The sequence below is a fragment of the Aphidius gifuensis genome, linkage group LG1 (assembly GCF_014905175.1).
Source record: "Aphidius gifuensis isolate YNYX2018 linkage group LG1, ASM1490517v1, whole genome shotgun sequence".
Taxonomy (NCBI): Eukaryota; Metazoa; Arthropoda; class Insecta; order Hymenoptera; family Braconidae; genus Aphidius; species Aphidius gifuensis.
This window is the reverse complement of record NC_057788.1, coordinates 20,324,512-20,468,690: the sequence shown is the minus strand read 5'-3', so window position 1 is coordinate 20,468,690 and position 144,179 is coordinate 20,324,512. Positions and strand designations below refer to the sequence as shown.

At 25.2% G+C, this 144,179-nt stretch overlaps 11 protein-coding genes across 12 annotated transcripts; 5 read left to right on the top strand and 6 right to left on the bottom strand.

Annotated features, from left to right (window-relative positions):
- Positions 1-6,514: 6,514 nt before the first annotated feature.
- On the bottom strand, positions 6,515-9,175 carry LOC122851243 (G kinase-anchoring protein 1-like). Its single transcript, XM_044150355.1, has 6 exons — positions 8,757-9,175; positions 8,493-8,552; positions 8,171-8,390; positions 7,822-8,079; positions 7,125-7,282; positions 6,515-7,036 (listed from the first exon to the last, which is right to left on the bottom strand). Exons 1-6 carry the CDS (start codon positions 8,934-8,936, stop codon positions 7,004-7,006), a joined length of 909 nt encoding a protein of 302 aa, XP_044006290.1. The 5' UTR covers positions 8,937-9,175; the 3' UTR covers positions 6,515-7,003.
- Positions 9,176-9,770: 595 nt separating this feature from the next.
- Positions 9,771-21,191, top strand: LOC122860447. The gene is given in 7 exon segments (XM_044164266.1): positions 9,771-9,899; positions 10,667-10,748; positions 10,833-11,096; positions 11,175-11,425; positions 11,428-12,779; positions 12,873-20,576; positions 20,656-21,191. Coding segments are annotated over 5 exon segments (9,837 nt in total). The 5' UTR covers positions 9,771-9,899; positions 10,667-10,748; positions 10,833-10,920; the 3' UTR covers positions 21,010-21,191.
- A 1,601-nt stretch (positions 21,192-22,792) lies between these two features.
- LOC122851083 (phosphatidylinositol 3-kinase catalytic subunit type 3-like) lies at positions 22,793-27,679 on the bottom strand. Its single transcript, XM_044150135.1, is given in 7 exon segments — positions 22,793-23,378; positions 23,452-23,702; positions 23,773-23,961; positions 24,029-25,136; positions 25,139-25,587; positions 26,245-26,439; positions 27,344-27,679. Coding segments are annotated over 7 exon segments (2,664 nt in total). The 5' UTR covers positions 27,415-27,679; the 3' UTR covers positions 22,793-22,977.
- A 16,722-nt stretch (positions 27,680-44,401) lies between these two features.
- LOC122851217 (odorant receptor 13a-like) lies at positions 44,402-46,427 on the top strand. The gene is made up of 9 exons (XM_044150308.1): positions 44,402-44,545; positions 44,609-44,728; positions 44,814-44,931; positions 44,988-45,252; positions 45,542-45,664; positions 45,759-45,989; positions 46,073-46,167; positions 46,249-46,286; positions 46,377-46,427. Exons 1-9 carry the CDS (start codon positions 44,402-44,404, stop codon positions 46,425-46,427), a joined length of 1,185 nt encoding a protein of 394 aa, XP_044006243.1.
- Positions 46,428-53,146: 6,719 nt separating this feature from the next.
- On the bottom strand, positions 53,147-55,579 carry LOC122860438. The gene is made up of 6 exons (XM_044164255.1): positions 54,819-55,579; positions 54,501-54,724; positions 54,135-54,394; positions 53,782-54,062; positions 53,563-53,701; positions 53,147-53,486 (listed from the first exon to the last, which is right to left on the bottom strand). Exons 1-6 carry the CDS (start codon positions 55,501-55,503, stop codon positions 53,147-53,149), a joined length of 1,929 nt encoding a protein of 642 aa, XP_044020190.1. The 5' UTR covers positions 55,504-55,579.
- Positions 55,580-63,606: 8,027 nt separating this feature from the next.
- On the top strand, positions 63,607-67,918 carry LOC122851158 (activin receptor type-1-like). The gene is made up of 7 exons (XM_044150218.1): positions 63,607-64,090; positions 64,525-64,691; positions 64,763-64,952; positions 65,019-65,296; positions 65,388-66,043; positions 66,526-66,760; positions 66,837-67,918. The coding sequence occupies exons 1-7, from the start codon at positions 64,033-64,035 to the stop codon at positions 66,981-66,983; spliced, it is 1,731 nt and encodes a 576-aa protein (XP_044006153.1). The 5' UTR covers positions 63,607-64,032; the 3' UTR covers positions 66,984-67,918.
- On the bottom strand, positions 67,481-68,613 carry LOC122851282. Its single transcript, XM_044150412.1, has 3 exons — positions 68,134-68,613; positions 67,994-68,056; positions 67,481-67,927 (listed from the first exon to the last, which is right to left on the bottom strand). The coding sequence occupies exons 1-3, from the start codon at positions 68,134-68,136 to the stop codon at positions 67,481-67,483; spliced, it is 513 nt and encodes a 170-aa protein (XP_044006347.1). The 5' UTR covers positions 68,137-68,613.
- A 289-nt stretch (positions 68,614-68,902) lies between these two features.
- LOC122851325 (uncharacterized protein PF11_0213-like) lies at positions 68,903-77,566 on the top strand. The gene is made up of 6 exons (XM_044150473.1): positions 68,903-69,026; positions 69,150-69,322; positions 69,436-72,668; positions 73,188-73,333; positions 73,519-73,676; positions 73,765-77,566. The coding sequence occupies exons 2-6, from the start codon at positions 69,227-69,229 to the stop codon at positions 77,542-77,544; spliced, it is 7,413 nt and encodes a 2,470-aa protein (XP_044006408.1). The 5' UTR covers positions 68,903-69,026; positions 69,150-69,226; the 3' UTR covers positions 77,545-77,566.
- Positions 77,567-82,385: 4,819 nt separating this feature from the next.
- LOC122860426 (ecdysone-induced protein 78C-like) lies at positions 82,386-122,982 on the bottom strand. The gene is made up of 5 exons (XM_044164243.1): positions 122,513-122,982; positions 90,586-90,710; positions 83,999-84,337; positions 83,609-83,908; positions 82,386-83,489 (listed from the first exon to the last, which is right to left on the bottom strand). Exons 1-5 carry the CDS (start codon positions 122,790-122,792, stop codon positions 83,121-83,123), a joined length of 1,413 nt encoding a protein of 470 aa, XP_044020178.1. The 5' UTR covers positions 122,793-122,982; the 3' UTR covers positions 82,386-83,120.
- Positions 90,602-132,612, bottom strand: LOC122851227 (probable deoxyhypusine synthase). 2 transcript variants are annotated; one of them, XM_044150321.1, is made up of 10 exons: positions 132,412-132,576; positions 131,875-132,149; positions 131,574-131,792; positions 131,314-131,506; positions 131,144-131,247; positions 130,907-131,032; positions 130,747-130,843; positions 129,653-130,347; positions 127,914-127,993; positions 90,602-90,710 (listed from the first exon to the last, which is right to left on the bottom strand). In XM_044150321.1, exons 1-8 carry the CDS (start codon positions 132,503-132,505, stop codon positions 130,334-130,336), a joined length of 1,122 nt encoding a protein of 373 aa, XP_044006256.1. In that variant the 5' UTR covers positions 132,506-132,576; the 3' UTR covers positions 90,602-90,710; positions 127,914-127,993; positions 129,653-130,333. The 2 variants fall into 2 exon arrangements, with proteins under 2 accessions (XP_044006256.1, XP_044006265.1); XM_044150330.1 differs by lacking the exons at positions 90,602-90,710; positions 127,914-127,993; positions 129,653-130,347 and having other exon boundaries at positions 130,734-130,843; positions 132,412-132,612.
- A 6,929-nt stretch (positions 132,613-139,541) lies between these two features.
- Positions 139,542-140,790, top strand: LOC122851260. Its single transcript, XM_044150380.1, has 5 exons — positions 139,542-139,742; positions 139,913-139,987; positions 140,078-140,284; positions 140,383-140,533; positions 140,633-140,790. The coding sequence occupies exons 1-5, from the start codon at positions 139,683-139,685 to the stop codon at positions 140,728-140,730; spliced, it is 591 nt and encodes a 196-aa protein (XP_044006315.1). The 5' UTR covers positions 139,542-139,682; the 3' UTR covers positions 140,731-140,790.
- Positions 140,791-144,179: the final 3,389 nt, after the last annotated feature.

Below are 144,179 nucleotides of genomic sequence, written 5' to 3'. Positions count from 1 at the left end.
TAAACGACCGAAAAATTTGAAAAAAATATCGTAGAGTCTACAGACGAAGCGTCGTCGATTAAAACATTGCCGGAATTGATCGGTCAATATTTGGAATTGGGCAATGTCCAAAAATGGGCATATTAAATCTAATAAGGCCCAAAAAGTAAAAAAAAATATCATGTCTGTTTTTGGAAAAAAAAAAAAACCTAAATTTGTTTTAACATCGACTATAATTCCGTTCAGCGGTTCAAAAAATATCGCGAAAAAACAATTTGTGACACTACATATCGTTGAATAACAAAAAAAATAAACGACCGAAAAATTAAAAAAAAATATCGTAGATTCTACAGATGAAGCGTCGTCGATTAAAACATTACCGGAATTGATCCATCAATATTTGGAATTGGGCCATGTCCAAAAATGGGCATATTAAATCCAATAAGGCCCCAAATTTGGAAATAAATATGACCATTGCTTTTGGCCAAAAAAAATAAAGAAAATGAGCATCTCACAAGCCAATTCGATTCAGGACTTTTCGTTTTATCTCAAAATAACAAAAAGTCACAGAAAAGCGAAAACATAAGTGTCCTACGGAACACTAAAAAAAACTTATTGATTATTTAAAATAATTTATAACTAAGCATTATTAAATATAATTATTTTATTTTTATAAATTTTTTTTTCATTTAAAAATCTATATATGAAAAATATTTATTTTATTTTATTATCAAGTATAAGTAATTATCAACTAATTCATATTTATTTATAAATTTAATTATCAATATTTTCTATATTTATTTAAGCAAATTAATAGAATAAATTATTTTCAAAATATTATCATCAGCTACATAGAGTTTTATTTTATTTTTTCCTAAATTAGTCTTACAAATACTTTTATCATTAACGTTTTACGCCCCCAACATCATCCCCAATTTCTCAGTGACCCATCAACTCATATATCAGTTAAAATATATATTTTCCTTTTGATATTTTATTAATATTTATCCATATATTTTATTTTTCATTTCAACAATTTTTATTTTCTGTTCAAATATTCAAAATCAATAAAACAATAAAAATATTTATTGAAAATATGTATATAAATAAATAAATAAATAAATATAGCCGAAAAAAAAAATCAAGGCGTGACAAGACATATACTGATAAAAATTCAACATTTTATATATACAAGAGTACATCAAGCAAGAGTGTAATATTCCCGGGGAAGTAAGCTCCCGAGAATTTTGCTTAACTCTATACAGTGAGGTAAAAGCTTCTCATTCTTGTCTCTTTCCTCACTTACCCTGTAGTATATACAGTGTATATATGGTAGCATCTTCAACAACCATACTCACAATTCCACTATATACATATTTTTTTTTTATTCGTGCGCCTCGAGTAGTACGAAGGGATGCAAATAACGGCGATAACAACAGATAGCTTTGGTGTGGGATGGTAGTGAGGTGGGGTTGGTAAGAGAGACGAGATGAAGACGGGGTGACACAAAAGTTGGTGATAAGGGGCAGGCAAGTAAAAGGGGATTGTGTGTCAGGTGAAGAAAGAGAAAGAAATAATATAGAAAAAGAGGTAAAACATCACTCGTTGTCGCATTGAACGCGACAGCAACGCTCGTCTTTTGTTTGCAATTCGACTGCTATAGCCCTCTGTAAAACCAAGGGTGGTTAAGGGTGGAGGGCTTTCAGTCTGTCTCTGAAACATACGGTACACTTAACGTATACAACCATATAATCATGACGAATGTCATAACTTTGATTTTTTTTTTTTTCTGTTATTTGTTTTTCTATTTATTTTTTGATCTATTTTTTTTTTATTTGTTTATATATTGATTGTAAATATAAGGGATGATTTTCTTTTTCAAATTGGCAAATAAAAATTAAGAATATATATACAAGATTTGTAGAAAATTTTATGAATTTATTAATTTTATTTTTGTTTAGATACAATAAAAAGATAAATATTATTTATCAATATTTATAAATTTATTATTCATTATTTTAAATTAAAATATTTTCATTAATTTAAAGCGTATATCGTTTAGCTGTTCTATTATTTAAACACACTTTTTTTTATGTTGAAAAAATTTTTTTGAAAATGACGTTTCTACCCAACGCAATGTTGCTATTTAAATATAAAATAATAATTTAAAATTAAAACAAAAAAGCCATATTAATTATCTTAAAATATTATCAAACCAAAGTTGAATAATATATATCTACTATATTAATTTTTAGTTGAAAATTAACAAGAGAAAATGTATATTTAATCAGAGTTGTTTACAATCCTCTATTGCTATATATATTTCATCATGATAACTATGTCTTCATCTTTTGCTGCCAGTTGAGAAACTCGGAAAGAAGAAGAAGAACAAAAAATAAAAGTTTGAAATGTCTTGAATAACTTATCTAGCTATTTGATTGTCCCGGATACAATTTAACTTTGAAAATAATTTTACTCTCGACATTGATTGATCAATCAACATGGTGCTTAAAATATTGACAATTTTGTTGAATTATTATTAACGTAATATATATTAATTCAAACTTGATATATGTATTTTCATATTTAAATATTTTTTGAATTTATATATATATACACCAATGCCAAGATGATAAACACATGAATGTCAAAGACTCAGCGACCGGTCGAGACCCATGTTATCCTTTGACCCGAGAATACATCCTTCAACTTTCATCAGTCAAATTGTTTTCATCATTTTAAAATATAAAATATATATATCATAATATTTCATCATATATTTTTTCAACAATATACACTTGATTTGAAAAAACACCTATCTCCCCTACTATGCATACTCGAAAAAAATAAATAAAAAATAAAAGATTCTACCCCTTAAAAACAAATTACAAAAAAAAAAAAAAAAAACCTCTCAACTCTGAAACCACCTGAAAAAAAGTCATCACATATTCCCCAACAAAAGTATCCCACAGTGCCTACACTTTTAATCACGATGGCCAAACAATAAAAAAAAAAATAATAATGATAAACTATATGTGTGCATGTAAAAAAAAATCAGAGTACAATACTCTTCCACTTTGTTAGTAATTTTCATTCCCCCTCGATATAATCGAGTACACAGGAAACCTAGATCAATTACATAATGGCGCGACTCTTGGGGAAAACAGAAGGTTTGCCGATTTTCACTCGTCATTTTCCTCTCTATACCCTCTTTATTTTTTTAATTTTTTTTTTATTCATCCATTCAATTCCTCTTTTCTCTTTTCACTTGTCTATGTACTCTCTTGTATACGTCAAACTCGGTTTCCATCATCGGAATGAAAGAGAAGGACGATTGCAAAAGCATCGTTTCTGTCGCAGCAAAGTGACTATAGAACAAAGGGTTGAGACTCTTCTCTGCGGGTGCAGTAATTATTATGCTCTTTGACGAACCACCACTACTACTACTACTACTACTGCCATTACCATCACCACCTACTTTTTTACGTTTCGATATGGAGGACTATGAGAAGTAAAGAGGATGAGATATTCTCGGAAAATAAAAAAAAAAAGATTTAAAAAAAATAGATGGATAATCTGTCAGTTGGATATATATAGATATATATTATATCAAACGACGACGAATCGATACTTCTAAAAATTTAATTCATTTTCATCAAATGTATTTATTATTTGTATTGAATGTACATATAGGGTTTTGTTTTTTTAGTTATTTATGTTTGTTATTAATTGATATTGAATAGTTATATTATTATTGTTGAGGGTATATATTGGTATATAGTTTTTATTGATTTATTCATGGATTATTGATAGTGATTTTTATTAAAAATTTCAATTAAATGAAATAACGCGTCATGAAATCAGGGGAATTAATTGGAATTGTTGATGAAACATTTCAAATTCAAATCAAACTTAAAGTCAAATGAAATTGTTTTTTAAAAGATAACTTTAAATGACGCTTTAATGTCATTTAGAATCATTTGAATTAAGTAGAATCAATTGAAATTGATTCAATCGTTTAAAATCATTATATAGTTTAATAATACATTTTTTTTTTTTTTAAATTATAATTATAATTATTGAATTATTTCATGACTATTTCAATGACTTTAGTTATAACTGTCAAACTTTTATAAAAATAGTATTTGAATTAAATAAATACAAATTTATTTCATTATAAATAAGATATTATTTTTTTTTTTTTAATAAATATATAAAAATATAAAATCTTATTTTTAATAAAAATAAATTTATTCAAATTTATAAAAAAAAAAAACAACTTATTGATTATTCAAAAAAATTTATAACTAAGCACTATTAAATATAATTATTTCATTTTTATAAATTTTTTTTTTCATTTAAAAATCTATATGAAAAATATTTATTTTATTTTATTATCAAGTATAATTAATTATCAACTAATTCGTATTTATTTATAAATTTAATTATCAATATTTTTATATTTATTTAAGCAAATTAATAGAACCAATTATTTTCTAAATATTATCATCAGCTACATACAGTGCTTATTTTATTTTTTCAGAAAATTATTCTTATACAAACACTTTTATCATCAACAATTTACGCCCCCAACATCATCCCGAATTTTTCAGTGACCCATCAACTCATATATCAGTTAAAATATATATTTTTCCCTTTGATATTTTATTAATATTCATATCAGTGCTTTTTTCTTTTTTCCTAGATTTCAATTTTCTATATGAATAACTGATGCTCTAACCCCTTTGAATGATTTTACAAACAATTTTCCGATTTACGAATTTCGTAGAATTATTACTACTGTTATTATTATTTATTTTTTTTCAAAATATTGATGAAAAACGTTATTTGTATATTAAAGTGTATTGATATATTCAGGCTGTTCTTGAGACGAATATTTTCCAATTGTGTGTTGAGAGATGTATGATGATAAAATTGTGATTTTATATGTTGGAAAGATAAAAATAAGGAGGATAAAAAGAAAGCTGAGTTTGTTCGTTTACGATATGACTCGGTTTAGATTATTAATAACAGCTTGTTTTCCTTCTTTACTATCTTTTCTTTTCTACCTAAAACTCTCTCTCTCTCTCTCAACTCCGTCTCTCTATCGAGATTTTCATCCGCAGGCTAAATTTTAGTACGTAAACCAGTGAATACAGGGGATTCATTATCCAACTGCCTATTGTCTCGTGATATACCAATATTTGACTAGATATTTTGACTGAACCGGGTTTTAAATTAATTTTTTTTTTTTTTTTTCATTTCAATTGTTACATTTTGATGATGAAATTCAATCACCTTTGTGATGAGTTAGTTTCAAATAATCAGTCAATAAAAATATATATTATATTTTCATAATTGATGATGATTTGATGAATAATTAAATTATTAATATCAAATATTTTTATTTATTTTTAACATTATCTCATCGTATTAATTGTTTCGAATAAAATTTCAAAGTGGCCACAATGATTTTCAATTTTTATCGACTCTTCATTAGATTTTGAAAAAAATAAATAATATGAAATTGAAAATTATCAAAATTAAATATCTATTTTTATAAAATCTATTATTGTTGTTATTCAATTTTGTCATATTAATAAATTATTTAATTAACTTGTTTTTATAGAAAACAAAATTTCAAAAGTTCAGTTTGGCTTGAAATATTTTAGCTTAATTTAATTATTAATTTATTCAATAAATTATTCAATGATAATGCCATTCGACAAAGTAAATATTTCATTTTTCATATAAATTATTTTTCAACTAATTATTCATACAAAAAACTTGAAGTAAATTATTCAATTTTACAATTTTAAATTTTAAGTTTTTCACTCATTTTCTTGTTATGTAATTTGGTAGTTTTAAATTAGTCCAGAGAAAAATATCTGAGATACTTTTTTTTTTTCCTTTTGGCAATAAACTTTTCTCTCTTTTGAAAATAAATTTTATGTCAATCTAAAAAAAAGCAACCGACAATTATAATTGAATTAAAATTAACATAAATTAATTTCATTTATTAAACTTTAAAGTTTTTAAAATAAAATTTTATAAAAAAATTCTTGACTATTTAAATTTTTTTTTCTTTATAAGTATATAAACTGGATTTTTAAAAATATTTTCTGCAAGATTAAAATGACTGGTTGGTTTTTTACAGCGTGAAAACCACAGAGCCATTCAAATTGTTAAAATTGAATAACGAAAAAAAAAAAGAAAAAACCCCTTGAATTTTTTATTTTTTACAAATGGGTATGAGTTAATTTTTTTTTGATAAGAAAATAAAAATAAAATGTGAAAAAAATATAACGGTGATGTAGGTTGTAAGCCGGATGAGGATTAACATCGTTCGAGTGAACGTTGAGTCCATAAAAATCGTAAAATGAAAAGGGCTCGTCGACGGTATCCAGGCTGTTCTTTAATTCAGGGCAAAAAAAAATTCAAAAGGAAACGCATTCAGCTGAAAATTCATTTTTTAAATGAAAAATAAAATAAAATAATAATGGGAATTATGCGGTTTTAATATTTAAAAAATAAATCATTTCTTTTGTTTTTATTTTTGTATGATATATTGATCACCATAGATTATATATGTTCATTACAAAATATCGTACTTAATATTATGAAGACATTTTTTTTAACTTCGTTTGAAAACAACATATTTTTAAGAAACCATTAGTTCTTTTAGTACATAGAATTTTGTGTTACTCAAATCAGTCTCTCAAAAATAAAGAAAAAAAAATAGAAAATTATTCTTAAATTAAAATTATAGGATAAGTGTTTTTTTATTTTTTTTTAAACTAAAACACTTGAAATGAAAAATAAAATAATAGAAATTAATGAAATTCTTTTTTTTTTCTTTGTTCGATGAATTATCTTATTTTTATAATGATAAGATGAAAATTATATTTAAATGTAAAAAAAAAAAAAACCATGGAAACTGAGTTAGTCTTAAACGATACCTTGAGAATACTTTTGGGTGTTTTTTTTTTTTTTTTTTAAATTTCTACAATGGAAGTAGTTTTTTTTATGCATTTTCATTTGCTGATTTTTTCTTATTCTGAAAAAAAAAAAATAAAGTTTACAGGTAATTATTTTGATGAGTCAAGTTTTAAGTTAATAATATTAATGATTAAAATATATATTACAGATTGTTTGGAAGATTTTGTATCAGCAGTTGAAGCTTTTAAATTTTTAGATCTTTCTTGTTCTAACAATGCATGGAGTGATGTTACTTCTGAAGTCAATTCATCACGTATTTCTTGGAGTTTAAGAACTTCAGCTAAAACTGCAGCTTTATCTTTCACTGTTGACAAAATTAAATTAAAATATTTTACCAAATACATATTTCCAATAGCAAGTAAACAGTTAAATGAATTACATATTTATCCAAAAATGTTTAATAATTATCTTGACAATAATATATAATAATGAATTCAAAAAAATAAAATAAAAAAAAGCAAACATTTCATAGAATATTTTAAAGGTAAATATTAAAAAAATTAAATTTGAAATAATAATAATAACATTGAGTCATTACAATACGGTGATTAATTAATTTATTTTTAAATTAATTAATTTTCAATTTATCCAACATGTATGATAATAGTAAATTTAAAAAAATAAATAAATTATTAAATGCAATATTTATTTATTTATTTTTTTCATATATACTCTTGTCATGAAAATTTTTTTAAACATTTAAAATAGTCATTGAATCATTATGTTTGCATGTTACTATACTTTTATAATTTTTATAATGATAAATTTTAATTACCTCGTGTTATTTCTACTAATACAAGCTACAAGATGTTTTATATTTATTTTTAATTATAAATAACTTACTTTCTCCATGTCCGAGAATTTGACAAAGCTTCTTGTTTCTCGATTTGACTTGTGTTAATTCACCCTTGAGTTTAACAACTTCATCTTTGAGTGATAAAATTTCTTGATCTCTCTGTTCAACTTCAGCCTTTAATTGAGCTGATGTAATATCATCATCAAGTGTATTTAATCTACTCTTTAGTAAATCTTTTTCCTTGCTTTTAAGTATCTCTTCTTTTGCTTCTTTTTCAAGACGTTGAAAAAATTCAGTATCTGATGCTATAATAAATAAACAATAACAATATAAGTTATAAAGAAAATTCATTTTAAATATCTGTGTTTTATAAAAATTAAATTAATTCTTTCATACGTTCAATGATTGCCTCTTTTTCAAGAGGAGTATCAGTAGAAGCACCTAATTTACAAAATTCATCCAAAGACATTGTTGAATTTTTTTTTGGTTTTTTAACACTTGCTTTTTTTGATGCATCATCATCACTTGCAAGAGAATTAACAAGTTGTTGTTCAAATTCTAATTTTGAAAGCAAAAGTACTTCTCCAAGTTCTTGATTATAAACTTCTTCAACTGTCTGTAAAAATAAATAATCATATAACAATTTTGCTATCAAATAATTTTTATCATTATTATAAAACTATTTACATTTGTTTAGATAAAAAAAAAAAAATACTACCATCGTATCCTTTTGCCTCCATTGTTCCCATTGTTGAGTTTCATTATCTTTCTTTTTCTTCTACAATAAAAATTATTATTAAAATAATTAAAGTTTTAAAACTTTATTAATAAAATTTATCTTATTTTAAAACTTTCCCGCCATTAATTTTATGACATTTGTTGATAATATTATTAATTACTTTTTACCCGGTACAATAAAGCTATGATAACAAATTCAAAAAATAAAAAAAAATACAAAATAGGTAAAAAAATAAAAACTCACAATTGCTTTTTTTTTGTCAACTTTTTTTGGTTGTTGTTGAGATTGTGGTTTTGATTTATCATTTTTCTTCTTTAAATTTGTTTTACCATTTGACGTTGTTGTTTTTTGATTTTTTTTTTGCTTTGGTTCATCATCATCAATTGAAAGAACAGCAAAACGTGACTGGACCATCGAAGCCATTTTTTTTTATCCTTTTTTTTTTTTGTTTTTGTTATTGTTTGTGTATATATTTATTTATTTATCTCCAATTATCAAATGCACTTTTAATTGACTTTTAATAAATTCACCTATAAAAAAGTATCACAATATTTAACAACAATTTTATTGCAAATAAATATCAGATAGATATGTCGTAATCAAGCTAAAATCAGAAACTGAAATATTGTTTTTTTTTTTTATTTTTTTTCTCTCTCCCCGCAAATTACAATAAAAAAAAAAAAGAAAATAATATTTTGACTGCGTCGCCGGAATAATTTATTCTAGTTTTACCGGATATTGATAAGAAAAATAGATGTCACCACTTGGTCAATTAATTACCGAAAAAATCCGATAGTAATCGAAATTTCGGCGGCAAAAAAATATATTTTTCTAATATTACATTGTTATAAAATTATCAATAAATATTAAAGCTACTTTTACAACATAAAGATCAATATATTAATGATAAAATAACGAAAAATAATTTAATCATAATTAACAATACAGATTATGCAAAAAAAATTGCATCCTGTCGGAAGAAAAACCCAAAAATTCTCAAATGAAATTTTCTTATAAAACTGACACAAATTATATTGATGAATTAATTTTTTTTAAATAAATTTAATTAAATATAAACAAAGCCGGGAAATGTAAAAATAACAAGTGTATAAAAAAGAAGTAAATTTAATTTTTTTTTTTATTTCTTTACAATGGCGACAGTGTTGATGCGCACGCATTCTCTTTGATCGTCAGCGCGACATCATTCGGCCATCTTGGATGATATATTTTTCATGGACCCCAGCGCCATTGCCCCGTTGCACGTCGGGTATGTAATGAAACATGTTTGTACGTCGTTTAATAAAAAAAATAAGCGTTGATATTGTGTATAAAATATTAATAATTTTATTATAAACAGTCATCATATTATCATTTAAATTATTACCTGTGAGTATCAATAATAATATAACAAATGCAAAAATAATATTTAACATTACAACAATATTTTTTGAGAGGTGTTTGGTGATTATAAATTTGGGCGCACACACATCGCCGGTGGAGTTTTTTTTTCTCTTTTTTTTTTTTTTTTTCTTCTCGTACATACTTTTATTCCATTTTTTTTTTTTTCTCTGAGAGCCGCGCCAGGGCAAATAGTGGGGGCATAAAAATATACGAGGTGAGGCAATATTATCCAGTGAAATTCAGTGTTTGTGTTGATTTAGAAAAAAAAACAAAAAAAAAGTTTCACATTTAAATTGTGTTTTATTGTTAATTTATATTGTTTATTTATTAATTTTTTTTTTGTTCAAAACATTAATAATAATTCATTTGACAATTTTGCTATTTCTGTTTTTTTTTTTTCTTGTTATTTTTTTTTAAACGGAAACGACGACCTGGGGGTCACGGGGGCCATCTCCAAAGCCACCATATTTATATTGACAATTATTCAAGTAATTATTTATATTTATATAAATATATAATTATTAACACTAAGCTTTATTTATATTTTTATAAAATAATTATTATATGATTGTTGGTTACTTTGAGTCTCGCAGTTGTAAAACTAGTTACTTTTCTCTGATGAGAAAAAAATGCATCAGGACAATGCTCTAACCCCTCATTTACAACAAAAAAAAAAACTCAACAATATAACTTTATTGTTAATCAATTATTAAAAGTAGTATTAACAATTGTTTTTATTGTTTTTTTTTTAGAATTTCATTTGTTACTTTAAACATGACGTGGACATCTACAGGTTAAATTTGGTAAATAATTTGCTAAGAAACTTGTTTATTGGTAAGAATAAAAATTCTAATAACAATAATAATTAATAATGTCAATTGAAATTTATAATTATTTATATATATTCGTGTATTACAGATGTAATCTATGTGTACTAGACGAAAACAATTGATAATAAACAGGACAGTTATTCCTTATTATATGTTAAAAGTTTGATAAATTAAAAATGTGTGATCAGACAGAAATAAGTTATTTAGATGGTGATATTGTCTGGGTTAAACTTGGTTCAGCATGGTGGCCTGGACAAGTAACTGGTTTAGATAATTTACCAGATGTTTTACAAGCACAATATAAAAAAAAACCACACATTGCTGCTGTTAAATTTTTTCAAGAAGATTCATAGTAAGTTTATTAATTTTATTTAAATTATTACTTAATAATTATATATAATATTAATTTTTTATTATTATTAATTTACAGTGAATTGGTTAGAAATATACAGCAAATTTATAAATACAATTGTCGACAAAAAGATTTTTATAAAAAAGGATTAGATAAATATCGTTCAAGAAGTAAAGATGGTACAAATTATATGGATAAATTTCCTGGTGATGTTGAAACAGCTGAAAAATTAACTGATGGTGATCCAGATATATTATCATCATCAAAATTTTGTGAACAAAAAAAGCCAGATATATCATCATTATTTGGTGAAAAAAAATTACCAAAACGTAAAAAGATAAAGATGATACAATAAATAATAGAAAATCATTAATTGGTAGTAATGATACACGTAAAATAACACATCCACGTTTTATTGGACGTAAAAGTGATCATGAAATTCGTATAAGACAACAAAATACTAAAAATTTTAATCCATCAACACCAACTTTAAATGATTCATCATCTGCAATAACACCAACAGCAACACCAACAAGAACAACACCATCAACACCAAGTATATATACATGTCCACATTGTGATTATACATCAACACGTCTTAATGTTATTATTTGTCATAATAAATCACATCGTAATAATGTTACAAGACCAAGTATAACACCAGTACGTCGTCCAATTCCACAAAAAAGTCGTACAGTTAGTGCTAGTATTGGTGCTGTTAATGATGGTGAAATACAAAAACGTAAATATACACGTAAAAATAAAAGTTTATCAGTTAAATTAAAGGATGATAAAATTATTGATACACCAAAACGTAAATATAATAAAGGTATTGAAAAACCACCTAAAAAAAAGAAAAATGATCCGGAAATTAAAGAAGAACATATACGTGAATCATTATTGGCTGATTGGGAAGATGGATCTGAAGATGGTGATATGGATATTGATCTTGATAATTCAGCATCTGAAGATTTTCCAAGTTCACCATCTAAAAATATTAATAAAGAAAAAATTAATAATGATAAAGATATTGACGATGTTGATAAATCATTATCACCAATTAAAAATTCAACAAATCTTATTGATACAGATGTTGAAGTTGAAAAACAACAACAACAACCACCACAACAACAACAACAACAACAACAACGTTCTCCGTTATTAAAGAAATTTAAAAAGTTGGATGATTCAAAAACAAATTTATCATCTAGTGATGATAAAAATGATCAAAAATCAAAATTATCATGTTTTGATTTTGATGAAGATGAAGAACCACAACCAGCATTACCACCAGCAAGAAAAATAACACGTGTATTTGGTGAAAAAAATAAATCACGTAAAAAAGAACTTATTAAAGAATTTACAAGAACATCACAAGCATTTGCTAATGAAAAAGTTGATGAAGAAGAACAAGGAGATTTATCACAAAAACAATCAAAAGAAGAAATTAAAAAATCAGATAATGATGATAAAATTAAAGATATTGTTGATGATGATAATGATGACGATGATTTTAATGATAAAATTAATCGTGAAATAAATGAGACAACAGAATTAGTTGCTAAAATTGCTGAAACAACAACTGATTTAATACCATCAAAATCTGAAATAATTGAAACTATTGAAACAATTGAAATTTTAAAAGTTAATGAAGATCAAGAAGATATTGAAGAAGAAAAAGAAGTAATTGAACAAAATGATGAAAAATTGGATAAAGTTCAAGAAGAAAATAAAAATGATACAAATAAAATTGATGAAAAGTTTGAAGATGATAAAATTCATGATGATGGTGATGATATGATGGAAGATGTCAAAGAAAAAAATGATGTTGAAGATATTGAAGAAACAAAAAATGACATTGAAATGAAAAAAGTTGAAGAAAAAGAAGAACAAGTTGATCAAATGGTTGAAGAAAAAGACGACCTAGATGACAAAATGAACGAAGAAAAAATGGAACAGGATGATAAAATTGATGAAGTAATGCAAGAACAAGTTGATAAAATAGATGAAGAAAAAGAAGAGCTAGTTGATAAAATGAATGAAGAAAAAGAAGAACCAGTTGATAAAATAAATGAAGAAAAAGAAGAGCTAGATGATAAAATCAATGAAGAAAAAATAGAACAGGATGATAAAATTGATGAAGTAATGCAAGAAGATATAGTAGAAAAAAATGAAAAAATTGATAAACCAGTTATTGATGCTGATCAAGTTTTGGAAATGAATAATGAAAATAAAAATACAGATGTTGAATTAACAAAAGAAAAAGAAAACCAAGATATCGAAGCAGATAAAGAAGAAAAAACTCAAGATATTGAATTTGACAAAGAAGAAATTGATAAAATTGATCAAGAAGAAAAAATTCAAGAAATTGAAACAACAGATCAAGAAAAAAGTGAACAAATTGAAGATGATTTAGAAAATAATAAATTAAATTTAACTGAATCTGCTATTGTTTCAGAATCAGAAATAAATAAAGTTCAAGAAATTTCAGATTTAAAAATTAATGAAACTGATGAAATGCTACAATCAGATAGTGAAAAAGAAATTATAAATTCACCAAATGAATTAATTGAATCTGCACAAATAATTATTGAACCTGAAACAATAAAAGAGATCAATGACGAAAAAATGGAAGATATTGAAGCAAAAATTGAAGATATAGAAGAAAAAGTTGAACAAGTTGACCAATCAATTGAAAAAATTGATGAAGAAATGAAAACAGACGATGAAAAAATTGATACTATTGAAGAAAGTCGTATAACAATTGAAGCTGAAGAAGAAATGTTATCAGTATCAGAATTAACAGCAGCAACAACATCAGGAACTTCAAGTAATATTGATAAAACTTTTTCACAAGTTAATAAAATAAATACTCCAACAAAAATTGAATTTATTGATAATAAAACAATAACACCAGATGTTCCGGAAAAAAGACGTCGTGGTAGACCTAGAAAAACACCAATTCCAAGTTATATGAGTGGTAATGGTGATTCATTAATAAAAATTGACGAACCAAAAACACCTGGTACACCAGATAGTCAAGATTTTGATCGTAAAACATCTGAATCTGATAATGAAAAATCAAATGCTGGAAGAAGAAGAAAACCAAGTAAAAAATATTTAGAATCTGATATGTATTGTCCAAGTCCTGGTAGTAGAACACCAAGAACAGATGACAGTCAATCAGAAGCTGAAGATAAATCATTGACAATTAAAAAACGTGGTAAAAGAGGTAGAAAACCATCTAAAAAATCAATAGCTAAAAGTATTGAAGAATATGAATTTTCAGATCAAACACTTGATAGTGCTGAAGAATCAATGATTGGTGAACCAATTAAAATTCAAGATATTAATAAAAAAACAGATACATTATCACCAGTTGATTTAACTGATTTATTAGTTAATTCAGATATTGAAATACGTGATAATAAATCACATGACGATAATAATGATGATGATGATAATAAAATTGATAAACTACCACCTAAAAAATCACAAATTAAAAAATTTGAATCATCACAATATGAATTTTTTGGTTCTGATGATAAAGAAGAATCAACAAAAGTTATTGAAACAATAACAACAGCAACAACAACAACACACACTGATATTTTATCTGACAATAATGTCAATGAAATTTTAGTTGAAAGTAAAATTGAAGCTCCACAAAAAGAAGAACATTCAATCGAAATTCAAATGGAAACAAATGAAATTTCTGATGTAAATGAAACAGTTATTGAAGAAACTATTGAAAATATTATTGTTGAAAATGATAAAAAAATAATAACTGAAGAAAAAGAAGAAGTTGTCAATGTTGTTGAGCCACTAAAATCATTAATTGCAAATGTAGAAGTTAGTGAAGAAAATAAATCAATGATTGTTGATACTAATATGTCAATTGATGAAGAAAAAGAAAAAATAGCTGATGAAGTTGTTGTTCAAGATAATGTTGTTATTGTTGAAGAACATGTGGAGACTATTGAAGAAGTTGTAACATTACCTGAAGTTACAACAGAAACTGTTGTTGAAGAAAAAATTGAAGAGGTTGCTTTATCAAATGAAGAAGTAATTGAAGAAGTTTCTGTTGTTGAAGAAAAAATTGAAGAAATTTCTTTATCAAATGAAGAAGTAATTGAAACAACTGAAGTTGTTGAAAAAATTGAAGAAACAACAGAAATAGTTGAACAAAAATTACAAGAAAATGAAGAAATACCAGTTCAAGTTGAAAATGTTGAACAAATAGTGGAAAATATTGAAAAAATACCGGGAAATATTGAACCAATAGTAGAAAAAGTTGAAGAAATGGCAGTTAGAATTGAAGAAATACCCGTTAAAGTTGAAGAAAAAATGGTACAATTATTGGAACAAGTTGAAGCAATGGATAATCAAACAGAAGAAATTGTAACAACAATGCCAGATAATGAAACAACTGAAACAACTACAACTGAAATTATTGAAACTACAGAAATACCATTACCAATAATTCAAGAGACTCCAAAAATACAAGAAATAATTGTATCGTCACCTAAAAAAGTTGAACCAATTGTTAATAAAATTACAACAATCAACCAAAATATAATTGAAACACCACAACAAAAATCACAAGAGCTAATAATGCCAGTTAAAAAACGTGAAAAACCAAGAATCATTGAAAATGTTACTCTAAAACAACCAATGCAAATATTAAAAACAAAATTATTAGAAAAACCAAGATCACAAAAACACAAACTAGATATTGATATGTTAAAAAGAAATAAATCAACACCACCAACAAAAATCATGAGAATTGATCCACAATTAATAAAAACAAAAACAAGTGGAAAAATTGGAACAGGACAACTTACAATATCAAAAAAATTAGAAGTTTTAAAAGCTGATGAAGCTAAAAATGAAGCTATTAATGAAGAAGTACTTGGTAATACATCAGGAGTTATAAGTTTAGCTACAAGTGGATCACAAGGTTTTCAAAATATGGAATTAGATATTGATTCAATACCATTCATATTTCAAGAAGATTTAAATCCAGATAGTATTAAACAATTACCAGATATGACATCAACAATAATAACTCCAAGTCCAACAATTCAAACATCAATACAACAACCACAACAAACATCAGCATTAACATTTGTACAAACAACACAGCCAACTGTTACTCAACAAATTCAATTAGCACAAAAAACACCAGATAATAGTGGTGAATTATCGCCATCTAAAAAGAAAAATTTATCACCAGCAATATTAAAAAATAAACCAAAAGCTAAACCAACAATAACATCAGTTAAAACACTAATGCCAGGTAGTCTTAAACAATTAAAATTTGGTCAAAATGCACAAGGTAAAACAGTTCCATTGATAAACCAAAAAGGTGGTGTACCAAGTAAATATATTATTCTTCATACATCAAATGCACAACAAATGCCATCAAATAAAACTAGTACACCACAAAAAATTCCAATTCCACAAAATAAAACACCAAATCAAATTATTCAACAGGGTAATAAAGTTGTTATATTAACATCACCACAATCTGGTCAAACTAAAATGTTACCATTGTCAATGCAAAAAAATGTACAACAAAAAAAAATTATCAAAGGTAATCAAGTTTATACACAAATATCTAAAAATCAAATTTTACCAAAAACTGATACATCATCATCGTCGTCATCATCAACAACATCATCATCGTCCTCATCTTCATCATCACCAACAACATCAAAAATAATAACTGGACAAAAAATTATAAGTACAGCTCAAGGTAATATTGTAACATCAAAAGTATTTACATCAGTTCCTGGAATGCAAAAAATATATGTACAAAGTGATGGAACTAGATTAATTGCAAAAGGTGGACAAGTTTATACAACAATTAGTACTGGTGGATTAACAAAAATGATAACTGGACAAAAAACATTGGTAACTAAACAAGGTACAATTGTTGGTACTGTTGCTGGTCAAAGTGGAAGTAAAACAATATTATCACCAGTGACACAAGGTAATAAACAAATAATAACACATAATTTACAATCATCAAAAGGTACAGTGTTAACACCAATAACTGGTCAACAAGTTAAAGCAATTGCAGCAAAAGCATTACCATCTAAAACACAAAAAATGCAATTTATACAACAACAACAACAACAGCAGCAGCAGCAGCAACAACAAAAATCTCCAATAATATCTAAAACTCAAAAATTACCAATGACATCTGGTACAAATATGGCTGGAGTTAGAGTAGTAACAACAAATAGAAATATTAAAAATGCTGGACAACAAGTTATCATACAAAATAGTCCAGTACTTAATCAACAAAGTCCACTTACCAAAGCAACAGCTGTAGGTAAAAAAATAATTCGTCAAAATATCGTTAATCAAAGTGGTAAATCACCACAATTATTATCATCATCATCACCATCTGGTACAAGTTTACAAATGACAAAAACAAAATTATTATCTTCTCCTGCAACAACAATACAAAAATCAGCAAATACACCGAAAGGACGACCATTAAAATCATTACAAAATAAAGTTTTCATACAAAAAATTCAAGATCCATCATCATCACCATCAACAAAACCAAATGTTTCATCAACAATAACTAAAGTAACTGGTAGTCCAAAAATGACAAATTTAAAAACAACACCAGTCGTTAAAAATATACAAAAATCATTGATTTCATCAAAACAACAACAGCCACAACAACAACAACAACAACAACAACAACAACAACTTAGAAATATTTCAGCACCAATGGCATCATCATCAAGTAATCTACATACAATACAATCATCTCCTCCACCACTTCAAGAAATTAAAAAGTCTGATATTGAAGAAACAATTAAAGTAGTTACTACTGCTTCTCCAATAGCTACAACATTGTCATCTCAACCACCACCATTAGTATCAGCAGTAACAGCAACAACAGCATTAGCAATTACAACAACAGTAGCAACAACGACAACAACAGTATCAGCAGTAGTAGCAGCAGAAGCAGCAATGACAACAACAGTAGCAACAACAGCAGCTATTGAAACAAATGAAGTCATTGTTAAACAAAATACTGAAGTTGGTGTACAATCACAAACTGAAGTATCAACTGAAAGTAATGAAACATCAGATGAACAAAAAGTTGCAACTTCACAAATAATAATGTTTCCAGCACCAAGTGTAGATGGTAGTCCATCATTTAGTCTATATGTTGTTGATGAAAATGGAATTGCAAATCCAATGGATAGCACTGCAATAATGGCATTAGATGGACTATCAATTGATCCAAATTCATCAAACTTCGTAATACAATTTGATGATGAAGCACAAATACAAGCACTTGATGCATCACAAACTATACAACAACAACAACAAGAACAACAACCATCAGCAACACAAATTGTATCAACAAATTCAAATCAAGATATATTAGCAGCAGCATTAGCAAATAGTGATTTTCAAGGTGAAATAAGTATGCCTGAAACTTCAAGTACATCAGTTTTATCAACAGATATTAATCAAACAAATTTAATTAGTCAAACAATATTACAATCAACTTTAGTACCACCACCAGCTGAAAAATTATCATCAAATGTACATGAAACATCATTAACATGGGATAGACCAATAATGACACCACTTGAACTACCAACCTTAACACAAAATACAACGACAAATTTATCATCATCAGTACCATTTAATATAAATTATATGACTGATGTTGATAATACAACATTACCTGGTAATTCAATGCCTGATATTGGTGAAACTGTTGATTCACATAAAACTAATGATGATGAAGATGTTACACAAAAATCAACAGCAGCATTAACAACAGCAACAACTCAATATTTAGATTTATCAAATTTAGAAACAAATGAAACAATAGTAACAACAGTATCAACAAGTATACCATCAACATCTTCAATATCATATTCAGTATCAATACCAGATAATATTACAAGTGGTGTACAAACAACTCCATCAATGCCAATAATTGATGATATATTTTCTGATAATATTGAATTTAATAAAAAAACAATTGATAATAAATTTTCATCTAAAAATAAAAATAATAATAAAACAAATAAAAATAATAAAAATAAAAAACTTGATAAAAATAATAAACAAGTTACAACAGATGTACCAATTGATAATAATGTATTATTATTAAAAAATAATGATGATAAATTAATAAATCAACAACCAGAAACAAGCCAAAAAATATTAGATATGCCAATTGTTGGTGATACACCAATTATTGATAATAAAATTGAAGATAAAAATAATGATGATGACGATAATAAAAATTTATTAAATTCTGATGTTGTTGATTCTTGTATGACTGCTGTTGTTGATAATTCTTGTATTATAACAGAATCAAGTAATGATGTACAATCAACTGCAAAAATAATTGATAATAATAATCAAGATAATGATGTAAAAAATGATGTATTAACAACAACAAATAATCAAGAAGAAGCTGAAACATCAGATAAAAAAGTAGTTATTTGTGATAATATTGAATCAATGGAAGTTGATGAAATTGTTTATAATGCTGTTGAAGAAATAAAACAAACAGCTGAATCATCAAATGTACAAGAAATTGAAGCAATGGAATGTACATTTAATGAGGATACAGTTGATGCTGAACAAAATCAAGAAATACCATCACAATCATTTGAACAATTTAAAATAATTGATAATAATGAATCACCATCACAATCTGTTGAAAAATCAACAGATTCACGTGAACCATCACAATCAGAAGCTGATGAATTAATGGAAATAAATAATGAACCACCAAGTCAATCATTTGAAAATTCAGCATTACATGAAGCATCACAAAGTTATCAAGAAAATTCAAATATAAATAGTAGATCAGATCAAATTGATGATCCAAGTTTTCCAACTCAAAGTTATGATGTTGGTAAAATTGATAATATTACTGAAAATATTGAAACAGATTGTGAATTAAGTCAAGAAGGTAATATACCATCACAATCAAATGATGTTGATATTGATGGTATTGGTACATCAACATTTACAAATCAAGGTAATGATGATGAAACAGCAAGTTCAAGTTATGTACCTGAAACACCAGAAGCACAAGAACGTGATCAAGATCAAGAATCAGCAATATCAACATCAAGCTATGAAATACCACCATCTGATGAAATTAATATTGCATCATCAAGTCTTATACCTGATACATCGGGTAATGAACATGCAAATATACATGATAATGGAGTACCAGAAATACCAACAAGTTCATATAATTTAAATCCAGATTCAAGCTCAACACATATTGATTCACAAGTGCCAAGTTCAAGTTTTGAAGATCAAATTGTTATTGAACAAAATGTATCAACAAGCTATGATATACCAATATCAATGCCAAGCATTGAAGATAATTCATCATCTGGTAATTTTGTTAGTGAATCTGGTGATCAAACAAATGAACCAACAAGTTATTATGCTAGAAATCCAGAGGTAAATAATAAATAATACAGTTTTCTTTTTTGTTTATATTTATTTATAAATATTAATTTATATATTATTGTTATTATAGGATGTTACATCTGAAGCAAGTCAAAGTTATTTTGAACGTGATGCTCCAAGTCCAAGTTATAATGAACAAAATGTATCACCAAGTTATTATGATGCACCACAAGAAGCAAGTCAAAGTTTTTATTCAACACAAGAAATTGAAAGAACTGCTGAACAATCATCGTCTTCATCATCATCAAGAAATGTTGAAGCATCACAAAGTTTTTATCAAGATAATTCAGATGAATTAAGATTAACACAACAACAAGGTGAAGCAACACCAACTTATTATCCATTGGACAATGATAATGAACCAATTGAAAGGCACGATCTTGTTGAAAGCTCTGTATCAGCTACACGACCTACAGAAAGGTAATAAAAAACCTTTCTGTAACAAAAAAAAAAAGAAAATATATATTTAAACAATATTTAAAATATAATTTCTTTTTTTGATTTTTTTTTCTTTTTGCAAATGCAAATAAAAGTTTAAAAAAAAAAAAAGAAAAACCTAACTTCTAAGTGTAAATATAGTAACAAAAAATAATAATAATAATAATTAATAAAAAAAAGAAACATAAGGTTTAATAAAAATCTAAAAAATTTGAGTTTTAAAATAAGAAAAAATAAAAACACATTACTTAGACAAAAACAATTAAGATATTATGTAAGATTTAGATTCTTATAATTTATAATGAAATAACAATTTAAAAAAAGAAAAACATTAATAAATATATATTGATTTAAAAAATGAATATTATTAAAAATAAAATTCCCAAATTTTTCAACACATACACATACACACACACACACACACATAAGTTAATTGAAGAATATTATATATATTTAAATTAAAAAATTAACAATGATATTTAAAATATTCATTGTAAATTTGTTACATTATGTTTGTGGGTTTATATCGATGGTAAAAAAAAAAAATTTATTATTACTATTATTATCATTATTAATATTATAATTTGTCTTTTATTTTTTTGAAATTAAATATTAAATGTTTTTTTAAGACCACGATGAAACTCTGACAAAAAAAAAAAAAAAATAATTATTGCAAAGGAAATTATTGCGATTATCTAAATTTATATAATAAAAAAAAAAAAAAAAAAAAACAAAAACAAAGAGGCGCAATATTGAAATAACTTTTTTTGTTTATTTATTATTGTTTTTTTTTTTTTTTTCGAAAGCTTTGTCAGCTTAGAATATTAATTAAGTACCTTAATAAAACAGACAAAAAAAAAGTTAAAAATACTATTATTAAGAAAGAAAAAAGTTTATTTGAAATAAATAAAAAATAAAAAATTATGTTTTGTCCTTTTTTTTTTTTTTTTTTGTAAGTGATTGAAAAGTTTGTCGGAGTATTGAAGAGTAAAAAATATATAACAATCGAAATAATTAGTTTCGTTATAAATTGTAGTGTAAATATAACTTGTGATAAATCAAATGTGAATTTAAAATCATATGAAAAATTAAGATAAAAAAAAAAGAATAATAATAGCAAATCATTATCGACAAACTTTTCATCAAAATTTAATAATTAAGTATCACCCTAATCATAATCAGGTATGTAAATATTATGTTAATCAATAATATTGAATAACAAAACAAGAAAAAAAATAATACAAAAATTAATAAGAGTACTAATGAAATAATAAATAACAATCAACGTACTCATAAATGCCTAAAATTGTTGTTGGAAAAAAAATTTCATAATTTTTTCGTTTTGTGAACATAAATAAAAATAAATAAATAAATAAAAAAAAAAAACCCTTGTGCTACTTTAGTTGTTTAAGAAATTCATGTATGAATAGTAACTCGATATTTTGCAAGTAAAGAAGAAAAATAAAAAAAAAAAAAACTAACAATTAATAAATTAAGCGTTTTTTAATCAAAAAAAAAAAAAAAAAAAAACAAGCGTGGATACCCAAAAATATCTGAATTTTCATAAAACTATTAATAACAATGATAAACTGTAAAAACAAAAAAAAAATAAAAATGATATACTAATAAATATGATTATTTACGTAAATAACAAAAAAATAATAATTAAATCCAATTCATCTTGTACTTTATATTATTTTTTTATTCAATAATTGTTTGGTCATTATATAAAATATCTTTGATATCAAATCACAAAGAAAAAAGAAAAAAAAAAAATAATCAACAGTTTTGTTATAACAATATTATTTACATTTTTGAGTTATTTAAAAAAGTGATTATCTTATTTAACAACAAGGAACACAGTCTTTGAGTAAATATACATAAATATATTTATATTATAAAATATGTCAGACTAAAGAAAAAAAAATTAAGTATTGAATAATTTAATTGATAATTATTTTCGCCAGTACTGAGCAAATTTGTGTAATTGTTCTACTAAAGCAGCCATAACAGCAGTAACTGATAAATCCAATTGATTTTGTACATAATGAACAGCTTCTTCATCACTTAAATCTAGTCTTAATTTATCTTGTACTTTTTTAACAGCTTTATCAGGTTCTAATGCAATATCAGGAACACTTGCATCAACCATTAGTGAAAATAAATTAAGCATCAAATTTGCATGACGACGGAGATGAAGAAATGCTGTATAACATTGTTTTCTAAATTCATGATAATGTTCAGAACCAACACCTCCCATTGCTTCAACCATTTCTTTGCTTAATTTCATTGGTGGTGGTAATGGTTTTGGATCACGACCCAAAATATAACCAAAATCAATATGAAATAATTTACCTTTAACACAAACAAACAAATTACAATTAGTTTATTATTAATAATTATTTGATTAATTTATTATTATATTTACCTGATGTTGTTAATAGTAAATTATCTAAATGACGATCACCAACACCAAGTACATATGTTATTATACAATAACCAGCACAACTTCTAACATATGTATCCATAACTTCAGAAGCAACACCATATGGTCCAGTTTCAGATGGATGATGTTTTCTAAAAAAATTTAATATTGATCCTTCACTTGCTAATACCTCAGCCACTGTTGTTGATTCAATAAATTGTAAAAAACCATGTCTCGTACTTGTTGCTAAAACTCTAAATATATTTTAATTTTATTAAAAAATTAATTATCAATTATTATTATTTTTATAAGAAGTTAAATTACCTGTATGGTGTTAATTTTAAATCTAAATTTTCACGTCGTAATAGCTTATCCATCAATGCAATTGTTTGAAGAATAAGTTGATCTTGACGTAAATCATCACCATGCTTAAATATTGCAATATATTCAGTATTTTCAGTCGTTAAAAATGTTAATTTTGATGGCATCAATGCAGATTTAAATAAAATTGCTCTAAAAAAAATGAAAAATCCAAGGTTAATTATTATAAATAATATAATAAAACAATGTGTAAACTTACTTTTCCGGTATAATTCCTTTAATTGAAATTTCTGGATCTAATGGAAATGGTATTGGTTCAAAATTTGAAAAATTAATTTTAAATGATGGATCAGGATCAGTTAATAATGCTTTTAATCTATCAATTTTTCTTTTACGATTACCACTTTCTCTAGCAACTGATTTAACAAGTGCAACAAGTTGATCAATAAATAACTTTTGTCGTGTTAAAAATGCACGTCTTTTTTGCCAAACAGTATTACCTTGTGATAATGTTGTTGTAAACATTTTCATAACAGTTAAATACATTTCACGTACACGTGTATCTTGTTTTGCAGCAATTGATGGATCTGGTTGATCTTCACATTCAATTGATAAATACCAATAAAAATAATTAGCAAGTGTTGAATTTTGTGATGCACGTGTTATTAAAAATGATGATAAATCTATTGGTGTTTTATCTTGACTTGTTGTTGTTGTTGTTGATTGTATTATTTGATCTGAATCATTTGATGTACAAATACCATGACAAGATGTATCTAAATTTTTAAAATCTTTATCATTTTTTTCATTATTATTATCACGTAATAATTTTTGATTAGCTAATTTAATTGATTCAAAATCTTCATATTTAAGTGCTTGTACAAGTTGTAATAAATAAAGCATTAAATCATCATCATGTGCATGATTTAATCTACCAATAGCATATTTTCTAACACTTGGATGTGTAAATGCTGGTCCTAATAATTCTAATGCATCTTCTGGATCTGGTGGTGCCCATAAACTAAGCATTTCTAATGCTTGTCTTTCTTCACCAGGAACTTTCCAATTAACACATTTAACAAATTTTGTTAATGCTTTTTTTTGATTCGATAAATAAAATCTAAATTTCCATATTAAATCTTGTTCTTCAGTTGATAAACTTGTTGTTGGTGGATATGCTAATATTGTATTTAATGCATCACGTACAGTTGATGTTGGTTTAACTTCTCTTGTATTACCACCAGATCTTAAACTTCTTGCTAATTTATGATGTTTAACTTCAACTAAATTATCTTGTAATATTTCATAATCTGGTAATGTTACAACATCTGGTTGTGATCTATGTTGTACAACTTCATCACCATCTTTTCATAATATACTATTGAATATAAAATACCATCCATTGATACTTCAGGAAATTCAACAGTTAAATAAAGATAATCAGATGTACGTTTTTCACGTTCATTTATTAATTCAATTTCACGAAATGTCAAACGATCAAGCCAATCAACACGTGACATTTGTCCATTACGACGTTTTTTAGCTAATTTTGCAAGACGTTGCATTTGTTCTTTATCAGTATCACGTGCTTTACCTGGTGTTGATGTTGGTGTATTGCCATCTGATTCAATACCAGGCCATACACGTAAATCAAGCATACCTTGACGAAATACACCATGTTTACCAAATAATGTTATTGTTGTACCACCAACAGCTATTTGACGGCCAGGACCAGCACAATCATATATTGTTATGCATAATTGAGCATCACGTGGAAGATCGGAATATGATATTGGAAATGTTACCCATTGATTCCAGCTAAAAGTATCAATATTTTTATTATTATTATATAGTCAAATCGAGAAACAAGAAGCTTTGTCAAATTCTTGGACATGGAGAAAGTAAGTTATTTATAATTAAAAATAAATATAAAACATCTTGTAGCTTGTATTAGTAGAAAAAACATGAGATAATCAAAATTTATCATTATAAAAATTATAAAAGTATAGTAACATGTAAACATAATGATTCAATGACTATTTTGAATGTTCAAAAAAATTATCATGACAAGAGTATATATGAAAAAAAAAAAAATAAATAAATATTACATTTAATAATTTATTTATTTTTTTAAATTTACTATTATCATACATGTTGGATAAATTGAAAATTAATTAATTTAGAAATAAATTAATTAATCATCGTATTGTAATGAGTCATACTAATGACTCAATTGTTTTTATTATTTCGAATTTAATTTTTTTAATATTTACCTTTAAAATATTCTATGAAATGTTTGCTTTTTTTTATTTTATTTTTTTGAATTTATTATTATATATTATTGCCATAATAATTATTAAACATTTTCAGATAAATATGTAAATTATTTAACTGTTTACTTGCTAGTAAATATATATTTTCTAGGATATTTTAAATGATTATTAATAATTTTATAATAAAAAACAAAAAACTCACTTCCATCGGTTGGAAAAAGGCTTGTAGGCTGTATGAACTGGTAATGCAAGTGGTCTACCACCACCCCATATTTGCAGTGATGCAGCAAGATCACCACGTCCATTACCAGCTCCATAAAGACCAGAATATTTTATCATAGGATCCAACAAAAGTTTATCATATTCTGGTTTTTGTCTTTTTCCTTCCAAGGTACCTCTGAAACAGAAACAAAAAAATATATATTAAATTACATTTTAAATTATAATACTTTTATTTTTTATTTTCCTTATTGTTATTTAATAATTAATAAGAAATTATCTGGAAATTTAAATATATTTATAAGAGGATCAATGACTTCTTGTTATAACGTCATTCAAAATACCCATAATAATTTAATGACGTTTTAATTATCAAAACATATTTTTTTCATTTATTTATCAAGGTTCTAATAATTAGATCGAGGATAAGGACACAAAGCTGTACGTTGTTTGTAATATATATTTTTTTAATTTTAATTCACAAATGTTTTACTCATTAATTCTTTTTTTTTTTTATTTTGAAAATACTTAAAAAAAAAATTAACAAAGTATTTATCTTGTGTAAGCTGTGATTAGATTACTGGGTTGAATGATTTTTCATAAATTTTTCTCAATTATTCTTTTTATAATCTTTTTGATGATAAATAATTGTTTTTTTTTTTTCATATTTTTTGTATCGAATTCATTGAACAAAGATCAACCTTTAAACTTTTATTCACACACAATGATTTGATTATTCTTATCAAATTTACTCAATTTTTTTTTTTCCAAATTAATTTTTATCTTAATATATTATTAAATTAATTTTTATTAAACAATATCTGATGACAATATATTTATTGATTCATTTAAGGATAAATTCAATTTATAAATTTCCATTTACCTGTAAACAAAATAATTTTTTAAAATAAATAAATTACAATAAATCTGTCAAAAAAAAAAAAATAACCAGTCCAAAGAAAGTTTCCTTTTTTCAAATCCAACTTTCTACATATGGTTTATAATTGAATAATTTAATTCAACAATAATAATTAATATATTGTCAATTAAGTTGTTGACATTGTCAAAACAAAAATACTCACATTTTAATCTGAATCCTAGTGTCAAGTGATGAACTGTATACATAAAAAAATTTATCACTGATGTCCTCCATCCTTACAATGTCAATTAATAAATAAACAAAAAATATATAATTTTTATTTAAACATCCATATGTTATTAATTAACAATAACATTTGTTTTTTTTTTTTCGTCCACAGTTGATTGTTTTATCACATTATTTTTACAACAACATTTGTGAGTGTCACAAGTGAATTCGTGAATCACAGTCTGTCACAGTCTGTCACTGGCATCAAAGTAAATTAAACATGATCCAACATGACAATCAGAGAAAGTCATCGTCATCACTGGTAATATTAGTATTTTTATTATTATTATTGTATTGTTAAAAAAAAAAAATATTGCGATACAATGACAGTCTATGTGTGCAAATATTATTATTGTTATATAATTTTTTTTTTTCAGTCGGTATTATAGAAATTACAATGATTTTTAAATTTGGTCGGTTTTGAAGCGAACTGCTTTGATTAAATTTTGAATTAAATATATTTTGGTCCTCTGTTTTTTAAAAAAAATTTTATGTTTCTCCACATATATGAAAATGTCATTGCACCAAATCATTTAACTTCTGTGTAAATAATTCTTTTATAAAATAAAAATAATTGATAGTGCGGAGTCAGATTATCGTCACATATTTTATTCAATAATGAATCACGAAACTTTTCAATAAAAGTAGGTTTATTTCTATTTCTTATTTGAAAAAATCTTCCGCTTATATCAAATAAAATTGATTGTGGATAATCGAGATCAAGAGATATCATTTGATCAGTTTTACTTTTTGAAATTCACTGTCAAAATTATTGATAGAATTACTATCAATTCCAAATGCAGTTGAAACAATAACATCAGTTGTAACTCTGTAATAATTTTTAAATATTAATTCGTTTACATATAAATTTAATAATAAAAATTACCTTGCAGACAATTCTTACATTCCAACTGTTCCTCGTAGAGATGCACACGAGACGAGACGAGACGAGATTTGATCGAGTCTCGTCTCGGTCTCGAAAAATGACCAAAACAACAGTCTCGTCTCGGTATCATCTCGGCTGAAAAAATCAGAGTCTCGGTCTGGTCTCGAGTAAAAAAAAACGGAGTCTCGTCTAGTCTCGGCTGTATAAATATAAAGTGAACAAAAGTAAACTTTTTTTTTTTATTATCAATACAACATTTTTAAATATACCTATACATTCTTGTAATACATATATGCATATAAAATATTTTTTTTTTCTTTTTTATTCTTTTATAACGTATGAGTACTTTATTAGTTTTTTTTCAATTATTAATTAACAATGAATATTGCATTTATTTTAACTCAAAAATTACGTACCGATTGTACGGAACAACAAACAAAAAAAATATATAAAATGAATATAAATTAATAATAAATAAATCAAGTTTAAATTTAAAAAAAAATGATCATACAGTTGCTGAAGCAACTGTGCCTTCCCTGCGGGGGGAATTTTAATTTCTTCTTTATATATATCGAAATTCGTGACTACAAATTTATTTCATTCTCTATCGTTACAATGATTATTGTTACAACTAAAATTTATTTAATTTTCATTCATTTTGCTTGTTCCTTCTAATGGGTCATCTCCATGTCCAGAATCGCTTTCTTCTAACCTTTTAAACTCTCCGTTTTTATTCATTTTGTTGTACTATGATTTTAGCCTGTCAATGTTAAATATTTATTACGAAATTGTCGAGTTCGATTGTATTTATTTTATTTACTTTTTTCTCTCGGTTGAATCAGGATTTAACGTTTTAGTTGTTGCTGAAGTCGTCGTTATATTTTTAATTTTTTTATATTCATTTATTTTCAATTCCTTTGATGCTATCACATCACCCTTTTTTCCCTAGAAATTTTCTGCCTCTTCATTCCATAAAGTTAGTCCAATCTAAAATATATTTCCTTTGGTAAAATTATTATCTTTGTTTAGTTTAATCAAACTTTTTTTCATTTAAATTTTATTTTACTTCATAATCACTGTCGTCTACTAATGTCTATTGTTCTTTTATTTTAATAACCGTACTGATATTTATTCGTTTATATATTCTTTATTTTTCTATATTTTCCTTCATTTTCCATATTCATCTTGTTTAGATTTTTTTCTTTATATTCAGTCACTTTTCTATATTTTCCTTTATATTTACCGATATTTTCCCATATTTATCGTTTTTTTCTTTATTTTCAGTCACTTTCCTATATTTTTCTTTATATTTACTGATATTTTCCCATATTTATCTTTTTTTTCTTTATATTCAGTGACTTTTCTATATTTTCCTTTATATTTACTGATATTTTCCCATATTTATCGTTTTTTTCTTCATATTCAGTCACTTTTCTATATTTTCCTTTATATTTACCGATTTTTCTTTGATATTTTCCTATATTTTTCTTTGTATTTACTGATATTTTCCCATATTTATCTTTTTTTTTCTTTATATTCAGTGACTTTTCTATATTTTCCATATATATCGTATTGGTTAAGATTAAGGGACTTAGAAAATTTTTTGGGGGGGTGTCTACCATGGTTGAGATTAAAGGACTTAGAAAATTTTTTAGGGGGGGTGTCTACCATGGTTGGGGGGGGGGGGGGTCCAAAGAAAAGCGAAAACAATAGGAAATTAAAATTCCCTAAAAATAAAAAAATAATATCTCATGACTAAAAAAAAAACTATTTACCCTCAACAACAGGTAGCCTTTTTTTAAATTAACACTATAAACGATGATTCATTTGAAAATTTACATGATTCTTCTTTAAAATATTCTCGTGTAATATTGCATATAAAACTACTGGACGTTAAATCAGGATTTAACGTTTTAGTTGTTGCTGAAGTCGTCGTTATATTTTTAATTTTTTTATATTCATTTATTTTCAATTCCTTTGATGCTATCACATCACCCTTTTTTCCCTAGAAATTTTCTGCATCTTTATTCCATAAAGTTAGTCCAATCTAAAATATATTTCCTTTGGTAAAATTATTATCTTTGTTTAGTTTAATCAAACTTTTTTTCATTTAAATTTTATTTTACTTCATAATCACTGTCGTCTACTAATATCGTCTTTATATTCAGTGATTTTTCTATATTTTCGTTTATTCGTTTATATATTCTTTATTTTTCTATATTTTCCTTCATTTTCCATATTCATCTTGTTTAGATTAATTAAGGGACTTAGAAAATGTTGGGGGGGGGGGGCATAATTGATATGTTCCCTTATTTATCGTTTTTTTCTTTATATTCAGTCACTTTTCTTTATTTTTCTTTATATTTACTGATATTTTCCCATATTTATCGTTTTTTTCTTCATATTCAGTCACTTTTCTATTTCACGGAGGCTAGAAGCCAAAAGGCTCAGCCGTAGTATTGGATTTATCCCCCAAAAAAAAAAAACGTTCATAACTTCTAAACTAATTGTCGTAAAGACTTCGGATTTGGCTCAAAAGAAGCGGCTCTGGGAATTCTATCGCCCCTAATAAAAAAAAAACATTATCTATTCGGCCATTTTTTTTTTTCCCAAAAAACGAAAAAAAAATTGTTTTGCACGAAAAATACTATTCGTACGATAAAAATTCATTTGAAAAAGTTATAGAATTTTCAAAAACGATTATTTTAAGCCTAATATGAAACCTTTGCGACTACTCTATTTTGAGTTATAGCTTGTGCCGTTTTCATTTTTTAGGCAAACGATAACTCATGATGAAATGGTGTTAGAGACTTCATATTAGGCTTAAAATATGCGTATTCGAAAATTCTATCGCCTCTCCGAAAAAATTTTGATCTATGAATCATATTTTTCACAAAAATAAAAAAAAAACCGTTTTTTTTTTTTTTTTAAATTTAGTTTAAAAAAAAAAAAAAAAAAGTGAGTGAACAGATAATGCTCTTTCTCATGAAGGGCGATGGAGTTTCAGAAGACGCGTTGTGTGAGCCTAATACGAAGTCTCTACTACAATTTTATCAAAAGTTATTGCATTCCTAGTTTTCGAGTAATTTCTGAAAAACGCTCTAACTTTCGACAAAATCGTCCTAGATACTTTGTATAAGACTTAAAAAGCATGAATGGTAAAATCCTACAACTTTTAGTCGAAACTTTTTTCAAAAAAAATTATAGTTTTCATAAAATAGTAAAAAATAGAATTTTTGAAATATTTTTGTCTCTTTTGTTTCAAAAATAGAAAAAAATTGACTATTGGAATCAGGATGAACTCCTCAAGGGGCGATAGAGTTTTAAAAACCACGTTTTTTGAGCTTAATATGAAGTCATTCCGTTGATTCTAACAGAAGTTATAGCTTGCCTTAACTTGAACGAAAAAAAAAAAAAAAAAAATCGATTTTCAAAAAAATAAAAAAAAATGTACTATTATTGTATTGTTACTTTTAAAAACTATTTAAGAGATAAAATTTAACACGGCCCTAGCCGGAGTATTGAAAATTTTTAATTTTCAACGGTAACGCGGGCCACATGCCCCAACAAACGTTACCAGATCTTTTTTTCCTTTATATTTACCGATTTTTCTTTGATATTTTCCTATATATTCTCCTTTATATTTACTGATATGTTCCCATATTTATCTTTTTTTTCTTTATATTCAGTGAGTTTTCTATATTTTTCTTTATATTTTCCATATATATCGTATTGGTTAAGATTAAGGGACTTAGAAAATTTTTTGGGGGGTGTCTACCATGGTTGGGGGGGGGTCCAGAAGAAAAGCGAAAACAATAGGAAATTAAAATTCCCTAAAAAAATGTTTATTTATACTTTGATTTAACATATATAATGGAGATGTTCTTTATTTATTTCGTACGTCTAAATCAAAATATAATTTACCATTATTTATTTATTTTTTTAAATCAAACTGGATTTCAATTTAATTTTTATTGATTTTATATATTTTTTTGTTTGTTTATAGTTATTATATAGATGCAATATGTATAAGAACTTAATACTAAAAAAGGCACCACAAAAAAAAAAAAATTAAGAAAACCAAATTTGATATTATTGATGACACGGCGAGACTCTCGCGAGATAAGTCTCGGACTAGTGCTAGTATCGTCTCGGTCTCGTCTCGAGTTCGCGAGACGAGACGAGAAAGCGCCGAGACTGGTCTCGTCTCGTGTGCATCTCTAGTTCCTCGATTTTTAGCGATACTTTCAAGATGTGCTGTCGTTTTTTCTGCACAATTATAAATTGTACAAATCATTTGTCTGATCATCTTGCCAGATGTAAAAGTAGGTGTTAATTTAGCACATAAGTTTTCCCAACGTACACCACCGAGAAAAAATAAATGTACTGTTACAGAGAAGAAAATATAGCAAAGATAAAGTCAAAATTTATTATCCTGGTTATAAAAAGAAAAGAAATTTTCTATTTTTATAGAACACAACTGTAGCAGGAATTGAAACTACGTCCAGTAGTTTTATATGCAATATTACACGAGAATATTTTAAAGAAGAATCATGTAAATTTTCAAATGAATCATCGTTTATAGTGTTAATTTAAAAAAAGGCTACCTGTTGTTGAGGGTAAATAGTTTTTTTTTTAGTCATGAGATATTATTTTTTTATTTTTAGGGAATTTTAATTTCCTATTGTTTTCGCTTTTCTTTGGACCCCCCCCCCCCAACCATGGTAGACACCCCCCCTAAAAAATTTTCTAAGTCCCTTAATCTTAACCAATACGATATATATGGAAAATATAGAAAAGTCACTGAATATAAAGAAAAAAAAAGATAAATATGGGAAAATATCAGTAAATACAAAGAAAAATATAGGAAAATATCAAAGAAAAATCGGTAAATATAAAGGAAAATATAGAAAAGTGACTGAATATGAAGAAAAAAACGATAAATATGGGAAAATATCAGTAAATATAAAGGAAAATATAGAAAAGTCACTGAATATAAAGAAAAAAAAGATAAATATGGGAAAATATCAGTAAATATAAAGAAAAATATAGGAAAGTGACTGAAAATAAAGAAAAAAACGATAAATATGGGAAAATATCGGTAAATATAAAGGAAAATATAGAAAAGTGACTGAATATAAAGAAAAAAACGATATATAAGAGAACATATCAATTATGCCCCCCCCCCCCAAAAAAAATTTTCTAAGTCCCTTAATTAATCTAAACAAGATGAATATGGAAAATGAAGGAAAATATAGAAAAATAAAGAATATATAAACGAATAAACGAAAATATATCACTGAATATAAAGACAAATACGATAATTATAGGAAAATATTAGGAAAATATGAGTAAACAAAAAAGAAAAGTATAGCAAAATATCATGGAAAAATCATATTTAGCAACAAGATTTTTCAAAAAAAAGATTAAAAAAAAAATTATTAACATGATAAATTATTAAATATTCAAGTTAAACAAAATATATACGATCACTGGAGGATTAGTGAGAAAAATTGATGAACAATACCCATCAATAAATAATAAAGAAATAATGATACCAGTAGAAGCTAATATAAAATTCGATGACGATGAGGAAAATGAAAATATACCAAAAATTAATTTCGAGATTAAAAAAATACAAGAAATTGTACATCTACCAATTAATTCATTTGCAGGCAAAATAATTTTAGCGAAAAAAAAAAAAAAAAGAAAACTATTCAATAATAATAATGACATTATTTAGATATCATCGCAATCATAATAGCAATAAATAAAGTGGAATTTATATATGCAATGTCAGGACGGTTATTGAAATGAAGAACAATAACATTAGTGGACGACAGTGATTATGAAGTAAAATAAAATTTGAATGAAAAAAAGGTTGATTAAACCAAACAAAGATAATAAATTTACCAAAGGAAATATATTTTAGATTGAACTAACTTTATGGAATGAAGACCCTGGTGAAAATAATATGGCGGATTATGTCATAATATGCCATAATATGCCATAAAATGACAGGAAAATTATGGCATATTATGCCATATTATGGCATAATGGGCCATTTTTTAACGTCAATTTATGGCATTTTATGTCATAATATGACATAATCCGCCAACTTTTTATAGCAATTTATGGCACATTATGTCATAATATGGCATAATCCGCCGCAACTTTTTATGGCATTTTATGGCACCTGGCGAATTTCTGATATTCATTAAACATAACTATTTACGTATTATTCATTTTTACTTCTTTCAAACAATTACGGGAAACATTGATTATTTAAATTTTTGTATTATTATATCGTCATATTTTTTGGATATGAATATGATGGATCCATATCGTTATCGTATATATAAGAACTAGTTGTGAGATGACCACATGCGAGAAACTTCAAAAAGCAATGTACAAGAAGAAATGTAAAAAAAATGGTATCACTCAAAAAATTTCTTGCGTAATAATTTAATAACAAAGTCACATAATTAAAACAACGACGTGACCGAGAATAAAATATTATTTACTAAAAAAACTATTATCAAAATGATTTTGCCATTACAAACTTTTTAGATGTCAGAATATGCCATATTCTGACATATTCTGACATATTCTTATATGATTTTTGGATGCCAGAATATGACATTTTCTGGCATATGAATTTTGTCGGAATATGTCAGAATATGCCATATTATGACATATTCTGACATATTCTTACATAATTTTTGGATGCTATTTTCTGACAAATGAATTTTTGTCGGAATATGTCAGAATATGGCATATTATGACATATTACTGACATACTCATGATTTTTAATATGCCATTTTCTGGCAAATTAATTTTGTCGGAATATGTCAGAATATGGCATATTCTTACATGATTTTTGGATGCCATAATATGCCATTTTCTGGCAAATTAATTTTGTCGGAATATGTCAGAATATGTCAGAATATGGCATATTCTTACATGATTTTTGAATGCCAGAATATGCCATTTTCTGGCAAATTAATTTTGTCGGAATATGTCAGAATATGCCATATTATGACATATTCTCACATGATTTTTGGATGCCATAATATGCCATTTTCTGGCAAATGAATTTTGTCGGAATATGGCATATTTTGTCATATTATGTCAGATTATGTCATATTATGCCATATTATGACATAATCCGCCAAATTATTTTCACCAGGGGAGGCAGAAAAGTTCTAGGGAAAAAAGGGTGATGTGATAGCATTAAAGGAATTAAAAATAAATGAATATAAAAAAATTAAAAATATAACGACGACTTCAGCAACAACTAAAACGTTAGATCCTGATTCAACCGAGAGAAAAAAGTAAATAAAATAAATATACAATCGAACTCGACAATTTTGTAATAAATATTTAACATTGACAGGCTAAAATCATAGTACGACAAAATGAACAAAAACGGAGAGTTTATAAGGTTAGAAGAAAGCGATTCTGGACATGGAGATGACCCATTAGAAGGAACAAGCAAAATGAATGAAAATTAAATAAATTTTAGTTGTAACAATAATCATTGTAACGATAGAGAATGAAATAAATTTGTAGTTTCGAATTTCAATATATATTAAAGAAGAAATTAAAATTCCCCCCGCAGGGAAGGCACAGTTGCTTCAGCAACTGTATGATCATTTTTTAAATTAAAATGGAATACAATTATTTATTGCTATCACTTAATATTTTATCAAATGAATATAGAAAAAATATTGTGTATATTCGAAACAAATAAACAGTTAATGATTTGCTGTCGTATAAAATGTCGAGTTTTTCATTTTTATTTTTACTGTTATAAAACTGAATAATACATAATTGGAAATTGCAGAATCTGAGACAATGAACATACCATGAATCTGCTTATTATGAAAAATTATAAAAAACGTTTATAATTGTGCGACTAGTATTGTTTTTTAAACTGCCAAATAAAATGTTATCTAAAATGTCAAGTTTATTTTTTGTTTTTAGTGTTATATAAAGCTAAATAAGTAATTGAGCTAAATGCATTAACAACCTATAACTTCTAGCAGAGGTGATAAACTTGCAATATGTTTAAATTTTTCATGAGATCGTTCTATTATCGTGGTATTGATTGTAAGTAATGTATTGTTAGTACGACGACATGTTTCTTCAACAGCACAAGATAAAACTTCATCATTAAACGGAGCACTAAGAACTGTCGAATCCTCAAGATTCACAACATAATGTGATCAAAAAATATAAATGTGATTTTAAATTAGAAAAGATCATATTTTTGATCACATTATGTGATTTATTTATTGGTCACATTGATAGAATAATCACATAATGTGATCAAAAAAATATAAAAGTATTTTAAATTAAAATGTGATCAAAAAATAAATCACATAATGTGATCAAAAATATAAATGTGTTTTTAAATTATAAGTTGTAATCCCGTGTCGAAGGGTTCGAACCCCGGTCGTAGCAATAATTAGTTAGGTAAATTATCAATTAGGTCAGTTTGTAATAATAAAGTTTATCTGTATTCTGTTAAGCGTTAGTTTTCAAATTAAAAAAAAAAATAAATTTGAAATTATTAATTTTTTTTTTTTTTTTGAATAAATCATGTATCCTGATCCAGTTTCGATCCGGAATCTGGATCCATTATGGATCATGTATCTTTACCACAGCCTGATCAGGTATCCTGATCCATTCTGGATCCAAACCTTACGAAAAAGCGTTACATCCTGATCAGGTTCGGATCCAGTATCTGGATCCAGATTGGATTTGAAATCAGGCAACCCTGATCAGGGCTTGATCCGAACCTGACCTGAATTTCTACTCGGGTGGGCCCTGTCGAAAAATGGCACTATCAAATCTGATAAGGCCCAAAAATTAAAAATAAATGTGATGATTGCTTTTGGGAAAAAAAATGGAACATAATGGGCATCGTAGAAGCCAATTCGTTTCATAACTTTCATTTTTATCGCGAAATAACAAAAAGTCACACGAAAAGTGAAAACATAAGTGTCCTACGGAACACTAAAAATATATTTGCTTTTTTCAATTATTTTTTTTAACAATCATTATTAAGGCGGTATGTAAATCCCAAGGTAGGATAATTCTTTGGGTTCAAAGAGGCACCCTTGTAACCATAGCTTAAAAAAAAATAATAAGTGCCCTCTAATGTCTAAAATTTGTATACTTTACTGACGCGTCTTTAGAAGTATGAGTGAGGGCGCTTCGTATTTACACACACCAATACTACTTCAGCAGATTTTCAGTGCTTCGCCTGGTACTTTTTGACTGTTTTTGACCCTAAATCTTCGTCTTAAATAATTAATAACTTTTAAAATTCGTGGTAAAAATCGATGATTTTTTTTTATTATTTTTGTAATTAAAAGAAGTATAAGCTGTAGTAAAATAAAGGTTTTCTGTGAGAGCGTTTTTTCAATACAAGTGAAAATGTGCCGATGCTTCCTATGCTGGTGTGTTAAAGTGTTAAATTCTTGTCAACTTTGACCCTAATTATCTCGCTCGAATCGTGGTAGAAAATTACAAAAAAAAATTGATAAAATAGATCTTTATTTCACTTAAAAAATGAGCCTACTTTGATTAAAATCTGTGAGAGGGATTTTTTTTTCAATATTTTGGCATACTGGCAAAAAATAGAGTCTGATAAAGTCCGGCATTCCGGATCCGATTCGGATCAGGATAGAGTAAGGAAAACCGGATCCGGTTAGCCTTAGCCAAACCTGACCGAACCCGGAGATAACTTTGCAAAAAAAAATAAAGTCTGATAAAGTCCGGCAGTCTGGATCCGATTCGAATCAGGAAAGAGTAAGGAAAGCCGGATCCGGTTAGCCTTAGCCAAACCTGACTGAACCCGGAGATAACTTTGGAAAAAAAAATAAGGTCTGATTAAACTCCGGCAATCCGGATCCGATTCGGATCAGGATAGAGTAAGGAAAACCAGATCCCGGGGGGGGGGGGGGGGCCAGAAGAAAAGCGAAAACAATAGGAAATTAAAATTTCCTAAAAAAATAAAGTATGAAAAATAAAGCTGAATAGTAATTGGAAATTGGAGAATCTGAAACAATTAATATACAATGAATCCGCTTATTATGATATATAAAAAACTTTCAAGAGATTATTCTGTTTCTTCAATAAAACATACTTAATATTTTTGCTTTCTGTGCAACTTTTTTATTCTTATGTTAGAATTGTTTATATGTGGCACGAGTTGAGCATCGTGCGACTAGTACTGTTTTCTAAACTGCCAAGTAAAATGTTACGTAAAATATCAAGTTTATATTTTTATTTTGAGTGTTGTAAAGGTGAATAATAATTTTACAATGAACAATTAATTTTATTGTTATTTTTCAAGTTTATAAATATTTTTTTCGCAGTCATATTGAAGTTTGTCTTGTCTCCTTTAAAACAAAAAAAAAAGAAATAAATCAATTATAATAATTTTTTCGGCAACCGTAATTCCTTAGCTGCATCTTTTCCTTATAGCTACCGAAGAAAAAATCGCGTAGATCTACGTATATCAAATTAGATCTACTTAGATCAAATTAGATCTAACGAGATCTAATAAGATCTAATTAGATATAATTAGATCTTAAAGTAGCAAGATCCACTTATACATGCTTATATATAATTAGATCTATTGAGATCTAATTATATGTAACTAGATCTTATTAGATCTAAGTAGATATAATCAGATCTAATCATATCGAAAATGCGGCACGATATATGCTTAATATAATTAAATCTATTGAGATCTAACTAGATCTCATTAATCTAAGTAGATATAATCAGATCTAATCATATCGAAAATGCGGCGAGATCTAATGATATATAAGCATACATAATTAGATCTAACGAGATCTCATCAGATCTAAGTAGATATACATATGGGGCATTCCATGTCAATTCACAGGGTTTTTTCCCTCACCCTCTCAGATTCGAAAACAAATATTTTTTTTGAGTTAGTCATCGACTCAGATATACCTCTGATTTTTTTTTTATTTTTACCATCATTAACCGCCGAGCCAGAATCAAAAAACACCTCCTTCACAAGAGTAAACTACGATTTCGCCATTTTTTAAAATTCTGATTTTTTTACTGCAGATAGTAGAGCACAAGATTAGCTCAATTTCCAAATTTCATCATGGGATAACGATGGGTTCATTATAAAAAATTTTTTTTTCCATGTGAAAATTACTAAAATCAGGCAAGATCATATCCCAAAAAACAGGTTTTTTTTTTGTTTCTTATAGGAAATTTCCTCACGATTACGGGAAAAATACGAAAAAAATTCCCACGCATGCGCAAAGTGGTTAAAAATCAAGTTGAATTATCGAAAAAACGGCTATTTATCGGTATATATCGTACAGCCATGAAAATAACGATTGATTCTAAAATTCAATAATGGTAATCGATAAAACTCGTCAAGGAAAAAAACGTCCTAATAAAAATTTAACATCTCGAATAAATATTGATTGTTTAGCTATAATTACAGCTATAGTAAAACATCTAACGGCTAAGTAAATCGTATGCATGTTTTGAAAAAATATCGATAAGTCGAAAACTATTCGAGATATCGAAATTTTTATTAGGACATTTTTTTCTCTCTGACGAGTTTTACCGATCGCCATTATTGAATTTTAGAATTAATCGTTATTTTCATGGCTGTACGATATATAATCGATAAATAGCCGTTTTTTCGATAATTCAACTTGATTTTTAACCACTTTGCGCATGCGTGGGAATTTCTTTCGTATTTTTCCCGTAATCGTGAGGAAATTTCCTATAAGAAACAAAAAAAAAACCTGTTTTTTGGGATATGATCTTGCCTGATTTTAGTAATTTTCACATGGAAAAAAAAATTTTTTATAATAAACCCATCGTTATCCCATGATGAAATTTGGAAATTGAGCTAATCTTGTGCTCTACTATTCACAGTAAAAAAATCAGAATTTTAAAAAATGGCAAAATCATAGTTTACTTTTGTGAAGGAGGCGTTTTTTGATTCTGGCTCGGCGGTTAATGATGGTAAAAATAAAAAAAAAATCAGAGGTACATCTGAGTCGATGACTAACTCAAAAAAAATATTTGTTTTCGAATCTGAGAAGGTGAGGGAAAAAACCCTGTGAGTTGACATGGAATGCCCCATATATAGTAGAACAAATTTTCGTTGCCTTTAATTATTGCTGCTATGATTGAGTAGGTAAGGCTTTGGACTTTCATCAAGAAGATGCCATGTTCAAGACCACGTGATGGTAAAAATTTATGGTCTAAATCTATCGGTCCAATAGATCATTAATTATAAAAATAAAAAAACAAAATTGTTTAAACAATTTGAAAATTTTTTTTTTAAATCAATAAATTTTTGGAATCTCAGTAGATCTACTTAGATCTCAGTATATCTAATTTGATCTAGATATATACGAGTAAATCGCGCCACTTTGCGGATCTAATTATATCTAAAGCAGTTAGATCTAATTTGATCTACGTAGATCTAATTTGATATACGTAGATCTACGCAATTTTTTCCTGGGTAATTTGATGTTAACATCTTATCTTGAGCTCAATGCATAACAATCTAGAATAATTTCAGCAGAGGTGATAAACTTGCAATATGTTTAAATTTTTCATGAAATTGTTCTCTTATCGTGGTATCTTGGATATTAATTGTAAGTATTGTATTGTTAGTACGACGACATGTTTCTTTAACAGCACAAGATAAAACTTCATCATTAAACGGAGCATAAGAAACTGACAAATACTTAAGATTTGGACAGTTTTTCAACAGCATCATCAAACCGTTAACACTCAAATTGACGGCTGACGTAGATATTAATGATTTAAGTTTGTAAACTCCGTTGAACATAGCATCTGTGATATTACCAGTAAATACTAAGTGCAAGGTTTCTAAATGTTCTAGTTTCGCAATATTTTGAAGACCAATATCAGTTACGTTGCAACATAAATATAATTGTAAGGTTTTTATATTTTTGCACTCACTCAGAATATGAGTGATTGCATCATCATCAAAATTTTCTACCCTCGAAAAATTCAAGTCTTCGAGGTTTTTGAGCTTTGCTAATTGACACAGACCAGAGGCAGTTGCATCTTTACAGTAAGACAATTGAAAACGCTTAAGTTTATTGCAATTATTCGAAATTGAAATAATAACATCATCGTCAACGTTCTTACCATTAAGTAAAACTAAACATTCAAGTTCTTTCAATTGACCAATATCTTGTAGAACAAAGTTTGATATATTTTTACAATAACTCATATGCAATTCTATTAGATTTTTCAAGGAGCTTACAATACGAATAACCGACAGATCATCAACATGATGGACATTAAGACATTTTAATGTATCCAATTGAGTTATTTGTCCAAAACCTAATGACGGTAAATCAAAGTCTACCTCTAAAGTTCTGATAAATTTACAATTTTTCACTGTACGAATTACGCATTCTTCACTAACACGACTGCCTCTGAGATGTAAAGTTTCCAAATTTATGGGATTAGAAATTAATGTTGCATCTTCATTTTCGATGAAACACTTACGTAGTGATAATTTAACTATCGTTGTTTTTTTAGCAATTTCTTGCATCGTATTTTTGTTGAGTGAACAATTTTTGAGATCAAGAGTACGGAGTCCATGGAATTTTTCAAGAGTCTAAAAGTAAAAATATAAATTAATCATCTGGTATATAAGTTTTTTTTTATCATTTTGTTATTTATAAAAAGTAACTTACACAATCAAATGGAGTCACGAAAAAGTTGCTAAGAGTTATCTCATCTACTTCTTCTGGAAGACTATTCAATACTTGTGTTGGAAAGTCTTTACAATCATATTTAATTTTAATACTTCGTAAATTAGTCAACTTGATGAATGCCTCAGTATAATAATTTTCATCAATTGATTCATCGACATTGTCAAATTTAATCTCCAAATGGGTAAGATTTTTACAAGTGTTGCCAACAAGTTCCATAATACTTGAATCAACAATCTTAGATAGTTTCAAGTGTCGTAAATATCGACCACAACAAAATAATGCATTTATCACGTCTGATTTTTTCATCTTACGATTATTGTAAGATCTACCAATTGTAGGACGATATACAAATTTTTTAATGTCATGCCATGCATAATTATCACATGTATCTTTCCACTTTTTACAAACTAAAAAACAAAATCAAATAAATAATATGTGTCTTTATAACAATGAATAAATATAACAAATAGTTTTGACATGATAAAAACTTACTTTTTCTTATTTCCATTCTATCAAATACGTCAAGACACATAAATATTTTTGCAAGACATACAGAAGGAAGTCTGTTTATCAAATCAGTTGATGATATTTCTGATAAAGATTTGTTGATAATTATGTCCAATCTTACTTTTTTTTCAACAGACAATCGTTGTTCACTCATGTTGATTTACTTTTTGGTTGTCAATTTTATGTATAAATGTACTTAATAATGAAATTGGATTATTATAATGATAAGGTATTAATTAATATAATTAACAATGAAATTCAATTGTTATAATGTAGTTGGTGGCTTATTTAATATGTTTTATCATATTACGTAAATAATCTGTTACCTGAATAATTAACAATAATTAATTGATATCAATATGTGTTATGTATATGGATATTCACACAATAAACATATGACATCACGTCGATAACGTCATTATTAATATTATTATTATTATTATTATTTTCATTAAGAAATGCTAATTAGCACCATCTGTGTAATTATTTATAAGATTATGTCCTTCCTTTCTCTCTGCTTCTTTCTAATTGGCGATAACTTTGGGTAGTATTTATTTGTTTTTTTATATTTATATTTAATTTTTGGTTTATTTCGTTTATTTCATTTTCGCAAGTATTAACTATTAATTAACACTATATAAGCTATTTGAAAATATAAGATTGGATTTGTCTGTAGTCGAAATTTAATCAAATTAATAGATTAATTTTAATTCATATTTTCGATGATATGAAATTGACATATTATTTTGGATATTCATCAGATTTTTCGAACTCGAGCGAAATTAATTGAGTAATAAGCCGTTAACTTTTTCAAAAAGCTTATCTCCTCTAATCTATAATTCCCTAATAATATTAAGAATTTTCTTTTTATTTTTCGAGAAAATTGAAGTTTTGTATTAGGAACATAGAGCTAGCTAGAAGATTTGTCACAGGAATATATAGGATGACCAAAGAAGTTTGGTGTTTTGTAAAGCTTACGTCCAGCAAATACTTTGAGAATAGGTAAATTAGTATTACTATTTCGAAGCAATTTAATTATATTTAAGTCTTGAAATATATAAAAGTCTTAATTCATGCAATTTAAACAAAAATTACTCACTTTTGCATATGTCATCTTATCAACTTCTCCGAAAGTATTTCTAAAAAGTTATACGTTCAACGTATAAATGCCCCATCTTGTAATTTCAAAACTTATTCACATCATACGCAAATTAAATATGATAACGTACTCAAAAATATATTATTCAAAATAAGAAACGAGTCTAATTTAATTCAGTTATATTTTACTCGAGGGCTTTTGTCTTGTCATTGATCAGTTACATCACAAACACCGACACCCTCAAAACAACACCAAGAAAATAATACTAAAATGTGTCCATTCGTTTTATGATATTGTTCAAACTTTTTTCTTCAAATATTACCAATTCCATTTGTAAATATAAAAATACTTGCGATGATATAAAAAAAAAAAATAAAGTAAAAAAAAAACACTAAGAAATAATTTTTTTTTTTTTAAAAAAAACGTTTTATCTTCAAACAAAATAAATTTTTATTGAACATAATAAAATTCGTGGATGACGTGTTTTCAAGAAAAAGCTATACAAAGCAAACTTTTCAGTAACATGTAATTGAAGACCATGCAATTATTTTGTTAGGACAATGACGTGGATGTTATTTAAAAATTCTTTGTTAAAAGTTTTTTATAATATTTCATTTCAAAAATAAAAGAGAATATAAAATCAGGATCGATTATTAAATAAACCCTTCTGGAAGGGTTGGTTTATTCAGTAGTCTGTTACAAACACTAGGGACAACGAAATGGATACTTCAACACCATCATATCTTGCAATCAATAAATTACTTGCATCACTTTCTGGTGTATGGCCACATCAACCGATTGTAACAAAAAATATTGTGTTTATTATCATGTTGATATTAACAATAAGTCAATCATATTTTCAGGTAATTTTATTTAAAACTAAACAACAAATAAAAATTTAATTTATTATGACTAATTTTGTACAGATTTACGGTGCAATATTGGCTCGTTCAAATGTTGATTTATTCTTAGAAACAATACCAAATATTCTTGTGGATTTTAGTGTCGCTGCAAAAGTTGTTAATTGTTTTTTTAACAGTAAAAAAGTAAATTATTTTTGTTAAATATTTAAACATAAATTGAGTTTCATTAATTAGAATAAAAAATAATAAATAAAATTTAATAATTTAGATGAAAAAATTGTTGATTACTTTGGAGAAAGATTGGATCAAATTTAATTCTGAAGGTGAAATTCAAATTTTAAATGAACACGGTGTGAGAGCTAGAAAATTGACACTCACGTATTTTAGTAAGTTTTATTTATCATAATTTATTTTGAATAATAATTTATTATTTTTTTTAAAGGTGTTATTTGTGGAACAATCACACCATTTATGGTGATTCCACTGGTGCCAATAATTTATAATAATTTTGCTCCGGCGAATGGAACTTTACCAAAACAAATGTTATATGCTCAATATGATTATTTATTTAATTTACAAGTTAGTTATTATCCAGTGTTGATTCACAGTTACATTGCAACATTTGCATTTATCAATGACATCATTGCAATCGACACAATGTGCATGGTTTTTGTACAACATGGATGTGCATTATTTTCAATTATTGGGTAAATAATTATTTTCGAAATTAAATTAAATATAACGGAGAAAAACTTTATGGAACAATCTTTTCTTATCAATTTTTAAAATATTTTTCCATCGAAAAATGATGAGACAAAGCAGAGAAATTATCTCCGCTTGTTTGTTCAAAAAAAAGGCAGAAATAATTGATAATTATGATAAATTTTGTCCATTTGAATCAAATAAAAACTATTTTTTTTTTCAATTGAATTAAATTAATAACTTGTTTGTATATATTTTATTAACAGCTGATATTTATTGTTTAAAAAAATACAGGTATAATCTCGAACAAATTGAAATCAATAGCACCATTAAAAATGATATAAATCATTCAAGATTCAATGACAAGGCATATCACCAAATGTCAGAGTGCATCAGGAGGCACAATCATGCATTAAAGTTAGTGAAAAAAATATAAACAATATTTATAATTTACAATTATTTGTATTCTAATTTAATGTCGTTTTTTTTTTTTATTTTAAATTTCATTAAGGTATGCAAAATTGATTGAAGATGCACACAATGTATCTTATTTTTTTCAAATTGGCATTGACATGATTTGTTTTAGTTTTACCGGTTTTCAAATTGTTGATAAATTAGACACTGCACCAGATGTATCAATAAGATTTGCAGCATTTACATCAACTCAACTTGCTGGTCTTTTTTTGCTAAGTTATCCAGCTCAACAATTATTTGATTACAGTGTTAAAATCTATGATGACATGTAAATAATTTAACTATTCCAATGTTATTTTAATTATTTTTTTCTGTACAGTTATTTAAATATTCTATTATATTTTTTTACAGTTATAATGCAGGATGGTACAAAACTTCACTAAGAACTCGTAAATTATTTATCATTATGTCAATGAGAAGTCTCATTCCTTGCCAAATAACAGCAGGTAATTTATTTATAATAATATTCTCGACAACTTTTTTGATCTATAATCTTTAAATAATTTATTTAAAATAATTTTTAACAGGAAAATTTTATGTTCTTGATCTTGCCAACTTTGGAAAGGTCAGTCTTTTTCAAAAATATTAATTGAATAGATGTATATTCATTTTTTAAAAATTTATAACTATTTTATCGCTGATTAATTTTTTTTAGATCGTCAAAACATCTCTGTCTTACATTACAGTACTCATATCTATGAAATAGTTATCCTAAAAATTTCAACAAAAAAAAATAACGAAAGTTCGAGTATTTAAATTCAAAAACAAATCATTAAATGCCATTCTGTTCGATGATATTTAAATTTAATGATTAATGAAAATATTAATATTGTGTCTTCATGTTTGTGTCAATGATAATTAGGAAATAATTATATACGTGTGTCAAAATACCTTAAGACTAATAAAAAAAAATTTTTTAAGTATATATAATTATAATTTCAAATTTTATAATTTAATACAGCTGGTACGTAAAAATTTCTTCTATTAGAAATTGTGGTACTTGGTACTTTAAAATCGAAAAAAAAAAAAAATTAAACAAACTTAATTCTAATTGAACAATAGAGATCTCCATGGATCTATGAAGATCTATGGATCATTTTATCCGCATCAAATATCTATGTGGATCTTTTTAGATCTATACTGAACCTACTGTACTAAATGGATCTATATACAGTATAACACAAATGAAAATAAATTGTCTATAAAACCAAGAAATTAGAAAAAAAAGAATTAACGTAATGTGAAAAATGTTTGCTTATAAGTGCCAAAGTACCTCCCGTTACCTTGTAAGTGACATTGAGTCGTGTGTGTTATTGCAATAACACACAAGATTGTACAATTCTTGCATGTAAAGTTATAGTTATCAAAAATATTACTCATACTCTAAAAAATCGAGTGGTATTTTCGGTAACAGTATCTTAAAATCTGTGAATATTTTGAAAATATGATCTTCAGCACTTCACTCAAAAAAAAAGATTGCCAATTTTTTTTTTAATAATTTGAACGAGGAAAAAGTAGAAAAATTATTGCCTTCAATGTATAATTTTTCAAGGTAATGTGCATTAAAAACAATACTTAAAATTGATAACAAGCCACATGCATTTTGTTGGATATAATAATTTAAAAAAAAAATATATTTACATTCGATAAAAGTTTTGTTGAATTATATATAATACATGGAGTATTTCGATTGTTAAAATATATAAATAAATAACTCGGTGTGTCATAGATGCCATTATTACGATTTACTCGTATGATACAACGTGCTTATATAGGTAATCTCACAACCCTTCAGTCAAAAACACAAAAATTTTACATTTATATTTCAATTTTTATAAAATATATTATCGATACATTACCCAGATAGTATGGGCCGATCCGTTGCTTTGGCCGAGATACCTCTCTCCGACAAGATGAAGCCAATGATTAACAATGACATAATTATTATCTTAAATAATGTAAACAATTAATTCATAGTATTATTATTATTAACAACATTTATTTTTTTATTACTGACTTATTATTTATTAATTTAAAATAAAATAAATTATTACCGTGCGAGAAAAAAACATCGTGGTAGTTTGTAGTATAGTAATAATATGGAAAATCGAAAAATGTATCGCTTTTATACACACGGTGAGTGTATGTTTGTATAACAATTTTAATAATTAAAACGCATTTTGTTGCGTAGTCAACAAAAATTACCAAGTTTCGATATTTATTATGAAAATTTAAAGCAATCGAAATATTCCACGTATGTCAACAAAACATTTATCGAGTGTAATTATATTTTTTCTTTTATAAATTATTATCAAACAAAATGCATTGGTATGAATGTATTTTAAAATTGTTATCAATAAATTTTGAATATTGTTTTATAATGTGCTTTACCTTGAAACATTATGTGTAAAAGGCAATAATAACAATTTTTTTTTTTAATTTTTCTGTTGCTGTATCTAACTGAGTAACACGACCAGTTGAGGCTCCAGTAAGTCCACAAAAATAAAAAATAAATCAAATGAATAATTATTGATAACTATTATGTCTACATGGTTTAATAATTGAAATTAAGATCGATTATTTAATCAACATTGGTAAATTACAAATGAATAATTAAAAATTTCTTTTTAAATCTGGCAATTTCAATTTTTCTTATAACATTAATTTAAAACATTCATTAAAAAATGTTGAGGCAATAAAGCAGATAAATTATTCCCACTTATTGTTTGTTAAAAAAAAAAGAAACGGAAATAATTTTAAAATAATTTTTAAGACTGACAAACATCGAAAGTTATTTATTTATTTAAATTTTTCAAATGATATATTATACAGAAATTTTAATTTTTCAATTACACAAAATATGAAATTATTAAAAGATATAATACAATAACCAATTTTCTTTTTCATTTTTTCAATAAATTTTATGTAAACTATAAGAAGAGTTTTTTTTTTTTTTCTCCTTTCGTTAATAAGTATTATGTGTATAATTTTGAATATATTCGATTTTTTATCTGTTCCATTATTTGCTGGTACCATTTCCCTTTTTGCCAATGCCAAAAGTGAATAGAAGATTGAAATAAAAATAAATAACTCGTTGTTTCATAGATTCCATTATTATAAATTACTCGTATGATACAGCGTGTTTATACAGGTATTCTTACAACCCTTCAGTCAAAAACACAAAAATTTTATATTTATATTTCAATTTTTATAGAATATATTATCAATACATTACCCAGATAGTATGGGCCGATCCGTTGCGTTGGCCGAGATACCTCTCTCCGACAAGATGAAGCCAATGATTAACAATGACATAATTATTATCTTAAATAATGTAAACAATTAATTCATAGTATTATTATTATTAACAACATTTATTTTTTTATTACTGACTTATTATTTATTAATTTAAAATAAAATAAATTATTACCGTGCGAAAAAAAAACATCGTAGTAGTTTGTATTATAGAAATGATATGGAAAATCGAAAAATGTATCGCTTTTATATACACGGTGAGTTTTATGTTTATATAACAATTTTAATAATTAAAATGCATTTTGTTGCGTAGTCAAGAAAAATTACCAAGTTTCGATATTTATTATGAAAATTTAAAGCAATTGAAATATTCCACGTATGTCAACAAAACATTTATCGAGTGTAATTATATTTTTTCTTTTATAAATTATTATCAAACAAAATGCATTGGTATGAATGTATTTTAAAATTGTTATCAATTTTGAATATTGTTTTATAATGTGCTTTACCTTGAAACATTATGTGTAAAAGGCAATAATAACAATTTTTTTTTTTAATTTTTCTGTTGCTGTATCTAACTGAGTAACACGACCAGTTGAGGCTCCAGTAAGTCCACAAAAATAAAAAATAAATCAAATAAATAATTATTGATAACTATTATGTCTACATGGTTTAATAATTGAAATTAAGATCGATTATTTAATCAACATTGGTAAATTGCAAATGAATAATTAAAAATTTCTTTTTAAATCTGGCAATTTCAATTTTTCTTATAACATTAATTTAAAACATTCATTAAAAAATGTTGAGGCAATAAAGCAGATAAATTATTCCCACTTGTTTGTTAAAAAAAATGAATCAGAAATAATTTTCAAATAATTTTTAAGACTGACAAACATTGAAATGTTATTTATTTATTTTAATTTCTCAAATTATATTATACAGAAATTTTAATTTTTCAATTGCACAAAATATAAATTATTATAAAATGATACAATAACCAAATTTTTTTTTTTCTTTTTTTGTTAATATTGTATGTATAATTTAATTATAGTTTAATATATATTTAAACTATATTTACAATACAGTTTAATTTTAACAAATGTGAATAAAAGGCTAAAAAATAAATAAATAACATTAATATGCATTATTCGAATGATCCAGTGTCCACAAAACTTCTCTTCTTCTTTCAGTCAAAAACAAGAAAATTGTATATATTTATGTTTTAATTTTGATAGAAAATATATTATCAATTACTTTCTGCCTGCTAAGGTGGCCAATGCTGATGATGAGACCTTTTTAGCAGCTACCTCCGACAAGATGACGCCAATGATCAACAATGACATAACAATTATCTTAAATAATATAAACAATTAATTCATAGTATTATTATTAACAATAACATTAGTTTTTTTATTACTGACTTATTCTTTAATACTTTGGAATAAAATAAATAATTACCGTCCGAAAAGAAAACATCATTGTAGTTTTTATTTGAAACACAATAGTTCAAAGAAAAAATATACGTTATATTTATATGTATGTATTTGATATTGAAAATTTTTTGCCTTTATAAATGCACTTTGATCGGTGAGTTTTATGTTATAGAACAATTTTAACAATTAAAATGCGTTTTGTTGCGTAGTCAAAAAAAATTACCAAGTTTCGATATTTATTATGAAAATTTAAAGCAATCGAAATATTCCACGTACCTATGTCAACAAAACATTTATCGAGTGTAATTATATTTTTTCTTTTATAAATTATTATCAAACAAAATGCATTGGTATGAATGTGTTTTAAAATTGTTATCAATTTTGAATATTGTTTTATAATGTACTTTACCTTGAAAAACTATATATAGAAGGCAATACTTATATTTATTAAAACATAAATATACAATTTTTGTGTTTTTGACTGAAGGAAGAAGAGAAGATCTGTGGGTTCTAGATCATACGAGTAATGCATATTAACGGAATCTATGACATAATATGTTATTTATTTATTTTAGCCTTTTATTCACATTGGTTAAAATTAAACTGTTTTGGCAAGAAGAGAAACAGTATCAGCAAATAAAGCAACAAATATATAATCAATTAAATATTCAAAATTATACATATAATATTAACGAAAAGAGAAAAAAAAAAACAAAAAATTCTTTTTAGTTTACCCAAATCTGTTGAAAAAATGAAAAAAAAATTTGGTTTTTTTATTATCTTTTAATATAATTTTATATTTTGTGTAATTGAAAAATTAAAATAAATAAATAGCTTTTAATGTTTGTTTTAATTTTTAAAATTTTTATCAGTCCTATAGGAGAAAAAAAAATAACAATTTTTACTATGCTAGCAGGGTAATCGTCGGGTAAAACGTGATTTTGGAGTTTTTTCATGTTCTGATATATAAAAATTATTGTTTAGATTATATAAATTACTTTGCAGCACAGTAAAAATTGGGATATGCCAGGGTAGTATTTATTGGTATAACAAATATTGATAACCTTAATACAATTATTACAGTTTTATTAAAATAAAATACTGAGCTTTGGATAATTTTTATTGTGCTGAACACAGAATATTACTCTGCAGCATGGTAAAATTCAACCCTCGGTATTCTTCGGTGCTGTTCGATAATTATCGTGTCAGGCTTTTGTTATTTTTGTTATTGTGAGCCTCACATTCATGTATTTGTACGTCCAACGGTCTAATGTGCCTCCGTAATTATATATAATATTGATATTAATTAATTTAAGTGAATAAAAAAGTGCAATGATCTAAGAAAAATCTATGACTTAATGGAAGTACTTTTACTCGATAATTATCTATAGAAATGGAAGTGTGAGCATAATTTGTGTGCAGTTTTTATTTGTTTATCGTTATTAGTATAGGTTTTTTTTTTTTGTTTTTTTATTATTTGGTGGTGGATGACTGTTTGTGTTGAACTATTTTTATTTTGGATTTTTTTTATCGTTTAATATAAAAGTCGTGAAGTTTTAAATGTGTCATTAATTTTTTTTAGATTTCATTTCATAAGTTCATTTCATAAGTTCATGATAGCAAGTGAGGATGGTCTCAATTTTTATATTATAAACAATGTTTTAATGGAAACATCCACACAATATTATTTTATAACAGAAAAATTATTAGCTGTATTTTTAGATGAACACATCGGGCATTATGAAGTTAATAAAAAAAATTTTGTCGTGGAAAAATTTAGATTTAAATAAAATATATAATTATAAGTTAACATATATAACACAAGCACCAAATACAGAATTTATTGTTAAAAGTTGGATATAAAAAAAGATACATTAAATAAAACTTTAATTTTGAGCATTATTATTTAATTATTACCCTTTCATTTATTTTTTCAGCAATATTTTAAAAAAGATAATATATTTGGAATTTTTATTAATTCAAATAATAAAAATTGTTGGTAATACATCAAACTTTACTTATCGACACTATATTTTTTAGTGTGTATGTATAGTTAGAATTACTGCACTCAAAAAATTTTCTGGCGAATGCCACTGTAAAAAGTTCAGTCACAGGAGTATGGTTGCAGTCACTATACGTTCAGTGACTGCAACTATTTGTTCAGCTGTGAGAGCTGAACTTAATTCAAGTAATCGAGTTCAGCTACCACAACCGAACTTATAGTTGTCTCAGCTGAAGTATCGTGCCCTTAGCTATACACGCATGCGCATATAACGTTAGCCGTATTTTTCCTATATTTTCCACTGTGTGCTTGGCACGGTAATTTTTGTCCAGCCGAAATACAAAATAAAATGGCACGAAGGGGAAAATTTATTGTTCGCATTGTAATATATGTTAAACCTACAAAATACCCGGCCTTTACTACGCAGCGCAGTAATTTTTATTTGATTTTAGTCGTAAAAATTGTTATTTTTTTTTCTCAGTATACTGGAAATAACGTCAACTGTTGAAAATGCAAGTGTTACGTATTCCGAGTGTTGGATCTTGAAAAAATATTCAATAATATTAACACAACAAAAAAGACTGTGGTAATGTAATACTTGTAGTTTTATTTCCGTTAAAGATAATAAAAATCCAGCCATGTTCTATACTTCAATAAATTATTATTATACTAAATGTGTTTTTTAAATTAAAAAAAAAAAAAAAAAACATACTCAATTTGTTATATATATTTTTAAGTTCCAAATTTAGGTACTGTTATATTTTCAATATTTAAAAAGTCATGAAATAATGGTGGATTCATATACATAGTCAAATTTAATGGATATAATTTTAAAGAAATATATCCACCAGATGAACCATCAAGTTGTCCTTTGTGAAATAATTCAATTCCATTGAGTGGTACGCTCGTTTCAGGTGCAACTTCTAAAAGATCAAAAAATGGAATAGTTGTTTGTGATGCATCTTTAATCAAGTCTGATGCTCTGATTGTAATAAATTGATTTTCCTTAGAATCATGTGGATGTGTTTCAAATTTGAGTGGATCATCAGGATTATTCAAAATCAATTCAGGTCTGAAATGTGTAAATTAATATTTATATATTCAATTAAATAATTCAAATGTTTTGTTATAGTAATAAATATAATTACAGCTTTTTGCATGATTGTTTAATATATTTTCTTTTAGATGTTATGTTTCCATGTTGATAATTAAAACCAACAAATTTTGCTTCAAGTTTTAAACGTTTTTCTAAGCCTTTACCTAGATGTTCATAGTTGAACCTCACACCTAAAATTAAAATTATTTTTTCACATAGTTAATTGTTTTCATTTTTTTTCTCTTTTTTATTTTATACTATTATTTTTTACCAGTCAATAAATGTTCTTCATCAAAAGCCAATTTTTGTAGACATATCGTTTTTGCCCACAGATGATTTATCAAGATAAAATCAATATTTTCAGTCAATAAATATCGCTTGTCATTCAAATCAATTGCCACATGAGGAAAATTTTTATTATATTCAAAGGACGGTAGTGGTATCCATCTCTCAGTTTTTTTATCAATTTCTCCATAAGGCAAAAGTTTACCTTCACGAAGCTGAATATGAATCATTCGATCTTTAGCAACAAGTCTTGCACCAGTTGCTACCCTATACAAACAAATGATCATTTAACAAATTTTATTTAAAATAAAAATATATAATTTATATATAATACTCAACATGTTGTTTGCACTCGTTTGAGACCATAACAAACTGAAAGCTCTAATCGTATTAGTGCTTCTAGTATAAATACTATCATCTATACAATCACAGTAAATTGGAAGTTGAATATTTTTTATATAATCTGTATGAAAATTATTTATCTTATGTAACGAATTTGGCTGGCATTGTCGATATGTATCACCCAAATCCATAGATTTTTCTAAATTTCTAATTCTCATCCAATAATAATTTTTGGTACTTCTTTGATCTCCTTCTTTCTATATATAAATTTCATAATTTTTAATATTATTTTTAGCTTTTTTACATTGATTTTATCGCATGAATATTATCCTGAAAATTTATCAAGATTATTTTTTAACTTACTCGTTGACAATACTCGATAGTCAATGCTCTTTGACAATTTTTAATCAAACCAGGACAAATTTTATCATACCTATGATTATTGTCATCGCAATCATTATGTAATTGACACAATCGAAAAGCATTTGGTATTTCCCATTCAATGATTGTTTCAATGGGCTCAAAATGCTCTCTAAAAAGTACAGTTGTGTAATACATATTTTCGAAAGAAGCATAAGTCTTATTATCTTAAAAAACAACAAAATGGTTATATATTATTTTCACTATAATATTGATATATATAATTAGATATGAATGTTTAATTTATTTTTTTAAACTTACCCTTGTAGTATTTTACATCACATCGTCGAATAAAATTTCTAGTCGTTTTCATTATATTTTTAAACAACTCTGTATATTTAATAATACTTTGCATTCTTTCATTTTTTACTTCATTCATTTCATAAATAGTAGCATTATTTTTATGTCTCCACATATATGAAAATGCCATTGCACCAAATCCTTTAACTTCTGTATAAATAATTCTTTTATAAAATAAAAATAATTGATAGTGTGCAGTCAGATCATCGTCACATATTTTATTCAATAATGAATCACGAAACTTTTCAATAAAAGTAGGTTTATTTCTATTTCTTATTTGAAAAAATCTTCTGCTTATATCAAATAAAATTGATTGTGGATAATCGAGATCAAGAGATATCATTTGATCAGTTTTACTGTCAAGATCCCAAGTTATATTTTTTTTCAAATATGTTAACCATTTTTGACTTTGCTTATATAACAAATCAATTCTATCAATATCGTCATAAACTTGTTCATACTGTTTTGAGAATACTTCTTCCGATAAATAATTTTTAAAATAAGTATCTACATTGTTAAGTTCGAAATTAAGTTCATCAAGTCTGTCTGTTATTGTCTGGGAGAGTTCCAAGATTTTTTTATCTATACTTTCAGCTGTAGAACCTACTGACAATTTTTCTTCTGCAGCTAAATAAACTGTTACCATACTGGAAATAACGTCAACTGTTGTCAATACAAGTGTTACGTATTCCGCGTGTTGGATCTTAAAAATATTCAGTAATATTAATGCAACAAAAAACCATTTTCTATGCATTTTTTAAATATAGTGTTAGCAAAAAAACTTTTTTTTTTAAATGAAGTCTAAATAAATTTTTGGGTGCTGTATATATATTCGAGTTATGAGGTCAATCGTCACGTTGCTTATATTCTTAAAAACATGTTATTTCAAATATTTATTTTAGTTATCTCTGCAAAATTTGCAAGAAATATTTCACTTGAAGAATAATAAAATAAAAACTACGTGTACCAGTTATAATTGTTGCATGTGATTTGTTATAACAAGATACGAAACAAAAACGACCCAATTAGTCTGGCAATCTTAGCTTGATGATTACATTATTTGTTTTTCAAAAAAATAAAATAATAAATCTTATCGTCGTTGCCAAATACGTACGCTTTTTGATAATCATATTTAAATAATTAAAAAAAAGTTATCTCATATTCTTTATTTCAGAACTGAATAAAATGTTACGCTTCACGTAATTATGTTTTTTTTCTTTGGTCCAGCATTATCCTGCGGATGCTGGAGACCAATGAGACAATTTTTTTTTAATAATATATGTATATGTATTGATGTAATTAAAACTCTTTTCACTGTGTTAATCAGAACTAAAATAGAATTTTCTTTTTGAACTTTGTTACCAATTCACAAATATCAAATAAAAAATCTTGAAAATTTACAAAAAAGATTTCTAAAACAATATTTTTATGTAGAAACTTGGCCATTTTTTATTTTGAGATCATGAGAATTTTGAGATATTTATTTATTTACCTTTTATTTCATTTTTTTTTATCGTTCGTTCAGCTTGTATTTTCATCTATTGTTTTTCTCAGGATTTTTTTTTATTCATTCAACTTTGATTGTGATTTTTGTTTTTTATTTTTACTATTGCTACTGTTAATTGCTTCGCAAGTTTTCTTGTTTTTCGCCATTTTGATTTGCCTTTTTAAAATATGATTAATTTTAATTGTACTAGTGTTGTTGACGGCCGCAAGCGGCCGTTTTCGTTGATCAACTGTCATTGCAATGATATGACAAAAAACAATTAATGAAATTTTTTATACAAAAGAAAAAAGGATTCAAAATAATTTGTGTTACCGGTATAAGACTTAGTAAATTTTAACTCGAGAAAAACGAAAAAAAAAAAAAAATTACTTAAAAATGATCATATACAGATGCATGCCTTTTACATTAATACAAATTAACCTACGACTTTTCTTCTAAGAAAATAAACAAATCATTTGATAAAATTTTTTTTCGAGGTGCCATAAACAATTATATGACACCTTCAAAAAATAATCCTTTACAAATAATTATTTTTTTATATTTAAAGAAAAAAACGTGGGCTTATAATAGCAGAGTGGGAAAAAAATATAAAAAATTGTTTATTAATGATCACATGTCACCTCGAACAGCTGTTAATATATATTTATTAATAAATATTGTTGAATAATTTTATTTTTCATTTTTGAAAAGAAAGTCGTGAGCTTAATCCAAACCAATAAATGCAGATTGCAGGGTTCATACTTCAATAATGATTTGAAAAAAAAAATTGGTTACTTCAAAATTTTAGTTAACGAATTAACAAAATTTTGTTATTGTTAATTATGTACAAATTTCGATTTCATTAATACAGCAAAAATATAAAACAAAAAAATAAATATTTGAAGTGATTTTCTTTTTTTTTTTTTTTTGAGAGTGTGAGTATGTAAATGACGACCAATGAAATGACTGGAAGCAGCGTCCCGAGTAGAAATTCAGGTCAGGTTCGGATCAAGCCCTGATCAGGCTTGCCTGATTTCAAATCCAATCTGGATCCAGATACTGGATCCGAACCTGATCAGGATGTAACGCTTTTTCGTAAGGTTTGGATCCAGAATGGATCAGGATACCTGATCAGGCTGTAGTAAAGATACATGATCCATAATGGATCCAGATTCCGGATCAAAACTGGATCAGGATACATGATTTATTCAAAAAAAAAATTAATGATTTCAAATTTATTTTTTTTTTAATTTGAAATCTAACGCTTAACAGAATACAGATAAACTTTATTATTACAAACTGACCTAATTGATAATTTACCTAACTAATTATTGCTACGACCGGGGTTCGAACCCTTCGACACGGGATTACAACGCTAGTACTTGACACGCTCGGCCATTGAGGCATTCGATAATTCGTACTAACTTTTTGTCCTCATAGGTTCTACAAATTGCCTGATCAGGATAGCATCAGGCTATCTGTATTTTATCCTTAATAGGGATAGCCTGATCCATTCTGGAACAGGACTGGATCAAGAAAAAATTATTTGAAAAAAAAATAAATTCAATAATTTTTTCTTGATCAAGATTTGATCCAGAATGGATCAGGCTACTCTATTAAGGATAAAATACAGATAGCCTGATGCTATCCTGATCAGGCAATTTGTAAAATTCAAAGACGCAAATTTGATACTTTTTTCTTTATCCATTTTGGATCCAGCTAGCCTTACTCTATCCTTAATAGGGATAGCCTGATCCATTCTGGATCAAATCTTGATCAAGAAAAAATTATTTGAAAAAAAAATAAATTCAATAATTTTTTCTTGATCAAGATTCGATCCAGAATGGATCAGGCTACTCTATTAAGGATAAAATACAGATAGCCTGATGCTATCCTGATCAGGCAATTTGTAAAATTCAAAGACGCAAAATTTGATACTTTTTTCTATATCCATTTTGGATCCAGCTAGCCTTACTCTATCCTTAATAGAGTAGCCTGATCCATTCTGGATCAAATCTTGATCAAGAAAAAATTATTTGAAAAAAAAATAAATTCAATAATTTTTTCTTGATCAAGATTTGATCCAGAATGGATCAGGCTACTCTATTAAGGATAAAATACAGATAGCCTGATGCTATCCTGATCAGGCCATTCCTACTTATCTTTTTATTGAAGTCCGGATCAGGACTTGATCAAGATGAAATTATTTAAAAATTGAATAAATTTAATACTTTTATCTTGATCAAGTCCTGATCCGGACTGGATCAGGCTATCCCTATTAAGGAAAAGATGTAGTTGCCTGATCCAGGCTTGATCAGGATGTGATAGAGTTACTTGAATAGGGATAGCCTTACGATATCCTGATCAGGCCTGGATCAGTGTTCAGGCTATCCTGAACAAGTTTCTACTCGGGGTTATTCATCAACTTTTTATAAAAGGAATATTAATAATATTATTATTATCATTATATTTTTTATTATTATTAACAGTAGAAACAAGTTTAATAACTACCTTGGTAGAAAAAATTTCTCCGGATTTTTTTGGAAAAAAATTTCCTTCTTATTTTTCCTATGTAAATTCTTATTTCTCGTTTTTTTACTCATTTTTCCATTTTTTTCCAGCGATACTTAATTCTGAAAATCAAAAGATCAGATATTATGAAAATAGTCTGGTACTTAATTCTGGAAAAATCAGGAGATATTATGAAAATAGTCTGGAGATTACTCCGTAAATATTTTCGGAAATTTCAATTGCGCAGAAATCCGGAGAAAATTCAAAGAGATTTTTTCCACCAGGGCAGACTGAGCTTTATATATGTTTCAATATCTTTATAGCAGCACAAATAGCATCAGATTCATTATTACCAATATTAAGGTTTAGGGCTTCATGCGGTACCGAGACTAGTCTCGGTCTCGCATGCGTCGTCTCGCGAGACGCGAGACCGAGACCGAGAGTATCGTCTGAAAGTCTCGCTAGTCTCGCGAGACTCTGAAAATTTTAAATAATATTTTTTTTTTTTTTTCCTTCTTACCGTATCGAATCATATTGAAAAAAAAGAACTGTTATATTCCTGCACAGTAAGACACTGCACAGTAGGGCACTGACGCCAGAGTCACAAGATATTTACAAGCCTTATGTATATCAATGAAAATTGTAAAGACTTAAGTTACGCCAATTATATTTTCCTCAACTGATATTTTTTGTATTTGATGTTTCAAAAGCAATGATTTACTTCTTGGAAAAAAAATACATATCGATGAAGTAAAAGAAAAAAAAAAAAGAAAATATACTATTTGTTTATGGCATTTCTAAAGACTTTTCTCAGACTAATTTAAAAAACTTTGGTTTAGAATCGAAAGTTCAAGGTATTACAACTGATAACGCCTCTTCAAATATGACATTTGTTGAAGAACTAGAAAATGAGATGGAAAAAATAGGATACTCGATAGAAAACAAATGTCGTATATAAAAATAATTCTCGTCATAATTTTGTATGATTAATCAATTTTATTAATATTAAAATTAATAATCAATTTATTAATTAAAATAATTCAATATTTATTGCATTATTTTATATTTTATAATTTTAAAAAAATTAGGTAATACAATATTAATTGTTTTTATTTTACACGAATTTGATATACATGGTATTATTCAATCACTTTTTTTACTTTACTTGGACGAATAAATATTAGTATAAAAGCGAGACCCGGCGATACTTGCGAGACGAGACCGAGACCGAGACCGAGACCTGGTGCGAACGAGCGAGACCGATACCGAGACTCGTCGAATCTCGTCTCGTCTCGTACCGCATGAAGCCCTATAAGGTTGAATGTAAATACGAATTCCCTCTACTCGATTTTGCTAATTTTTTTTTTAATCGCTAGCTAGAACATTTCTCTATTTTATAGAATTTTTTTCAAATTTTTCGACCGTGAAATAAACTTGACCGATTTAAGACGGCCGTAAACGGAAAAACCCACGTTTTTATCTGTATCTAAAAACCCCTCTACTCGAAATTACTAAATTTGATTTAGATTTGTAGTTTTTTTAATTACGAAAATTTAAAAAAAAAAAATCATCAATTTTGACCGTGTTTTTTAGAAGATATTCAATCGCAAACGATTAATTAACTCCGAAATTTACTTCACTTTACTGCTGCAGTCGTAGTTGTGTGTGTTCGTGTAGGCCGGGTACACTCATACTATAGTCCGTAAGCTGATGGCTAAAAAACTAGACTCAACCGTGTACGAAAAGAATGTGTCAAATGGTATAATGGTATAGTAGTCCTTGAGACCTAGAACACATTGCACATACCCTCAAGCAGTTTTTTGGTCACTCATCCACAGGTAAGCCAGGTAAAAAATCGATTATTCAGACTCCTCATAATTACATAATTTTTTGTTTAAATACTTTTAATTTTAATATATTAACTTAATTTTAAACTCTCAAGCAAATTAATTGTAGCCCTGCCGAGATATTAATTTTTGAAAATTAAAAAAATCACGAATTATAAGAGACGTTACAATTGCTTGGCGAGCTAGGATATTTTTTTTTAATGTATTTTAAATATAAAAAAAAAAATCTCAAGCAAAAAAAAAATAGCTAAAAGGGTTAAAAAAATTATTATAAATTAAATTGAATTGTAGAGCAATGCGGGGGCTGAGCGGCATGGGGATTACAGAGGGGTGCGAAAAAAATAGAGTAGTGGGGAGTTTTTATCTTTTTTCTCTTTATAGTTTTCCTCTTCTAATATAAACTTCAAGCTGACTGCCAAACTCCCCACCACTCTTTTCTTTTCGCGCCGCTCTGTAATCCCCATACCGCTCAGCTCCCGCATTGCTCAATAATTTAAATTCTATAATATAATTTTTAATAATTTTTTTAACCCTTTTAGCTATTTTTTGCGAGATTTTTTTTTATATTCAAAATACATTAAAAAATATCTAGCTCGCCAATTGTAACGTCTCTTATAATTCGTGATTTTAATTTTCAAATTATATCTCGGAGCTACAATTGGAGGTTTAAGTTAATATATTAAAATTAAAGTATTTAAACAAAAGTTATGTATTATGAGGAGTCTGATAATCGATTTTTACCTGGCACCTGCGGATGAGTGACCAAAAACTGCTTATGTTACTGTGTGTTCTAGGTAAGAACTACTACATTTTTACATTTCGTATACGGTTGAGTCTAGTTTTTTCGCCATCAGCCTACCGTCTACTACTACAGATGTGATAGTAACGGACACAGATTTTAGGCATAGAGGGCACCAATTTATTTTAAAAAAGCATGGGCTGGGGCGAGCCCCTTTGGCACAAAAAAGTTATTCGACGATGGGACTTACATTCAACCTTAATAGGAATATTTTCAACAACAAATTATAAAACATAAATTTATGACTCAGGACCAATCGCAAAAGAGCGTTGCAAGAAGTACGGAGTGGTCCATCTGTTAATGAAGAAGTATCAATATACAGACAGTCAATCAGTATTTTCGTACCATGTACTCTGGTTAGGCTGGTTTTGGATGCTGATGAAGATCAGATTAAATGGCCGAATTGGTCGGACACTCAAGACAACGGACCGGCTGAGTGTAGCACTGACCAAACCTTTTGAGATGGTTGAGGTAAGGAGAAGGCTAAGGACTAAGGAGTGCACATAATAGTTCACCTATAGGCCTGATCAACTCACCTATGCTGATCTCATCAGAGCTGATCAGACTGCTGCTGTACTCACGGCAGTTTTCAACGTCTGTCTTCAGCTATCGGTCTTTCTGTCAGTTCGGAAAAGGTCAAACACAGTACTGATCAACTTTTTGCTAGGGTATTAGAGGATTGCTTAACGGAATTTTCAATGAGGAGAAAGCGGTTGGGTACTGAGCAAAAGAGATTTCTCCACTATGGTTCTATATATGGTCTCATTTTTGTGAATTTATTATTTTTTTTTTTTGCTACGTTTTTTTTTATTGCATGTAATGGCCACCTATTGAAAGTGCGTGACAAATTTTATGAGATAAAATAATAATTTTTTTTTTAATTATTACAATTTTTATATTTTATTAGTTTAAAAAACTTTAATTATAATCTTTTCAAACAGATAATTGTGTATTTTTAATCACAAATAATTATCTGATCAAAATTATTTTTTTATTATTTTTTTTATTTGCCATTTCTAGGCATATATGTAATATTCCTATATTGCTATTGGAGTATTACATATATGTTTATAGGACCGTTTGCTCCTTCACTTAGCTATGAAAGGTGTGCTGAGTACAATTTTGTTCTTCAACAAATCATTGAAGATTCCAGAAGATCGGACAAAGAGCTAGTGAGTAGTGGTGGCATGGCTTGACTTTGCAAATGCATTTGGGTCGGTTCCACTTACCTCCATTTATCGTGCTTTGTTCTCAGGAGTGCTCAAGTGAAAAAATTTTACTTATTTCACAAAATAAACAGAAAAAGGTAACAATTAAATTATATAAATTATAATTTATAGTGTTGGTATTAATATTTAATATCAACTTCCAGCTGATTTAATATTTCATTTATGTCATTTGTAACAATTGGTCCATAATAGGATAATTCAATGCAGAAACTAAAAATTTACCCTGAATTGAATATTTATCAGCCTCAATACCCATTACAATCCAATGATCCTTTAAACACCCTAGCGAAAATTTTTATCCGATATTTCTCAGTTTTTCTCCGAATTCCTCCGATTTTTTCCGAATTACTCGGAAACTGATACCAGTACTTCTTGTTGCACCATCTGAACAAGATCGTTACAGTGAATTATCACGTTCTAAATCACATTCGCATCACAGTTTAAATTCCCCAGGGGCAATACTGTTCATACATTTCTATTATTTAGGTAATTATGAATGGAATTTTGATATTAAAAACTCGCGTATATTTTATTTATCCACATGTGATAGAAAGAATATAATAAATACATATAATAAAGGATGCTTAGTTTACTTGTAGTTATTTCGTTTGTCTGAAATATTTTTTAATTATCTTCATTTATTTGTTTTTTACCTTGATTCTTGGTACATGCTTTCGTTAACGTTAATTTACTGTTGATTTACCGAGTTTTGAATATATATATGATATGCTGCCAGCTTCCGAAAGACAACACTACGAGTCTCTCTTTTTTTTTTTTTTTGTTGCTTTAATAGAAATCTTACTTACCAATAATAATTTTCAATGGAAAAAAAAAAAATAAATAAATAAAAAATGGACGCGATAAGATGAAAAATCCATTTTTCCGCCATATTACTATTTTATGTCAGTTTTCGCAAAACAAGAGATGAATGTGTGTGTTTTGTTTTAACGACGCCACGCCGTACTGTCTTATTTTATAATCTAAATAAATGTAAAAAAAAAATATATATAAATAAAATGTTGTTTACGTATATATTATCCTTGATAATAAATCAATAAATAGTTTACTTCCGGGATTTAGTGATAAGATAATTTTTTTTAATTTATATTAATTTATAAAAAATATTTTATTTTAGCTTTTTTTTTTTTTTAATTAAGTGTTTTATAATTTTAATTATTGTGTGTCTTAAAACAAAAAACTAGTAAATAAACAAAATGGTGTATATTTCAAGGTTTACTAATAATCAAAGTTAAAATAAAATTTATTAACTTTAGAGAAACTGTTGGTCCATTGTTTTCGTGTAATGGCGAAAATAATATTTATCATATATTTTCTTCTTCTGACAGTTAATCTATGTCCAGGTATGCTATTAATTAATTTAACATAATTTATTTATATATTTTATCAATTGACGTAATAAAAACAACAACAAGTTGTGCAATTTAATTTTTTATTTTTGGAGTAGTTTTTTTTTTTTAATTTTATCTCGAGGGATAAAAATATAAGAAAAAAAAAGAAAGAAAATGAAAGTTGTAGGTTTTTTTCAAGGAGAAAAACTTGTAAAAGATAAAGCAAATAAAGCGAGCAAAAGAGAGAGAGAGGTAAAAAAGATCAAGATATCAAATACTGGATTTTCAAGTGTTCTCCTTGTGTTTCCTTTCTAAATTAAACTCTATTCAAAATAATTGCAATGTGTTTTTATTTATATCATCATTAAATTATAAAAAAAATTATCTTAATTATTATCATATTTATTAGTTCAAAAAAAAAAAAACAATAATGTCTTTATTATTAGGTGAAGAAGGATCATTTTTAGAAGATGCACAAAATAATTCAGATAACGAAAATATAGATGATTATGATGAACCTAAAAAAAAAGTATATAATGGACCAAGATTTAAATGTTGGTCATGTCAAGGTGATCAATGTAAAACACCAACAATATGTACTGATGCAATTGTTGTAAGTAAATAAATCAATAATAATTAATAATTTAAAAAAAACGAAATTTATTAATTTTAAATTAAATTTAGTGTTGGAAAGCAAGTGTACGTGAAATAAATGGTCTTGAACGTTTTGAAAGAGCTTGTACAAATGATCCAGATCATGCAAATTTATTATGTGGTAAATCATCATCTAAAACTGACTCAACATATTTGATTGATTGTTGTCGAAATGATTTATGTAATAATGGATCATTTCCATTGCTTCGAGAAATTGATGGTAATTATTTTTTTTTAATTAAAATAAATAGATATAGGTATTGACTTTGTTTCTTTTTTTTTTTAGTTCAAAATAATGAAGAATATGCTTTTAAATTGACAATGTCAATATTAGGTCCAATAATTGGTATTTTTATATTTATTATTGGAACAATATTATTATTTATATTTGCAAGAAGAATTAAAAGAAAACGCCCACTTGTTACAAAACGTAATAAATTATTATCTGATGCTGATATTGATTCATTGATGATACATAATTCATCATCAACACCAGGATTAATTGGTAATGGTAATAATCCTCATGAATTACGTGCAACTGCTGCTGGTGAAAGTACATTACGAGTTAGTATAAATTTAATTATTATAAAGCTACATCTTTTTATTATAATAATTTGAATAAAAAAAAAAACATTATTTTTTATTTTTAAAATAGGAATTTAATGATGGTAAAAGTTTAACAAGTGGTTCTGGTTCTGGTTTGCCAGTATTAGTACAACGTACATTGTCAAAACATGTATCATTAATTGAGTGTCTTGGTAGTGGAGGTGGAAATGGTGGTGGTTTTAATAGTGAAGTATGGAAAGGTTCATGGAATGGTGAATCAGTTGCAGTTAAAATATATTTATCACATGATTATTCATATTGGCAAAGTGAAACTGAAGTATATTCGCAACTTTTAACATCAAGACATGATAATATACTTGGATATATTGGTAGTGATGTTACTCCAAAACCAGGTTGTGTACAAATGTGGATTGTAACACAATATCATCCACTTGGTTCATTGTATAATCATTTAAATCGTTCACCTCATCCATTGACACTTCATCAAACAATAAATATTTGTCTTGGTATTATAAATGGACTATTATATTTACATACTGAAATAAATGGTACCAAAGGAAAAAAAGCAATGGCACACAGAAATTTAAAATCTAAAAATATACTTGTTAAAAATAATGGAAGTTGTGTTATTGCTGAATTAGCATCGACAATAACACAAGAAAAATTAGATAACAATAGTGATGACCATTCTGATATTCCACCAGGAACTAAAAGATACATTAGTCCAGAAATATTGGATGAAAAGTAAGTTTTTTATATAATATTTTATTACAAGAGAGTTAGAGCCACAAAAGTTACTAAGATATTTTTAATTCAAATGAAATTGATTTTTAAAAGATAACTTCAAATGACTTTTTAATGTCATTTAAAATAATTTGAAATCTAGAATCAACTGACATTGATTAAATCTTTTAAAACCATAAAATAGTTTATTAATACATTTTTTTTTTTTTTTAATTATAGTTATAATTATTAAATTATTTCATGATTATTTCGATGACTTTAGTTATAATTGTCAAACTTTTATAAAAATAGTATTTGAATTCAATTCAAATTTATTTCGTCATAAATGAAATATTATTTTATTTTTTCCCCAAAATTAATCTTACAAACACTATTATCATGAACGATTTACGCCCCCAACATCATCTCCAATTATTTTATATCTTTTATATTTAGAATTTTAAATATTTATGATTAATTAATCAATCAATTTATTATTGCAGGATAAATTCCAAGTGTTTAGAATCATACAGACGAGCAGATATTTATAGTTTGGGTTTAATTATTTGGGAAGTTTGTCGTCGTTGTATAAGTAACGGTGTTGCACTAGATTACATGGCACCATATGCTGATTATTTTCCAAATTTATCTCATGAACCATCAATTGACGAAATGCGAAAACTCGTATACCTTGATCAACGTAGACCTGAAATACATAACAGATGGTCATCTGATCCAGTAAGTTATCATATATTAAAACAACACGTTAATAAACAAAATAAATATATTAATTATTTTTTTTTTTATCTTTCAGGCATTATCTGGTTTGGGTAAACTAATGTGTGAATGTTGGCATGATAAACCAGCAGCCAGATTAACAATTTTACGTGTTAAAAAAACATTAATAAATCTAGTAAAATTATCTGGTAATGATACACGTGTTCATTTACAACTTGACTGACCAACTTATAAAAAAAAAAATAATATTCTTAATCCCAATTTTTCACAATTATTTATTGTTATATCATTATTCCACCGTATCTTAAAACTTAAAAAAAAAATTCATAAATTTATCATCTATCTATATTTTGTTTTTATTTAAACAAATACAATAATTATAGTTTTAATAATATTTCTTAATCAAGAAAATGCAATGTACTTTTTAAACGATATTATTTATCAAATTTTAATAATTTCATTATCTTTTTTGTTAGACAAAAAAAAAAACAGCTAATACACTTGTATATAGTTCACATTTATTATGTTATTATTATTGATTGTTGTAAAATCATAAAAAAAACAAATGTCAATCTAATTTAAGTAAAATTTAATTAATAAATTGTACGAAATATAGAATGCGAGATAATAATAATTATAAAATCATTTTTTTATAAAAAAAAAAAGAAAAGAATATATTTCAGTGTGCCATTATTACAAATTAATAATACAATAATAAATTTAATATGTTTCTAATGTCATAATTTGTTTAAGTATATTATTTGGATTATTGTAAATATTATCAATAATTTTTGATTTTCTTAAAAATTCTTCAAAATATGAACAATTACTCATTGGACTATTTAAAAATATTAAAAATACTGTTCTCCATAATATTGGCTCAAAAGCATAAAACATAGATTTATTTTTTTCTATATATAAAAATAATATTTGTACTGTTTTCCAATCATGTTTCAATATTGCTAATCTCATTTGTTGTATTATCATTTTAACATTATAACCAGTTAGTTTAATTTTATCACTATTTGATGATTTTCTTGAATTATCTAAATTTATTAAACAATTATGTTCTTCATTTTTTGTATTTTTATTTATTTTTTTTTGTTTTGATTTATTTTCTTGGTCTTTTTTTCTTATTGCTCTTCGTACCATCAGTATAGCATTTGCCTAAAAACAATAACAATATTAAAAAACAATAGTTAATAATTTTTTTTATATTTATTTATTACTTACCACACTTGTCTTTGATATTTTTTGTGGATTATCTGATGTTTTATCTGCGTTAATGATTTTTCCCTTTATGAAAAAAAAAATATACAAAAAATATTAATTTAAATTAATTAAAAATTAAATAATAATTATTTGATTTTTACCATTGTTGTTATTGTAAATATACTGTCACTTATTCTCTTTAACAATTTGTAAACAAATTCTACTTTCAAAACAAGAAATTGTGTTGATTTTTTTTCAACTTTCCAACAAATATAACCTCAAAATTTTCGATAATAAATGTGCATGTGCATTTCAAAAAATTGCAAGCTTTAATCTTGAATTTATATCACTTTAATCAACTAATAATATTTTATAATAATTTATCTTCTGGTGTACGAATCTGTCTGCTCCAAAACCAGCCAAAAAAAAAAAATGTTGAATAGGGTAAATCAAAGCTTGACGATTGGTCGAGAATCATAAATACCAGCAGGTAAAAAAATAGAAAAAAAAAATAAAAAAAAAACACGCCGCATAAAACACGAAGCATTCAAGGACGGTTGTACATATTTTCCCCCTTGCACCCCTTGCAAGATGTCTACACACGTAATCGACCCTGCATATAGTATATAAAAACTTGTCTATATATATTTGTATAGGTATATCAGTGTATATGTAAAAAGGAAAAAGTCCAAAATCAACAAAATTCCACTACATACATTTTTTTTTTTAATTGTCCACAAGTACAGCAAAAAAGTAATCAACAATTTCAATATTTCAACAATCAAATTATTCGGTTTATCTTAAATTAATTATTATAATTAAATTATTTTTATTTTTATCTGATAACTCCAAAATTAAAAATATTTATCATTTTATTATTACTAAAAGGTTACAATTTTATTTTAACGTATTTTTTTTTTTTCTGCTTTTTTAGTGTGTGAATTGTGTGAATAAAAGTCGATATTTTAATTCAGCTAAAAAGTGATATGAAAAATATTTTTTAACGCTCTTCTCCAGTTATTTTCGGCGTCCTAAGGTGTTGCTGGAGTACTGGGTAAATAAAACATTTAACCTAAAATATATTATAAATAAATTAATAATTTTTTGTTGATGAATTTATTACATTTGTTAATTTATTATTGAGTTTTTAATTTTTTTTTTTTACTTTACATTACAGCTGGTTATTTTGAGTGAAAATATATGCTTAAAGAATGGAATTAGATACAATAATAAATAATAATAAATATTTCAATAATGATGAATGATAAAAAAATTGAAGATAAAAAAAAATATGTTTTTTTTACGGATCCAGATGTAGTTGCAAAACGTGCAGAAGCAGCTTCAGCATCTGTAAGATTTAATTATGTTTATTTAATACTAAAAAACAATTAATGAATGCGTCATAAATCACTAACTAATAATATACCTAACTGATTTTTTTTATTTATTTTTTTTTATTTTAGACATTAAATAATCGTTTTTTTTCCTCAAATGATAACAAACCATTGACTAAAACTCATGAATGTCAGCTTCAACCACATCCATTTACATTTATAACAGCTGTAAAACGTAAACTTGCAATTGCAGCTGAACATGAACTCAACAAGCAACAACAACAACATCAACAACAGCAGCAGCAACAACAACATATACCAGATAATATTTCAACATTAAATATTGATAAAATGGATTTTATAAAGCCACTTAAAGTTCCTGATATGAAAATATCACCAAAAAATATGGATTATTCACCAAGATTATCACAAAAATCACAAAAAATATCATTAGCACATCGTAAACTTGATTTTTCACAATCAGAAGGTTCATCATTTATAACAAGTGATGAAATTGAACAATTAAAAACACCAGATGTATCATTTACATCAAGTATTAATAAAAAAAAAGATCATACAAGAGATAATAATACAAAAGAAAAAGAAAATCGTACAAAAAAATTAAAAAATGATGATACAAGTGATAATTTTAAAAGACGTTTAATAAAACATACATCTAGAAAAGATTATGATGATATACAAAATAAAATTAAAAAAAATTTATCTAAAGATAATGATTTTAATGATTATTTTGGTAAAAAAACAAAACAAAAAATACTTGCAACAACAACAGCATCATCATCATCTTCATCTTCACCATCATCATCACCACCACCACCTTCAACAACATCAGTAGCAGCAGCTACACTAGCAACAACAACATCAACAACAGCAACAGCAATGACAACTACAGCAGCAGCAACAACAACAACATCAACATCGACAACAACAACAAGTAAAAAAGATGATGATAGAAAATTAAAATCAACAAGTTTACATTCAATAAAATCACGTGATAGATCATTAGAATCAAGAAGTCGTTCATACAGTTCTGAATCAATATCAGATAGAAATTTTAAAACACGTAATAATGAACAAATAAATCATAAATATAATGATGATTTTACAAAACAACGTATATCATCAAAAAAACAATTTGATACAAAAAAAAATGATAAATCAAATTTTAAAAATTCAAAAAATAATGATGATTTAAATGATAGTTTAGATTGTCGTATTAAAGATATTGATAAATCACAACAAACTGGATCAACAAATTCAATTGATGATATATTTATGGATCCAAGAAGAATATCATTTAGAGATGATAGTTATTCAACACAAGATGAATTTTATAATTTAACAACACCAGATATGAATTTATTATATCGTCCAAGAAAACGTAAAGATACTAGAATAATACAAGAACAATTACAAGATGATTTACAAATTGGTACAAATAAAAAAAATATAGATGATGATAAAAATATAAATTTACGTCATCCAACAGCATTGCATATGCAATTTCAAGCTGAATTACATTTATTTGATAGTTATAATCAATCATTACAACAAGTTATGGATGTAGAAAATTGTTTATACAATGTACAACAAGAAAAATCACGTGAACTAACAGATGATAAAACAAATGAATTTATAAATCAAACAAATGAATTAATTGAACCTAAAAAAATAGCTAAAGAAGTACAAACACAAACAGCAAATGACATTGCAACACAAACAGATATATGTATTAAAAAAAAACAACATCCATCAATAACATATTCACGTGGTGATTTAAATCAATTATCACTTGGTTCAATTGATGAATATGATGATTTTGAAAATATTGATAAATTAAAAAAAATGAGAACAATGTCAGAAATAAGTTTACATGAAACAACATCATCAATTAAAACAGAAACTGGTACTGAAATAAGTATATCAACACGTGATGTAACATGTTCATTTAATAAATATTTAGATCTTGAAATGGTACAATTAATGAAAGATGAAGAACAAATGTATGATAAAATTGAATTATTATTTAAATCACGTGAAAAAACATTAAATGATAGAACACGTAAATTAGTTAAACTTGAAGAACAAAAAAAAGCATTAAGAGATACTGGACAAGATTCAAGAATATCATCTGTTAAAAAAAAACAACGTGCATTATTATTAAAATTACAACAAGAAAAAGATGAAATGAATAGATTAAAAGAATTACATAAACTTGCTAGTCAAGAAAGAAAATTAATGTTACAAAAACAAAGAAATATGTTTAATCCAACAATGTCAACTAAAAATATATTAACAAAATTAAAAAGAACTGCTGATTGTCAATCACCAAGAAGATTATCTGGTCCAATGAAAGGTTATGATATTAGAAGTAATAGTTCAATAAGTTCACTTGTTGATTCTGATAAATCACATATTGAAAAAACAAAACAATCATTTAATAAAAATTTACAAGATTCAACAAATTCATCACAAATTGATTCACCAAAAAAATTTGAAGTTAGAAAAGGTAAATTTGAAGAAAAAATGCCAAAAGTTGATTCATTAAAATTAAGATGTCATCAATTTGATATTGATGATAAAATTAATCAAACAAAACAGGGTGATAATTTTATTAATAATAATAATAATAATAGTATTAATAATAATATTAATAATAATAATAATGGTGATTGTCAAGAACAAAAATCTGAATCTGATACACTTGTTGAAGATTTAACAAGAAAAAAAATGATTGATGATAATGATGATATGACAAAAAAATCAAAAACAACACAAATTAAATTACAAAATATACCTGAAAATAATAAACAAATAAATAAAAGAAAAAATTCAAAAAGTATAAAAAATAAATCAAGTATTAATGTATTAAGTGAAAATATATTACGTCAAAAAACAAATATATTAAATAATGATGATACAATAAGATCACATAAACGTACAAATAATAAAATTGATAAAAATGATGATGAAAATTATAAATTATCTAAAAATTCAATTTTAGAAGAATTAGATATGAATGAAAGTCAAAATTCAATTCAAACACTTGTTAAACATTCCAAGGCATTAAAAGAAAAAAATTGTCGTTTATTAAAAGATATTTCTAATGATGATGAAGATGTTAAAGAAAATTATTTAAATGATTCAAAAGATATTACTGGTGAAATTGATAATGATGATGATGATGACGTGCAAAATTTAGGTAATATATCAACTAGATCACAAGTTAGTACATTGACTATTTCGAGACATAGTTCTGGTGATTCAGAAAAATCATATTCAAGATCAGTTGTCATCAGATCACAGGATCATCGTTTCAAAGCTCCAAAAAAATTTGAGCAGTGAGTATATAAATATTTTATTTCATTAAATCAGCTATCTCTAGCTGTTTTTTTTTTTTTTTTTTCATTTAGTTAAAGAAAAAAAGAAAACTTTAATTTAAACCATTACCTACATATAAAAAAAAATCAAAGTAAAATATATTTTTTATTTTTATTGAAAAATTTCGGTTTTTAAAATAATCATCTAAGAATAAATCACGAGTATACCTAACGATGATTCGTAAAAATAGAATTCAAGCTTTTCCCCACCAGTCAGGATAGTTGGCACATTGCAGTGGGAAAATTTGCCTGGAATTTTTCATGAAGAATCGAAATGTTGATATTCAAGCTTTAATTATTTTTCTTCAATCACGGTAGAAATTTTTTTCCCTTTTTTTTCTCATTTTTATCAATGTTTTTTTTTTTTTTTCACTTTGTTTTCATTCACAAAATATTTCAATTAGTTTTTTCTTGTTTTTTCACATGTTATTTGTTTGTTATTAATTTTTTTAATATGTAAATTTATTATTATCAATAAAGAGAAGCTAAAGTTGTTGCTCGACAAAATTGCGTTGAAGACTGGATTGCTTGGCATGCTCGACTGAAAGCTCGTGAGAATAGAGTTGCCAGAATGGAAGAGGCTACATATAAATTGTTCAATGCATCTAATCCTGCATCTTACAATGGTAAGAAAAAAAAAAAAATTATTTTGAATAGTATTTGTGTTAGCTTTAATAAAAAAAACAACAATTTCTTCGTCATCAAGTGATTAGTTTTTAAAATATATACAATTCAAAAAACAAATATTAAAATTATTATATTATTAAGAATTAATTACATAATTGATTTGTTATTTTTAAATTTGTTCAAGATGTGACTGTTTCATCAGATGCAAGTGAAGTAGCTGGTAGAGTTGAGCTACTTTCTGAAGAATTAGCTGAAAAAAAAGCAGTTTTAGTCAAGTTATCTAAAAAACAAACAAAACAAAAACTCAAAGCATTAGAAGCTGATCTTTTAAATAAAATAAAGGTAATAAAATTAATTTATTTATTACTATTTAATAGAAATACATGTATAATTTTATATTAATAATTTTTTAAAAATGATAATTTTGCAGAAATATGATACAACAATTAATGAAATGCAGAAAAAAATTGAAACAAATCGTGTTGTATCGAAAAAAAGTGGTAAATTAGCAATTGAAGCAAAAGCACTTGCTGATGTTAAAGTACCAGAAATACCAATAAAACGTATACAAGAATTATATAAAAATAATGATTTATTACGTTCACGTTCAGAATCAGATTTACTTGTTAATTATACAAATCCAAAAACACAAACAACAGATAAAACTAAAAAACCATCGATTCGTAGTATTGAATCTATTTTATCTGAAAGAAAGAATATTTCACAAATTAAATCTTCATCGAATATTGATGATGAATCAAAAAATACAAAAAAATATACAGACAATACAATGACAACGACAACAAAAACAAAAACAAGATTAACTGATGAATTAAAAAATAGCAAATCATTAACAAATAAAATTGATTATGGACATATAAATAACAATGAAAGCTTAGATGATCCAATAAGTACATTAAAAAATGATCTCAAAACATTGAGTGAAATAATGTCAAATTTTAGTAAAAAATCAGATGAAAAATTACGTTCAGTAATATTAACATCTGTACATGAAGAAACACCAAAAAGTACATCAAGAGATATAACTGATGATCTTTTAAAATCATCACAAACAACAAGTACAATAGAGCCAGAATCAATACCTGAAATTTTAACTTATAATAGTAATAATAAAAAATCAACTGACACAACATCATCATTAATATTACAAAATAATATTGATAATAATGATACAAATGATGTTTTATCTATAAATTTAAATAAGGATAATGATACATCATCAGAAATAACAAGTGTTGATGTAACTGAAGTTATATCTAGTATAATACCAAGTCAAGAATGTACAAAAATAAGTGAAGAAATTGATTTTACAGCTCGTAGTAAAGCAATGCTAAGTGAAATTGAAAAATCAATAATATTAGATAAATCATTAGTTAATAATGGTGGTAAAAATTTAGAATTAAGTGGAGCAAAATTAGAAAAAAGTATGGATGATTTACATAAAGAAAATGAAGCATTATCATCAGATTTTAATATTATTGAAGGTGATATACAATCAATATCAGAAATAATATCAAAAATGAGTGAAAATAATCAAAGTTTAAGTGATTATAAATGTCATCAATCAAATAAACAGTCTTTAATAGAAAATATTAATTCATTTATCGAAGATGAATCAAATAATCATGAAATAATTAGTGAAAAAGATGTAAATATTAGTCATGATAGTCAAGATAATTTATCTGTTGATAAACAAAGTGAAACAATGACAAGTATTGATAATAATTATGATAATGATGAAGTAGAAATTGAAGAAGAAATTGAAGAAGAAATTGAAGCATCAGAAATTAATGAGGCAGGTAATGAAAGTTCACTTGAAAGTACAAAAATATCACATCATGAAAATTCATCAAAAATTCATGAAAATAGTAAAAATGAAAGTGATTGGACAATATCTGATTCATTTGAAATACAACAAGATCATTCAAATATTATAAATAATTCAAATGAACAACAAATTGAATTAAATTTTGATAATAATAATAAATTAATTAAAAATATTAATAATTCATTTAATTATCAAAATTTTGATAATGATATTGATGCATCTTATTTTGTGCCAAATTGTGAATCAACAAATATTGGTAATACAATGTTAAATGATCAAGAGACTGATTTGAGTATAATGATACAACAAAATACATCGCAAACAGATGAATTGGATGATATATTAGAAATTATTGAAAATGATTGTAAAAAAATGGAATTAAAAAATAGAGAAAAAATAATAACTAATATTGATAATGTACCTGGTGAATTACAGCTAGAAATAAAAAATAATATTGGTGTACCAGTTTATTCACCAGAACTTAGCTTGACAACTGATGTTGAACCTGCCTTGAAAAAATTGACTGAAGTTTTACGTAGTGTTGAAAGAAATATTGAAAAAAGAACACAATCAATTGAAACAGAAAAACAAGGTGATATACAAGATCCAGTTGGTAGTGAAAGTACTGAAAATGATATAGAACAAATAACAAGTAAATCAACAGATACTAATAATCAATGTAAAAATAAAAAAGTATCATTTTCAGATAAAATTATATTGGAAATTGATTTTAAAGATAAAACATTAGTTGAAACAAATATTGATGAAAAAATTGAAATTAATAGACATCTTGATGAAGCATTAGATCGTTTAAGTGTCAGTGAAGATAATGATTGTCATCATGAAAATTTAAATGATAGTAATGATACATTTATAACAAATGATTGTAATGAAAATGATGTTATTTTTAAAAAACCAATTAATAAAATTCAAGAAATTCTTCGAGATCCTGAATATGAGGATATATCTGAAGAGAGTATGGAAGTTAGTGAGATACTTGATAGATCAATTAGTTCAAGTTCTCATAAATCATCAAAAATACCAGATAAATATGAAAAAATTGTTAGAACAGATGATGTTCTTCGTATACTTGATGAAATATCACAAAAAAAAGATAATAATTTATCTTGTATTCCTCAGGATTTATCAAAAATACCATCATTATCATATGAAAATAATCAAACAACAATTGAAAATATTGACGAAACAAAAAGTATAAATGATTATATTATAAATGAAACTGAAAAAATTGATAAAATTGATGATAAAAGTTTTGAAAATTTACGTAATATTGAAGATACAACTGATGATTCAAGTGAAGAACAAGAAACACCACGAGAAATATCTGAAATAAATATGGATTCACCAAGAGATCAAAATTCATCACGACTTGATATTGAAACATTGGATGATGATTTATTAACTCCAATATCACCAGAAAATACAAATAATAAATTAGAATATCATACTGCTCGTCCACAAACAGAAAGTGAAAAAGATATTGAAAATATGATTGATAAACTTCGTGCTTCATTAAATACACCTGGTCTTGATGTTGCTATTATTGATGCAAGATTATTACGTATTGAAGAATTACAAATTGAATTACAAATTAAAAAATTAGAAGCTGAAGAAGTATCATATTATTTACGTGAAATACCAAATAAACCACCACCACCATATACACCACCAGGTGGACCAAAAACATCATCAAGATTAAAAAATTTACCATCAACAGTTATTCCAAATAATATTGATGAATTAACAAATTTTACTGAAAAAGCAACAATGTTTATTTATCATGAAAAAAAATGTGGTAATGATATATTAATGCTTGATGCACCAGAAGAAATATGTGAAACAACAACAACAAATAATAATACATCAAATACAGATGATAAAATTATTGATAAAAATATAAAAGATGATAAAAAAATATATAATACATTTTTATTTGATTTATGTAAAGAAACTGTTGCTGATATTTATCAATCAGAATATGAAAAACCAGGACCAAGTTGGACAAAACCAAATTATAAAACAAAAACAATTATTAAATTACCAAAAAATATTGATGAATTAAATGAACATGTTTGTAAAGAAGTTGCAACATTATTTGGTTTTAAAACAAAAATGCAACGTGAAAATATGGTTATGAGATGGAGTAGAAAAAAAGGTGATAGAGTTGATGAATTATTAGCTAGAGAAGCACAAGCTGAAGAAGATGAATGGACTAAATTTCATCATGATGAACTTGCTGTTAAAAATGAATTAACAATTGCTATTTTTAATACCTTAATTATGGAAACAACAAGTGTTGTTAAAGCAGCATATGCAAAAAAAAGAAAAGTTATTGTTTAATTATTTTATTTTTTTACTTTACACAAACAATTTAGTATTTAATATTTCATAATTATAATTTTAGATTTTTAAATATAAATTTGACAAAATATAATCATCATGGAAATGATTTAATTGTTTTTTTTTTTTAATAATTGTAATCTGCTAAGTTTATTGACAAATGTTAATATTATTATTAGGATTAAATTTATCAGAATACAAATTTCAATTACAATGGTACTTATTTTTTTTTTAATTATAAAATAGTTTTCATAAGAGCTAGAATAAGAAATAATAATAATTTATTTGCACACTTTGATTATTCACATAAATTAATTATCATCTGACACATAATAATGTAAAAAAATAAAAAGACTGAATAATAGAAGACAAAAAAAAGAAAAAAAAAAGACCTTTGTTGAATTTTATAAATAAAAAAGGGCATAACTGAATAAAAATAAATATTCTTAAGGTACATACTTACTTTTTACTTTACTCTTCTATTTAATTAGTTTCTAATTTTAATTTAATTTAATTCAAGTTTTGGTAAGTTCAATATGTATAAAATCAATTATATTTCAATTGTTTAAAGTTTTTATCTTTTCCTGAAAATATTCCATGGTCGGAGAAATGTCTCGGTCTTTTCTCTGACTTTTTATGAAGATGAGCTGTGGCCGAAGAAATTAATACACTTTTTTCCCACATTTTTTTTGCACTGAACAATAAATATTTATTGATATTTTTAGGGTGTAAAAATTTAAAAAAGGCATAGAATAAATAGAAAAAAAAAACCGGAAAAAATACGGCGAAATTTTTAGATTTTCTAGGAGAAATAAAGTAGAAAAAAAGACGGAGAATATTGAAGAAAAGTCCAAACTATTATTTCGATCTGGATATCTATTATCTAAAAAATAATTTATATAACTAAAATTAAATAAATATTAATTTATTTATAATGCTGACCGGCTGTTGAGAGAAAAAGGTCTATTGAATCGTCAAAATGCCCATATAAAATCGCGAATAATTTTTTTAAGAATTGATATCACGAAATTAATGTGCGCGAAATTCACACTTTTTTATTTTTTATATCTCATTCATCACGGTATCCCATAGATTTTTCCAGAATCTTGAAATCGCAAATAGGTAAGCTAAAAAAAAGATGTGAGTGGGGTATAACGAGAATTTTGCCCGCTAGAAGATCAAACCAGTTGATAATAATTAATAAATTATTAACTAACCAATTGTTTTGATCTTTCAGCAGGCTAAATTCTCGTGACTACAGCTAAAAATTTTTTACATTTATTTGTATAAAATATTCTTCATTTTTATAATATAAATATAGAAAGAAAGGATAAAAATACGGGTTAAATAATAATATTGACTCTTTTTTTATTCGATCAATATAATATATTATTATCATATAGCTTGCAACTCAATGAATCAATTCACAAAATCTATAATATATATATCAATAGTAAAAAACACAAATAAAATAAAATAATAATAAAAAAATAAAAATATCTATATAACAATGAAAGATGTACGATGCATAATTTTTAAAATTCCATATAATAAAATGATAATAAAAAAGTAATATATATATATTTATATAATTATCTATATGAAAACGATTGAATATATTATTTTTATCACTTACAACTATATATTTTAGAGCATATTTTATTTTATTTTTTTCACAACGTCGGTAATTTCATGTCAATTGTTTTACATTATTATTGTTTTAATCAATAATATCGTCGTGTTTTTTACAAACTAATATTGTTTATTGATTGTATCGTATATCCTAAATCTAACAACAGCATTTTAAAACTTGATTAAACAATTAAATTTCTTTTTTTAATAAATATGACAAAACAAAAAATATTAATGAAAAATGATTTTTTTTTTTTTTTTTTACATTTCAAGGATAATAAAGAAAAATTATTTATTTACGTTTATCGGATTTTAGATCCTCCGAATGATCTTATATTACTTTATTAATATTTATTTATTTTTAAAATTGCCATTTTCACTTGACTCTTATATTTTATTTTTCTATTTAATATTAATTCATAATTGGCACCAAGACTCGTCGATTTACGATAAAAAATTTCACTAAAACATTTCTCATATTCACATACATTTTTTTTTTTTTTTTTTTTTTCTTTTTCAAATGACGATATTTAATATATATATTTTCAGTAAAATGCAAACATAACTAGTCTAATTGAATTCACAATGTATGAGCAGGGGAGTTTAACCTAATTAAAATAAAAATTTCACATAGTTTTTTTTAAATTTTAATTTAAAATTAATGCATTTCATTTATGTACATCTTTTTTTTATTTTTATACGAAATTTTCTTCTCGACAATATCAATATGCTGGAAGTTTTTTTTTTACTTTTACACAATCCAAATATTCAAATGTTATTTAAATTAAAAAAAAATTATTTATTGTGTTGTTTATATATAATTTTTATTCTTAGATTTTTCTAATTATTAATGCTTTTTTCATTTATTTATTTTTTTGTTTTGAGTCAAGTTTTACAGTTATGCTTTGTCGATATGTTTTATTCGCTATTTTTTATCTCTTTTAAATTAAGTTTTAAAACACTGAAAATTTTGAACAATTTATTAAAATTTTCATTTTAGTGTAATGATGATTTTTTTTCTTTATATTTTTTCATATTAATCATTCAAACAAGCTTCAAAAATTTTCAAATTTATTAACGATTGAAATTAAAACAAAATAATATTAATTTTACAATTTTCTACTAAAGTTTTTTATTCACGCAATTATTGCATAATTAAAGAGCTATTTATTAATTTTTTAAAATTTGTTAATTTTCTAATTTTTGATAATCGAACTTAAGAGATTTCAAAGATGATTTTATTTTTTATTTTTAAATCTATACGACGGGATAATAAGGATTATCACAAGACAAGAGCCATTCTGATTGTTGAATTAGAAAATCCAATAGATTAAAGCGAGAAAATTTATAAATTTTAAAACACATGCATTATTTTCTTTTACAATATTAATAAAATTTATTTATCTAATTATTTATTTTTGCTTTCTTTAAAACATTAACAGGCTCGCGTGTTTTTTATATAATTGATTGTCAATAACCATCACGTTCCAAAAAAAAAAAGTTTATACAATATTTAGTGCAAAAACCAGGAAGATAATTTGAAATATAAAAACAGTGATTTGTTTAAGTTTCGAAATATTTTAAGCAAATAAAAAGTCCCTTTTATAATACAGTGATAAATAAATAAACATTAAAAATATTTAAAAAATGATAAAATTATTGTTTAATATATTTTTTTCAATTATAATAATTAACAGATAAAAACGGAAAATAAAAAAAAAAAATACGACGTAAATAAAATAATATTATTTTTTTTTTTTTTTAATAATTAAAATGAAAACATTTGTACTTTAGCAGTATATAGAGCAGTCATTTGTATAGTATATTAATTCATTATTATCATAATGTATATACACAAGATATATATATTTATTTATAATTATTATTTTTAAACAATAACTTTATTTATTTTAGTGCGAAACAATTTATAATTAATTTATATTTATTAAAATTGTCTTTGTCGCGTTTTGAGAAACCATAAATGGACATTTTATCTATTTTTTTTGTATTTAATTTCAATATTTTCATCGGCATTTCATCAATTCTTTTTAATTTATCTAATTAATTATTTAAATGCACAATACAATCAGTTTGTTTAAAAATATAATCACGATATCTTAATAATAAAAAACAAATGAAACAAAAAAAAAAGAAAATTTGTGCGTATTTTGTAATAATATAATAATATGTAAAAAAAAAAAAAACATTATTATATTTAAATGCAAAATATTGAGAGAACAAGTAGCACCATATTATTTGAAAAAAAAATTAAATTTTAAAATTAGCAAAGAAAAATTTTTCTATACAAAAATTTCATATTGAAATTACAATTTTTCTTTTCATTTTAGAATAAAATTAATTAAAATTAATCAAATCGCTGAATTTTAATAAATTTAATATTTTTTATTTTCTCAAATATATTTGGGAAAAGGCAATAATTATTAATTTTTTTTTTTTTTAGTTTCTCAATTTTACAGCTCTATTTTTAATCATCTATAATTTTAAGTATATTTGGCCTTTATTTAATTATTCTCCCTTCTTCCATAATAATAATTAAAAAAAAAATTAAAATAATAAATGATTAATTCATGAAATTTATTAATTCAAGACTAGAAATTTCGAAGGGACACACCCAAGTTTATTTTAAATATATATTTTTCTTTTTTGCATTGTTTAAATAATTTAAATGATTTTTTTTTTTAAATCTTAAGTTAGAAATTTAATATCCATTTTTGTTTTCTTTTATTTTGCGTATATTAAGTTAAATATGATATGTTTATTCACAACTTGATGTGAGCTTTATTTATTATTAATTGAAATTCATACTTCCCGACAATATCATGAATATATACTTAGTAATTAAGTAAATAATAATAATAATAATAAAACATAATAATAATTATATTTATAAGAATAACATTTTGCATTTTAGTTAAACTGTTTTTTTTTTTTTTTTTCTTGTTTATAATTTTATTTTTAATTTAATTTACTATATTTATATATTTACGTGTTAATTGAATTTTAATTATTATTACTTTTTTTTTAAGTACAGAACTATTCAACATTTATTCAACTATATTAAAATGAATTTCAAATTAAATTTTTAATACAATTTTTTTTCATTTTTTAATCATTAATTCTATATTTTTTTTTTTTCAATTGATATTTTTAATTTTGCATTTTACATTGTCATGCCAAGATATGAGCTGATGTATTTTTTTTTTTAAGCCTAGTCATTGTCAGTTTCAGTTTCATTTTCATCATGAAAAATAGAAGGATAAATTAATGATATGATTGTGCAAATTCTGAGCAAATTAATTGTCACCTTATCGACGTTTATTTTAAATATATTTATATAAATATGTTTTTTTTTTTTTATCTACTTTACGATACAATCCAATTCCTTTGTGAGAATAATCACCATGCTGATCTGTATTCACATTATTTTATTGATATTTATAAACGAAAAAAAAAAAAAAAAAAAAAGAAAATATTTATTTATGGTTTTATTTTTCGTTCAGAGAAAAAGATTTAAAGATATGTAATTTTTTTATATTTTTTTTTATCTTCAAATTATTTGAAAAATAAAAAAAACTATTATCATGAAATTGGCTTTCTTTCGTACTAGTCTAAGTCGAGTAATAAAAATAGATTGCGTAGATTGTGAAGCATGCATCTAAAACACGCCTATGAAATTTTTTTATCTTTAATTTTTTTTTGTTTTTACTATTTTCTTTTTTTCTTAGCTTGATGATGAGTATTATTCAGGGGTACTTTATTTTTAATTTAATATATTTTTTTTATTATTACGTTTTTAGATGAGACAATTGTCGAAGAAGGTAATTTCTCTTGTGATATTTTTTTTTTTTCGATATGTCTATTTTGTTATTTGATCAGTAAAATTTATAAATGTTTAATTGTAATTGTTTTTAAAATTATTTATTTCATTGTAAATCTTCTTCACATTTTGGAATGTCAAATATTTCAGCAAACAATGGTGGAAGTTTTAATTTAATCCAATTTCTTCTAAACCATTCAAGTAAATTTGCATGTCGTAAACCAAGTGCACGTAATTCTGGTAACCTTTGTGAAATTCCAATAATTGGTGATATATCATTTGTATGATTTCTTGTTCCTTGTATTCTTAAACCTTCAAGTAAACGATCTTGTAATTTTTGTACAGCTTTAACATCATTTAAACCAGGTCTTTCACTTAATAAAACAGCACCAGAAAATAATCCTAATTCAGCATCTGATAATTGATGTGCATTTAATGATAATGTAAATTGCATCAATGCATTTACAAAATCAGGCTAGAAAAATAAATTAAATTAATATCAATTTTAATTTATCAAAACATTTAGATTATTTATTTGTTGAATCTAAAATTCACCAATATGTAAAGAAAAATAATTATTAAATTAAAACTCACTTCATACATAAGTTCAATTTGTTGTCTTGTAATATATGTACCATCTTCAAATGTCATTGAACTTTCACTTGTCATACGTGATATATGACAAAGCCATACCTCAAAAAATCCAACTTTAATAAGTATTAATTGATCATCTTGTGTTAATTCACAAAAACCAGGAACACGTTTTGCAAATTCTACTACTCTTTGTACTGATGGTGTAACTCTTGTTGCAAATTGTTGCCACAACCAAATTCTTTGTGATTCAACTGTTTCAGCAGTTGATGATGCTGCCTCTGGATCTTCTGGGCTTGCAGGCTTTATTAAATAATATCAATACATAAAGCATTTATCAGTAAACAAAAAAAAAAAACAATTAATAACTAAAATAATTTTAAAAACAATTACCGGTATGATCATTGGTTTTTTAGTAATACCCCTCGTTGATTCTTCAGTAAATCCACAATGTGCATTATGTGCTTGTGATACTTGTAGTATAACATCATAAACAGCTAATTGTTTACCATCAGCATCTGATTGATCAGCTTCAACAACTGTAGTTGGTATACGTGAAATAACATTTTGATTTTGATTGTTGTTGTTGTTATTATTATTAATATTGTTATTGTTGTTATTATTGTTATTATTACTATTATTATTGACATTATTATTACTCGTTGTTGTATTATTATTGTTGTTGTTGCTGTTGTTGTTGTTGTTGTTGTTGTTGATTCCAGGTGTTATTTGCTGACCAGTTGTAACTGTTGTTGTTGTTGTTGTTGTTAATCGGACCTTATTTTTTTTTTCAAAGTTATCTCCGGGTTTAGTCAGGTTTGGCTAAGGCTAACCGGATCCGGTTTTCCTTACTCTATCCTGATCCGAATCGGATCCAGATTGTCGGACTTTAATCGGACCTTATTTTTTTTTTCAAAGTTATCTCCGGGTTCAGTCAGGTTTGGCTAAGGCTAACCGGATCCGGCTTTCCTTACTCTTTCTTGATCCGAATCGGATCCAGATTGCCGGACTTTAATCGGACTTTATTTTTCTTTTCAAAGTTATCTCCGGGTTCGGTCAGGTTTGGCTAAGGCTAACCGGATCTGGTTTTCCTTACTCTATCCTGATCCGAATCGGATCCGGAGTGCCGGACTTTAATCGGACCTTATTTTTTTTTTCAAAGTTATCTCCGGGTTTAGTCAGGTTTGGCTAAGGCTAACCGGATCCGGTTTTCCTTACTCTATCCTGATCCGAATCGGATCCAGATTGTCGGACTTTAATCGGACCTTATTTTTTTTTTCAAAGTTATCTCCGGGTTCAGTCAGGTTTGGCTAAGGCTAACCGGATCCGGCTTTCCTTACTCTTTCTTGATCCGAATCGGATCCAGATTGCCGGACTTCAATCGGACTTTATTTTTCTTTTCAAAGTTATCTCCGGGTTCGGTCAGGTTTGGCTAAGGCTAACCGGATCTGGTTTTCCTTACTCTATAATGATCCGAATCGGATCCGGAGTGCCGGACTTTAATCGGACCTATTTTTTTTTTTCAAAGTTATCTCCGGGTTTAGTCAGGTTTGGCGAAGGCTAACCGGATCCGGTTTTCCTTACTCTATCCTGATCCGAATCGGATCCAGATTGTCGGACTTTAATCGGACCTTATTTTTTTTTTCAAAGTTATCTCCGGGTTCAGTCAGGTTTGGCTAAGGCTAACCGGATCCGGCTTTCCTTACTCTATCCTGATCTGAATCGGATCCGGAATGCCGGACTTTAATTGAAGTTTGTTTTTTTTGTCAAAGTTAACTTCTGGATTCGGTCAGGCTTGGCTAAAGTAAGCCGGATCCGGTTTCTCTGATTTGAAACGGATCCAACTTAGAAGTATTTGAAAAAAAAAAAAAAAAAAATTAATTTCAGAATGTCATTTTATTTTTTGATAATAATAAATACATTGTTGCATATATATAGTATTAATCATATCAAGTTTTTCTATTGTAATTTTGAAATAACTTTCTACACTTGTAAAGGACTTTTGATTAAATGGATTCCACGTACGCCGTCGTGGTCAATAGGATAGAGTTCCCGACTTTAAACAGAATAGCCCCGAGATCGATCCCCGCAAAATCCGGAATTTTAGTTTAGTTTAGGTCGAATTTTCTAAGATAAAAATATTGTTAATAATGATTGTTAAAAAAAATAATTGAAAAAAGCAAATATATTTTTTTTTTAAATCAAAATTTTTTTAAAACAAAATTCGGATCCGGTTTAAATATAAAATCGGATCCGATTTGGATGTAAAATCGGATCCGATTTGAATGTAAAATCGGATCCGATTTGAATGTAAAATCGGATCCAATTTGGATGTAAAATCGGATCCGTTTTAGATGTAAAATCGGATCCGTTTTGGATGTTAATTCGGATCCGTTTTGGATGTTAATTCGGATCCGATTTAAATGTAATTTCGGATACATAATTTGGTATCCGATTTAGCCACGGTGTCCTTATTGTAACCGGATCCGTCCTGGATCCGAATCGGACTGAAATTTCCACTCGGGTAATTTTAAGTTATAAATTATGATTTTCTAATTAAATAAATAAAGCACATATTTAAAATAAATTTGATAAACAAAAATATTAAATATTAAATTCAACTTTCTTTTAATTATTATTTTAAAGTTTGCATGCTCTTAAATTTTGCGTAATAAGATGATGGTTTTCTGAGCAACGTCATTAAGTCTGTAAAATTAAGAAAGACAAGAAACGATTAACGAGATTACTGCAAAAATATAGCTCGAAAAATTCGGGCTACAATCAGATCACAATTATACCATAATAATATTTGTTAAACATCCAATGAAAAATTGGATCACATATGATGATCACATTGGAAAAGTTGAAAAAATTCAAAACATCCCCGGTGGAAAAAATTTCTCCGGATTTTCTCCGGATTTCTACGCAATTGAGACTTCCGGAGATATTTTCAATAAAAAAAACCAGAAATAACAGTTTTCATACGAAAAATAAAAGAGAAATTTTTTCCCAAAAAAGTCCGGAGAAAATCCGAAAAAACTAACGCTAAAGAATGGAAAAAAAATTATTGCTCGAGAAATGAAACAAAAGAAAGACTTGGAAGAAATAGCAAAGCATTTTATGACACTAATTTTATGACACTAGGAACAGTGGGAATAATATGTAAATTTCCAGAGCATATAATAGAGGTATTGCGTTTTTAAACCCAGATAGAAGTAAGAGTCATTTTTTTTGACTTCGCATATCAAATTAACGTGTGAAGTCAAAAAGTGACTTCAAATTGACGTCAAATTGACTCTAATTTCTACCTAGGTAGCTAGGAGCACAAATATAAAAATGGACCTGAAATCATTTCTCATCTTGAAAAATTCAATATTGAAAAAATATTTAATAAATACTTAATATTGAAAATATCCTGGTGGAAATATTTCTCCGGCATGAGATTGATGGACCAAGAATGGAGTAATGCCGGAGAAATATTTTCACCGGGGAGTTAAACTGCATCAAAATAATTTTTTTTTTTATCTATCTAAGTTATGTGTCATTATTTACTTTTATTTTTATATCATAACTAAATTTATGTATATTTTTTTCAATACATTTTAAATTTAATTTAAAAAATAAAAATCATTATAGAAGAATTTTGTCAGCAAAAAATTAATATAAATTAACATATTAAAATATATATAATTTATTCTAATGAATTACAATTAAATTTTCTTCAATTTAAATAAATTTTTTTCCTCTTTCAATAGAAAATTTTTTTTATCATTCCTGTTGAAAAAATAAAAAAAAAAAGCGAAAATTTTTAATTAACTTTTCTTTGAAGCTCAACTATCTACAGTGAGATAATTTTTTTTTATTTTTATCTCATTATGAAGATTTTTATTTAAACAAAAAAAAGTATTTATACAGATGGAACATGGTTATTTTAACGAGATAATTTATTTATATACTTTATTCTTTGTTGAATGCAAAAAATAAAAAATACGAGTTTTTATTTTATGCTTAGATAATTTGGTTATCAACTGTTTCTATAAAGGTTTTAATTTTGACTGCAGGCAAAATATTATACAAATATACATGTTAAATTAGGAAATTAATGACTCGAAATTTGTTTACTATAGTTGATTGAGATAAACTGTATTTTTTACGAGATGCTGAAAATTTTAGTCCTGCGCAAACTCCTAAAATATCGATGCACCTGCGTTCACCTACTTTTTAACACACACACATATAGATACATTAATTAATAAAATTATAAACATGAAAATTTATCTAAATCATAATAATAATTTTTCATTTTATATATCATATTTAAAGCGTTTACTTTTTTTTATTTATAAATATACAAAATTGAATTTTTCAGAAAAAAAAAAATAAAAAGGTTTTAAAGGTGCTTGAGAAGAGTGTGTTACCAGGTGTTTTTCTCGACACATCGTTTTTCTAGTCTCAAGATGTTAAAAGAAAATAATAATAATAATATTTTACACTTTAAAAATAACGAAATAAAAAAACTATATGCTCGTGTTATATTTATAAAAATGTATAAAAATAGAAACTTTAAATTTTAATAAATTTTTTATAAACTTTATAGGTTTATATATGAAATATTTAAGAGTATTTTTAGATAGAAAATAGTAAGCCTTTGATAATATTATCATTGATTGTTTATATTAATAAATAAAAATATTGACAGAAAAAATAATGAAAAAAATTTAAATTACAGTCAGCAAGTAGAAAAAAAAAAGGAAAAAAAAAATTATAAAGTTTTTCAGAAGTTTAGTTTATGTAATAAATTTTTCAACGGGATAAATGATAGCTTTGTGTGATAGTGACATTTTATTAAAAAAAAAAAGAAAGAAATTGCAGGGAAAAAATATTCAAGGCGACCTTTGTCAATCCCTTTGTCATCATGTACAAAAAATAAGAGGGATAAAAATATATACATATATAAAAAAAAAATAACGAAGTGAATGTTTTACATGAAATAAAGTATATATATATATATATTGTTGTCTTGATGTGCATTTATTTTTCAAAGTACACATTGAAAAAAAAAAAAAAGTTTTCTTAATAATCTCACCATGATGGATAGAACAGTTAAAAAGACTTGGCCAAAGATGAAGCAACGACAAGGGAAGAAAAAGAATGAAAAAAAAAAAAGAAATTATTTATCAAAACTCTCTGTGCATACATCTCAAGATTTTATCTAAAGAATATAAGAAGAAATAAGTAAAAAATAATAATAATGATGTTAAAAAAAAAAACCTGAATTGTTTTGAGGCATTTTTATGGATTATAATATTTTAAAAAATATAGTAATTCGAGTTTAATTGAAATTAATAATAAATTGAAATATAGTTTGAATTATTTTAGGAAGGAATAATGTAAATAAATTATTAGATTAATAATTTAATAGATAAATAATTAAATAAATTGATGAATAAATAAAAAAATAAATATTTAAATATAATTTTAAGCCTACTTAAATTGTCTTAAAAATATCTTTCAAAAACATGAAGTTAAACTAATATTGTGTGTAAGTATATACTAATTATTTTTAATTAATTTATAAAAATAATTTATAATTTAAATAAATAAATGAATAAATAAATAAACAAACTACTAAATAAAAAATAATTCTGAAAAAAAAATTAAAATAACTATTGACAATACTTATTAAAGCATTAAAATATTTAAATAAATTAATCATATATAAGTGTCAAGTTAATAAGTAATAACTTTATCATCATCCAATAATTATTATAACTACTTGAAACTAAACTATATACGTATGTATGTTGAAAAAAAAAATTAAAACTTTTTTTTAAATACTATTATTATATTTTATAATTGAAATAAAATAATAAATCTCTATATAATATTCATCAAATAAACTCGTTAATATTTCAATAATATAAACTATCATCTTATTAAAATATTTAAATCCATTTCAACAGTATTTTATTTAAAAATAAATTCAATAATTCATAAATACAACTTGATTAATTTTCAATTGAATTATTTAATCGAAAATTGCGTATTCGAAATACCATGAACAAACAATAATAATAACAATTGTGTTATAATGACAAATGTAATATTTTACGGTATAATAAATGACAAAAGAAAAGTGTTTGTAAAGCAACCTCGACCGATTATTATTGTTTTTTTTTTTTCAATTTTTCATATATTATTTTTCTGCAACACGAAAGTATTCACATCGAAGCATCCAAAAGTACCCTACTCTTTACTTCTCTACACCCCCTTAACTCTCATTCTCCCTTTATTTTATTTCTCTCCTTTACTGTAACCAACTTCTCCCCCTTTTTTCCACCCTTCCCCCCGTCTAGCAGTAGTAGCGTTCGATCGATCGAGCCGCGCCGAGTTCTGTCTGCACAAACTGCAAGTAGAAAAAGTCACTATAGCGTCAGACTACAGTAGATATTTTTACTTTTTCTTATTTAACGTATTTACTTGATCATATAAAAATATATAATTCTTTTTTTTTTATATTTATAATGTTAAATTATATAAATAATATTATTTTATATTGATTTTAAAAATATCTATATAAATAAATTTGTTTTTCATAAATTGATTTTTGTTTTTTTTTGTTGGGTTTTGAAGGGAGGAAATTGGATAATCGTTTTGCAAACTAATAGACACATCAGCATAATACTGATTGAGTTTAAATGACCGCTAACTTTCCGGCTGCTTTCGTGTGTGTTTTTTTTTTCTTTTTCTTTGATAGAGGTATTAGGGTCTTTTGATGTTGTAATTTCATTAATGATGATTTATCTCTTTAGAGAAAATTAAAAATATTTGAATTAGATTATAGTATATGTATTCAAAAACAACACATGGAATTTGTTTTATTATTTTTTTAGAAATTAATTTTTCTTTTTTTTATAGGACACTTAGAGTAGTTAAAATAAAAAACAAGAAAAAAATGGTATTAAATAAATTTTGCAAACCTTGCAACCCTCACAACTAGTAACACCATAATGAAATCCACTGGCTTTGTCACCGCATACTTTGCATGGAACGAAACTCTTTGCTGGAGTTGAACTATTTGAATCAGCTGCTGCGTAATGTTGTTCTGTAACATATAATAATAACAATAATGATAATATAAATTATTTATACGAAGACTTATGATGATGGTAAATTGTAGATTGCAAGTGTAATGATGAACAAAGTCATATTCTACATAATGAGCAAACTTACTAATGGAAAATACATGTTTACTCAAAAGCTAAGTGAGTTGTTTAATTTTCAGAACCTTATATATATACTTGAATTATTTAAATTAATAAAAACTTGATTAGTAATGAAAAATATAGGAATTTAAAAATATGATTAATATTTTTTGAAGATAACATTGATGGCATATTGCGAATGAAAAAAATTATCTTAATGGAAATTTCTCGGTTATAAATCATCCTGGAACACAACATCCTGTAGTTTGTATATTAGTGTATAAAAAATATGAGGTACTTATTAACAATTATCATTATAAAAATTATAAAAGTATAGTAACATGTAAACATAATGATTCAATGACTATTTTAAATGTTTAAAAAAATTATCATGACAAGAGTATATATGAAAATAAATAAATAAATAAATAAATATTGCGTTTAATAATTTATTTATTTTTTTAAATTTACTATTATCATACATGTTGGATAAATTGAAAATTAATTAATTTAAAAATAAATTAATTAATCATCGTATTGTAATGACTCAATGTTATTATTATTTCAAATTTAATTTTTTTAATATTTACCTATTTAATATTCTATGAAATGTTTGCTTTTTTTTATTTTATTTTTTTGAATTTATTATTATATATTATTGCCAAGATAATTATTAAACATTTTCTGATAAATAATATGTAATTTATTTATTTGTTATTTGCTAGTGGAGAGAGATATTTGTTGTGGCATATTTCCTATCAATTTTTTATTTGATTTATTTTTGTTCAGAATAAGATAATTATTCATGTCAGAAAAAACTTTAAATTATGAGCTGAATATTGATTTTTAGTTTCAATATTCTTTTTTAAATATTAAAATTTTTCTATTGATTATTACTAGAGATTTAAAAAAAAATAAGAACTCCAATTTTTCATTTTCTCGTAAAATAATAATAGCAAAAATAAAATGAAAAATCAAACACAATAATGAAAAAAAAAAAAACATATCAACAACAGGGTAAAATAAAAGTAAAAAGTTGTAAAATAATGTTGACACGTTAGTGATGTATAGCGGTGTATGAGACTACCGGTTTAACAAGACTTGAGATGACATATCCCGGTGAGTTTTCCTTCGAGGGCTCGAAATGTCTTGGCTCAAAACAGACACTAAAACGTCCGTTCTTTAACGGCTCGTCTTCCATCAACCGTTAGGGAAGATAAAAAGGAAAAATCCATGGAAAAGATGATGAAAAACAGGAACGTGCTTATCGCGGAAATAAAGAGAATCATCTTTACTTTTTTTTTTTTTTTTTCAACTCATACATAGTACTTTTTCTTTTTCTATTTACTTTTATTTTTCTACATATGTTTTTTTTTATTTTTTGTTATTTTCATCATCATCTTGTTTTCCGACTTCACATGCCTTTTGCGTGGTAGTTTTACCGTTAACTCTTTTTTATATTTTAACCGATATAAAAAAAAAATAGTCTTCCGGTGTTGAGGATGATTAAATTTGTGAAAATGTTGAATTTAATGAAGTCGGAAGCTTGTATATCAAAAATATAAAAAAATGATAAAATTATAAAGCAAAGTTTTATGTGTGTAGTGTATATTTTTTTTTAAAAATACATTATCATTAGAACTAAAATGAAATAGACTACTGTTGATATTAAAAATAAATTTTTATTACACAAATAAATTTTTTTATATTAAAATATTTCAATGGTTGTTTGCTATAAAAATATTAATATTTATTTATCATATAACTTATTTAAAAAAAAAAAAAAAATATCAATTTAAAATCATAATTTATATATTTTATTTGTTGATGATATGTCATTATATGTGAATACGTAAACAATTTTTCCAGACATGTTGCGGTTTGATGCACATCGTCACAAAGACAGACAAAAGTATTAAAAAAATATTGCCGTTATACTGACGGGATTCCTAGACACTAGTCGTTTATATATGGAATTTTATATGTTCAAGGTAATGAACGAGTACAAGTTGAAAGTCCGATGATGAATGTGTATTTTACAGACAATGTATACACTTGTAACATGTTCAATTAAAAATTATAATCTATGCAATAATAAAAAGAGACCTATTTCTTGGAAACGCAGTTTTATACAAACTACTCGTCCGATTTACTTGAAATTTAACATAAATATTTTGTTTGGCTGTGTAATCATATAGATGACAGAAAAAATCATCAAGTTTTGTGATCACCAAGAGGTGACAACTGATTTTTTCATCATTTTCAGGTTTTTTTCAATTCGATAATATATATATAAACTATTTTTTTTTTTTTTTGGTCAATTGTTTTTTAATCAAAAAATTGAATTTATAAAGCTGTAGAATGTAATCTCGAGTGAAGCCGGGTAATTTCGCCCGTTTTTAATAAAATTATTGTATTTTGCAAAAGAGGATTCGGCGTTGGAGGCAAATACTTCCTGGCATGGAATGAGCGAAGTAGGTACGCTCCTCTCTCGTTCAATGCCAGGAATGATTTGCCAGCAAGGCTCATTTTGATCTTTTGTTCGCAATTTATTTGAAATGTTATAATCCATCTTTTATGTTACGCATCTCTTTTTAACAAGTGGTGGATCAAATCGAACGACAGAGTTGCAATAATGTAGTTGAGCACTCAACTAAACTCTCGCCGTTGTACGAGGATTTGAACTGGAAATCAGGAAGCTCACAGGTGATCCCGCTTGCTCCCTTGACCACAATTGATGTTATAACACAAACAAATACCGATATATAGTTTATTATTCTTAAAATAATAAATTTGTCGAAAATTATTTATTTCAATTGACTATATTTTTTAAACCACTGACACTCAATTTTTATAAAATCAATTTTTTTTCTGAAAATTTTTCACCTGGCTTGTATAAAAATAAAAAGAAAAATATAAAAGACATGTATTAAATAAATAAATAAATAAAGCATATATGAAACATTAAAAAAAAAAATTATAAACAACAAAAATAATGTATATATATTAAATAAAATATATCAACACTTTTGTATTAAATTTTTTGATCCAATAATTAATTAAATTTAAAAATAATAAAATTACATTTTTAAACATAAATCATTTGATGTTTTATATAAAAAATAAATATTAAAAAAAAATATGATAAACAAAAGCTGACGCTAAAATTCATTTCTATCGGATTTACCTTGAATGCTAACAAAACTGGGTCATGGAAAAGCTCACAACAAACTACCCCTACCATTCCCAATTATATTATCCAACCCTCTTGCAATAAATGTATCCCCCGTTAGCCGCACCCATGCTACCCTCGTCATTCTCGTCCTTCAATTAATTCCGCTCGTTTTCAAATTACTTCTCTTTACTTTCTTGTATAACAAATATATTCAAAACTATAGGTATATATAATTTTTAAATATTATAAACTTTTATTTTTAAATATTTAATAATTTAGTAATATAAAAATTAAAATACAAATCTATTTTAAAGTCAAAAAAAAAAAAATCATATGGTTTTATTAAAAAACTTTTTATCACGTTTTAATTGATGTGTATTTAATAGACTTAAAAAAAAAAAAAGAAATTATTAATTCAGATTTTTATATATGTACATATGTTATGTATATTGTTATAAAGATGATTTTTTATTTTTATCATCTCTTTGGCTTTCTCTCTTGAGTCTAGTTTTTGTCAATGCATTTATTCGTTTATACGGTTTTATATACCTTAATATAAAGGTATATAAAATATAAATACACAACCCGGAACAATCATTTTATATATATAGATGCGAGTTGATCGGTGAGACTAGACCGTTACTGTATCTTTAATGTATATAGTCAATGTTGAGGGGGCAGCCAAAAGCACCACACTGATAAAAATTTTTTCCTTGATTAAGAAAAAAATTACTTCGTTTTAGGAAATTCGAAAAAGGTTCAAGGCCCTGTTTTGTATAAAATAAATATTATATTTCAACCCAGATGTATTTATTATAAATAAAAAATTTCTAAAGTTCAAAAAAAAAACTTGAATTTCAGTTTATAATGACTGATTATTGAAAATTTTCGTACTGCCCCATAAGAAGGACTACTTGAAAGAAAAAAAGAAAAACATTAGCAAATAAGAATTAAAACCTAAATCCAAGTAATTTTACCCTTTAATCGAACGAAAAAAGGTTATTGCCACAGTTCAAATTTTTATAATCTAGTTAATTGCGTTCTGTAAAACAGACTATTCACTCATCTTCTCCATGAAAACTGCCCATAACTATTATTCTTTTGTGCTGAAATTAAATTTTTATTTTTTTAAAATGATAAAATTTATTTCAGTAATAAAAAAAAAAAAAAAACAGATACAGAAAATATTTTTCTATCCGGAGAAATATTCTTTTTAAATAGAATCAAACACTTTTTATGGAGAAAAGGTTTTCCTTGTTTTTTTTTTGAAAATCATTCCCGGTAATGTTATTTTTCCTTTATTTTCCAATAATAATAAAATAAATTTAATATACAAAATTGATCAATAAAAATTCAAACTTATAATCTTGTGTATTACATTCTGAACTCGAAGAATTATAATAAACGTTCAAACAATTTTTGCCTGGACATTAAAAATGTGTTTTTCAAAATTGAGAAATATTCCCTAAATCCAAGGAAATCCATATTCGTATTCAAGTAAAATACGCGTTTTGGAAATATTTATTTTTCGTAATAAATTTTTTTTTGTTTTATATCAAAGATTTCAGAATATTATTTATATAAAAATTACCATTGATGAATGGATCTTGCACATTATAAATTATTTTTTTTTCTTTAGATTGATAAACTTGATTCCATAAATAAAAAGCAAGAATATAGCATACAGTATTAATATTTTCATTTGAAAAAATTTTAAATGAAGCTAAATAAAATGCGCTCGTTGAAGTAGTATTTTTTCCAAATCCAAGAATTTCATACTTACCGAGTAAAAATAATTCCTCCTAGTCGAAAATCTTTCTGAAATTTATCTTCAAAATTCATTTAAAAAACGTTTTCTCAAGTAAAATGGAAATGATCATATTTACGTGAAACTCGTCCCTAAATTCAAGGAAACTTATTTTCGAATTGTAGAAATAAATTTTTATTTTTATAATTATATTTTTTTTATCAAAAACTTTATCGCTTCCCCACAGCTGAAGGTATATTTGATTAACAAATAAAAAATATCAGTAAAAAAAAACCGTTATTCTCAGGAACACTATATTTGAAAGTATATTTTCTTGACTGTATTACGATTTTAAAATCGTTACGATTGAATTGCAGATTAAGAATTCCAAGAGAACAGTAATTCGCAGAAAGCAATCGAAACGACTAGTGAAATTCCCATATTTGAGGTGCTTCAAAACATGGTTAAAGTTGCCTGACAAAGCAAGTCCAAAAATTGAGTGGGTAGAGTCGCTGATGAGCGAACTCTGATTAATATATAAGAATACAGTGGCATTTGAAGATTTAAGTTAGACTTTTAGCTAGTGAAAAGTTGTGAAACAAAATCGCCACCTATCGTACGAAATCGGCATTGTCAAAAATTCATAATTTTCCATCAAATCTAAGAAAAAAATTCTATTATTGAATTGGGTTGTAAGCTTCCTAAAAAAAAAAAAATTCAGCACTTTATTATAAAAAGTCTCAATGTGAAGTTGGATACCCTAAATCTAAGTTTAAAATTCTCAATATTAAAGATATTTTGAACAGACAAAAAAAAATACTCAAAAGAAAAATATTTTTTTCTTTGAAGGTTGATTTTCTTACGTTAAGAAAAATAAAACTTTATATTCATTCATTCAACATCATAAAAAAAATTTTTTTGTACAATATTTATGGTCGTAAAGCAAAAATTGAAATTCTTTAGTACATATGCATGTTCTCAGAAAAAGTATTAACCAATTGGGTCTTGTATTGTCAAACCTGGGCTGATAGGAAAAACTTTATGCAAGGAAAAACTCCTAAATCAAGGAAAATTTTTTAAGAAAAATTTTTTCTAATTATAGAAAAACAAAAATATTGTTTGTATATTCTAGTTCATTAAAATTAAAAATGGCACACTTTTCTTTTTGATTCTAGATGAAGAAAAAATCAATTATAAAAATTAATTTCTATCATGTAAATTATTTGGAAGATCCAGTAGAATAATTTTATTCTGGAGCATAAAAATGAAAGATTATAGATAGTACACTACTACCAGATTGATGCAAGGAAAACTTGCATATTAGGTGCAAATTTCTAAATCCAAGGAAAAAATTGGTAAAACCAAATTTTTCTAATGTCAAAAAAAAATAAAGCAAGTTATTTATGTTATTATTTACAACTAAAAAAGGCACAAAGTAGTCATAGTAGCAGGGTGAATCAGCCCAGGTAGCATGACTTTCCGTCGGTAATAATGATTGTTTTGTTACCTATTTGAAAATTCGCAACACTGTTACTTTCTGTTAGAGAAAATACAACAGACAATTCAATATTTATTTAAACGATAAATTGAACGTTTATTTAAACAATGAATTTAGTATTAATTTAAACGATTAATGGAACCTTTATTCTAACAATATTATATTAATATTAAATTCATTGTTTAAATAAAACGTTCAATTTATTGTTTAAAGAAATGTTGAAATCATCGTTTAAATAAATATCGAATTGTATTTTCTCTGGGACATTTTGCAGGTCATTTTGCAGGACTTTCCCCGGGACTTTTTGCGGAACTTTATCGGGACCTTTTTCCAAGACATTTATTTATCTGGGTATACAATTATTAATTTAAAATTTGATTTTTAACAATTGGATGAAAATAAATAATAAAATCATTTATAATGGCCGAGTGATGATCAAAAATATTATTTTTTACACATTGAATTTTAATAGAATAGGTTCACGCACTCCCGTCTTTTCTCTTTTTTTTTTTCCAAACGTCAAGAGGCAGAGAGACGCGCTGCAAGCGCATCATGTGGACTCGTAGTATAAAACCGTGAATACTTCAAATTCCTACCGTTAGTGATGTATATTTTCCAACTGATCGAGTTATTCCTTGAATTTAGAAAATTTCAACCAGTGCAGAGTTTTATTTTTTTTTGTTCTATTATTTTCTAAGTGCGACCCAATCCCTGTTTTTTTGTTTTGAAAAAACTATGTCCTACACGAATAGCCCGATATCCGTTTTTCAAAAAGTCAATATTTCTATCAATAACTTTCTTTTCTACGTTTATTAAGCGGGAACCTAGTGTGTTATTTATGAACTTCAATAAAATCAAGCATCGCACTATACATATTTCGGAGTTTTACAATCGACCGTAAAAATTTTCATACCAATGAATTTTTTCCTGGAATCTAGGAAAATTCTTTTAATAACCAATTTTTTCGCCAACTTTTTTTGGATCGTTTCATTACAAATTATATTTTCATTTTCTTCGTTTTAAAAAAATTGTATTCCACTCATTTATTATCATCATTCTCTCAAAAATAATAAACATTCATAATTTTTTTTTTTTTTTCAATTCTAATTGAGTAGCGATTATTGTGTAATCTCTGAATTTCAATAAGATTTGATATGAAAACATACATTTTTTTCATTCTTTTACTTGAAAATGGAAATTTTTCTTCTCAAAAATTTTTCCCTTGAATTTAGGAAAATTGTAATATTACTAATTTTTATCTTTTAAAGTTCTAGTATTTTTTCGCTACAAATCATTAGTTATCATTGAAGCTTTGAGAAAAATCTGTCTGTTTTCTATACTTCAATCATTTAGTAATAAAAAAATTTAATATTCATACCAATAATTTTTCGTTCATATGCATTTCATAATCAGTCAGGATCTAATCTCTGAAATTAAGTATTACGTCGTAAATTCTTTTTATTCCCACGATTGAAAATGTAATCTTTTTTACTAAAAAACTTTTTCCTTGAATTTAGAAAATTTTTCTTTTTACTCAATTATTCCTTTTGTAGTTCAGCAAGATCCAAATCTGAATTACATTTTATTTCACTTTTGATCAAAATTAAAATTATTTGTCTACAATTTTTCATCGCTTATCCAAAAAAAGTAAATACTTCCAAAAATAATTCCTTTTCTACCATCAATAAGCGAGTGCATATTGTTTTATTTCTGAATTTTAATAAAATCAAGCTTCGCACTATAAGTATTTTTAAGTTTTGCAATCAAGCGTGAAAATTTTACTACTAAAATATTTTTTCCTTGAATCTAGGAAAATTTTTTTGGTACCCAATCTTTTTATCAATTATTTTTTGGAATCGTTTCATTACAAATTATATTTTCATATCCTTTGTTTCAAAAAAAATGAATTTCACTGATATATCATCATCATTCTCCTAAAAATAATAAACATTCATAAAATTTTTTTTTTTTTCAATTTCAATTGAGTACTGATTATTGTGTAATCTCTTAATTTCAATAAGATTCAATATGGAAACATACATTTTTTTCCATTCTTTTACTTAAAAATGAAAATTTTTCTTCTCAAAAATTTTTCTCTTGAATTTTAGAAAAATTGTAATATTACTAATTTTTGTCTTCCATAGTTCTAGTATTATTTCACTGAGAATCATTGTTTATTATTCAAGCTTCAAGAAAAATCTGTCTTTATGAAATACTTTATTCATTCACTATCAAAAAAATTTAATATTTATACTAATAATTTTTTTTTCACGTTATTCAAGTGAGTTTTCAGTGTATTATTCTTGGATTTCAATAATATTAAGTATTACATTATATATCTTTTTTACTTTTACAATCCAAAATCAAAATTTTTAATTTAAAAATTTTTTTTCTTGAATTTAGGGAAAATTTTCAGGTTCTGAATTTATACTCACTAAACTGTATTGTTTATAATTTGCGCCACATTTTTTGTTTCTTTTTTTTTAGATTATGTACTTTCTATAATAGTTTTTTTTTCTCATCTTTAAATACTTATGTTCTGCAAAAAATCACATTTATTCTGAAAGTAGTGAGAGGTCAAGTTAGTTAATTTTCACTTCTTTCCAAGAAGTTTTTCTTTATTTCAGTGATTTGTATATTCATTTGGATAAGAAATCATGTTTAGAAAAAATTTATTCAATTTAAGTGATGCTGTTTTTTCAATTGAGCGGAGTTTTTAAATTTTATCGAAATTTCTCTTAAACGAAGTATTTTACTTAATTTCAGGGAAAATTTCATTGATCAAGGAAAAAATTTTTAACAGTGCACACTGCACACTCCATGAAGCTAGATTTTTGTTTGGTTTTAACATCACTACACTTTTGTGCTTTGCTGTCTATTTATGTATGTATTATTTTTTCGTTTCACTATACATAGCGGGATACGAAAAACGAGTATATAGACACGATATTTTCAACCCGGAAATAAATAAACTAATCCTCTTTAAATATATATATATGTATATATTTTGTACACCCCTTTCTCCGGTATTATATATTCCATATTTTTATTTTCATGCACTAAATTTTAAAAATGTTTTTTTTTTTTTTCTTTTTTTTAAATATTATTTATTTACTCATTTTATTTTATTTATTTTATTATTTTAGAGGACTACTAAAGAGAGATAAATATCCAGTTACAAATGTGCCTTATCTTGCAAAGTAGAATATTGATTAAAATGTCGACGAATTATCTTTTCATTTATTTAGTTATATCACATGATTGGTCGTTGCACTGACAATCCAGTCAAGAGCTGATGCCAATATGCAGATGTGTAAAGGAGATGATGAGTCAAAGGTATTTTTGATATTCGGTGCGTATAATCTACAAATAATTGTTTGTTTGTTTCTTTTTCAAGTCATTGGAGTTAAGAGTGCCTTTTAATATTTTGATGACAGTGATTGCATACGAGATGTAATATTGCTGGTTTTATGTAAAATTTATAAAAATATAGTAACTTGTAAACGTAATGATTCAATGACTATTTCAAATGTTTAAAAAAATTATCATGACAAAAGAATATATGAAAAAAAAAAAATAAATAAATATTGCATTTAATAATTTATTTATTTTTTTAAATTTACTATTATCATACATGTTGGATAGATTGAAAATTAATTAATTTAAAAATAAATTAATTAATCATCGTATTGTAATGACTCAATGTTATTATTATTTCAAATTTAATTTTTTTAATATTTACCTTTAAAATATTCTATGAAATGTTTGCTTTTTTTATTTTATTTTTTTGAATTTATTATTATATATTATTGTCAAAATAATTATTAAACATTTTCTGATAAATATAATATGTAATTTATTTATTTTTTACTTGCTTGTAATTAGGATAGGATATATTTAATTATTTACCCAATATTTATCTAAATTATTGAACTTTTTGACCTAAATAATGGATTTTAATTTACATTACAAATAGAAACTTCTTTGTTCATCAAAATAATATATATTTGTGTCACTAACAATCTATTCAAAAAATATTATATATTTTCGTTTTAATTATATAAACGATTCCATAATGATATCAAATTTTTAAAAATAAACGATGATAAGCGATCGTTTTTAGTCTTCACATGATTAAAAAGATTTTTTATTAAAATCTATCGTCTGTTATTTTACTCAAAAAAAAAAAATAATAACTTTCTAAATAAAACACGACAAGATAAGACTCGCCAATACAAAGAATTTATAAAATCGAATGAATTTTAAATTTTGTCATTTATATTATTAAAAGAAAACATGTAAAATATAATAAAATTTGTAAGCAAAATGCAAATAAATAGTTTTTTTTTTATCATTGTATTTCCAGGAAAAATAAGTAGGGAGACATATTATTATTGAAATAAATAAATAATTTAAAATTCAAACACATAACGACACTAGAGGCACAGTGCACTGAACGATGAATTTACTTGAATACAAAGTATCACAAGAGATAGATAAATTTATTCTTCGTACAATGCTTCCTTGTAAACATTGTGGGGGTGTCAACTTGTCCAGTTGAGTTTATAATATATCGGAGTCACGTTCCATCACTTTATATACATCTAAAAAAATAATATATAAATAGATAAAATTTTGAGCTACATAGTAGACACAATACTAACCTACCTATATAATATTTTTCATATTCGTAAAATATATATTTCAATATCTATACTCAAGTATCATTTTTATTATTTTTTTTTTTTTCGTGAAGGTGTTATACACTGTGTTGACTTTACATGTAATATTGATGTTATACCATTTCACATCACGCAACAAAACTTATACACGCGTTACGTGTGTTAGATAAAAAAATAAATAAATAATAAATAAATAAAATCAAAAAAAAAAAAAACATGCATAGAGGTCACCATCGCGTGACGCATTTTTTAAAAAAAATTTGTTTAATTAACTATTTAAATAAAAATAAAATTTTTATTCTTTATTAATAAGTATTTTTTGTATTTAATTATTTATATTTAAATAATAATTATTATATGTAAATGAAAATAAATTAAAACGAAGGTTGTAAAAGACTTTTGACGATGTGGTGAACAATTTAGCTATTTTAAAAAATATTTACATCAATTTTTCTTTGGAAAAATTTTAATCTTCAACTCTATATTTAATTAATTCCTGTTGGATTATTACATAAACAAATGAATAGATAAATAAATATCAAAGTTTAATTCAGATATTTAGACAAAAAAAAAAAAAAGTATTTCGATTATTTCTGTGGAAAAAACTTTAGAGCTTTTAAACTAAAAACTAAACTAAATTATTTTAATTATTACAAACTTATTTTCTAAACTTTTATTTACCAAAAAAAGAGATGGATAAATATTACTATGTAAATAAATCATTAGTTATAATTAAAAATAATTATATGTGAATAAAAAAAAAATATAATTTGAAAAAACAAAAAAAAGTTTGATTTATGATATTTTAATTTTTGATTGATTGCTTGTAGACGAGATGAGATATATGATATAAATTTTAAAACATGAATATATATATATATGTGGTTTGTGTTATAAAATATGAAAAGGGTCTTGATATAATTAAATTGTCAGGGGTATTAAATTGTATGTGGTTATGAAACAAAGAGAAATAAAAGAGAACAAGCAGCTGAGCAAGAAATATCGATGCGTTTTCATATTCACACTGCAGGTATACATATTGTTAAAATGTGTAAATGTAAATGAAATTTTTGTATTTATTCATGTGTGTGTGTGTTGGTGAATGATATAATGTGTATTTATGTATAGAGCCCTTGGTGTGTATTGTCGACGTAATTGCCTCATCACCACAAACTAAAGTGAATAGAAATCCTGATTGTACCAACTCGGTATTGTCCAGGAAAAATATGTTTTCATGGTAATAAAACTCGGTGACAATAGTGTTTAAATTATATAAATAATATCGTTGCAATAAAATTATAAAATAATTAGTATCAAAATAATAATCTTCATATGATTTTTTAAATGAAATTAAAACAAGGCTTCATTTTAAAATACATTATTTTACTGTATGTTAATAAATTCGTAACTTTTTTTTTATAATCACAATATTCAAATGAAATAGTAAACTAAATACTTAAAAAATATACAATTTCATAAAATAAATTTAGCAATTTTTTGTATGCCTAAAAAAAAATGTACACTGAGAAAAAAAAATAACAATTTTTACTATGCTAGCAGGGTAATCGTCGGGTAAAACTTGATTTTGGGGTTTTTTCATGTTCTGATATATAAAAATTATTGTTTAGATTATATAAATTACTTTGCAGCATAGTAAAAATTGGGATATGCCAGGGTAGTATTTATTGGTATAACAAATATTGATAAGCTTAATACAATTATTACAGTTTTATTCAAATAAAATACTGAGCTTTGGATAATTTTTATTGTGCTGAACACTAAACATTACTCTGCAGCATGGTAAAATTCAACCCTCGGTAATCTTCGGCGCTGTTCGATAATTATCGTGTCAGGCTTTTGTTATTTTTGTTATTGTGAGACGCACATTTAGGTATTTGTACGTCCAACGGTCTAATGTGCCTCCGTAATTATACATAATATTGATATTAATTAATTCAAGTGAATAAAAAAGTGCAGTTATCTAAGAAAAATCTACGACTTAATTTAAGTACTTTTACTCGCTAATTATTTATAGATATCACTAGTGAAATGGAAGTGTGAACATAATTTGTGTACAGTTTTCATTTGTTACGTAGGCGAAGCCTATAGTATTAAATTCATACACGTTTTTTTTAAAATGATCATATCTTGTAAAGTAATAAAGGTAGAAGGATCGTATTAGGACCAAATTATTCGTCTATGAAAATACTAAAACCAGGGACTTACTAAAAGTAATTTTAATTGTTAGTTAATTTATTATTAACAAAAAACGATCACCGTGTAATTTTCAAAGTCAAATAATAAGAAAACTAAGAACAAATCATGGATGCGATTTTTTGCCAGGATATTAAGAATGACGGAATTTATAATAATCGAGTTGAAAATTGTTTTTAATGTCGTTGGAAGATTGTTAATAAACAAAAAAACAAAATTGCTGTTTTTTTATGTTTTGCATAACTCTTTAAAATTTTAACTTACAAGCTTTGTTTATAGCTCAAATTAATTGTCTTTTCGATACAAGGCCACCCTCTCTTGATAAAATTTGCTCTGATCATTCGTTAATTAGATATCAGCAATTGTTTATAACAATCACTATCAGCCTTTATGTTACAGTCGAAAAATAGTAACGAAGGAGTGATTTTAGCGATTTTATCAAGACAGGGTGGCTTTCAGAATTTAATATCAAATTTTTGAGCTTAATAAAACTTTTATGTTAATTTGTTCAAAAGTTATCCGAAATATAAACAATTACCGATTTTTATTTTGAACATTTTTTCTTCAAAAAAGAGTTTAAAGCGCATGCGTAAAACTTTCTTTGCTGTGGTTACAATTTGCTTGATCGATAAAATAGTTATTTATATTACCATGTTATTAAAAAGAAAAAAAAAAACTACCATGGACAAATTTTTATAAATAAAAGTAATAAACAAAATGGTTCTAAAAAAGATTTGTTTAGTTAAAAAAAAAGTAAATTGAACGATTTATTTTTTTTATATTTGTATTGATTTCTTTTTTGAACGAATCTAATAAAATTATTAATTACAAGTGGTATAACCTCAAATTTTTTTCATCTGTATTTTGATTTATGTACATAATTTGACAGGTGAAAAACAGCGCGAAAAAAACAAAAAATATTTAATCATATAATTTAAAATTATTAATAAAAAAAAAAAAACTAAAATGAATTTGGAATAATCAAGAGGAACCACACGGGCTTTCGCCGGAGTTTTGAAAATTTTCAATTTTCAATAGAACGAATCCGTTACTAAAATTTTTATCGTGAATTTGATAGCATTGAGGATGGTCTCAATTTTTATATTATAAACAATATTTTAATGGAAACATCCACACAATATTATTTTATAACAAAAAAATTATTAGCTGTATTTTTAAATGAACACACCGAGCATTATGAAGTTAATAAAAAAAATTTTGTCGTGAAAAATTTAGATTTGAATAAAATATATAATTATAAGTTAACATATATAACACAAACACCAAATACAGAATTTATTGTTAAAAATTGGATATAAAAAAAAATACATTAAATAAGAATTTTATTTTGAGTATCATTATTTAATTATTACCCTTTCATTTATTTTTTAAGCAATATTTAAAAAAAGATAATATATTTGGAATTTTTATTAATTCAAATAATAAAAATTGTTGGTAATACATCAAACTTTACTTATCGACACTATATTTTTTAGTGTGTATGTATAGTTAAAATTACTGTGCTTGGCATGGTAATTTTTGTCCAGCCGAAATACAAAATTAAATGGCACGAAGGGTAAAAATTATTGTTCCCATTGTAATATATGTTAAACTTACAAAATACCCGGCCTTTACTACGCAGCACAGTAATTTTTATTTGATTTTAGTTGTAAAAATTGTTATTTTTTTTTCTCAGTATACAATGAAATCTAAAAATAAATAAATAAATATTTGTAGATTGCAGTTTTTTTTTTTTTTTTTTTTTGTTATCATTGAAACTTTAAAAAAAAAAAATTATTATATTAAAATTAATAAAAATAATAGTAATGTTTTTTTGATTTTTAATTAATTTAATTTATTTATTTTTCAACATTTTATATTGTTTTTTAAAATTTAAATTAAATAATTATTTCCAGAACAACAGGTTGTTTTTAATATCATTTTTTTCTTTTATATCAACAATTTATTATAAAAAAAAATAATTAAAATAATTAAACAAGCGATAAAACTAATTAATAATTGAAAAAAAAAATTTTAATTATATTTATTTATTTGATATAAATTTATAGAAAAAATTATATTCATTTTTTTTATTGAAATATAAAAATCATTGGCTTTTGGATGAATAAATTTAATTTTATTATACATTACAAATAACCTTATAAATACAAGATTATTTGAAATATTTTTATCCTCACAACTGATGTCAAGTCATCCTGAATTTATTGATATTTAACGACCTTTTAAAACACAGAGATATGTAGAGAAAAAAAAAAAGTTATTAAAAAATAAAAATTAAGAAAAAAAATAAAATAAAATGTAAAACATATATATTTCTAAAAATAATAAAATGCGTGTAATAATATATATATGCAGACTAAATCGTGAAACGTGTGCATGAAACTGACATAGTATATATACGATAATTTATGACCACATTTATTCGCCTGGTCGCTTTCCCAATGCACTTTCTACGTTCAATATTTCTGGCACGAAAGTCGTCGATCCCTCTCAATCCTTCTCCTTTCATACACGCTATTGCACAATTATTTAAAGATAACAACGATAAAAATTTGTATAATAAATCTTTAATATATTTATATTAATATACACTTTGAATTATTAAAATAATAAGAGCAAAAAAAATAATAAATAAATAAATCCAGCACATGAGAATTAATTATTTTTTAAAATTGTTTATCAATAATATTTTTTGAATATATTATTTATATATTTGAATATAATTATACATAATCATTGTGCATGGTCAGTTGCCTTTGGATAAAATAAATAAATTTTTTAATGAGAAATACATTTATGAAAAATTATAAAAACTATACTAACAGGTGTTGTGCAATGAAAATGCGGAAGTGAGGGCTTACTCAGAGTAAGCTTAGTTATATTATCTGCTTCTTTATATGAAGTTTATTTTTCATACATTTATTTTCTTTTCCATCTCAATATCATTTTATAATATTTTATTATTATTTATGTTTTTTTTTTATCTGGGAATAATGGCACATGGGTTTTTTGATCTTGTATGATTTTTCTTTGATTTTTTTCAATTTATTTTTTTTTTTACAAAAGATTTCCGAAATAATCTCCGGATTTTTTTTGTACTTTTGATACATGCAAATATCATGGACATTTTAAAAGAAATTTTAAGTATAAGTATAAAATTTTTTCATAAGGTTTTTTAAACAGCTTTTGATATTAATATAAATAATATAAATTTTTCAGTAAATAAAATAGACCTTGTAAAGTCCTTCAACCCTTATTCAAAATTATTCTCATTTTTATTTTCTTTCAACTTTAATTTATTTAACTTTTTAATTTATAAATTTTCCATTACTAATAATATTTTAAATGTTACAAAGGCACTTTGAATGTTTTAAATTATTATTATTTAAAAAAAAAAAAAAAAGATTTTTTACTTTTTTCCAGTTTGTGAATACCAAAATACACACTTGAAATTATTTCGCATATCAAAGCATATTTTAAACTCACTGACATAAAAAAAAATATATAAATTTTCATAATTTTTTAAATAACAAAGATAAAATAAAATAAAACATTGAAAATTAAATTTATTTGAATTGAAAAATAAGCTTTAAAAAAGTTTCGTATATATTTTTTATTATTGAATATTGAGTAAGCTCGGAATGCAGAGTGTTTCTCATACAATTTTTTTGTTTTTTCGTTTTAAAATTAGTTGGATATATAGAAACTTTTATGCATCGAGTGGAATCATGTAATTTCTAATGTACGGTGAAGCATGGGTATATTGATCGAAATGAGGGAGCGGAGAAAATCGAATATGGCAAAAAAAAAAAAAATGAGGAAGAAGCTATACCGCGATGAACCTGGTGGTGAGTATAGGGGAGATTTGCGCGGAACAAATTGTGGTTAGTCTAAAGCAAGTTGTATATGGTATAAGTATACGGAAAATAAATTGCGAATGAATGTGTATATACAAAACATGAATGTACGATTTAAGTTGGCAAAAGATAGAAAAAAATAAATAAATAAAAAGTACATACACACAAGTTTGAAATGAACAAATCGAATCGTCGAAACAAATAGTTGATGAATAATAAACAAATGAAAAAATAAATAAATAAATTGATAAAATAAGTGAAATAGATTGATAGTAAATATAAATAAAATAAATGTATTTTATATTTAAAATAATATATGTTAAATAAATATTGAAAATATATTAAAAGTAAACTCAGTTATATATTTCTCAATACAAAATTTTAATAGTTTAACCAAAAAAAAAAAAATTATTTATGGAAGTATATTTATTAACCCGTATGTATTGTTTGATAGCGGAAAAAATATTCTGCGGGTTTTTATCATCAAATAATATGATAAGGATTAAAAAAAAAAAAATTTAATCATGTATATAGTTAATGGGTTTATGGAAAAGTTGTTTTTAATTTTGAATATAACTATGTTATTAAATTTTCAAAATAACATTAATCAATATTGTATATATCTAATGGAACATTGTAATTTAGCAAATTTAAATATTCATAGTCAATTATCGTTACATAATTTGAGATAAAAAAAAAAGTACATAAAATGATTATTTTATGTTGTTATTTTGTTTTTTTTTTTTTTCATACATCGATGTATGAACTTTATTATATTTTCTTATTTTCTAATTTTGTTATTATTATTATTTGTCTATTGAAAGTTGTTGGATTTTATGAAACAAGAAATAATAAAAAGAAAATATATTCGTGAGATTATTTGTTTAAAAATCAATGAAGAGAGAGTTATATTAAAAGAAAAATAAAAACAAGAGACATGTTTTCACTCGACGAAATGGATTATAAAGTTTAAAGGTTGTTAGTATCAAGATAATAAATTGCTTTGAATGAAAAATATATATCTATATCTAAAAAAATTAAAAGCACACACGAACTACACGAGTCAAAATATAAGAAAAAAAAGCTCGTACAAAATATGCCACAATAATATACTTATCTCTCCACTTGCGAATAAAAAATAAATAAATTACATATAATTTATCAGAAAATATTTAATAATTATCTTGGCAATAATATGTAATAATAAATTCAAAAAAAAAAAATAAAAAAAAGCAAACATTTCATAGAATATTTTAAAGGTAAATATTAAAAAAATTAAATTTGAAATAATAATAACATTGAGTCATTACAATACGATGATTGATTAATTTATTTTTAAATTAATTAATTTTCAATTTATCCAACATGTATGATAATAGTAAATTCAAAAAAATAAATAAATTATTAAATGCAATATTTATTTATCTTTTTTTTTCATATATACTCTTGTCATGATAATTTTTTTAAACATTTAAAATAGTCATTGAATCATTATGCTTACAATTTACTATATTTTGATAATTTTCACTATATGATAAATTTTATATATAACATTTAGCACCATAACAAATTAATTTATTTTTAACTATATCCAAATCAGTCAAAACATTTCCTCTTTAATTACTGTTATACCAATTTTCGAACATTGTTTTGACATCAAAATGGTTGACATGCTGATAGGCGCGTATGCTCATCAACGAGGCAGAGTCGCAGTAATTTTATCAGTATATATAGTGGGTAGGGGAATACTGTGGGCGGAGCATGATAACAAAATGATTAAGAAACAAATATACATGTATATATATATAAAATTAAAATGAATATTCATCATATAAAATAACAATTAAAATAAAAAAAAAGAAACAAGCAGACTGGTGAAATTAAAAAATTCAGATTCATCATCATCTAAAAGAACACGGATAGATTTTTTCTTTTTTTTTTACTAAAAAAACACCGCGATTTTTACGATGGCCCACAGCAATCTGGAAACGTGGGGGAAATGTATTAGAATTTGATATGGGCCATAGCAATTTTTCTCGATGAGCGCCGCCTCACGGCATTTGGACTTTTACCCTTGTACCATAGTAATTTTTAAAATAGCCATATGAAAACGTACAAAGCCAATACTAAATATTGGAAATTGACGATGCAAATTTTAAAGAAGTGAATATTAATATTTAATGAGACAAATCGTAAATTTTACAATGTAGAAAATTAAAAAAAAAATATGTACACTCGAAAAATTTGTTTGAAACATAATAAAAATTAAAATAGGCAATAGCAAATTTTACAATAGTTAAAAATTTTTTACCCCGCACCGCCCCCCCCCCACAAGCGGGAGGGGGCGGTGCGGGGTAAATACATGGTAACTATAATAGAATAAAAATTAAATAAATACACAGATAACGTTCAGACGATAATTTATTATAGAATAATTTATAATAATAATATTTTTACATCCAACTTTTTGGTATAAAAGAAAAACCTTGAGATGTTAAAATTTCTGACGTTATAACTGATGTATACTCAATAATTTTGTGGTGTGGAATAAAACCTAATTCAGTATCATTTGAGTCGATTAATTTATATGCATCAAAGTGTTCATCCTAATAACTTTTTATTTTCTTTGTATTGTTAACTGTATTATTAACTTTTTATCAATCATATTACGGTATTCTATCGGAATATTTTATTTATATTTTTTTTTAAATAAAATTAAAATTTCACTTGTAAATTAAAGAAAATATATTTTTAAAATCCCTTGATAACTTCAATAAAAGTAACACTGGCTGACTTTGAATAAAACACATTACACATTTCGCCGTTAAAATTTATTTCATGTCTGTGCACGTCTGATAGAAAGAATCGATTATCGACAAAGGCACACAAAGCTAAAAATCATCTGGAATTTCCAATGCGCAGAATAACGGCCGCGCAGTAATTTAATTTTTTTACTATGGCCCATTAGAATTTTCGCTAAGCCCATATTAACATAGGCTTTTGAATACTGCAGTCGGTAACAACGAGCATCGCGGCAAGTAGTAGATAAAGAATTGCTATGGTGCATTGTAATTTTTAGATGGAGACATTCGAATTTTTTTAACATAACTATTGTAAAATCTACAATATGCACAGCAAGTTCGACGCTGTGCTCAAGCAAAAATAAAAACCTATAAAAATTACTATGGTACATTGTAGTATTAGAAAAGAAGCATAATAATTTTTTGAATTTAAATTTGTAAAGATTCCATGTTACGTTGCAGTTTTTATTTTATACAAAGTAAAAAATCGAAATCTCAAATATTGCTATGGTCCATTGCAATTTTTTAATCACAACATTGTTTTTTTTCGTAATATTTAATGTAAAAATTGTATTAGTTGACCGATGTTTCTTGAATACTGTGGGACCGTAGTAAAATTTCGTGTAAATTTTTTTCCGTGAAGATCAATATATTTTATACAGGGCCAGCGTTTTCTTATTATTTTCCAAGCATAAACGGACGTCGACCTTATAATCATTAACGCATCCAATTTTCATAAGACAACAACAAAAAAAAAATAAAATAAATAATAAAATTAAAAAAACAAATACAACTTCCAAGTCCATTCTTTAGTTTTTCCTTTTTTTTTTCATTTCCAAGAATATTCATTTATATTCATTGACAATTCACCGTTATTATACTGTCACAAATATCAAGTTCATTGTCATGTGAATTATGCAACACTGATTTACACTAATTAATTAAATAATTGATAATTTAAAATATAATTAGTGCGAAAAATTGTTAATAAAAAAAATTTTATAAAATGAATAGAAATATGAATTTATGATATAAAGTAATAGAAAAAAAATTGCAATAAAAAAAAAAATTACTACGAGAGAAGGAGGTGATATAATACGTTGAGATCCCACGTTCGATTAAGGATAATATAATGCAAGTATAAAGTTGCAAATCGTTGAGAAGAAGAAAGAAGAAAAATTTATGTACAAAAGTTTGCATGATGCCAACGACCCTGGGGCCCACAAGTGTGCTCGCAATTATTATCGTTAATACGGAAAACCGGAAAACAGAAATAAACATAATAATAAATAAATGAAAAATAATAAAAAATAAAAAAAAATATGCGCGCAAACATAGAGAACAATAAAGGCACAGAACGATGAGGTTCGGCGAATTTTGTCGCTTCGATGCCGATCCTCATATTTGTGCTTTTTTGTTCATTTTTTTTTTTTTTTTATTAAACCTCATTATTTATCCTTTGATAGCTTAACGAAAAATTTTATTATAAATTTATTCAAGTAAATAATATTGTGTTTTTGATATTCAAGTATTAATTTCGATAATTATTTTTTCTTTTTTATTTTATATATTTTTTATTGAGTCAAAGAAATTTTGTGGATATTATTTTATATAATCACGTTTTTTGTTGATAAAAGTTTTTACAATTTTAATAAGTACACTGTAATAATAGAAAATATATTATCATTAAATTTTTTTAATTAAACAAATAGCTTTTAAACAAAATAAAAATAAAGTTAAATAATTTTTTGTTGTAAAAAGAATTTAAGTGATTAATTTTGACTGAATACACTGTAACTGTCATATGATTTTTTATTCTTTTTGTTAACAACAAAACTAAAAGAAATCCTATTTTCGAAAAAATTAAATTTATCATAATTTTATTATTTTTTTTTCTCTGCGTGTAACGACTATTATTACAGTATGTTATTAGTATTCTGGGAAAACCTTTCCACTTCATTTTTTATATTTTTTCATCAAAAAAAAAAAAAAAAAAAAAAAAAAATCATATTGGAATAAAAAAATAAATTAAGAAGATTTTTTTTTAAGTTTATTTTTTTTATTCTATATGTATATATGTGACTAAATTTTTTCTATTTATATTTGTGGGAAAAAAAATATATAAATGTTTGACTTCTTGCCTGCCAGTGTACACATACCGTACCTAATATTTGACTAATATTATCCGTGTCGTTTTTTTTTTAAGTAACCATGAAAAGATTTTATTTTTTTGTTAAGCATGAATGATCACAATACATCTTTTAACAGCAGTCTTGTTGAGTGTTAAAAAAGATACCCCTTTATTGAACAAATTCAACATAAAAAGGAGGCAAAATCTTTCGTGACCCATTGAAAATAATTTAAATTATTTTGTTATTATTAAAATATAATAAATGAATTTTTTATTCTGTACTAAATCAATTTAATAATACGTGATTATATTCTTGATATCACAACTACAAATGTAGTCAAAATGTAGTCAAAATGGCTGTGACTATGACTTGACTACGAGCCGAGTGACGACGAGACTACATTCATGAATAGACCCTCGATACATGCAATGCAGATTAAGAAGAAATTGTTATGACATTCGAAGAATATTCAAATAAGGGTTTGAAATAATCTTGTAAAAATGTACAATTTTTAATGTATATAATAAACAAACTACCTTATGCATAATCAAGTTGAAAAGAAAAAATAATCTTGATGTATTATAAGGGGTAGTTTCTCAAAGAAAATTATATATTTTTAATGTTGTGATAAATAGAATTTTTTAAAAATTAGATATTATTATTTATTATATCTCGAAATGCACTTGTGAACATGATTCGCAAATATGCGAAAATACTTTTTTAAAATTTCTAAATTCGTACTATATTTTGGACGGCAATTTATTTTTAGTTTTTACCTAAAAAATTAAGAAGGTAATTAAGAGATTAAAAGTGACATTTTTGTTAAATCGAATTGGCATTAAAATACATGTGCAATAAACTCGAAATAATTTGTACTAAGTTGTAAAAAAAAAAATTTGAGTTGATACATCAATAAGAATAACAGAAAGAAAATTAATAACTTTAAAATTTTTATAAACAATTATCTGTTGTTTATAATGCTAAGTATTTTAAAATTATTTATCGAGTATATTGTTGTAAAAAACAATTTGTAAAATCAAAACTTAAATCTATCCCAACAAAAAAAAAAAAATAAATAGCAACAAAAAAAATTACTTACTCCGGATATTTGTTTTACTCCGAAATGTCATGCTTTTTTTTTTTTTCTAATTTTCTTCGGTAAAAAGTGAATCTTTTTTATATCTTTTAAGTGGTGTGGTAAATTTACTATAGAATTGGCTGTCTCATAATGTTGGATCGATTCAAAACCAGCCAGGAAAAATTTACCCCATTCTATTTATCTCCTTTTTTCTTATTCATTTTTTAAATTATTAAATTACTTTTCTGTTGTTTTTAATAATAAACTTTTTCTTCCCGCATATGTATACTTTGTTGAAAATATATATAACGCAAGATAATTAGTACAAATAAAATTACTCCAACAACTTCAATGTTGATGGAAAAGCTCATGTTAAACTCCCCAAGATTTCCTGTACACTTCTCTCAGCCCCAACACGAAAACTTTCTTTAAACTCACAACATTAAAAGAAAGAAAAAACAAAAAACCTTATAAATAATTGACAATTACACAGAGAAAAAAAAGCCCAATAAAAATTATTGTGCAGAATAATTTTCTACAACCTCAATCACTGTTAATTTTTATGAAATTTTTATTATTTTCTCTTGTATATGACAATTTGTTAAAACAACACGCCAAATTAAATAAATTAAATTTACATTGAAAAAAAAAATCCACAATTACAATAAAACGTACAATTAAATCTATGCATAAGAAAAAATAACAATAAAATAAACGTAATAATTGTCATAAAAAAAGTTTTTTTAAAAAAAGGATAATTATTTAAATACTGCTTGAATAAATAAAATCTAACCTTTGACATTTCATATAGATTCACACGACGCCACACCCATATATATATATATATGCAATTGAATCGAGGTTTATTTAAAAAAAAAATAATAGAAAAAAAAAAAAAAATGTAAAAATGAGAACGAAATGAAACTAGAAAAGAAAGGTTGAGTGTTGAGAGAGTTGAGAGTGGGTGAACAAAGAAAGCGAGTACTCATGTTGAGTCCGATGCCTGGAGAAAAAGACACGACAGATGAGAATTGAGAATGAAAAAGGTAAATAAAATATATGAAAAAAAAAAATAAATAAAAAATTAAATTAAATAAAAAAAATGAAAAAGAGAGAGAGAGAACATAAATGAAAGCGGTAAAAGAGTTAAAAAAAATAAATAAAAAATAAATAAGAGTAAAAAGGGACAGTTGTTTCTTTGTCGGTGAGCTGCTGCACATCACGACGAATACTCGTTATTCTACCACAGGACAGAGAAAAGCCGATCGAAATCGTGAGAATGCCTGAAGCAATTCAATTGGATCATTTACTGTTGTTATAACTTTGTACGGTTATTGTCACTTTAATATACTAAGTGCAATTTATTATTAATTTATGCATTATTAATTTTTTTATTTGCAAATTTAAAACAAATAAATATCAATTTATTTTACATATATAAACAAATGTTATTATTATTTTTATTATTATTAACAATAGAAATATTGATTATTTGTTTTATCAGCTCATTAGCTTCATGTATATAATCAAGGTATTTTTTTTTTCTTTTTATTTATTTATTTATAATTTAGTCACGATGACTTGACAGTTTTTATTTTTTAACAAGATAATTTTTTTTTTTTATGTTTATTTATCATGTATGATAAAAATTAAAGAAATAAATATTTTTAAAGTTAATAATTTATAAGGAAATGTAATGTATTTTAGATAAATTTTTTAATTTGTGAAAAAAAAAATTAAAAATATTAATTTGTTAAATAATTTTTTTTCCTTAGAAATTAGATAGATACTTGTAGCAATATTTTTGATGAGAAAAAACAAAAATCTAATGACTCAAAGTCATTAAAAAAAAAAAAAAAAAGTAAATGAATAAATAATGTTTTTACTTCGGGGCATTATTTTGTAGGACACAATAAGTGCATGTGCAAGAAACAAGCAAAGAAAGTAGATATAATTTTGAAAAAATATAATAATAATAATCAAGAAAGAGAGCAAAAGAGAGACAATTGCAAAGCTGGAGGCAACACATCCAAAATTAGATAGTCTAATATTGCAATGCGGAACAGATTGTAGTTATTCTTGGCTGACCAGGCAAAGGACCCCTCTACTTACTGGGTTAAGTCGTTTACTAACGTTTTTTATTATTTTATTTTTTTCATCATCTCATATATATATTTTCCTCATTTTCCGCATTTTATTTTATTTATTTTTTTCAACTTAAATGGATTATCTCAGTGATGATGGTATATATTGAGGCAGGTCATATAATATGTCTGTCAAAAAGTTAATATAAATTCACCATATTTATCAATAAAAAAAAATTATTTAAGAGATAAAATATTTCACTATATTGACAGCATAATTTTTCTATATTTTTTTATCATTTTTTTCATGTCAGTTTAATAAAAAAAAAAATAAATAAAAATATACTATACTGACATTAAAAAATAAATATGAAAATATTATTAATTTTGATAAATAAACAACTGAACAATTATGAAATAAAAAAAAATATTATTATTATTATTATTAAAAATCAAAATATCATTTTTACAGTAAAAAAAAAGAGGAGGAGAAGGAGAAGGAGGAGTTAGAAAAAAGGGAAAGAGAGATGAGATAAAGATTACGTGTAAATTCAATGCGTTTTCTCGTGGTATATAAAGACTTATAGACTTCTTCCGCGTTCGCGCAATAGTTGTGGTGTTACGAGTGATAGTTGCACTCATGATTTTAACGTATATATATATATATAAAAATTATTTATATAAATACATAGGTATATAAATATGCGGGTTAGAGACCTTTCAATTGTGTATTCATAACTCGTGTGGCGCCCTATTACAATTACATAAGATCTTTCTATTAATTTTTTTTTTTTAATGAATAATTTATATGGGTGCGGGTTTAGTTTTTAAAAAATTGAAATAATAATAATATAAAATAGAAATATATATTTTTTTGGTTTCAAGTATTTTTCAATCATTTTTAGAGATGTTTAGAATAAATAAATAATTTTTATTGTTAATGAATTGTTAAAATTTTGTGTTTATTTATGTTGGTGGTTTTTTTTTTTTTTTTTTTTTGTTATAATATAAAGGCAAGTTTCTCATGCAATATAAATTGTTGCAGGTAATTTATGTGCAACAGGAAAACGATTGTGGACCAGCTCCTGCACACTTTCACTTATGTACCGATCGATTTAAACATGAATAATATATATATATATATATGAAATATGTTTTTATATATTAAACTATATAAATGAGTATATGCTGCAGCTGTAAAGGTTCAATTGAGAAAGAAGATAATCTTGTTATTCAACTTATGTTGTATATATTTTTTATAATTTATAAAACCAACTGCACTTTTATAAATTTTTATATGTGTTATGGTATACATACACCTTCCGCCTTTCTCAAAATGAATAAATTAAATAACAATTTAAATTTTTTAAAGTCAATTGTTATATATTTTTTATTAAAATAAATTTCATATTTGTATATATAAAAATATATTCTGCAAAATAAATCATTTTTATACATTTTTATACATTTGTATAGAGAAATAAAAATTTAATTAAAATATAAATTTAATATTTTAAAATATGATTATTTGTGATTATTTTTACATCAAATAATGGAAAAAATAAATTGAGCATTTATCATTTATTTAAATACATTGTATTATAGATTTTAAAATTTTATTTTATTATTTTAAATAAAATTTTATTTACTACAAATAAATCAATATTTCAATAAAATAATTTTCATATTTATGTCAAATAAGCAAAAAACAAAAAACCTTGCAATTCAAAGTCAGCTAATTAATTAATTTTATTTTTGTCAAATTAAGATTTTTTATAAAAATCAAATGAATCAATTTATTTGTCCAACTCTTATCTCTGTATATAAATATCATAAATAATAATTAAATTGTTAATAGAAAAAAAAAAATTTCGATTAGATTTTTAACTTTATACATTTGTTGTGTAATTTTTGACCTGCCTCACAGCTTGATGAACATAAATGTTAATATGCAATATTCAACATATGTATATATTTGTTAAATATAAATGTATATGTACATATATACAGATAATATACACGTGACACAAAGGCAAGGTCTTTAAACGGTTGAAAAGAGAGACGGCCCTCAAGCCAGCTGTTGTCGACAAGGTCGAGGCCTCGATCACACACCAACACAATATATGAATCTTATTATTGCATTGGTACATTACGCACGTGCGTATATATATATATATATTTATTCTCTTTGTATATATAAAATTATATACATGTACATATTTTTGTATATTAAAAATGCAATACACTCTCGTTAAATTCATTTCAAAAGTAACTAAGTAGAAATTGCCCATCGTGGTCAGACACAACTGCTGGTAACATATTATTTTTTATTCTTCTTTGTATGGATATTTATTTATTAATTAATTTATTTATTGGCCAATAAATGCATTCACGTCAAGTGCAATATTAAATAAACATACTCAAGTACTTGACTCATTGTTATATATATTATTTTTACAAAATTAAATTCATTGTTTTTTCTTTGTTTGTTTTTTTTTTTTTTTTGTCAATAATTAAATTGTATTTTTGTATTATTTAAAAAAAAGCAATTTTCAAAAAATTAAACTTTTTCTTTTCAATTAAAAATATTAAATAATTATTTTATATAATTTTTACGGTTCAGTGCAGTGTATAACAGGTTTATCTTGAAATAAATAAATGTATTTTTTTTTTTTTTTTTTGATGTGTAAATTTCCATTTCAATTGGTGATGAATAAATATTAGAATTAAAATAAAAAGTTTAATTATATAAAATATAATATGTTAATGAGTTACAAATGTTATTTGGCACTTGATTGTAAAACTACTTTGTTTTACAACTTGGTAATAGAAAGAGGAGTATAAAAAAGGTAAAAAAAAATTAAATTAAAAAAATATATATTCACATCATGAAGTCACACATGAATCTTTTAACTCCCATCACTACATTCCACACATTTATATATGCATTTATCTTTGATTGTGCGGTTTGTATTTGTGCGTGTATATGTGAGTGCATTAGTAGCATCGCTTCAACGATGATATACCCTCGGCTCAACTCGAGTTCAATGACCCTCCATTGCACGTATTACCATACATTTATAAAAAAAACATAAATATATATATATATATACTATTTTTTATTTATTTTTAAAAAATATATATTAGATAAAAAATAAAAAGTTTTTTAAATAACAAAAAAATAGTATTTTGTGTAACAAGGGCAGAAAATTGAGAATTGCGGATGAGTGGGTGCGCGCGCAGCGCGCACACACACATCCACAATTCTCAATTTTTATGCCCGAGTTACACACACTATTTTTTGCCATGAATGTTTCGAAACCGAGATTTTGATGCATGTGACTTTAATAATCAATTAAATTAATAATAATAATTAATTGAATCAATAATAATAATCAATTAAATTAAAAATAAAAATTAATTTAATCAATAATATCAATTAATTTAATAAACAATAATAATCAATTAAATCAATAATATAATTAATTAAATTAATATCAATAATCAATTTAATAAACAATAAAGATCAATTTAAAAAATGATAATAATCAATCCAATAAATAATAATAATAATCAATTAAATTAATAATAATAATAATTAATTAAATCAATAATAATAATCAATTTAATAAACAATAATAATCAATTAAATCAATAATAATAATCATATAAATCAAAAATAAAAATTAATTTAATCAATAATATCAATTAATTTAATAAACAATAAAAATCAATTTAATAAATAATAATAATCAATCCAATAAATAATAATGATAATCAATTTAATTAATAATACTAATCAGTTCAATAAATAATAATTAATTTAGTTTATAATAATATTCAATTGAATTGATCATAATAATCAATTTAATTAATAATAATAATAATTAATTTAATTTACAACAATATTTAATTGAATTAATAATTATAATCAATTAATAATAACAATTAATTAAATTAAAATTTAATAATGACATTAATCAGTTGAATTCATTATAATGTGGTCTATTGACTTAGGACCAACGAACATACGTCACACAAACACATACACGACAATAAAATATCAAGCCAACGTGACTCTTGAATAATGTTATTTCCCCGGTGCTAATCCACCGCCGGGAGTGCACAAAATTTTCGAAGTGTGTAGAAAAATTTTCTACACAGTTCTCTACCACGCCGAGAGTGTATAGAATTTTCGCAGTGTCTAAAACTACGCCGACAGGAGAAGTTCCGGAATATGCCGTTTTCGAGGCTGAACGCATGCATCGAAAATCGAGGTTTCGATACATGAATGGCAAAAAATATATATTATTATTTTTTTTTTTCATTTTATAATATTTTTCTTTCTGAGTTCTTTGAATGTTTGATTTAAAATCAGATAAAAGCGATTAAACTGAGTGGTCTAATTATAAAAATAATATACAATGTGTATTGAAAAAATAAATATAAAATTAATCAATATATTTATTTTAAATATATATTTAATACAAAATAAATGATTATATAAAAAAATAGATTAAATAAAATATTTATAAAAAATCAAATTAAAAAAATGTTTTGTAAAGTTGTAGACAATGTTTTTCATTGAGTGCAATGTACCTGGTTTGAGTCATGAGTCATGAAACTTGTGTATGTCTATAAAAAAAAATATATATACCTGTGTATATATACTGAATCTACTATACGCATCATTATATAAAGAATATATAGAAAATCAAATCAACCGGTTCCTTTATCTATCTTGAATATTTTTTTATATTTTTTTATTACACTTTTTTTTTTTGTTTGAATTTTGAAATTTTATTTTTTCATTATTAATTTTTTTTAAATAACCAAACAACCTGTTTAAATGAAAACTTGTTTTTTTTTTTAATTTATGATTTAATTATTATTTTTTGACCTATTTTTTATTATTGATTATTGTTTGATTATTAGACAGTATTGGTGACTTTTTATTGTGTTATATAATATTTGTCTTGTATCCTTATTCTTTTTTTTTTTTTGTCAGACATGAAATCTAAACCCACAGACAATTTAGTGATTCAAAAAATATATTTCCTTTTTTTTTTTTTTTGTGTTTACTCGAGGTTGTTTGTCTGCCAAAAAAGAGCTCAAATAAAATGCAAAAAAAAAAACGACATGGAATATAAAATCATTGATTTTGTAGGTGACGGAATTTTGCACAGTGGAAACTGATCATCGGGCCTTGACCCGACGCATATTTGTATTCAAAGACGAGATTTCGATCAGATTCTTTTTTTTTTTTTTATTATTATTATGTATATTAAGAAAAAAAAAAAAAAATTCCAGACTTTGGCAAAATGGATACCAAAAAATCTTTTTACGAAATAGTAGGTTTTGTGAATATATAATATTATAGAATATTTTCAGTGGAAATATAAAATTATATTTATAAACATGAATAAATAAATAAATAAGTTTTTGTTTTTATAAATAATTAGTAGCTTATCAATGTTTGTACTTTTAAATTTGTCGTTGTAAAATTAAAATTAAAAATACACATTTTAAAAATTAACTTTTTAAATTGAAATTTAACGTTTTAAATTTTCGTTTAATTTATATAAGTTGGTAAATTTAAAATATAACAATTTACTTAAATTAAATTCAATTAGCAATATAAATTTGAAAAAAAAATTTTTTTATTCTGTCAAATAATTCAAAGTTACCGAATTTAATAATGTAATAATTAATTTTACATGTTTACAAAGATAACAAAATAATATATCATTAAATTTTTTAATTATGTTTATTTTTAATTTATGAAAAAGTTATTTAAAATTTACTTCCATTTTATCAACCTAATTTGAGCTATACACGTTTTTTTCTAAAATAATATAATGAAAGAGAAAAAAAAAAAAAAAAAAAACAACGAGTTCGACGACATTGATAACTTAAAAACTTATTGATAAAAAATAATAAAAAAAAATATAAATAAATAACTTGGTCAGCATGCTATTGGGTTATTCCGACAAATGAAAATTACGCATTAATTTTGACTAGGTTAAATTTGGAAATCCCCAACCGATATAGAAAAAAAAAAAAAAAAAAATCACACGTGCCATGATAACGTATTGTTTCGTTATCGAATACCACATTCAAAGATTGATAGTTCTCTTCCTTATGATTTTAATAGGTTACGATAAAAATAAATTAAAAAAAAAAGTTAAATTCAAATCAAAACAAACTAAATAAAAAAAAAAAAGAATTTCAAGACCTTGAACTTGGATATTTATCTAACCAGGAAAATCATTATACATATTTAAAAAAAAAAAAAAGAAATTAGGTATTGAGGATTGAAAAATTAAAAATATATCCCAAGTTATAATTATAATAATCTCTTGAGAGGAAAAGAAATAAATCAATTAATAAAAAAAAAAGAAGAAGAAACGAACCTTGCTTAATGGCGATACCAGTGGTCACTTGTATATGTTGTAAATTATTATTTGTTGAATTAACAGTTATATTTCCTGGTGTACCAGGAGGTGGTGATACACTTGCACTACCAACTGAACCAGGATCACTAAATCCTTGTGTACTATTATCCTCAGGACCATCAAAATAACTAAGATTAAATTCATTTCCTGCATCAAATGATGCATCTGATGTCAGTGTGTCTGGTGTTGTACTACAAAGTCCAGTCGTCAACGACTGATCAATTTTAAATACATTCATTATTATTTTTTTTTTTTTCTAAACTATTACTATCAATTGAACATTCTTAATCACTTTTTTTTTAAACAATTTAAATACTTTTTTTCTGAAAATATAAATTTTTTTTTTTTGTTAAACTAATATCACTCGTTTTTTATATTAAAAAAATTTATTCAATTATTTATAACACTTTATTTGAGCTTTGATTTTTACACTTTTAAAGTTTATTTTTTTATATCACTTGTATTCATATTCTGGAAAATAAAATTATGATGGAGGTAAAAAAAAATTAATATAAAGATTCGTAATTTTTCTTTTTGGCAACTTTTTGTTTATATTATTATTATTATTTATATATTTTTTTTTCGTTAAAAAAAAATTGTGGATAGTAGTTGGATAAAGACAGAAAAAGAAGTGAGAAAAAGTGAATGTCATTGCCGTAATCTTCGGACGTTGACTTCTTGGAGGTTCCTTTTTTTTTTTTTTTTCTCCTCTTATACTCAGTGGTTGAGATTTTTTATTTTTTCTTTTGTAAGTTTTTTTTTTTTTAATGATATTTTGTCTCGTGTATTCAAAAGTTGGAATATATTTTAGGAATATTTGTTCAGCCATAATTTACTTATTTTATTTTATATTTTTCGTTAAACTTTTACTCCGAAAAAAAAAGCCAAAAAATTAATTTTACTTTAAAGATTTTTTTGAGAGTGAAGCCATTTATTTATATTAGATTTATTTATTATAGAAAGTTTTTAGACAATTTAATTTGTAGATGTTAAAAGTTTGGTTTAATTTTGTTGGTAGTTTAAATTAGTAAAGTATCATTTGTCGTTTGTTGAAACACAAGTTCCGCGTTCCATCACTCTGTCAAAAAACCATTGCATTTGTCTTGTTAATTTAAGACTTGTAAGAATGAGTTTTTATTTTTTAATTCTTGTTAATATAAATTCAAAATTAAGACATTTTAAAATTATCATTGAAAAAAGATGATGAAAAAAATTACCAATAGCTGATATGTAATAATAGTTTACAAAAGATAATAACTAATGTACGTAGCAAAACTTTTGGAAATCCCCAAAAGGCAAAAAATAAAATTGAAATTTAATCACTACTCAATTTTTCTAATTTAATTTTAATTGTTCACCTTGATTGAGACAGTCCTTGACATTCTTTCCCTCAGATAAATAAATTATTAAAAACCCTCAAATTTTTCTCAATCCATTTTTCATTAAATAATAATAATAATTTACATCACAAAAAAGCAGCCAAAAAGAAAAATAAATTAAATTTCCACTACATTAAAAAATTAACATGTTAAAAACATGATTTTTCAATAAAAAATTTACCTTCATTAATTGAAAAAACAATCCTTTAAATTATCACCACTTAACAACCACGTGTCTTGTAAAATTAAATAAAACTGACAAAAAAAAAAAAAATAACCACATCGACAAACTTGCATAAAAGTTTAAAAATTTTTAAAAATTAATAAAAAAATTAACAAAATATAAATTAATTAAAAAACTTCACATAAAAAAATGTAAAATATAAATTGTATTTGTGATATTTAATAATTAATATATTAATTAATTTTTATGATATTTATTATACGCGTGTTTTGTTCACAATGATCCGGCTTGCTTACCTGTGAGGTAAGTAAAATCGGTGCTCAACGTATTACGGCATTGCAAGTCGCGCGAGAGCACCGTACAGAGCACGACAACGAGTTTGAATATTTTGATGTTGCGGGGAGTAAAGAGAGAAGGAGAAGTAATCAAAAAAGAGTAAGGAGGAGGAGAGAAAAAATTAAAAGAGAAAGAGAGAGAGAAGTGGAATAAGGTAGATAATACATATAGATATATATATAAATTTTTTAAGAGTGGGAACCCCTCTTTTCAATTTAAAAAATAATAAAAATAATAATAGTTTCTCCTACCACCCCCCGCAATGAAGAAAATAAGTGAGAGTACATACATATATATATAAATAATAGTAAGTTAGTAAAAGTTCACAAGTGTGATAAAGACGATGATGTGCAAAGAGGTATAAAAAATAAAATAAAGAAAGAAGATGAAGAGATACTTGAAGTTAAGAGAAGGTGGATTGTTGAGGTGTACATTTATAAAGAGATAGAGAGGAGAAAAAAGAAAAAAAAAAAATGATTAAAGGGGATTAGGAGAAAGATTAAAAGGGTTGAAGGGGAAATGAAGGAAAAGAGGAAAGAGGTATCCATTGGCTCTTCCATTGGATATATACATTGATATCGTGAGGTAAAAATAAGGAGGGAGGAGTTTAACTAGTGGACCAACTGGCTTCAACCAACAATAGTTCATTGACCGAGATGTGCCGAGTATAACCGAACCACACGTTTCATACCGCAAAATGCTAAAACTGAATTTTTGATTAAAAAAAAAAGTGGACATGGAGAATAATTGATATGGTGTCTAGCAATATTTTTTTGCATTGATGGTGAAGATAAGAAAAAAACAAGAAAAAAATATATATCAAAAAGAAGAAGATTTAAAAAAATATATATATATTTTTTTTTTTTTGATAGATTATAGTTTTGATTAATTATTAATTATTGTTTTTTTTATTTTACGAGTATAATAAATATAGATTTATTATTTTTTAATCTCAATTTCGAATTTTTTTTTTTTTTAATTTATATAATTAACTGTTTGAGAATTATAATTAATTTTTGCTTATTTTTATTAAAGTTTAATATAGAATGGGGGAAGTTTTTTTTTTTTTTTTAATTAATTATTTATTTGGTAATTAAATTTGTATCGTAAAATCAGTTGATATTTTTATGGCATAGTTTTATTTTTATTTTTGCAATGATAGAGAAATTTTAAATTTCTATAAATATAATTTTATATTATTCGATTTCTCAGAGTGTATATTTTAGCAATAATATAAATATATTGTAAAAATATTAGCATATTTATATTGGAAAAAGAAAAAATAATAAGAAAATATATAATTTTACAATAAAAAATATTGAAAAATTGTCATCAAATATAATTTGAATTTTTTTATCACACAATATTTTTCGTGTAATTTAAATTCCATTTTTAGACTTTGGCTCGTTCCATGCACCTTAAAATTATGTTTATTTGAGATGTAAAGAAAAAAGTAAATTTTTTATTTTTTTACTCATCAAAAGAAACATTCATATTATTTACGACTCATTACATATAAAATGGGAATTGATTCTCCGCCCACAATATTTATCAGCCCATGATACAATTTAGAAAAAAAAAATTTTAAATTTCAAAATAAAAATAACTAATATCGATAACATGGCTTATCAACTCGAAAAAAAAACAAAAAAAAAACTAATAGATTCATCGTCTATATAGTCTAAAAAAAAAAAATAATAATATATAAAATTTTCGAGCATCGAAGTTGTTCATTTTAAATTCCCCGATAATAAATAAATAAATAAAATAAAAAAAAAAAAAATTCTCATTTTTTTTATTGGACATAATAAATTTTCTTCATCAAAATAATAATTTAATTGATTTTTAATAGTGCCAAAAAAAAAGTCTATATTTTTTAGTAAATGTAATAAATGATTCACGTGGTCGTAAAATAAAAAATAAATATACATATGACATAAAAATAAACCGATCAAAAAAAAAAATAAAAAAAATTTGATAATTCGAGAAAATAAAAATACCAACAAAATGGCAGACTAATTTGTATTAATAAAAAAATTGAGTAACTATAGTTAAGCGGAAATTTGCGTGGAATGATAATAAAAAAAAAAATAGATAAAATAATAATTATAAATAATATATTGAAGTTGAGGGGGATGATAAAGTTCCACGTAAATATAAAACCTTGCATTTAAGTATATTTTTGCCGGTGTGGAAAAGGATAAAGATGCGCTTGGCTCTCAGTGTAATGAACCTCGCGAAAACCGGTTATATATCCGTAGGCCTGTGTGCATAAATACACAACTTTCGCGTATATAAAGATATATTACGGTATATGTGATGAGAGTGCTATCACAAAATAATAAAAAATAAATAATAAACTAATTTAAAGATTTCAAATAAATAATAAATTTATATATTTAAAAATAAACAGATAAATTTTGGAGAGTATATAATATCAAATCGTATACGGCCATACGGGTGGTGTATATTGATAAATAAAGCTTTTTTTGAAAAAAAATTTTAATTAGTTATTACCAACAATTTATTGTTTGTTGCTTGACTGTGAAAAGTTAATTTCAAGCCTGACAAAAAATTTAGACAGATCAAAAAAAAAAAAATGTATATATTTTATAAAAAAATAAAATGGGAAAATTCAATTATGTGAATGACTTCCGTTTGCCCGAGGGCGATTTTCCGGTTTTGTACAAAGCTGCCAGAATGTTTTGAGAAAAAAAAAATAAAAAAAAGTGAAATGAAGTGGCCTTTAGGCACTGGATGTTCTTTGGATAAGAAAAAAAAAGAAAAATGTATGATAGGGTGGGGTAAATTTTTCCTGGCTGGTTTTGAATCGATCCAACATTATGAGACAGCCAATTCTATAGTAAATTTACCACACCACTTAAAAGATATAAAAAAGATTCACTTTTTACCGAAGAAAATTAGAAAAAAAAAAGCATGACATTTCGGAGTAAAATAAATATCCGGAGTAAATAATTTTTTTGTTGCTATTTTGTTTTTTTTTTTTGTTGAGATAAATTTAAATTTTGATTTTACAAATTGTTTTTCACAACAGTATACTCGATAAATAATTTTAAAATACTTAACATTATAAACAACAGATAATTGTTTATAAAAATTTTAAAGTTATTAATTTTCTTTCTATTATTCTTATTGATGTATCAATTCAAATTTTTTTTTTTTACAAATTAGTACAAATTATTTTGAGTTTATTGCACATGTATTTTAATCCCAATTTGATTTGACAAAAATGTCACTTTTAATCTCTTAATTACCTTCTTAATTTTTTAGGTAAAAACTAAAAATAAATTGCCGTACAAGATATAGTACGAATTTAGCAATTTCTAAAAAGTATTTTCGCATATTTGCGAGTCATGTTCACAAATGCATTTCGATAATAAATTATCTGAAAAATAATCAATTATTTATATTTATTATTTTAAAAAAGTTGTCTACTCACCATTTTTGTTCAAAATTGAACTGGGACTATTCGCCTCAAGGGGTGAACTCGGCTCTTCATTGCTGGGTTCTTTTTTAACACTAAAATACAAAATAAAAAAAATATATATGAAAAATATTGATTTTCTGTTTATTAAAATTTATGACAATATTTATTCAAAAAAAAAAAAAAAATTATTTATTGTCCAATCTTTTTTCGATGTGATTGAGTGTTCAATTTGAGTCAAATTGAATTGATAGTAATGAAAAGAAAAAAGAAAAATGCAATTGAAATTGGAAGTGTCCTTTGAATGCTCCTGAATGATAAAGAGGGAATTGACCTACTTTCAAGATGAGCTGGGAGCTCAAGGCTGTAACTAAATATCTGGAGGTAGAAAACATGAAAAAAAAAAAAAAAAAAACTTTTATCCTTCAATACTTTTTTAAAATAAAAACGGAAATTGTACGAATAATAAATAAAGAAAGAAAATTAAGTAGGTTAAATAAACGACTGCATCTCAAAATAAAAAAAAATAAAAAATTTTTAAAAGATTAAAATAAAATTTTATCAAGGATTATTTTTGTTATAATTATCCTGATATAAATATAAAACTCATGTGTGAATAATTTAGAGACAATTGATTGACTTTAATTTAAAAATTTAATTTTAAATCATCGAAAATTTTTCATGTTAATATAGATTTTCTCACATTTTACCGATAATTTATATGTTGATATTTTTATTCTTCATTATTTTTTTTTAAATATTTAAAAAGTACTAAAATTGTAACAATTTAAATTAGGTCATGCTCATATTGACATGCCAAAATTATTTTCTACTAAAAAAAAAAAATTGAGTGCTTTAAAAGCTCGACTATTTTCGTCGGTTTGGTCGATCGATGTTTTATATAATTTTAACTAAAAAAAACGATCGAAAAACGATAACATTTATAATAGTCAAAGTGACAAACATCAATTTGTTATAAATTTTTTAGTTAATTAATATTTTACTATTTATATTTCCCATAAAACTATAATTTCTATTTTAAAACATAAAATTCCATTGAAATATTTATCAATATTTTACTAAATTCTATACAGATAAAAAAACTAAACATTTTCTAAAAAAAAAGTTTACTATTATTACTATTATTCAAAGAAATAATTAAACAAGTAAATTTTATTTAATTTTCTTTTTTAAATGAAACAAAATACTTGTAATAATATTACAAGTATTTAAATTTTAAAATATATAAATATTATAACATAAAAAATTCTATTCAATATTTTATTTTACTTTTGAATAAAAACATTTTTAAATATCTGTAATCAAATTTTTTTTAATTATCAATGTCAATATATTTTTCTCTATGCACACAGGGATGAAAAAAATTAAAAAAATAAAATAACCAATGAATTGTTAATTAATTACTGTCCATTCTCTCATTGTTCAACAATAAATCAGTAAAATCAATATTTCGTTATTGTCTTTGAATTTAAATTACTTTTTAATACTCTCAATAATAATATATAATTTAGACATTAATTTTTATATTTTTAGCTACTAAAACTACATCCGCATTAATTTTTATCTTATATTAACAATATTTTTTTATCATTTAATTATTTTTTTATATCAAAATAACAAAAAAATAAAAAAAATCACATCATTTTAATTTAAAAAACCGTACAATTAATCTAAAAATATTAAAAATATATATTTATTCATCTATTTAGTTATTTAAAAAACCGAAAATTTACCTGATAAAAGTTGAATCTGCCGAAGGACTCGATGATCTGGGTGATGAGCTTGCGTTAGACGCAGTATTTGTTTCCTCAACTTCCATCATTTTCATGCCTCAATAAATTTTTCAACACTTAAAAATAATCCAATCACAATTATTGAACTTGAATAATAATAAACGGAACAATTAAATAGTCAACACAATAATATAAACAATTGATAATATACTAATAATAATAAACAACAAAATAAAAAGTTAAAAAAATTTTAATATTAATCAATAATTAAAATAATAAAATACAATAAAATGTAATTGTTTAATTAATAAAACAATAATAAATATAATAAATAGTTTGTTTAGTATTTATTATTATATTTTTTATATATAAATGTTTATAATTCACTTTATGACGGAACTTGAGGCGGGTGGGGAGATGGAATAACGAGGATCACACACGCCCGTCCGCGTGCGCGGCCTCACGGAAAACGACTGACAAACTTATATTTCCCCTCTACTATAAAAAAGAGAAAATCAACCCCTTGTATTGCTTCTGCTACTATCCTAACTTGTGCTATATATTATACTCTCAACATCCTCGAATTTTTTTTTTTACCTCATTTACGCAAGCGCATTTTCATTGTCACCCTCCACAACAATTTTGTCTATCTGATTTTGTTTATTTTTTTTTCTATTTAAATTATTTTATTTCACCTGAAAACAATGATTTTAAATTCAAAAGATATACATTTACATGTAATTTACATTTTATTTATTTTCAAAAAGGGTTGATACTTAAAAGTTTATTTTCTTGGCAATAAAAAAAAATTAAAAAACAGGTAAATATTAAATTGTTTAATTTCGTTGGAGAATTACAATTTCGAAAAAATTGTAATATTTTAAATTTAAATTATTGATTTTCAGTAAAAGAAAATAAATTTTTATATCAAAATTTTTTAGGATAAAAAAAGAATGAGGTTTTGCTTTTTTTTTCTTAACAAGTTTTGGGAGTTGGTATTTTTTTTTTTTGGAAATTAAGGAAAAACAAAATTCAAATTGAGAATAAATGTATAAAATAATTTCTCTACCGTTTATTTTTCATTTATTTTTCACCTTCATCAGGAGTTAAATATTTTTTTTTAGACTCATGTCTTTCAGCGAATGTGGTGGCAACTAAAAGAGGAAAAATTAAAGTTGCATCAGCTTGAATCTGAAATGATAAAATAATAATTATAAAAATATTAAAAATAATTTAAGAACAATATTTATTTACCTTAACTGGACTAGCATCTTTTTTAATTTTTCCCCAGGAAATAGCTTCATCAGGTCTTGCACCACTATCAGAGCCATCAAATTCAGATCCAGTATTAATAAAAACTGAAAAATCAGCACCATTTCTCTGCAAGATAACAAATTAAAATTAAAGCAACTCAAAAAACATAGTAATTGTATATTCTTTTCTCTTTTAATAACACTGTTAATATTTTATAATTATTTAAACAATTTTTACCATCAAATTTGCATTGCATATGTGATGTTTAGCAACACCACCACCAAGAATGATCATTCCAGTTTTAACAGCTTTCACAGCCATTGTATTGAGTCTTTTTAAATCTAAAAAATTTTAAATTTAAACAATGAAATATTATTTTGATATAATTACTATTTTTCGAAATATACCTGAGACAATATCAAGAATTAATCCAGAGTCTTTGAACGAATGAAAATACATCATATCACCAAGACTTCCATCAGTCAAAGCAGGACTAAATATTGGAATTTTATTTTTTGCTGCCCAATAGCAAATTGATTCTGTATTATTAATTTCTTCACCTAATCTTGTTATGACTTTTGAAGGAGTCCACAAAGTTTTCTGTAACAAATGAAATAAATAATCTATTTTTTCTAGATATTTTTATTGATGTTAATATCACGATTACCTTTTCTTTTTGTTCAACAAGCATAGCATCTAATATTGGCATTAGCCAATTTTCAAATAGACAATAATTTTGATTTGGCACTAATAAATTACCAATTCTGTTGATACCTTGATCTCTCAATGATTTACCACTTAATTCAAAATTTCCAATGTATGTTGGTGCTAGACATTTTATTAAATCTTCTTCAACACCACCAGCTGTTGTCACAATACAATCAACCTGTAAAATTGTATAAATTGTAAGATTATTTGACAATAAAAAAAAATTAAATCATCAAACAAATCAACAGTTTTTATTTTACCAATTTATGCTGAACTAAATATCTTATGTTATCTCTGACACCAGATGATGCCATATTTGATGTGTATCCTAGAAAAATAGTACATGGACTTTTTCTTTTAATAAATTCATCAGTTTCAAAGTTATCATTTTGATCTTCTGTTAGTAGTTTTTCTTTCTCATCTAGCATTTTTTTTATTTCTTCAATGGCAAGACCAAATGTTGTTCCTTGAAAACCCATTGTAATGTAAGATTTTAAAAGCTCATCATAATTAATGCCTTTATTAAAATCATATCCTGAAATTAAAACACAAAAGTTTAATGATTACTGTTATTGGAACGAGTATTTTTATTGTTTTATTTTTAAATTTGAAATTATGACAATTTATAAATAAAACAAAACAACATGGAAAATTAAATAAAAATATCTTTAATTATTTGATTGATTTGTTAGTCTAGTTTTTTAAGTTATGTGATAAAAAATTAAAAAAATTATTATAACATGAATTAGATATTTTTAGGTTAGACAGCAAAGTATTGTCAACAAATAAATAATTACCTTGAACAGTTGGAGTTTCTGAGGGTAATGGTAAACTTTGAACTAAAACAGCATTTTTTGAACATTGAGGTACACTTTCTGAAATTTTATCCATTTTTTTATATTTAAATTTATAAGAGTATCAACAAAACACATGTAAATGTTTATGTTTATTTTTCTGAATTCTGACCAATTCTGACACCGGTAACTCGGTAAGTCGGTCACTAGACAGTAGCCGACACAACAACTCCAATGGAAACTAGAGACCCTATAAAAACTGGTTTCTTTTTCGGGAAAAAGAGAGTGGCGCCTTCTATATTAGCTGATATTAGCTAACAATATTTTTTTTTTTTTCAAATATAATCTTTTTTTAGTTTTTTATATTTTTTGGAATAAGAATAAAAAAATATTAATTTCTAAAATATATTTTTTATGATGAGGAATATTTTTTCTAGTTTCAGTTCTCAGTTTCCATGTTGGAAATATATTACTTCGTGCTCTGGATTACACCGTAATAGCTCCAAATTTCTCTTCGTATTTTTCCGGATTACTTCATCCAAAGAAATCAACATAATATTATATGTTTTTTCGTTTATCAACAAGCTGTGTTGTTTACTTCCTAAATTTTATATTTTTATTTATTTAATTTATTTATTGTTGACAAATTATTATTAAATATTGATTACATATTAGATATAGTAGTGATTATCAGAAATAGTATATAAAAATTAAGAAAAAAAAACAATACTTAATGATGAAAATTAGAACGAAATATTTTCACAAAAAAAAATTTTCATCAAAAAAACTTATCCACAAAATTATTCCTCGACTAATATTTAGAAAAGCAGAAATGCTTACAGTAATTTCACGACCTAGTGTTAAGCCAGAAGTGTCATAAACTAACGATATGATTATACAAATATTTGTTCGCAATTTTAGCAGACATAAACAAATTTTTTTAAAACTACTTCTTCTGTGATCGCCGTCGTTTTCAAGAGTAATGGAAGTTAAAGTAACCATGTTTATAAGGGCAATAGTACCGCATATCCATTTTATGTAAACTAAGGAAAAAACAGTAACAAAAAACCGAAATCTCCTAGTTAATCTGGATCGTGATAGCCAATCAAGATTGGCAGGAATTTCTTCGTGATCGAAGTAGATCATTGCCGAATTATACAGAAACTCGATGTATCCTGCATATTCACTCGCTTGTAAAACAACTGTAAAAAAGTTAATTAAATTTATTATTATAAGCCTCCCAGGATAAAATTTTTGACCATTTATACGAAAAAAAAGGGACGTAGGTAAATTCAGATGAACGTAACAAAGGGACTTAGTTTTTTTCGTGCAATTTTTTTTTTTTCTAAATAAAAAATTTGGCTGGTAAAATGAGGTAGATTCAAAATTAGAGTGAGAAGCGAAGGGGGAAAACCACGGATTTCGCGTTTTTTTGAACTTTACAATTGAATATTTTTGGAAAAAAAACCAGCGTGTTTAGATTGATAAACTTACAGTCATTGTGCCAAAATTCGTTAAGAATCTGCAATACCAATGTTACTATCATTATAACATTACTAATGATAGGTCCACGTTCATTCAGTTGGCCTGCAGTTGATCGAATGTACTTGCGGTACAAACAATAAATAGCACAAAGTAGTGAGGCAAAAAAGAACAAAGATACTATGTGAAGAGACTTTATTGCGTCGCTCTTAGTTTTTGGTTCCTTTGATGCAGTTGATCTGCATTCGGTGTTATTTCCAAGTCTTTAAAAAAAAAAAAAAAAAAAATTTTATCATTAACTTATGTACTACGTATTCATATTGATATATTTAAATTAATTAATAATTAAATAATATTCAGTAAATTCAATTGATGGGAATTAATATCGAGGAGCGTATAAAATAAAGGAAACGGTGAATTCAGTTCCAACAGATGGGACCAGGTACACATTCGAATGTATAGAAACGGTCAGAATGTCAGAAAACAATGGCCCAGGGGGAAACCATGGGGTACCATGGAACTGAATTCACCGAGGTCCTTCATTTTAGCATCATTGACATTTTATTATAAATTTTTTACCTTTTTTTATATTATTTTTCATTTTAATTTTTTATTTTTCAAAAGACGTAGCTGGATTTCATAAAAAGCAACTCGACATACATCCGTTCAATTTAACAAATATTATTTATAATTGTCTAAGCAAATCAATTATGCTGACTACCATGAGAACCATTAATTACTATTGGTCAAGAGATGTTCCCACTTGGGATCATCCCTTCTTAATATTATAATTTTATGGGAATTTTAAGGAGCTTCACTCATGTGACAACTTTTGTTCTATTTATATCTTAAAATAATTAAAATCATTTTTAAATACAATCTAAAATTTAATTCAATAAAAATATTAAAATCAAATAAACTTTTCATTGAATAAAATATTGAATCAAAACCGTGAATTTAAATTTCAAAATCCTTGTGATAAATTATTATTTCCGTTAAACGTTAACCTTCGTAAATCCTAAAATTATTTTACCGATTGGATATTTGGAAACTACTACCATCAACAGGCGACCAACCAGATTGACACGCTCTACAACAACATTGGTTTTGAGATATTCTTTCACCAGGTTTATCTACATTAATACACATTCCTCCTGATCGCTATGGTACGTAACACTCATTAACATCTAGTTATGCTATAAAATGAATATATTTAAATGAGAGTATCTACTGTAACTTACGTTATGAAAATCAAAATAAACAATAATTGTTTAAAGATAATTTTGCTGGAGTACATGTGTTCTAGTGGACGTGGGACTTCTTCATAGTCATGTTGTTGATGATTATTATTTTTGAAGAGATCACTGTCATGCTTTTTATCAATATCAATATGTTTTTTTTGTTCTCTTTGTGCTTTCTTCAAATCATGACGTCCTGGAAGATCTTGAATATTTTCTCCATTGAAGTTTGCAGTTTCAAAAGACATCTGTTAACAATTAGTCAAAATAATTAATTAGATATATTAAATTTACAATATTATATTTGAATTTAATTCATTTAGGAATTGAAAATTGATAAATGAAAAATATTATCACAAATATTATTATTTTTTTTAATTCACTATGATAAAAACAATAGCTTGCTTTTAAATAACAAAAAGTAACAATTTTATAATCAAGATAAATTGAATTTAATTGAATAAAAACATTATTTCAATTAAATTTTAAAATATAGATTAATATCTAACCTGACAATTATAAACACTAATTTGGCTGGGTCCAGGTTTTATTAAATGATCTTGATTTTCATGTTGTTGATAGCTTTGTGATTCAACAAATGACTGTTTTAATAATAATCTTTGAGTTAAACTCACTCCAAATTTATCAGACATGGCCATGTCAGCTGGGAAGTTTAATACAAAAAAACAAATATATAATGAAAAGTAAATAAAAAAATATTTTTAAATATAATTTTTTAAAAAATCAATAGTGAAAAACAAAATAAAGTATGTTCATTTATCCATTATCTAGAACTGTTGACATAATAAATTTATATATTTAGGTTAATATTACGAAAATACCTTTAACAGGTGATGATGATGATGATGATGATAATGGAGCCAGCAAAGGTGGTAAATTTAACAACAAAGACTCTTCATAGTCATGTTGTTGATGATGATTATTTTTGGAGAGATCTCTGTCATGCTTTTTATCAATATCAATATGATTTTTTTGTTTTCTTTGTGCTTTCTTCAAATCATGACGTCCTGGAAGGTCTTGAATAATTTCTCCATTGGAGTTTGCAGTTTTAAAAGACATCTGTTAACAATTAGTTAAAATAATTCATTAGATATATTAAATTTACAATATTAAATTTGAATTTAATTCATTTAGGAATTGAAAATTGATAAACGAAAAATATTTTACATCACAAATATTATTATTATTTTTCAATTCACAAAAAGAAACTTGAAATAACACTTCAATTAACGATATTAAATGAATGAATTAAATATTTATTAATTATAAAATAAACCTTTCATAATTAATTATTATGAGAATTAATTTTCTCGATGTTTCTACCAGTTGTTATTATTCAACAAAACCACAAAATTCCAGGAGTCAACTTTGTTGTTATAATTTCATGAAGAGAGCCTGTAAGAAAGGGGAAGAAAAAAAACTCTGTGTGGGTTAAAACAGAAAGCTAGTTACGGGCGATCATAGGTGTAAGGGGGGAAACATAAAGAAAGATAAAAACAAAGGGAAGAAATCTACTCTTTCACTGAATTTAAGAAAAATAAAATTAAAAATTATTATGTATTATTAAAATAATTTATTATTAACAACAATAATATTTTTCATACTTTAAATTAATTTTAAAATTAATATTTATTCAAAAATGTCTAGATTAAAGACGAGTTAATTTTTTTCAACATATAAAACGAAATCAACTATTGTGTTCATATTTTACACATTGAAGAAAAAAAATATCTTGGTCATGATCTTAATGACACACACACACATGATTGAAAGAAAAAATAAAATATGAAGTAAAGATGATTTTCCAAGAATTATTTTATAGAAAAATTGTTGAACAAACAATGATTAATAATTATTACTGTATCTACCAATGATTTATTTAAAAAACAAAAGTTGTAAATAATCGTGGACAATGACGAAGTCAATGTTTTTTTTTTTTTTTTCTTTTGATATTTCACAACACAAAATAATAAATTTATCAATAATTTTAAAAATGTTCAACAAGATGTTTTAAAATGATTATTTATATGTAACTTTTTTTTTTTGGTCTACTCGCTACAAGAAAATACACGGTTAATATGTAACGACTTTGATTTCATCAGATTTTGATACGGAGCTGAAGTTAGCAGAAAACTCAGCTGAAAACGGTTTATAGACCAGGAACGAAATGGGATCCGGGGGCCCGAGATAAAAGTTTTTTAAAAAATCGTATGTTCCCAGAGTGATGTAAGAACTTTAGAGGCTTTAGAGGGTATACTCAAAACAATCAAAAAAGTTAAAACAACGTATGGATTTTATGATTTTCTTGACTGAATTTTTTTCCGGCTCAGTCATTTAAAGCTACCACTTATAATTATTATTCTCATTATTTTTATTTAGCCGTATTAGGTGCGTTCTTTCGCTTGCGGGACATCTCTATTTTTTTTCCCTTTCTTCTTATGATTTGCGTAGAATTGGAAGCGCAATAACGAAATTTCACGCAAGTTAGAAGAAGAGAAGGAAAAAGAGTAGAGAGGGATCGTTACGGTGCAGACAATAGGTGCTTTCTTTTGTGTATTTATTTTTTTTCACTTTAATGCGCATGATCATGCACATGCGCCTGTCATGCAAACTTGATGAGAGAACAGTGGCGTCGAACAAATAATTCTTAAAAAATAAAAATTGAAACATGGCTGATCCAGCCCCGCATGTCCTACGCTGTTGCAATCTGACTTTTTGCTGTTTGCGCATTCAATTGCGCATGCGTGAAGATAAACAGGAAAAAAAATAAATACACAAAAGAAAGCACCTAATAGATGCTTTCCAAAAGGGTGTTTTTTTTTTTTTTCTGTTTATTTTCTCGATGCGCAGTTAAATGCGCAGTTAAATGCGCAGTCGGCAATAAGTCAGATTGCAACAGCGTAGGGCATAAGAAGCTGGATCAGCCATGTTTTAATTCTTATTTTTTAAGAATTATTTGTTTCGACGCCACTGCTCTCTTCTCAACTTTGCATGACATACGCATGTGCATGATCATGCGCATTCAAGTAAAAAAAAAACACCCAAAAGAAAGCACCTAATATGCTGGGGTCCGTTTATAGAAAGTCTCATTTTTTCGGATCTACAAGATGGTGGACGTGAGTGCCTATCTAAATTGGTGGGCTGAATCGCCACCATCTCGAAGATTCGAAAGAATGACACTTTCTGAACGGATCCCAGCTTCCAGTTTTATTATATTTCAGCACTCCAATATTCTAAGAGCATTACAATTTAGGGCTTTTTTCCTCCACCGACGGCGCTTGTGAAGCTTTTGTATGTGAAATCCGTGAAATCTATAGGAGCGTTCTTTCATCAGGTGCTTTCTTTTGTGTATTTATTTTTTTTCCTGTTTATTTTCGCGCATGCGCAGTTAAATGCGCAGTCAGCAAAAAGTCAGATTGCAACAGCGTAGGACATAAAGAGCTGGATCAGCCATGTTTTAATTTTTATTTTTTAAGAATTATTTGTTTCGACGCCACTGCTCTCTCCTCAATTTTGCATGACTTACGCATGTGTATGATCATGCGCATTAAAGTGAAAAAAAATAAATACACAAAAGAAAGCACCTATCAATTTTTCAATCACGCATCATGACCGCGCATTTGCGCAAAACCTAAAAAAAGCACGTGAGTTTTTAAGTTTTGTAAGTGTGTGTAACGCACACATATATATTTTAAAAATTTTACTTGATTCCATGACTTCTGCGCAAGTGCGTGGTCATGATGCACTAACAAAAAATTGACGAAAGAACGCACCTTATATGTATAAAAAAAATTTGACAAGCGCCATCAGTGGCAAAATTAATTAAATTGTAAAAAAAATTTTTGCCCTCAGAAATCAGAATTGGACTGCAGCACCAGTATTCACAGGGCATTACAATTTAGGGCTTTTTTCCTTCACCGGTGGCGCTTGTGAAGCTTTCGTATGTAAAATCTATATAAAAAAAATTTGACAAGCGCCATCAGTGGCAAAAAGAAGCCCTAAATTGTATAAATTTGCACTGCAGTCCAATTCACAGGGCAAATTTTTGCACAGGGCTTTGTAACACTTTAATAAAATTTTATATAGGCAAAGCTTTACAAGCGCCGTGAGTGGTGAAAAAAAGCCCTAAATTGTAATGCCCTGTGAATTGGACTGCTGTGAATACGGGTGCAGCAGGCTAGACGCGCAAGTCGTGTAATTTACTATGTATAAAACTAGGTGTAAATTACAAGGGGTTTCATACCCACTCGTCACTGGCAGTCACTGGTGAGCGGCAATGATAAACAATGATAAACAACCAATAATCGACAACGAAGTGTATAACCACACTTTTAGTTGCTTTTAAGTTTTAGTTTTCCTAGACCTTCTTCTTCGATAAACTAAACATTAACATAGCAACAATAATTAAACTGAATTAAACATTGTCTTCAAAACTTGATTTCAAATAAAGTTATTAAACTTAACTTACTCCATTTTTATAATTATCAGTTTTTGAATTTTGTAATTACACATAAAAAGTTTGAATTTTCAAGGATGTCAAAGGGTAAAAAAAAATCGAATATTACCAGGATGATACAATTGCCAAATGAAAAGGTTAGTTGAAAACATCAATTCAAACTTTAATTATCATCATTGTACTAATAACGCTATTTACATAATCCAAAAACTAAAAGGTTTCAATTATTAATATGTAAATTCGAATAAATATATAAAATCTGGCATTCATCAATTAGTTGGTCATAAGTTTATTTATTTTTCTATAGATAAAACCGATAAAAGACCAGGATACTTTCACTACTTCTTATAAAGTTGCTATATGGGTTTCCGTTTATAACATTGTAAGTATAAATATCTTTTGACTAAATTCAAAATTAAGTGAATAGTCTATAGGAACACAATACTAAAAAATTTATCTTTTTCATATTTAGATTACAACTCTGTTGTTACCATTTACGGTACGTGGTCGAGTTGGTGGTCAATATGGTGTGGTGGTCCACCCCGAAAAACAATCTGATACCGGAGAGTTGGTTTATTACGAATTACTAAATTTAACAGATATGTCTGTCGGACTTGAGGTGTTTCTCATCGGCCTGCTCTTTCTTGCGAATTTATTAGGTTTTATTAGTGTGATTAAGGTTAGTTGAAAGAAAAGCTAAATTATGATATTTTTTTTTTTTTTTTTATGATACAGATTATATTTTTCAATTGATAATTTATTTTTCTTTGATTCTAGAAATCGCTTACAGGTTTAGAACTTTATATGTTTTACACCCTCGGCGAGTTGATCGTATGTCTTCATTGGCTTGTAAGTGTATCACACGACGATATCAAGTCTCATGTCATGTCACAATTTGTATTGAGATGGTATTGCTCCTTTGCTCTCGGTATGTTGTAATAATCATTGTGAATTTTATTTTTTTTATTTTTAATATTGATACTCAATCGTTTAGTTCAAACTTCAAAAATTTTTTATTTTTTTCTAGTTATAGACTTCGTGTGTTCTACCGCAGTAATTGTGTTGTTTGTAAAGGTCCGAAGAAACGGAAGGATACGAAAAAAAGTTGTGAAATGTTCACAGTAGATTATTGAGATAATAGGTGATAATAGCGAAAGGGACGGAAAAAACAACAAGTGTCAGAAATTAGCCGCCAAAACATTTCGAAATTATAAAAAATGTTTATATAAATGTTTATATAAATGTTTATAATAATGACAATAGTATAATATAATCATTATTGTAATTAATAATTATTAATTATAATTCATAAATCAAAATAAAAAATGATTTTTCATTCAACTTGACTTTTTTTTCTAAGAGATTTATTATGGTTTTTTTTTTTTTTTTAATTATTATATACCTATTAATTAAATAATTTTTCTTGGGTATACGATTATAAATCAATTTTTTTTTTCTGATCACTTTTTGCCGGTAAAAAATAAAACAACTGTTTTATTTATTTAAAAAAAAAAAAAAACAAAAAAGACAGTAAATAAACATATCTTAATTTTAAGAAAATAATCCTCAAGTTTGCTCGGAATCAGGTTTAGCAAGATTAATAAATTACAAAACAGATTCGTTATATCTCGTAGTTGGCTTTATAATTTAATCACAGTTGGCTGTATGGGAAATGTTGATAAAAAAAAAAAAATGACATCCACCAACTCTACTTGGTTTTACTTTGGCATCTAGAATATAATGAGAATATTGTTTAGATATTTTTGAATGGGGATGTCTCAGGTTAGATCGAAAAAAAAAAAACATTGTGATCTATCAATTATTTTGCTGATTATTTATTTTTAAAAAATTAGTGCAGACGATTTCTGTAAAGTTCACAATACCTTCTTCACAAAGAATGAAATGCGCAATTACCTCTAATAAAACTTGTTCAACATCAATTAATTTTTTATCTAGTAACTTGAATGATTATAGTAAAGATTAAATAACAAAAATATACATGCACGCGCTTGTATCGCTGGTGAAAAAATTTCTCCAGCTTTTTTTGAAATTAACCAAAATATATTATGTAAATTAAGTTTTTCGAGAAAAAATTATGATTTTTTCAAAAAAATTGTAATTCAATTGTTTAAGGTTGATTCCCAGTCGCATCACCCAAGAAGACTAGAAATACATGTATATATATATATATGGTAGAAATATATTATATTTCTACCATGCATCGTACACTGAAACCATGCTTGTGTTCATGTCTGTGTGCTGCGTTTCTCGCGAAATTTTTGAATTTTAAAGTTATTTATTTTTAAAACGCAGCAGACGAAATACTAAAAATTTATATCAAAAATTTGTCTTTTCTAGCACTACAAACTGATAGAAATTTAACGTTTTCTGTTGCGTTTTGAAAAAGTTATTAATAAAAATATGATGTACCGCCTATACTTTGCGTGTTAAAGTTGTCAACTTTGACAGTAAATATCTCAAAAAAACCACACAAAAAAAAAATTAAAAAAAATTGACAATGTAGATAATTATTTCATTTAAACATAAGATAAAAAAAAAAAAAATCTGTTGCGATTTCAGATTTCCAGAATCAACCTTAACGAATTTTGAACAATAGAAAAAAAAATTTTAATACATATTTCAAATTTCAATAAACTTCATGTTGAAAGTTTTGCTCGAGTCTATTTTCAATAATAATTAACCAATTGACGAGCTAATTCGTATTTTATTTTCACTCTTCTATGATTTTTTAAAACTTTCTATTTGATCTTAATACGAGTTTTCTATCTTTATTATTTTAGATGCTGTTTATTTAAATTATGCTTACAATTATAAAATTTAGATATAAAAAACTGCAGCTTTCTACAGCGAAATTTAAATTTATGACTTCATAAAAAATTAGTAACATTTATAAACAAGTTTCGATCAGCTTTGGGGCCAAGTTTTTATGCATTATAGGTTTTTTTTTTTTCTTTCCACAAAACAGTTACGAGAGCATCTTATAAATTCTACAAAAAAAATTAATCTATAAAATAAAAAAAATGAGAATGTAGATATTGAAAAAACAATAAATATAAATTTCGAAATAGAATTTTTAAAATTTTTTTGTGTGCGTTAGTAGAAACAGTCACGGTTTTTCTAAGAGGAAACTAATTTTGTTTTTTGAATGTACACTGCACTGCACTATGTGTATTGGTCGTGTGTGTCCGTGTGTCTCTCTTACTCACATGGCAATCTGACAGTCAGCTGAGTGCAGCACGTGTTGCCATAAAAACGTGATTTTGTTATTTTCAATAAAATTATTATAACAATTCAGTTCATAAACTGTTTATAAACTCAACTTATTTCGGTTGTATATATAGGTATAATTATCAGTCTGAATTTTTATAATTACATAAAAAGTTAATATTTTCGATGGTATCACTGAGTATCACAGCGTGGGAAAAGTTTGATATTATACTACTGATTACCGGGATGGCAATACCATTGACAAATAAAAAAGTCAGTTAAAAAAATTAATTTATACTTAAATTATCTATATTATTGCTGCTCATCTGCTATTTTTTTTATAATTTAAGAATTAAAACGTTTTAATTATTTATATGCAAAATCCAAAAAATAGAAAATTTTGCCATTCATCAATCACCTATCCACGATTTTCTTTATTTTTCATGTCCAGATATTTTTTCATAGTCTAAAAATGTTTGACAAAGTTGTAGATAACTACGTGTTACAAGTTTATATTTTAAGCAACAATATTTTCTTGAAACATAATTCTTTGGCAACCTCAATTCCTTATAATCTTTATTAATATTATACACTTTTTATCATAAATAAACATTTCGGAGTATAACTTGGAGTAATCATAAAAATAATGCTGTCACTTTGTCAATGTATGAGATTTGTGGGTATAGAGATGCGCAATGGACCAAAATGATTAATCAGCTCATAGCAATAATTTAAAAGTTATGATATTTTTTAATAATAAATTGAAGAACTATCAATGGAATTTTTTTGCATATGATGATTCTCCAAAAAATTATCTATCGATTGCAAAAAAAAAAACCTAAATAAAATGAAAAATAAAAAAGTTCAGGCTGCCTGCACCTCTAAATCTTATAATTAATTAATATTAATTAAACCATTTACTCCCAACGAAAATTAACTTCACTCTAATATTCTCCAAAAAAAACTCCAATAGAATAAGTATAACAGATAATTCTAATTCCATCAAACTTAGGCTAATTAGATTGGATCTGTAAATATTTATTACGAACTCATTCATGTTTTTCGACAAATTATAACCTATCTTAATTTTTCATCAACTGGCAGTTTTTCATCATGATGGCAATGTGTTTGATTTAATAATATTTTTAATTAAGTTTTGACCATTTTAATGTTGTATATGCTGTTGTTGATGTATTAATATAGTTGGAACAACATGTTAACACCGAATACAACAACACAATAACAATGACACTTGACATTGATTTAATTGTTGCATCTGGTTAATGTTTTATAATAATATGCTCCAATGGCACTTTTATTGAAAATATTTCATAAATAAATTAAAT

Coding starts and splice junctions, on each gene's coding strand:
- LOC122851282 (XM_044150412.1), bottom strand. Junction 67,928..67,993: donor AAATATCAAAGACAAGTGTG/GTAAGTAATAAA, acceptor TATTGTTTTTAG/GCAAATGCTATACTGATGGT.
- LOC122860438 (XM_044164255.1), bottom strand. CDS start 55,503: ATGGTAACAGTTTATTTAGCTGCAGAAGAAAAATTGTCAGTAGGTTCT. Junction 54,725..54,818: donor TGATGTAAAATACTACAAGG/GTAAGTTTAAAA, acceptor TTGTTTTTTAAG/ATAATAAGACTTATGCTTCT. Junction 54,395..54,500: donor CTATCGAGTATTGTCAACGA/GTAAGTTAAAAA, acceptor ATTTATATATAG/AAAGAAGGAGATCAAAGAAG.
- LOC122851227 (XM_044150321.1), bottom strand. CDS start 132,505: ATGGATAAAATTTCAGAAAGTGTACCTCAATGTTCAAAAAATGCTGTT. Junction 131,507..131,573: donor TTGTTGAACAAAAAGAAAAG/GTAATCGTGATA, acceptor CATTTGTTACAG/AAAACTTTGTGGACTCCTTC. Junction 130,844..130,906: donor AAGATGCTAGTCCAGTTAAG/GTAAATAAATAT, acceptor TTATCATTTCAG/ATTCAAGCTGATGCAACTTT.
- LOC122851158 (XM_044150218.1), top strand. CDS start 64,033: ATGGCGAAAATAATATTTATCATATATTTTCTTCTTCTGACAGTTAAT. Junction 64,692..64,762: donor TATGTACTGATGCAATTGTT/GTAAGTAAATAA, acceptor AATTAAATTTAG/TGTTGGAAAGCAAGTGTACG. Junction 66,044..66,525: donor CCAGAAATATTGGATGAAAA/GTAAGTTTTTTA, acceptor TTATTATTGCAG/GATAAATTCCAAGTGTTTAG.
- LOC122851217 (XM_044150308.1), top strand. CDS start 44,402: ATGGATACTTCAACACCATCATATCTTGCAATCAATAAATTACTTGCA. Junction 44,546..44,608: donor TAAGTCAATCATATTTTCAG/GTAATTTTATTT, acceptor AATTTTGTACAG/ATTTACGGTGCAATATTGGC. Junction 44,932..44,987: donor ATTGACACTCACGTATTTTA/GTAAGTTTTATT, acceptor TTTTTTTTAAAG/GTGTTATTTGTGGAACAATC.
- LOC122851325 (XM_044150473.1), top strand. CDS start 69,227: ATGATGAATGATAAAAAAATTGAAGATAAAAAAAAATATGTTTTTTTT. Junction 69,323..69,435: donor CAGAAGCAGCTTCAGCATCT/GTAAGATTTAAT, acceptor TTTTTATTTTAG/ACATTAAATAATCGTTTTTT. Junction 72,669..73,187: donor GCTCCAAAAAAATTTGAGCA/GTGAGTATATAA, acceptor TTATCAATAAAG/AGAAGCTAAAGTTGTTGCTC.
- LOC122860426 (XM_044164243.1), bottom strand. CDS start 122,792: ATGAATGTATTTAAAATTGATCAGTCGTTGACGACTGGACTTTGTAGT. Junction 84,338..90,585: donor CTAGTTGTGAGGGTTGCAAG/GTTTGCAAAATT, acceptor ACAACTGGTCAG/CAAATAACACCTGGAATCAA. Junction 83,909..83,998: donor AAAAACCAATGATCATACCG/GTAATTGTTTTT, acceptor TATTTAATAAAG/CCTGCAAGCCCAGAAGATCC.
- LOC122851260 (XM_044150380.1), top strand. CDS start 139,683: ATGTCAAAGGGTAAAAAAAAATCGAATATTACCAGGATGATACAATTG. Junction 139,743..139,912: donor TACAATTGCCAAATGAAAAG/GTTAGTTGAAAA, acceptor ATTTTTCTATAG/ATAAAACCGATAAAAGACCA. Junction 140,534..140,632: donor GTATTGCTCCTTTGCTCTCG/GTATGTTGTAAT, acceptor ATTTTTTTCTAG/TTATAGACTTCGTGTGTTCT.
- LOC122851243 (XM_044150355.1), bottom strand. CDS start 8,936: ATGGCTTCGATGGTCCAGTCACGTTTTGCTGTTCTTTCAATTGATGAT. Junction 8,553..8,756: donor TTGACAAAAAAAAAGCAATT/GTGAGTTTTTAT, acceptor TTTTTATTGTAG/AAGAAAAAGAAAGATAATGA. Junction 8,391..8,492: donor GGAGGCAAAAGGATACGATG/GTAGTATTTTTT, acceptor TTATTTTTACAG/ACAGTTGAAGAAGTTTATAA.